This window comes from Malaya genurostris, chromosome 1 (assembly GCF_030247185.1).
Source record: "Malaya genurostris strain Urasoe2022 chromosome 1, Malgen_1.1, whole genome shotgun sequence".
NCBI classification, from domain to species: domain Eukaryota; kingdom Metazoa; phylum Arthropoda; class Insecta; order Diptera; family Culicidae; genus Malaya; species Malaya genurostris.
Window position 1 is genome coordinate 94,056,108 of NC_080570.1, and position 109,078 is coordinate 94,165,185.

The 109,078-nt window shown below is 36.3% G+C and overlaps 2 protein-coding genes across 2 annotated transcripts; both read right to left on the bottom strand.

The window, feature by feature from the left end:
• Positions 1 to 20,983: 20,983 nt before the first annotated feature.
• LOC131425108 (zinc transporter ZIP1) lies at positions 20,984 to 71,035 on the bottom strand. Its single transcript, XM_058586703.1, has 2 exons — positions 69,261 to 71,035; positions 20,984 to 21,463 (listed from the first exon to the last, which is right to left on the bottom strand). The coding sequence occupies exons 1-2, from the start codon at positions 70,408 to 70,410 to the stop codon at positions 21,393 to 21,395; spliced, it is 1,221 nt and encodes a 406-aa protein (XP_058442686.1). The 5' UTR covers positions 70,411 to 71,035; the 3' UTR covers positions 20,984 to 21,392.
• A 9,314-nt stretch (positions 71,036 to 80,349) lies between these two features.
• Positions 80,350 to 84,633, bottom strand: LOC131426937 (uncharacterized protein K02A2.6-like). The gene has a single exon (XM_058589727.1). The coding sequence runs from the start codon at positions 84,631 to 84,633 to the stop codon at positions 80,350 to 80,352; it is 4,284 nt and encodes a 1,427-aa protein (XP_058445710.1).
• Positions 84,634 to 109,078: the final 24,445 nt, after the last annotated feature.

Genomic DNA, 109,078 nt, shown 5'->3' on the forward strand with positions numbered 1-109,078 from the left:
AAACTTCTTCACCGTTGATACTATTGCAACGCTTCTAAATGCAAAATGGGATATGATCTTTGAGCCGGATTAAGAGAAAATGATGTGAATGATATTGGTTTCTCTTCTCCATTGATTATGTGAGCTATGACCCCTCCTAGCCCGTATGAAAAGGCATCTGCCGATACTATAATCGGTTTATGTGGGTCATAGAAGGTTAAAATATTTGCATTAAGCAAATGCCTTTTGCAACACTCAAACGCTTTATCACAGATTGAATCCCACACAAATTTTGAACCTTAATTAACCTTAATAACCCATATAACGGATTCAGTATTGATGAAAGATTTGGCAAAACTTACTGTAATAATTTATTAGCCCCAGGAAGGATTTCAGTTCTGTAACACAACTTGGCGTTTTAGCATTCCTGATTGTATCAACTTTCTGAGGATCCGGTGAAAGTCCTTCACCTGAGATAACATGCCCAAGAAATGGAAGCCTATTAACGAAAAATTTACATTTTTTGAAATTTACTTTTACGTTAGCTTGCGCTAATCTGTCCAAAACAATTTCTAATCTATTTTTGCAATCCTCTAAATTTTTCCCTGCTATTAACACATCGTCTAAATAGCCATATACATAATCAAGCCCTTTCAAAATACTGTCCATAAATTGCTGAAAAATGGCAGCGCTTGAGGAAGCTCCCTGAGGGAGTCGATTGTAAGTAAAAAGTCCTTTCAAAGTATTAATGACAACAAATTGCCTAGATTTCTTGGACAATTTGATTTGTGTATAGGCTGCAGTTAAATCCAGAGAACAAAACACACTACAACCGGCCAAGGAAGCAAACACATCTTGTGCTGTAGGCAAAGGATATGTGTTTGGGATTAAAACTTTGTTTAAGGAGACCTTACAGTCGATTACTAAACGAATATTGCCGTCTTTTTTCATAACAGCTATTACGGGAGAAGCCCATAAACTTGTCTTAATGGGTGTTATAATCCCATTTTTTTGCAATGCTTCTAACTCCTCTAGTAATTTTTCCCGTAATCTGTACGGCACTTCGTACGCTTTTCTGAAAATCGGTTCATTTTCCCTTAGAACTAAATCGGCTTCATAGCCCTTAATAGGAGAAGAAAAATCATCGTCAAATATACCGCCATATTTATATTGCAAAGAGCGTATAATTTCGTCTTCAGCAATACTCGTACATTTATTCTTAATGGAAAAAACACCACAAAATTGATTCCTTCAATCATAGAATAAAATATCCAACCAATTTCTTCCCAACAGAGGGAAGAAATAGTGCTCGCTATTCAAAATTATTAACTCTAATTGTCTCTTTTTATTATCAAGTAAAACTGCAACCAAAACTTTACCAAAAACCTGTTTTAATCCACCTAGTGGTGTAATGATGCCTTTCTCATATCAATCATACTATCATATATAATACTGTGGTATTCTTCAAAATTATTTTTCTTCGATTCTTAAAGGAATAACCGAAATAGATTTGTTTGACCGTCTTCTGATAAAAACTATCAATTGGAAAAGATTCGAGGTCGATTTAGAAAATTTTTATGGTTTTTCGCTGTTTTTAGTGATGGTATAAAATTTTTAACACACTTTACCCTATCTCCCTTATTATGAATAACGTCGTATCATTTTTCCCTCGTATTCCATTTGTATTCCCCATAACGCTAGCAAAATCAAAGATAGCTATGATTCGATCGAAAAATCAATACATCGTTATTCAGAATAAGGGCGTATATTTCCGGATCCGGAAGACGGATCCTGATGAAATTCAGGAACTACGTATTGGACCACAGGACCTTTCATTTGAACCTAAGTTTGTGAAAATCGGTTCAGCCATCTCCGAGAAAAGTTAGTGCAAAAAACGTTACATACACACATACGCACATACACACACACACATACACACACACATACACACACAGACATTTTGCGTACTCGACGAACTGAGTCGAATGGTATATGAGACTCGGCCCTCCGGGCCTCGGTTCAAAAGTCGGTTTTCACAGTGATTGCATAACCTTTCTATATGAGAAAGGCAAAAACGCAAAATTTCAATTTTCAATAAATTTCATTATTATCGCCATCAAAGTACTCTCTTCCTGCGGCAATACATGCATGCCAACGCTTGATCCAATTTTCCATACAAGTTTTATAGGCCGCCGAAGGTCATTTTCACCCTGTAGATAGATAAAAGTATTTCAAAGGTCTGTATGTTTTTGGTTTTGTCAAATTTTTAGAAATTTCCATCGAAAATTTCCTAAAACAACCCGCGCGCATGGTACTTGGACGATAGCCTTAATTCAATAACTTATTAGTTGAAACAGTTAAGTTAAGAATCAACAATTGCAATTGTCTAATTTTATGATTGACAGGTTCTCCGTGTAAAGGCTTTACGTGATAACGAAAACCGTTGAATATACTATCGAACTGAATCGTAACCTAAAATGAGCGACAAATAATTCATAGATTAGATTACATTTCAAATTGGTCTCCAAAATGTGGAAATCATCCCTTCTATCGTCTCTTTTTTTTTTCCATTATAGAGGTTTTAACATTGTTGTCATTCACCTTTTCGGACCAGAAAAGTTTTCTGATCCTATGTGCGGGGTTGGGAATCGAACTTATCCATCACGCTATACCCGTTCCCCGTCTCTTTTTTACGCACTGCACTGTTATTTATTTTTCTTATTTGGATCTCCGCGATTCCGCATGCTTATAAATATTGAGAAATCTAGAAGAAAACAATAAATAACTCACGTAACGTTTTGTCTCTGTATGAGACAGTTTCGATTAGAGCTGTGCGCCGATCAAAATTGTCAACATCGGCGGCTGAAACGTCTTTTTGACCAGCGGCGGCGGCGAATCGGCGTGACGCTATTTCCTGAAAACATCGGCGGCGGAGGCGGCGCGATTCGGCGTAATCAATTATAAACATATTAAAAATTTTAATATTGATTCACACAGGACAATTTCTCTATCTTATTGTTTTGTCGACCTACAATCAACGATCCTAATATTTATGTGATCTATTAAAGCCAACGTAGTGAATGGAGATGGTAAATGTTTTCGAATGCATCGAATTAGAGGAGAAATTAAGATGAATATAAGTGCGATATTTGGAGATGGTTGACTATTGTTTAAATAAATATTTCATTCATATACAAAAGATTTTTTTTATTATGAGCAAGAAATATGAAGTTTTATTCGGAACTATTTTTCAAATCGCTACATAGTTACATAGTTGATAATTATCATGTATAAAAATCGTTTTATCAACTCAAAAAATAAGTATATCTTTTTCGTACGTATGTAATTAACATAAAATCGATTTGGCGCTCAAATTCATTCAGATATAAAAAATAATATCAAATTAACAAATTCAAATTTTAATTACTTCACATTTGTAACGATTTCTTATAAAAACGGGTAAATTCATTTGAAAAGTCATAGTAGAAGTAGAAGAAAATGTTTTTACTTTGAGTTGGTAACGTTGATCTTAATCTATTGTGCGAAAACTAACGTTTATTTAGAATGGATCATGAAATTTTGTTCAATACCATTTTTCAAATGCCCGGAAATAACAAATAAAGTATCCAAAATAAATGGTACTCGATCACTAAACATTCCAGTACCTGAGAAATCAACACTACACTGGTTTCTAAAAAAAAAATGTTAATCGGAAAAAACCTAACATTATTTATTTTTTTCGGTAGAACCCTCCTTTTCTTGGTTCCATTTTTCATTTTCAGATGTCGCGACCGATAATGTGCCAATAGCTCAAAACCTTTTAAATAAAGACAGAAAATAGGCTATGAATCAAATGACATTGGCTTCGGTTGACATCGGTAGTACTGATTTTCAGTATAAGTGGAGGAAAGTAACTGTACTGTAATTTTCAATGAATTTTCATGAAAACTGTAAACAATTTTCCACATTGATAAAATCATTTTTTCGGCTGATGTAATATTATCGGCGGCAGGATTAAAATGTGATAACCGGCGCGCTGATCATCTTTTTCTTAAATTGGCGGCGTGTCGAAATTATCGGCGGCGGCGGCGTGGCGCGGCGGCGCACAGCTCTAGTTCCGATACCGTCCGCGCGATTGCTTCCGTTTTTTTGCGATAACACAGCGACTGTCCGTCGCTATTTCGAGTAGTTTCGCAAAACCGTGACGAACGAACATCGCACAAAGCAGAAACAGTCAAAAACAAAACCCGTACAGTCGGCCGTTCGAGACGTCAGTGAATTTACTTCAAGTCTACCTGGTAAGTTTCACGTTTTGATTTATTCTGTGAGTGTTCTTTCTCAGTGACAGTAGAATGTAAACAATTCCGCTTGGAATCGTTGGAATATTTAGTTGAATTTTCTTCGCATTCTTCAAAAATCACAATCACAATCCTAGCCAGAGTGAAAATGAATCGAATGCCGCAGGTAGCAATATTTCGCAATCGGTTGAAAGTATTTGTGGCTTTCGCGTTTTGTCGTGTGATTCAGCGAATTGATTGAATCCACCAATCTGACACCGGTATGTGAGCACCAGCCATTTGAAAGTATACCGATTACGTTGAGCCCTTCGCGTTTCGAGCCCCAAACACTGCGATGTTTTGATACTCATCGCGACGCTCAAATTGTGGAAATTATCTCCACTTGATGTCCCAAAACACTGTCTACTGTATTTTAGGTAAACCGACAAGTTATTGTGAGAGAGTCGACCCAAAATTCACTAATTTTCGTGCATTAAACAAGGTAAACCCGTAAAACAAATGTATTACTGTTTGTTTGTTTACGTTGCAATCAGCTGATTTTGAAGTTCCGATTTTGATATCATCAAGATGCACAGTGGTTTGAATCGACAAAAACGTGAACTTAATTCTCTAGCTGTTAAGCCGTTGATCCGATATACATAGTTCCTTTGGAGAACTCATTCACAAAAATATACCTCGTGATTTGATCACAATAAAAAATGTGCAAAGCCTACTACGATAAAAGTTCATTTCAACAACTTTATTCCCCTAAGAGATAGAAAAATGATGTCTTCTACAAAGTTTTAGGACTTCTAACGAGAAAAAACTTTGCCGAAGAAGCCGAAGGTCTAACGCATATAGTTTAGGATATATGAAGCATTTTCTTTTGAAACCACTTAAAATCAATTTTTTGTACATAACTTTTTTCGCAATTACTTTCAGTGTCTACTATGTTCGAGACAATGACTAAAAACGTAAAATTACCCATTTTTGTTGAAGACTGTGCACGGTTTGGCTTTTTCCCTAAAAAGTTATTTAACATTTGAACTTTTATATACAATAACTTTAACTACTAATAGGAAGCAGGGTCGCAGACCAAATGGCACATACATATACTTTATGGAAAGTTTAAATCAAGTAATATAATGCTACGAAGTGTGTAGCGTGGCCTTTTTAAATGGAGTGAATGAGAGAACAAAATATAGAGTGCTTTTTTGACCATTTTCTTAGGAAAAACGTACATTAGTAAAATTGTTTATCTTCATATCACGCGTTATTTGTGATATCGACCGAGTTACCTTTAGGCAAAAACTTCTGCAAGAAATTGCAGTCCAGGTATAAAAACCTGTTTTAATCCACCTAGTGGTGTAATGATGCCTTTCTCATATCAATCAAAATATCATATATAATACTGTGGTATTCTTCAAAATTATTTTTCTTCGATTCTTAAAATAATAATCGAAATAGATTTGTTTGACCGTCTACTGATAAAAACTATCGATTGGAAAAGATTTGAGGTCCATTTAGAAAACTTTTTACGGTTTTTCGCTCTTTTCAGTGATGGTATAAAATTTTTAACACACTTTACCCTATATTTCCGGATCCGGAAGTCGGATCCTGATGAAATTCATCAATTACGTATGGGACCACAGGACCTTTCATTTGAACCTAAGTTTGTGAAAATCGGTAGCGCCATCTATGAGAAAAGTTAGAACAAATATTTTCATTTTTTAGCACATTTTACCCCATGAAGTTAGGGCAAAAAACGTTACATACACACATACGCACATACACACACACAAACACACACACAGACATTTTGCGTACTCGACGAACTGAGTCGAATGGTATATGACACTCGGCCCTCCGGGCCTCGGTTCAAACGTCGGTTTTCACAGTGATTGCATAACCTTTCTATATGAGAAAGGCTGAAAGTAACACTTATGTGCACGACCCAGCTAGCTCAGTTTTAAAAAATTATTTTCTCAGGGTCGGCATCCGACCTTGGGAGGACACGGTCACCACGACACTTACCCGTTGGATTTTCTGGCTTGAAAAAGAGATATCTTCAAGGGAACCTGGCTCCTTTTTGTGAAGGAAAATCTAGTATCAGTTTAACAAAATTTATTAAATTCTAATTCCTGAATTGTGGCGACGCTAATCGTCGTTCGGTGGGGCCCTTTGATGATCGTCGTGTAAGGTGGGCGAGAGAGAGACAGAGTTGGAGACATACCTGCGGTACACGTGGTGTAACGGTGATCAGGAGCTATGTTGACCGTAAGATGGCGCTGAACGGCGGTTGAAACTACGTCGAATTTCGGTCGGAGGATGTAAGCCGTTTGACCGTCTAATCGAGTGTGGCCCTTCTTGGTCGGGAACAGTGGTGTAATCCGTAACTCGATGCACGCTCACCCGGTACGGCATTCGCTCACGATGTAGATTTTAGTCCGACAGGCTGGCGCTATATCGCAGTGCGCTGCTCCGGGAAACCAATTCTCCAATTAAACTGGCCAGAAAGGATGACGGGAGACCCAGTTTAACTTCAAATGTATAACGTTGGACTCTGGCTGACTTCGTGTTCAACACGTTTCACTTTTTACTTTTCACTCCGTTGAAACTTTTAACTTTTCAATCCGTTCGCCTCGACTATCTTTTATCAACTGTCTCGTCTATCTCCTTTATCAATCTCCCTCCACCTTTAGTACATCTTCTCTCTCTCTCTCTCTCTCTCTCTCTCTAAATTCTAAGCCGGATACTGTGGTTCTGCGGTGACGAAAATCCTTTGGGGACTGATGAGGACTGCTGTTCAGGGTTGTAATTATTAACGGTTAAATTTTTAGTGCGGACTTTTTGCCGTCTTTTGCCGTTGCGGTTTTTCCGGTACATTTTATTGAGTGTTTTTGTTAACGTTTGAAGAACTACGGCTGCAAATGGGTTCTACAATGGCTTTGGCGGTTTCTGAAGGGAACTTGCCCAAAATCCCAACGCCTGGTCTGGACGTTCCGGGATGGGCACAAAAGGCCTCTTTTAATGTCGAACCGGTTCATTTCTACAGTACCCCGCAATTATGCAAACGTTAACAAGTTACAAGATAACGATATTTTTTTTTCAAATTTGGTTTTATATGATTTATCGGGTTAAGTTTTTAGTGGTTAGTAAACTTATCCTATGTTAAATAACAATTTTACAAAAAAAAATTTATTAATTATATTTACAATATTATAAGAGCCTTGAAATGAACAAAATCTATTAATAATCCTAAATATTTAAGAAAAGGAACGCTTATAGAAATCGCTTTATTGTAGCCGAATTTGAATTTTTCGAATGTCGGGTAACAAGGCAAAAAAAAAATTTTTCTTCGATTCTTAAAAGAATAACCGAAATCGGTTTGTTTGACCGTCTACTGATAAAAACCATCAAATTGGAGAAGATTTGAGGTCGATTTAGAAATTTTTTTAAGGTTTTTCCTCATTTTCAGTGATGGTGTACAATTTATAACACACTTTACCCTATATTTCCGGATCCGGAAGTCGGATCCGCATGAAATTCAGGAATAACGCATGGGACCACAGGACCTTTCATTTGAACCTAAGTTTGTGAAAATCGGTCGCGCCATCTATGAGAAAAGTTAAAACACATATTTTCTTTTTTTTGCACATTTTACCCCATAACTCTCGAACCGGAAGTCGGATCGAAATAATATTCAGGAATTTTGTATGGGACCCCAAGACCTTTCATTTGAATCTAAGTTTGTGAAAATCGGTTTAGCCATCTCTGAGAAAAGTTAGTGCACTTATTTTCACAATTTTTTGCACATTTTACCCCATAATTCCGGAACCGGAAGTCGGATCCAAATAATATTCAGGAATTTTGTATGGGACCACAAGACCTTTCATTTGAATCTAAGTTTGTGAAAATCGGTTCAGCCATCTCCGAGAAAAGTTAGTGCAAAAAAACGTTACATACACACATACGCACATACACACACACATACACACACACACACATACACACACACAGACATTTTGCGTACTCGACGAACTGAGTCGAATGGTATATGACACTCGGCCCTCCGGGCCTCGGTTCAAAAGTCGGTTTTCACAGTGATTGCATAACCTTTCTATATGAGAAAGGCAAAACATCCAAAGTTGAACCGTTAATCACTACCAACTTTTTACTACTTTTTTCTATTGGAATATGACTCAATTTCTTGAGATAATCAATTTTGCTTATCACTGACACAGCCGACCCACTGTCAATTTCCATCTTAAATATTTGATTTTCAATATTCACATTAAGGAGACAAGGTTCGCTAACTCTGTTAACAGATCGAATCATATTGGTATGATAATCACCTGATTCCTCCTCACTAGTTGTGTCGTAATCAAGTTTTAGTCTTTTGAAGTAGTCGTGGACTTTATCAGTCTTCGGAATGTCCTCTACAAATTTCACCGAATTTCTCTGGCTGTTTTTAAAACGATAACAATTTTTTTGAATATGCCCTTTCATATCGCAAAAGTGGCACACAAAATTAGCATATCTTCCCCTACTAGTTGACCTACGATATGAACTCGATTTCTCTCTGTTGAATTTCCTCCTATAATCATCTTCATTTCTACTTCTGCTTCTTGACCTATTATCTCTATTTTCCATACACTGACCATTTCTTTCATCCCGACAACCTAAACGATAGCGGACTGAGTTTACATTAGTTCCCTGATTGATTACTTGCACTGTAGAGGAAGCCATTTCTTTATTTTTTATGATCTTTTCCGCTTTCCTCAAAGTCAAATCATCCTCCTGCACTAAACGTTCCAATACATTTGAGTCATGCACTCCAAAAACTAATTGATCTCTAATAGCTGAGTCCCTAAACTCACCAAAATCACATTGTTCCGCCAATAATTTTACTCCTAAAATAAAATTTTCACCCGATTCACTTGGTCCTTGTACCCGGCGTCTGAATTTTAATCGCAAAATGATGTCAGATTCAATTTTATCACACCGTTCTCTTAATTTTTTCGTAACGTCTGCGAAAGTTAACGTTTTTAGGTCTGCCGCTGGGTTCAAAAGTTTTAACTCGTCGAATACCGTCATGCCGCAAAAACTCATGAAAATGTCTTTCTTGCGACCATCTTCCACATTATTGCAAGAAAAAAAAATAATCCAATCTTTCTATGTAATTGGAAAAAGATGTTCCCGGAACATATGGATCAATGGTACCAATCAGAGCCATTCTTCTGCTTAAATTCTCAATCGCTATGTGTACAATTTTCACTATTATCTGATAATATAAGTAAGTAGCAAAAATAACGTACCTTTAAGAACAATTTTGATCCCAGTTTCAATTCTATCTTTTTTATATCTTCAATCTATATTTTCCGTATAACGTTAAACTTCTCCTCTATAACATACGTGACACCTAATTGCGCCAGCACGTGAAATCAGCGTCGCTTTCGACCAGCTGTACAGAACAATAACGAACAAAGGATTTCAATTAAAACAATGCTTTTAATACAACAGCAAAAACAATGAACTTTTTTTTATAAAATATGAATTGATAATGGACTGTTTTATTACTTTTTGTTGGGTAACTTACTTCTTTAATTACAGCGATTGTCCGTTTTACCCCACTCCAGCAATCCAGACTCCTTCTTTGATTGTGTCCGTCCAATTTTATCAACTCGTCGCCACTTTAATGTTCTGGTTAAAAGAATACAACCTTTCACGTCGATGGTCCAATTATAAGAGCTCATCATTTTATTTCAATTCAGCATATCTACTTAATCGATACTTTTGACAGGTCTAACCTAAATCGATTTCAGGTTTAATCGATTACACACAAAACTATACTGTGTGTTATAAAGATAAACATTAGTTCAATACAGATACGTAACGGAGTTCTACACTTTGGTCCCACACCTTTTCCCGAACATACTGGAACTTAATGTCGATGTGTTTTGTTCTTTTCGATTCTGGATTCCTGGACATAAAGATGCAACCCCGGTTGTCTTCGAATATCGGAATAGGAGTGGTTAACGGATAGCCGATATCTTTGAAAAGCTTTTTAAACCATACTGCCTCAGAAACCGCTTGTGCTGCCGCAACATACTCTGCCTCAGCTGTAGACAAAGCAACAACCTGTTGTTTCTTGGTTGACCATGAGACCAAATTTCCGAAAACCTGGTACAAAAAACCAGATGTGGAACGACGATCACTTGTGTCGTTAGCCCAGTCCGAATCAACGTAGCCCACTAGTTCATCAGCTTCATCATTCTTCTTGTATACAAGCTGCATCGACACAGTGCCTTTCAAATACCTCAGCACTCTTTTTAATAACATCCAATGATAACGACTAAACAGATTTACTGCGAAACACAAATCCGGTCTCGTCCAAAGCATCAGGTACATACGACTAACAATTAACTGACGATAGTCCGATTGCTTGTCTCCAGGCTTTCCTTCGGCTAGTTTTATACCTTGCTTAACTGGCGTCGTGACTGAATTACATGATTTTATTCCAAAACGTGATAAGATGCACTCTGCAAACACTTCTTGATCAATTGTAATCTTTCCATTTTTCTAATCAATACCGATACGCATTCCCATAAAATGTTCTACTTGACCAAGATCATTCATTCTAAATTCAGCAGATAATTGTAGTTTCAAGCTATCGATTTGATTTCAATCAGTACCACAAATTAGAAGATCGTCTACGTTTAATAGAATGTACAGCATTGAGCCGTTTCTTTTTTTTCACGTTAAGACAATAGTCCGAAGAAGAACGCTGAAATCCCAAATCGACAAGGAAATCATGGAACCTGTTGTTCCAGCATTTCGGAGATTGTTTGAGTCCATATAATGATCTATTTAACTTACAAACCTTCCCGTTTTCAACAGAGAGTCCACGCGGTGGCTTCATAAAGATGGTTTCGTCTAAATGTCCATATAAAAACGCTGTTGTAACGTCCATATGACAATAGTTGAAGTTTTTCTGTACACCATCAGCCAGGAGGAATCGAACCGTCGAAAGTTTAGCAACAGGGGCGTATGTATCATGATAATCCACTCCATCAGTTTGCATGAAACCTCGAGCTAATCGTGCTTTAAAGCGATCCAAATTCCCATTTTTATCTGTCTTCCTTTTGAACACCCATTTCGATGTTATTATTTTAGCTTCTCTTGATGGATCTACAATACTTCAAGTTTGATTCAACTGCCGCGAATCCAGCTCTTCACTAATCGCCCGATGCCAGTCTGCTGAATCGGAACGCTCATCAATTGCTTCGTATAAGTTCGGAACGTCCTCGAATCCATCCAGCAACAACGCTGAGGAACCGAAAATATAATCATTTTGCCACATTGGCTGCCTTCTCGCACGTGACGATCGATGCTCTTCTTGAATAGGCGGAGAAGTTCCTTAATCAAATCCAAGCAATGGTTCACCGTTATCAGTGAGATATTGTTCATCTTCACTCGTTTGATCATCTTCTGTGTACGATTCACTCTCAATTCCGTTGGGATCATCACTAGGCGCAGCTGTTTCGCATTCCACAACAGGAATTACCTCTACACCAACCACCAAACGATTCTGAATTCCTGTTTTTCAGCATCCCATGGACGATAGCCGTTACCAGAGTATCCAACCATAATGTAGGGATCACTTTTGGGATCCATTTTTCCTCGTTTTACATTTAGGCACATGAGCATATCCGCGACAACCAAATACTCTTAAATTTGAAACATTTGGTTTTTCGCCGTACCAAAGTTCAGCTGGAGTTTGATTTTTCAGTACAGAAGTGAAGCTGCGATTTGTGAGATACGTGGCAGCCATTATCGCCTCAGCCCACATCTCCGTGGAAAGTTTGCTCTCATAGACCATTGAACGTGCTTTTTCCACTAATGTTCTATTCATTCTTTTCGCAGTTCCATTCTGTTGTGGAGTGTATGGCAGAGTGTATTCGATACTAATCCCTTTATCTCTACAATATTTCTTGAATTTTGTCGAGATATATTCGCCTCCATTATCGCATCGTAGACGGGAAAAAGGCATATCGAAACCAGCTATCACCATCGCATGGTACTCCTTTAGCCGGTGCAAACTTCGTCCTTTGAAAAAATCAAAAAAGTGATGGTGAAATGAGTGTAATCATCGATGAAGGTTATAAAATACCTCTTTCCGTCCCAAGTTCCGGGAGACACTGGACCACATACATCTGTATGCACAAGTTGAAGCGGACGAGACGCCTTATTTTCTCGTCGATCGAAATACGACTTTGCTTCCCCATTACACATGATTAGCAAATACCGAGAGTATCAGTAATTGTGGGGTTAATCCTGTTAAAAAAATTTTTTGTCCCATGCCGCATATGCTCTTCATACCTATATGCCCAAAGCGACGATGCCAAAGTCCATTAACGACCAGGCGATCCACTACATTGGCATGACTCCGCTTTAACCCAAATTCCAGTTCATATAAATCGTGTTTCCGTTCTCCCTTTGCGAAGATTATATTGTTTGCCACAATTCAACGCGCCCATCACGAAACATTGTTACAAATCCTGCTTTTTCCAAGAGGCTAACTGAAAGCAAATTATGCCGCAGTCCGGGTGCATACAGAACGTCTGAAATATGGTATTCATATTCATAATCATCTACCTTACTCGTCACTGCTAAGAATCCTATTTTAGTGGCCACAACAGCTTGACCCAGTGAATCATCACTGATCATATGATCCGTACAACCAGAATCAATCAACCAACGAATAGATCTCGAATTGTTCACAACTTTTCCACTCTCTCGTTCTCTCGTCGCAGAGAATGCAAAGGCTCCACTAAATGACTCCTCCTCCATAGCATCTCGAGATCGACTGAGATTGAAAACTTTTTTCTTAGGAGCCGGTCGGTCCTTTTCAACAGTATCAATCTTTTCAGCGGTGCAATCATTAATCTTGTGTCCTTGTTGCATGCAACGCCAACACCTTCCGGCAAACTCTAGTTCCTTTGAACTGAAAAAAGTAGTACTGGTGACTCCGTGATCACCAGTTTCTCGAGTTTCCTCATCCAGTTCGAAACGTTTTACCTCTTCCATCAAAAGCCGCCCTTTTGCCTTCCGAAGTGTCAAATCATCGAAAGATTCGAGTACAGTTACAACATTTTCGTAAGATCTCGGAAGAGATAACAACAAGTGTGTTACGCCCTCCGTTTCCGTCAACGCGGCTCCAGCTGCCCGCAAATCGGTCACAATACAATCAAATTTAGCAAAATGACCCTCCAACGATTGCCCTTCCGCACATTTGAGCTTATTTAATTTCATCCTGAGATGCCGCTCCTGCACTACTCCTGTCTTTAGGAACACATCACATAGCGCTTTCATCATTCCGTAAGCTGATGTTTCTGATCGAACGACATGCAAATGATTCTGGCCAAGAGATTTCACGATGACATTTTTCGCCTTCACATCGACTTTATTCCAATCTGCGTCAAGAAGATTTTCTCTAGTCGGCTCCCTTCCGACATGATCCAACAACTCTTTCTTCTCAAGAATCAAGTCAACACGAAACTTCCAGTCACCGAAGTCCTTGCCGTCTAGTTGCGGATATTCGAATTTTTCTGTAGCCATCGTAATACTGGGCTCATAACCTATTGGGTTCTTTTGGTTTTATACTATAAAAATAAAATACTTCGTGGGTAACATTTATTCGACCGCGTTTTATAAAGTACAGTTACGTAATGACTAACATAAGAGAGTAACAAAAGAACGTGTGTCCTCACAGTGGTGCCAGTAAGTTTGGAAAGCTAAACTTTCACAAATACATGTCTCTATGGACCGCATTTCATTCAGTTCCCAAACATGTACCTGAGGCACTATACCAAATGCAATGAATGTAATCACACGTAAAATAAAAGCATACTCTTATAAAAAGTCAATATAATAATATTTTGATGTAAATGAGTTACCCTTTTTTGGATTTAGAATAAATGGACATAATATTATACAACATTTTTCTTCAGCTAGATTTACTGGGCGCATACCTTATTTCACACACCTTCTTACACATGCTCGCATTATCTCTCTCTGTCTGACCCTCATAGGCTTTCTGATCTCGAAGAAATAATTACAAGGTACATTGCACTCGACCTCTGGCGTCGATTAGACAGTCGGTTTTCACAAAGTTTGCATAGTCTTTCTATACTAGACAAAATATAATAGAACTCGAAAGTAGAAAAAATGCGCTCGCTGAAAATGTCTAAAACTATTAGATTTTTATTGCTATCGATTCACTAATCCATAAAATATCGAATTTGCAATTGTCCAAAAATTCACAGTTCTCTATTGAGCTACCCTACTCTCGTCAAAAATGTCCAAAGCTGTTCAATTCTAAGGTGGCATTAGCAGTCCAACATAATCTGCTAATGTACTGATAAGCCGAAGGAAACACATGAAAACAGTCATGTGACAATTTGACTTGTTATTAATTCACTGATCCAAACAGCATCGAATAGACAAGAGTTAACAGTTTCACCTTTTTTTGTCATATTGTGCCATTAAACACTCGTCAAAGCTGTCCAAGATATTCAATTCTTATTGCTATTGAATCACCAATCACCAGAACATCAAATCGACAATAATAAAAAAGATCACAATTTTTCATATTTATTATTACTCAATTTTCAAAATTATTCCATTATTATTGCCTACGCAAATACAGCTACTCCGTTCAGTTCGAAATTAACCACCACTGAATGACACGCGTGGAAAAAAGTTGATTTCCGTGCACTGAAGTGTGGCGGAACTGAAATGGATCAAAATGGTTTGAATAATTCTTAAAGCTCTATTTAAACCTTTCCGGTCCTGTTCAGTACCGGCACAGCACAGTTCACGGACGCGACTATTCTTTCAAACATTTCAATACGTGTATTCACACTCATCCTGCACAGTTTCGTGTCGGTACTGAGCCGGTCTGAATATACGCATTGAAACGTTTGGAAGGATATTAGCGTCCATTCACAGAACTGTGCTGGCAGTGAACCGGACCGGAGAGGATTGAATATATTTTAACTTGTTGAAAATAATCGTTTAATGCACAACGAGTCGTTTTGTATGGTGATTTCTCATGCATACTTGATCCATGTGAATCACCATTTCGAGCGACAGAGTACATGAATATCATTCAGTTCGCTTTCACATTTGATCCAAGTCAGTCGATAAAATAAAACCACTTACGTTCGAGACGGAAGAAACCAAGTAAAGTATTGTGTATTGAACAATAGAACGACCTCGAAAAGAGTGAACCAAACAAACAAATGTTGCTGCCGCCACTACGAAAGAATACAATTATTGTTGACTTCAGGCAGTGCAAAATTTGACCTACGATACAAGAACTTGAAAGATTGCTTAGGGAGCAAATGCATCTTGATATTAAACGTGTGCATGTACTTCAATGCAACAAGCAAAGTAATGTTGTTTACATCCAGTTTTGGATGCAATTCAATTCCCTAAAATCAATAACAATGTGTACAATGTAGAACATGAAAACATCAAATACAACATACCAGTATATATCCATCGAAAAAGAAAAGAGGAAGAACTTTTTCCCCGGTATTCTAAATGGCGTACGTTTGTCGTCGTTTGTTACGCATGCGCTTGAAGAGGCTATACCTTCTTATGTGATTTTCGGCAAATATACGAGGGTTCCGTGCAAATCGCTTATTATTTATGACAATCAGATGGCCACATGTCAATATTGCCAAAAAACTGGACAAGAAGACATCTGCACCAAAGGACAACAGCGCTCCCTTCAGACCAAACCTAAAAACCCCAATACATCGGAGAGAGTCATCAACAACAATGAAGCATCCTCCTCAACGAAACCATCAGTATCCCCTATAGACGAAGGAGATAATTGCCAACTTAATAATCTAAACCGATACAGGCAGGGAAAAAAGTTCAAACATCGTTAATAAATAGTGTAGGGGAATTGTACCAATAGTCATCTCGTTAAACGAGTCAGCAAATTATTTTACTTATTACTCGGCGTACAAACAACGGATTACATTGTAATCGGTCGATAATATTTTTGTTTTTGCCTTTATTATATAGAAAGATTATGCAATCACTGTGAAAACCGACCCGGGCTGAGGCTGACCGTTCGTCTCAGTTCATCTAGTACACAAAATGTCTGTGTGTATGTGTGTAACGTTTTTTTTTTCAATAACTTTTTTCGAAGATGGCTTTCGGTTCCGGAATTACAAGGTTATAAGTGCCCAAAATTTCAAACCGTCTTATAAAGTATAAAGTTCACCGATACGTACATGCGGTGGTAAGGAATAAAAAACACAACATCGATTTCGTACACGCAATAAAGAAAACCAACACCGAAGCACGATTATGAAAACACAAGCGAATCCATCGGTACCGAGTCCAAGTTTCCAACCATTTTTAAGAAAGCAGAATTACGGCACAGGCCCGAATACCTTATGATCAAAAAAGAACCGGAATTTTCATTTTAAAATTCCCGTGCTTGTCCAATCGGTAAACTTTTATTCTCTCAACGTTGGCAACACTTTTATACGCATTCTGTCAAATTTTGACGCATATCGTACGATTAGTTTTTGTTTGGCGTCTATACAAAGAAGTTGAAAAATTTTCGCTTGGCGATTTTTATAATGGATGAAAATTTAGAACAAAGGCTCGCCTTCGAAGCGCCATTCGGTCGATTGTTGTGCGGTTTCGACGTCATATTCATAGATTCACACCTCATCACCAGTTATGATGCATTCGATGAATGTGGGGTCACTATCTGCGTTGGAAATCATCTCTTTAGCCACATCAAAACGACGCTGTTTTTGAATGAAATTCAGCTTTTTTGGCACCAGCCGAGAAGCGACGCGTTTCAAACCCCAAACACCAGTTGAAATGTGTTCGGCTGATCCATAAGAGATGCCCAACAACACAGTAATCTCTCTAATCGGTACAGAACGATTTTGCAACACGATTTGCTTCGCCGATTCAATGTTTTCGTCAGTAACAGACATTAACACAAAATTTGATGCACGCATGTTGTTCTAAATTTTCATCCATTATAAAAATCGCCACACGAAAATTTTTCAACTTCTTTGTATAGACGTCAAACAAAAACTAATCGTACGATATGCGTCAAAATTTAACAGAATGTGTATAGAAGTGTTGCCAACGTTGAGAGAATAAAAGTTTACCGATTGGACAAGCGCGGGAATTTTAAAATGAAAATTCCGGTTCTTTTTTGATCATAAGGTATCTGTTACCGGTGTGAGATTTTCGAATACGCTAATGGACCTGTCCAAACATCAGTAAAAATACAACAATGCTATAGAAGTTTTTTGTAGATTTACTTTGAAAAAAAGCTTTGTACAGTTATTTAGGAGTATATTAAAAAAAGGCCTGCTTTCATAGCTATCGACTGCTGCTTCCGACGATCGAAGTCCAAATAAAAGAACGATCTGAGCGTTTGACCCTTCACACCATTGTTGCTGATGTTGGTGAAAAAAGGCATGCAAGCGTGATGAGTTGTCCTCATTGTTTCCAAAAGTTTTAGAAAACTTTGTTTTTGAATTATTTATGGTCATCTCACACAATTGAAAGTTTAATCGCATATTCCTGATCATATTTCCGATAGCTTGTAGAAAAAATTATGTCGTTGGGTTAAGTGCAACAAGAGATTTTCACGACTGAGTTCTACCCATTCTTGTACAGGATAAATTTTGAAATGGAGCTTCATAGTAAAGAAAGTCGTATTCACGAGAAAAAAATGTCTCTCTTATATGAGAACAAAAATTTTACAACCTTACGATACGAAATGAGATGAAAACAAAACGCAATCAAGTGAATTAAGTGCTTGCTCAGATTTTTATTGCTCAGCAGGTAGTTCTAGAAGTTTTCAATCGTTGATTAAACAAGTGACAAATACAAATACAAAATTATGTCCCACAACATTACGCCCCTAGAAATGTTAAAATAGAAAGAAGCAGAAAAAGAAATGTTAATTGCCTGTCATTATAAGTCGGATTATTATATCAATAGTTATCTCATTAGTAAAGTCGCAATGTTATTTGCGGATTACTCAACTTTATTCAAAGAATTGTCATATAATCGAATACAATATTTTTCGCTTTGACTTTGAAAAGCAATATGGCAGAGAAACTAGTTTCACAATTGTGCAATAATGCTGTATATCAACACAAGAACTCGAAGCGAATGTACCTATTTGCATCTTACCTATTTTTGCTTTCTTTTGGATTGGATTATGTAACAAAATCTTATAACAGAATTTCGGAACTGAATTCTGCACCTGGATTCTGATCCACCTGAGTTCCGCACTTGAATTCAGGTTTAGAATTTTGTTTCTAAATACAATTTAAACAATTTTTGAACAATGTTGATAGTATGTATTCTTATCACGCAATAAATTAGGGTACCTTTTTCTGTCTACTAAAACAGGTTTTAATCTTTTTACACCAGTTAGTTTATGATCTTGTTATCAGTTTCGCGAAAAATTCTTCCTAGATAACAGTTCGGCTGAAAAGTTCGTATTGTTTAATAGAAACACACATTTCGTTTTTATTATTCAACATAATTGCCATCAGAGGCGATACAGCGATTATAGCGATCTTCCAACTTTTCGATACCATTTTTGTAGTACGATTTGTCCTTTGCCTCAAAATAGGCCTCAGTTTCAGCGATTACCTCTTCATTGCTTCTAAATTTTTTACCAGCGAGCATTCTCTTGAGGTCTGAGAACAGGAAAAAGTCACTGGTGGCCAAATCTGGAGAATACGGTGGATGAGGGAGCAATTCGAAGCCCAATTCGTTCAATTTCAGCATGGTTTTCAATCATCAATTCGTTATTGTTTTTGATCGATTGTGAGCTCACGCGGCTCCATTTTGCACAAAGCTTTCTCATATCCAAATATTCGTGAATAATATGTCCAACACGTTCCTTTGATATCTTTAGGGTGTCAGCTATCTCGATCAACTTCACTTTACGGTCATTGAAAATCATTTTGTGGATTTTTTTCGCGTTTTCATCGGTAACAGCCTCTTTTGGACGTCCACTGCGTTAATCGTCTTCGGTGCTCATATGACCAGTACGAAATTTTGCAAACCACTTACGAATTGTTGCTTCACCCGGTGCAGAGTCTGGATAACACTCATCAAGCCATTTTTTCGGTATCGGCGGCACTTTTTTTCATCAAAAAGTAGTGTTTCATCAACACACGAAATTCCTTTTTTTTCCATTTTTTTCACAATAACAAAAGTAGCTCCACTCAAAATGCAATATCTCACAAACTAATAATCAGACAGCTGTCAAATTTATACACGTATCTTTTGAAGGTTGGTACTAACTGAAAATGGTATGGATTTAATTCTAGTGGCGCTCTCTCATAGAAACGATACGAACTTTTCAGCCGATCTGTTAGATGGAATTATCACGAAAAATTCCATGTATGGCTTTAATCACCAAGGCGTGAATTTCTCTCATTTATGCAAAACTACAGTTTAGTTAAATGGAAAATGAATCCATACTACTTCAATTCGCTCATACGTTATTAAAAGCTTTCTTGTTTATTTGGTGTACGATGTATAGTGTCAGTATGATGCATAATAATTCAACATAAACCGCAGAAAGTAAGTCGAAATTTGTTTACGTTCAACACTTCAGTAAGAAAGGCTTTTCCATCCCTGTCTAGATAGATGATATTATTAAATTCTGTGAATATCTCAAATAGATCTCAAACGCCGGTTGTAACGACATCCCGTCCATAGTACTGAAAAAAATGCGCAGCCAACATCGCATCCCCATTGTTTTACGTGTTTAACCATTCAATATCGCTAGAAGTGTAATCAGACATTTGAAAACAAAACTTTCTTATTTCCCGAGGACACAACGAAAAAAATAATTATATTACTTATTATTGTTTGTTGTGGATCAGTGAGAAGCCCACTGAATCTTGTTTAGTGTAACACTTCTTCTCTCACATGCATAAAATTTAAATGTTTAAATAACAAATTACAATGATTCAAATGATTTAAAATAACAATAAAATCTAACTTAGCAATTATACAACAATTAATGAAAACTTTAACACATTGATCAAAAAGTCTTTAGATTTCTTTTACATGGGAAAAAATACCGTGCAAGTCCAGTAAAGGATTTGCCGGTGCTTTTCTGATTTTAAACGTGGTCGTATTGATACAAGTGATGCGGAAAATTCAGGTAGGCCGTAAATGAAGATGTCAATCCGGAAAATATGCCAGTTTTAAGAATCATGATGAATGACCGCAAAATAAATATTCATGAGATTACTGAGATGGTTAGCACATCAAATGGAAGTGCTTTTAAGATTTTTCGCAAAAACCTGGACATACAACATTCTCAAACGGTCGCTTACAATCGCATAAAAGGATCAAAGCATCAATGATCCATAGAGCACTGGTTTGGTACTGTTTAGTTCACTAGTTTTTCGTTGGAACTGAGTAGAATATTGTCACTAGACGAAACATGGATCTACCATTTAACTTCGGAGTCGAATATCAATATTGGGAATGACGCACTTTGCTTTCAAATTTTTGCGTCAACCCCACCTTCTGTCACGTGCATGTTCCTAAAAACTAATCGTCGATCATTAATTTATTCACGCCCACGTTCAAGGTTTTCGGATGAACAGATTTTTATCAATATCAGTCTATCCAAACTGATTATCTTTAATCAAATAATTATAAAATGCTATTGCAAAATAAAATACATATCAAGTCTTGTTTTAGAAGAAGTATAGTTCCATCCTAACTACTGGTGGTTCACGTCAACTAATTGTCCTGGTACCGGAATGGTATTTTGTACACTATCTAATCTAAGCGTAATTTTAGCATTATATTAAAATTACACGAAGCTTCTATTTGTTCAGTTATTAGATAAAAATTTGTTTAAATTTGTTCTCTATCACAGCTGCAGTATTTCTGGCGTCGGCATATACTCTACTATAGTATTAACTAGCATCCCAAATCATTTGATCTTCATCATATAATTTGCCACATTCAACTCCTGCTGCTCCGGCGATCACTTGATTATTTATGGCATTCATTGATATTTGCTATTTGCTACTCATGGTCATGATTATGATCTCCATTATCACTAGATATACCATGACTGTGATTGTGACCATCTTTAGCTGAAAATAAATATATTCAATTAAAAAATAAATACATTAAAACTTTATCAATAAACTTAAAATGTATATTAAAAGTACAGTTTTATCGTATCCTTCACATGCTGTAGAAAAACTAGATAAAAGTCTATAATTTAGCTTTCGTTTCTTCCACCACAATAATTCGGAGAGTATTAATGAATTCAAGAGAATGTAAAATGAATAATGATCGATGATTGTTGTGAATATGATTCTTTTAGTTTAAAATTCTCTTTTTATATGATACATTCCAAAAATGGATTTGAACATAATACATTAGAAAATTAGTGTGAAAATCGTTTCACTAGACCAAAATAATAATCGAACTTAGTTCCAGTAGGCAGGTTCTGAATTCTGAAACTAAATTTAGGAATGGAATTCTGAAACTGAACTCAGGAATTAGATTATGAAATTGAATCCAGGAATTAAGGTCTAAGAACAGTGGGTTGCGTATAGATCTTGAGTCGACCACGTGGCTCCCTAGATTCCTTTTGCGTCTGTGTATTTAGAAGATTTTATTTCCCGAAATTCAAGCGGATAAAATGGCGACTGCATTGAAACTGTGTTTCACAGAAGAATATAAGACTTAGTTTTTTTCGCGACAACATATATGCTTCTAAGTACTAATCGTATCTAAACTAAATTCTCTAGACTTCGTCATGATAGATTTATGATATGAGCTTTAGAAGTCGAAATATTTGATGAACAAGTACAGGTATGCCATTCCAAGCATTCTAGTTTGCAGCGGTTCTCCAATCCAACTAGAACGGTACCACAGACTAACAGACATGACAGTATGAGTAAATTCTTATAAAAATAATTTTTCGTGATGCACTAGTTCCACCTACAATATAGGTGCGCGAACTATTTACTATCGGTACACCCCTTGTGTTATGTAATAGTTTTTTACTAGTTGGTTTCCCCTCGTTTGTCAACACCGATCAGCTGCTTGCAGGGATGCCTGATTTCATCATAATATTTGAAAATGAAACGTCACAATAAATTATTGGATTACGTTGATAATATATTTAACTTTTTCGCGATGTTGGGAGGTAACCATTTTATTTTCTCAACGTTGTTCATCTAGACTATTTTTTATTGTGTTGGTAATTTTCACCCGAAATTAAGTGGCGGCAGACCAGAAGCAAGTAAATATTATAACTAAATGAGTTCGATTTTGTATTGCGTTGGAGAATGAGAAGTAGGCACAATTATGTATATAGTTTTGGCAATATGTATAAAATCTGTATCCTTCAGTTCGGCAGTTCGATTTTACATCTCATCCAAGTCAGTCGATAAAACAAAACCGCTTACATTCGGGCCAGAAGAAACCAAGTACAGTATTGTGTAGTGAACAATAGAACGACCTCGACATGAGTGAACCAAAACGAACAAAAGCTACCGCCGACACGAAAGAATACAATTGTTGACTTCAAGCAGTGCAAAATTCGACCTTCGATTCGAGAACTTGAAGGTTTGCTTAAGGAGCAAATGCATCTTGACATTAAACGTGTGCATTTACTTCAATGCAATAAGACGAATAATGTTGTTTACATCCAGTTTTATAAAGAGTTGGATGCAATTCAATTCGCAAAAGACAATAACAATGTGCACTATGGGGAGTACGAGAACATTAAGTACAATATTCCAGTATATATGGAAGATAGTGCTATAGAAGTGCGTGTGCATGATCTTCCCTCAAGCGTCACCGATTCATATATTCGCAAAACTATGTTCCAATACGGAGAGATTCTCTCTATCGAAAAAGAAAAGCGGAAGAATTTTTTCCCCGGTATTCTAAATGGCGTACGTTTATTACGCATACACTTGAAGAGGCCTATACCTTCTTATGTGATTTTCGGTCAAGATACAAGAATTCCGTGCAAATCAATTGTTACCTATGACAATCAGATGGCCACATGTCAATATTGCCAAAAAGCTGTTCACTACGGTAAGCCATGTGATAAACTGGACGAGGAGACAACTACACCAAAGGACAACGGTGATTCCTTCACACCAACCCCAAGCAACCCCAGTACACCTGTGACAGCCACCAACAACAATGAATCATCCCCTTCAACGCATCCATCATCATCCCCTATAGAACAAAGTACACCAGCTGCAGTTAACAACTTACCCTCTAACCAACCAGCAATTGCAAGCAATGTACAACAAGGTGCATCTACAGCAACTAGCAACGAAAAGAAGACGGAAATCGACAACAATACCATCGCTGCGGCAATGGATGACGAGACGAACCACGAACGAAGTGCCCCTCAATCCTCGCAGGAGGGAAATGGAAGCTCCTCTCCCCCTAGAAAAAGGGTGATAACGAGATCCAACTCAAAAAAAAATTTATTTAAAAAATCGGCTCAATCGGCCACGTAAAGCTTGTACGCAAATAGGCCTGAATAAAAAATATCTTTTAAATAAAAAAAAATTGTATCCTTCATGAAATTCGCATTGACTTTTAAAAATCAATTCATTACAGATAATTCTGTAGGAATGGCAACTTTGTTGGTAAATGAAAAAAATAAACACAGTCTAGATGACAAACAGGATGTTTTTGATAGGGTAACGTCGCGCCATCATGACATATGCAATTACTGTCCCAACTAAAGGAATATTCGAAATGACCGTAAAAATGATTGAAGAATCTAATTTGAGTGTCCTGTCTGTTAGTCTGTGACGGTACACTCAATGAATCATTCTGAAAATTTCAAAGAATATTCTCAGTTAAACTGAACTTAAAATTTTGAAAAACTTACGTCTGAAACGTATTGTCAAAACAAAATCCAAAACCTGAAATTAAGTTCAGAACTCAGGTGGATCGGAATTTTGTTCCAGAATCCAATAAACAATCAGATCCCGAATTCAGATCCAAAATTCAGAAGCTGAATGCGATTACTGATAACCTGCTGTTGCTGATACTCGACACGACATTCGAAAACCGAATGAGCGTTTGAAGCTTTATACCATGTATAAGCTCTATTATTGAAGAAATGATAGTCGACCATGGTGAAACCTTTTATACTCGTCCAATTGAATATCGGGACTGATAAGGATTGTATCGATAAGTAGTTAGCAGCATTCAAACAGTTATTACTCTGAAATGGCTTAATTTTTTGCAGCGTGTTTTGCGGTGACATGTTTGTTTACATGTCAATAACAGCTGCGCAATCGATTGGTTTCGGTACGGTTTATCGTTTCAATGATGAGTCGAATTGATCCGGAAACGCGAAATAAAAATCTGCACACTTGGTGCTCAGAAAGTGGTGTCACGTACAACGAAATTGCAAAACGGGTGAAAGTGCACCAGTGTCAAAAATATTTTCGAGAAGTTCGGTAAGAACCTTTCCATGAAGGATTTGCCCCGATCCGGTAGGAAAACGGGTCCCAGCCAGGACGGCCGGGACTCAAAAGTGGTTGAGTACATCAGGAAAACCCCATCGGCGTCGACGCGGGATTTGGTAAAGCAGTTCAACACCAGCATCGGAATGATTCAACGGATCAAAGTTCGGAACTCCCTGAAAACGTACAAGAAACAGAAGGTGCCGAAAAAGTCCCTGGTACAGCAAGTTCAGTCCAAAACAAGAGCGCGAAAACTGTATAACCGGATTCTACAGAATAAAGACGGATGCATCCTGATCGACGACGAAACCTACGCCAAGGAAGACTCTCGAGCGCTGGCCGGATCGTAATATTATACGAAATCGGTGTACCAGGACCTGGACTATGCTGACACCACGATGGCGATGGAAAAGTTTGGACAGAAGGTGTTGGTCTGGCAAGCAATTTGTACCTGTGGTTTGCGGTCGTCGATTTTTTTTCACAAAGGGCACAATTAACGCCAAGGTGTACAAGGAAGAATGTTTGAAGAAGAGAATGCTGCCCCTGTACAGAAAGCATAAGGCTCCTCCTCTCTTCTGGCCGGATTTGGCTCCAGCCCACTACGCCAATTCTGTTCTACAGTGGTTGTCAATAACTAATGTACAATTTTCTTCAATATAATAAGTGAAATGCATAAAAATGTAATTTTTCTACAATATATCGAAAACTGATGTCAAAATATGTTTTTTTTTTTTCGCTTTTTTATTCAATAATCAATGTTGCTAACTACTTTTCGATACACTCCTTATGTACCTGACTACCTCAAAACCGTCGTCGCAGATACGAGAATGGCGCTTGCGACGAGAAAGCGTGATGATTGTTTAAAAATAAACCTGTTTTAATCCACTTAGTGGTGTAATGATGCCTTTCTCATATTAATCATTTTATCCTATATATTACAGAAGGAATTCCCCGAAATACTACAATATAAGAAATTTTAGAAAAAAGTTCTGCAAATGCCTGTCTCATGTTACTAGTATTCTCAGCAATATTATTGTGTTATTCTAGAAAAAGAAACTGCTCATTGAATAGAAACAGGAAAGTTCATTCGGGCGCAAACTAGCAAAGCCTAAACATCAAAATATTTTCGAAACAAAAAAGTTAAAATGTTGTATAAGTTTCCCAGGAAAGGATAAACCTGTGCATTTTCTTCAATTATTCCAGGCCAAGTATGCATAAAAAATACTCGAAACAAGACTTTTGCTATTTTCGACAAAGTAAATTACTTTCAATAGTTCTAGAACTTTGTAGAAGAAACCATTTTCCGATCTCTTCAGTAAAAAAAAGTTATGGTAATGTTTTTTGTTGAAGTAGGCCATGAACAATTAGTGATAGAATCCGATTACGCGGTATATATTTGTAAAATATTTCTCGAAAGCAACTATATGCAGTGAGGTAAAACTTCATTTCAATCGAATATTATTACATGAAAATGAAATTTATGGTAATTGACTGTCAACATATCCCTTCTGATTCATTTTGCTTTTCTTGCCGAAACTCCCAGAATTCATTGTCAATTGTCATTAACCGTACCTAGTCACCTGAAGTTTTGCTTACTCAATTTATAGTGCCAAGTAGTCTACCTGTTTCATTGTCTTTCTTGTCTTCACTGTGGGTAGTGAGCAAGTGCGAATGAATAGACATAAATATCAACTCGATAGCACAAAACTCTCTCCGACCGTAATGATAAATAAAGGGTTGCGGTTCTCATTTGAGTTTTCAATTATCACCAGCAAGTTAAAATCCATAATTTCGATTGTTTGAAATGTATTGAGATGTGTTTCGAAATATTAAAAATGAAAACTGAAAGAGAGGTCAATTAATTTATGTTTATTTTGTAATTGATATTTAAGTTATTATAGCTGGTTTACCTTTTATTCATTTTCTTGAGTCAATTCGAATGTTTACATGAACCTCACTTGAAGGCTGCTCTCTCATTCAATTGTAAGAGATATTTTTTTACTTCAAAAGATAAACTGAGCTTTGGTAGAAAGAGTAACGAATGAAGGACGAATTCGGTGCGACAGCGAAGATTGTGTGTTAGAATGTAAAGTTTACTTGAATTGAATGAAGTTTTACAGCACTGACTATATGCATTGAAAGAACGGTTTGGCAGCTACTGAATTAAGTACCACCGAGCGTTGCGAAGAAAAATAAGTTCCATTTGGAAGAGTTTGACCACTATATCCGGTACTTCCGGCATTGTATTCCGGGAACCGATATATTCGAAGTAAGTTTGTGTACAAGACTTGTAAACTAGAGGAATTAATTTATTATTTTTGAAAAATTAGTCAATCTACATCTTTTACTATGAAGGCAAACTTTTGAATTGTAATTTATTTCACTCATTACCCTATAATACCGGAACCGTGAGTCAGATCCAGAAATTTTTTTTTTAACTCTATGGGTTCAGCCACTTGGGAGAAAAGTGGCCAGTTTGTGCCATTTTTCGCACATTTTTCATTGTAATTCCGGAACCGGAAGTCAGATCCATACCGAATTTACAAAAGAAAAATCTTTTGGACAACAGTACCTTTCAATCGAGTCTAAGTTTGCCAAAATCGGTTCAGCCATATCGGAGAAAAGTGAATGCTTATTTTTCTCACATATACACAGACATTTTGCGTACTCCGGGCCTTGGTTCAAATGTCAGTTTTCACAGTGATTTTATAGTCTTTCTATATAAAAAAGGTTAAAAAACTTATTTATTGCTATCCCACACTGTTGAAAATTTAATCATAAATTGCTGATCATATTTCTGATGACATGGAGAAAGAATCAGGTCTTCTGAGAGAGAGAGGGGAGAATCCTACCGGGATCGATAAAGGCCCGACAATTTGAAGATAAAAAAATATTAAAAATAAAGAATATTTGTCATGTGAATTATTTTGTGTCAACTTTATGTCCTTGAAAATCTCCAAATTCGACTATATTCATGTATATTATATTGGAGTCCCCCCGGGCCCAGATTTTTTCTCGCCGACCCTGAAAAAAAATTATTGCGTCTAGTACAACTTGAGAAATTCATGATTAAGTTCTATCCACTCTTCCGCAGGGCGAATTTTGAAAAGGCGCCCTATACTAAAGTAAAGTAAGATGTATTCACGTCTACAACATAGAATCATGTCGATACCAAGTGTACCTTACGGTTGAGGTATAACATAGTGAAAAATAATCGAATTCGATAAGAATCGATACTTTTTTAAGAGTACAGATACTTTCTACGCAACTCAAAGGGGATCATAAGGGTAATTATGCAAGAACACTGTAGTAAGTTTCACTGAAAAGGGGAGTTCAATGTAAATTTCTAGAAGAAATGAAACTTCTTGATGAGAAAAGATACTACTTTTCCTTCAGAAGGAATTATAAGGATATTGTAAAGTAGAGGGAGTGTAGCAGATATCCCAGACATCGGAGGTGCAAGCTCATATTGATCGGATTTGACAAGAAATGGTACTTCTTGACGAGCACCTGCCTAAACCAATTTGTGCAGATTCCTGAAAAGTGTCCTTAACAAAGAGAGGTAAAACTGATATATCCGAAACGGTGTGACCTAGACGTTTGGTATATTTGACAAAGTAAATTATCTTTAATAGTTCTAAAACTTTGTAGAAGAGAAAAATTTTGTATCTCTTCAGAAAAAAGTTATGGTTATATTTTTGGTCAAAGTAGGCCATGAACAATTAGGGATAGAATCAAAGTACGCGGTATATGTTTGCAAATAATTTCTTAAAAGCAACTATATGCATTAAAAGAACGGTTTGGCAGCTACTGATTTATGTCCACGTTTTTATTGATTCGAACCACTGTGCGTCACTTAATTTGGATAGCATAATACAGGGTGATTTTTTAAGAGCTTGAGAACTTTTTTAAACAATAAAACGCATAAAATTTGCAAAATCTCATCGGTTCTTTATTTTAAACGTTAGATTGGTACATGACATTTACTTTTTGAAGATAATTTCATTTAAATGTTGACCGCGGCTGCGTCTTAGATGGTCCATTCGGAAAGTCCGCTTTTTTATCGACAAATTTTGTTCAGCGATGAGGCTCATTTCTGGTTGAACGGCTACGTAAATAAGCAAAATTGCCGCATTTGGAGTGAAGAGCAACCAGAAGCCGTTCAAGAACTGCCCATGCATCCCGAAAAATGCACTGTTTGGTGTGGTTTGTACGCTGGTGGAATCATTGGACCGTATTTTTTCAAAGATGCTGTTGGACGCAACGTTACAGTGAATGGCGATCGCTATCGTTCGATGCTAACAAACTTTTTGTTGCCAAAAATGGAAGAACTGAACTTGGTTGACATGTGGTTTCAACAAGATGGCGCTACATGCCACACAGCTCGCGATTCTATGGCCATTTTGAGGGAAAACTTCGGAGAACAATTCATCTCAAGAAATGGACCGGTAAGTTGGCCACCAAGATCATGCGATTTGACGCCTTTAGACTATTTTTTGTGGGGCTACGTCAAGTCTAAAGTCTACAGAAATAAGCCAGTAACTATTCCAGCTTTGGAAGACAACATTTCCGAAGAAATTCGGGCTATTCCGGCCGAAATGTTCGAAAAAGTTGCCCAAAATTGGACTTTCCGAATGGACCACCTAAGACGCAGCCGCGGTCAACATTTAAATGAAATTATCTTCAAAAAGTAAATGTCATGTACCAATCTAACGTTTAAAATAAAGAACCGATGAGATTTTGCAAATTTTATGCGTTTTATTGTTTAAAAAAGTTCTCAAGCTCTTAAAAAATCACCCTATATAAAAGAATGATAATACATCGAAAAACAACCGTAATAGATTTCTGTTTATTTACTGCATCGGAGAATGGTTCAAAAGCGTGAAGCACGACCGTCAATATTTGGTCGTTCCGCTGAAAACAACCCATATCGTCGTAAAACACGAACACTTAAAACGGGCGTGACTACTGAGGATCATGAACAAAAAACGGCATCAAGTTCTAAACGGTATACTACCCAAAGGTACTGTAAATTACAGAGAAAAAAAATTGATTTGTGCTTTACCAAAGTATTGGAACTGCACAATGAAATTGTGAGCAGTCTTTTGTATCTTGAAGTGCACATCGACAAAGAAGTAGTTTATGAACGCATTCTCCAAAAGGTGTATATACATATATATATATATATATATATATATATATATATATATATATATATATATATATATATATATATATATATATATATATATATATATATATATATATATATATATATATATATATATATATATATATATATATATATATATATATATATATATATATATACATATATATATATATATATATATATATATATATATATATATATATATATATATATATATATGCGTAGAGCGTCGGTAAAAGTTTATCATGGAAAGTATTCGTGATAATCGATATATTACACTGATATATTTTAAAGCATAAAGCAATTGTACTTATTTTCTTATGATTCTGCTATCTAAAAGAAACAAGTTCCGAATCAAGATTTTCATAGATTAAACTTACGACATTCTTATTCATTATCAATAGTATCAAACGTACATGATCGTTGCATGGCTAGTACTACTGACACTAAGAATCCTTCCAGGTTGGGACTCGACCATACGACCACTGCTTGTAAGATCAGCGCCCTATGCATTGACCCGCGAATCCTATTTAATAGGTTTCAGACGACTTGATATACCATCAACGTTGCGTCGTTCTAAGAAATAGGTATTTTTACGTATCTTGCATAAAGATGTCGTTAAAGTTGTATACAACATATTTTGATTTCGAACCGGAAACAAATGACTGATGAAATGTGTCCTGTTTTTCAAACGTACATTAATGCGAGAATCGTAAGCGCAAATTCCAGCAAACGATACATTCAGGCCCGTACCCAGGATTTCGTTTCGGGAGGGGCCCAAAGATAAAAAATAATGTTACTGAAGATTGCTTATGTACCTAATTCTCGGTGTGCCTTTCACGGGTGTTTTTAACAGACTTTTCCACTGAAACTGTTATTGTGTTATATTTCTTTACGTTCATTGTCTTGTTATTTCTGCAACCTTCTTAATAATTATATATCTGTTTTTGATTTCGGGAGGGGCCCGAGCCCCTCGCCCCCCCCCCCCCCCTCTGGGTACGTGACTACATTCTCGGATATAACTGCTACTTATTATGTCATTCATGATACACACCACCTCATACTTGTCGGTGATAAGAATAGGATGTGACTATGTTTCGTTATTTTCTGAATGAATCATCAAACGTGTTCTGAATAAATTGAATATGATTTTATAAACTATTCTTTGAATCTTACTTTTACTTACGACTCACGTACGTTTTATCCGTAATTAGTCGATCTCGCCAGCCACAAAACATAAATATGACTTACGGAACGCTCTAATCTTTTAGTTGATATGGATGACAAAACGACCATATTCATTCAACTCGCTAATTTGGTTATTCAAACATGTTTTTTTCTTCTGTTGTCCCATACATGAATGTATGACGCTCAAAAACGATTGGAACTGCTCACTTTTCGATATGTGATGTTCATCCAAATTGTCACCAGTATGCAAATTAATTTGTCTGATATACATTCTAAGTGTGTAGTGCCCCCTATTCCATACATTCCATTATTTATTCTATACATTTCATCGATACTCTTCAAAGAAGCAAAATTTTACCCAAAACAAATATTTCTGCAAACAAAACAATTGATAGCCTAAAACCGTAAAATGTTGTTCAAAAGAATATTAAACTTATCTAATAGTGATTCTGGAAACGCAAACACGACTCATGATTGGAACAATAGGAATTATTTTTGTGTTAAGATTTCACTTATACAGTAACACATGATTTGTGGTTTGAAATAAAATCACGAACTGTTTCTTAATCATTATACTGTGCACAGTTTTCACTCTTATGCTTCGAACGCATTTCGCTGTTGATTTTTTCGTCATCGCATCGTTGATAGTTGACGAACTTGACAAACACGATAAATTATCCTAAATATTTCTAATTCGAATAACATACTTCTCTAGCCCTACTTTGAATTGATAACAGCTGAGGAAAACAATTTGTTTTTGGGCTGATGATGATAATAATAATTGTAATGATAATAAATTCTCTGCATAATGAAATGTAAAATGCGAGATATTACTTATGTTATAGGTAGTTTAGTAATTCAGCAGTTCAACAGACCTACATATGTTTATTGACTCTGGCAGACGTGCAAAACTGCCTAGCAAGGATTTGCGTGGGTTTGGCATAGTTCTTTCTGTCTGCATTGTTCTGCCTTGGCATAACATTCCTTTTGTTTCCTATCTGTTTCAACAGATTTCGCAACCGATTCAGCTAAACGAAAGACAAGCTAGTAATACGAGAATTATCTGAGAAACATATTAAACTCAATCAGTTATGACGTAAGACATAGTTGGTAGATAAAAACAATCCTGTTATTCCATTTCAAAGTTGGCAGTTTGATTAGAAATAAACATAACATTGATGTGTGAATAAATATACAGAAACTATGTTGTATTGAACTGAGTTATATGCCTATTTGTCAAGCAATTGAATTTTTCTATGCAAAACTTAAATGGTGAATTCGAAAATAAAGTTGAATTCTGAAACAATATTGCAAAAATCTAGAAAAGTTTTAATGGAAAAATTAGATAAATATAAAAATGGGTCACTTTATGTAAGCATCAATAAATCCATTAATTAAGTGCTGGATTGAACTAATCTGTCAAGCAAGCATACTCAAAGAACACATATATTAAAAATAACCCAAGCAAGAACACATTCCATATGAACCGCAACCGGAATGAAGAGAGATAATTACTTGGTCAAATATTTTCACAAGATAATCAAACAGGTCTTTTATAGACATAGACCATTCGCGCATGAAAGTGATAACTCAATCGATATTTCATGGATACCCCTAATCAAAAATAGACTCCGATAAAGGTGAATAGACCAGAATTAACCGAGTTCACATAGGTTTTATATTTAGGCTAAATTATTAAAGTCGTACAGGTTATGCAAAAATAAACTTATTTGTTCTTATTCAATATTCAAAGAAAAGTTTTTTGAAGAATCCCTTAGCTATTTTAATGAAAGCCTGAGTTAAAAGAGAAAGGCTTAATTACACCACTAGGTAGTTTAAAACCGCCTTTCTCATGTAGAAAGAATATCACAGTGAAAACTGACTTTTCAACCAAGACCCGGAGGGCCGAGTGCCACATACCCTTTGACTCTGCTCGACAAACTGAGCAAATGTGTGTGTGTGCATGCATATAACAAAAATATGCACTCACTTTTCTAAGAGATGGCTGAATCGATTTTCACAAACTAAGATTTAAATGAAAGGGGTCATGGTCCCATAGCTTGCTATTGAATTTTTTCCCGATTCGACTTCGGGTTTCGGAGTTGCATGGTAATATGTGAAAATTAGAGAAAGAGTGTGCTCTTAACTTTCTCTGAAACAGCTCAACCGATTTTCACAAACTAAGGTTCAAATGAAATGCCTATAGTTTCCTAAAAATTTGTAAACATTTTATCCGGATCCGACTTCCGGTTCCTTAACTAAAGCGTGATAAGTAAAAAATTACACATTTCATTAGTATTTTTTCATGAACATTGGTCAAAAACAGGTACAAATTCCATAAAACTGTCTGATAAATTCTTCTAGTTTGCAGAGCTTGTTATTTTGTGGGCATGAAAACTCAATTCGGTACTACTGGTCCCAACTTTTCCTGTTCCGGAAGCACCGAACCGATTTTCACAAATCTTGATTTGAATTAAAGCTCATATCATCTTTGAAATTTCATCCGGATCCGACCTACGGTTCCACAGTTACAGGGCGATGAGTGTCAAAGTTTTCAAACGCCATATAGAATAAAAATATGTACAACACCGATACGTGCAACGTGAAGAAGAAAACACAAAACGAACGATGCGTGCTTTGTTCTATTTCGTACACGCTATGAAGAAGATGAAACGGTTACGGATGTCTACTAGTAGTGTGTGATATTGGTAAAAGACGGTACTGCGGTTGATAAAAATGTTAGCTATTTTATGATAAGTGCGACCGAGAGAAAAAAAGAATGTAAAGCCGGTGTAAAATATTATATCATTTATTTTACAGAACAAGAAATAATATGAAAGAATGTCAATGAATTGAAGTTTATTTGAAGTGTAGTGCAGTAATACCGTGCTGGTGGTGTAGTGACGTCAATAATAATAATAATAATAATAATAATAATAATAATAATAATAATAATAATAATAATAATAATAATAATAATAATAATAATAATAATAATAATCCTACTACATGTTTTATGCTGCTGATTCATGCTCTTTAATTTGACATATGCAGAAGTAACAGAAACGCAGGTTCGTTTCGTTTAATTGGTTTAATCGAAATTGAGCATAAGATAGTAAGTCTAGGTTTAACTAGGTTCAAAACTTCAAAACTTCGGATATTCCGGTCATCGGAATCCGGCTTCGGAAGAATTAGAAAAGGTGATTAAAAACTGCAAATCACCAAACTTTCACAAACTTGTAGGTTCAAAGGAAAAGTCTTACAGTTTCATACGAAATTCCTAAATTTGTTGTGAATACTACTTCCAGTTCCGAAACTACAGGGTAAACAGGATTTGTAGAGTTTGCTAGATTAAGTCCGAACAAACTTTTCTATTTCTATCCAATGAACAGTTGTTTTTGCGAGTTCCACAATAATATTTATGATGTTATAAGTAATATGAGAAAGGCATCATTACACCACTAGGTGGAATGAAACAGGTTTTTGTTTATTTTTCCAGATATGATTGAAGCATTGTTACCAATATTTTATAGTATCTAGTGCATTATCAGGATGGACTTTTCAGGGTAAAGGGTGCGTATTGCCTCGGGGGCAAATTTTACTATATCTTCTTCTAACTCTAAAAACCTATTCCTTATCCACCTTATCTAGTGGTGTGATAATGCCTTTATCGTTCATTGATACAGTCTCATTAAAATATTTTTTGATTTTTTATTGAGATAATTACTGACACTAATTTGAGCTCATTTTTGAAACCAATTTGTTCAGATTGATTCGGGTAGTTTGCAAAAGCATGCTTCAGCGTTTATGTCACATTTTACAATACATTTGAATGTGATCATAGGTCACAATCTGGTATAATTATACGGATCGAAAAAAAAATTATCTTGTTGATTACGTCGTCATATCTTCAAAGCTTGCTATGTTAGCCATATTGTCTTCGAAATCGAAACAGCCAAATTTTAGTCTCTAACAAGGCTAAACTTATCAATTTCGGTTAATCCATGTAGGTTAAGGGCTCCCTATTTCATCTCATTTGTAAGGACGTTACCTTAAAAACCTTGTTTAGCCACTAAAATCACTACGATTTTTTTCATATTTCTGCTTAATTTGCCTTGCTTCATACTGGGAATTCATTCACATTCCTTGGAAATTAAATAATATTAAAAATTCAGCTAAAAACACTTCTGATATGTTCATTACCGTGCTCCTAATTTCATCACAAAGGTTTTATATTCATCCTATCGTTGGTCCTTTATTCATCCCATACATTAGCAATGGCCACAGCAGTCACAACCAAAAAATTGCACTATTACACTCTCAGGTTCAAAATGTCAGAATTTTTCTTAAAAAGACCTAATGCCAACTATGAGACAACACACGATATTTTTAGAAACAGTTTGGAATCATTTCGACGTTTAAATTTTTTTTTGATCGTTTTCGTTACCTTTCGTTTTAATTTTAAAATTTTACTGTGCAGTTAATTAGGAGAACGTAGAAAAAACAATAAAAAAAGAATTGTTACTATTCGGGCATAAGCCCTCCTAAAAACAAAATGCAGAACTAGAAATGCCATTTATACAGATTTATCTGTATTGTATAGATTTTGCGTTCGCATAATTCAAATCAGATTATAGATTTTATACAGATTTTCTAAATTTAATAAAGATTTGTAAAGGTTCATAAAAAGTGAGAAGTAAAAAGTTAGACTTTTCTCTCTGAGTATCTGTTAGTATTTGATTGCAGTACTTCTTTGAAAGTTTATTAATCAACGGACAAATCACATGTTAAAATGGAAATCTTTTGTGCAAATATTTGATGATGAACACTGATAAACTTTTATATTAAAATTCTCAACCAATTTGAACTGATTCATTTTATTAGTAAAAACAGATAGGGCAGATACATATTTTCTATGAAAATATCTGGCATCTCTGTACACAGCTGATGAGACATACACACTTAACAGTGTTATGTTAACGTATGTCGGAAAGAAACCATTGCTACTACATTTGACACAATGTTTATTTCATTAGTATTTAACACGCTCTTTCTGGTAATATTCGAAGCCGAAAAAGTTTTATTGAGATATAAATATCAACAATATATTTAAACTATTGTTACGGATACCAAAAAAAAACTTGTTGATGATAATTTGAAGAAAGAAAACATTTTTGTTTTTGTAACATTATGAGTAAACTTGGCAACTTGGCTAAACGAAATGAAATGAAATGAAAACAAAGCGCAATCAAGTTAACAAAGTGGAAAACTTTCGTCTCATATTCTTGAAGACTTTTATTGCTTGTCGGGTAATTTTTGAAGTTTTTATTCGTTAATTAAACAAGTGGCAAGTGAACAATTATGAAGTCAATTCATTCAATAGTAGTGTAATTGTAATTGTAATTGTGTAGTGTCAATAGTAGTGTAATTGTGCGAAATAGTGATCATGTTTTGAGACGAAGCGATTAGTAGATATTAAGAAACATGACGAACTGTAAATCTTGAGACGAAAATGTGTCCTAAATTGAAAAGTGAGTTTGTTTCAAATGAAAAAAAAACCATCACCGATGAATTTTAAACCATTTCTTCCAATGAGAAAGTGTATAATCATTTTTAAACATTCTACAGTTTGGTTCAGGTACGTTGTAAGAAATTATTCATGTTCAAAGTAATGAGGTGAAGGGATGAGATGGAAATAGGAGCTCAGCTGAAATAGGGAGCCGTTATCCTACAAGAAAATTGAGCGGTAATGACTTTTGATGTTCACGTCACTTATGCCAAGCCAACAAACAAGCCTAAATTTGTTGAAATTGGTTCAACCATTTTGTGAAAATTGAGTGCGGTAAAACAGCGCGCTTTATCAATTACGTCACTTATACCATTATATCTCCGGAACCAAAAGTCACAGCCATTTGATCATCGAACTTGATCAATGGCCCAATAGTAGCTTTGAACAAATCTAGTTGAATTCAGTTCAACCATTCTCGAGAAAATTGAGCGCGAAAAAAATTCGTTGAAAGGTCGGTTTCTATGAGGAAAGCCGAAAAGCTTGCTTTGAATTTAACCAAATCTATATATCTATATATATAAAAATGCAGAGATCATTCTTTGTAATCGCATCACGTAAGAACGGATGGACGGATTGAGATTCTTTTTTTTTGTTTGATCAGTTTTTACCCCCACCGGGTTCGTACATCAAAAAAATTAGGAAAACTTACCGGAAAAGTGGGAAAAACCAATAAAGTTATTTTGTATGGACAATGAAATTTTCCACTGAAAAAGTCGCCAATGATTGCTAGATGATCGATAGGTGTTTGGCGCATAACGAGTTGCATAAGTGTTTGGCCGTCGAAGAAAGGAATACTAGATCGTTGAAAGAATCTTTTGGCGCGCAGCGAGTAGTTTTGTGTGAATATGCGTACTTGAATTATGTGATTATTCATTTCAAGCCACGTGCTTAATTGGGTATCAAAATTATTGCTTCCTAATGACGTTTTCGCTTCAGAGAGTTAAAACTGACCCAGGGTAGTTTCATCAAACACTTTTAACGAAGCTGTGTTGGTTTCGCATTTAGTATATGGGATCTGAGCAAGCCTCACAGAAAGAAATAATGTAATTTACACGACATGTAAATCAATAGCAACATGGAATAGACATGGGTTGAATCGAAAGTTTGATTGAAAACCATCATCGTTGAACTAAACTGGATTGCATTGAAATTTCAATGAATAGAACTGTATCTTTCAATAACCGCTTAGCTTTACGATTGAATTATATTGAAACGTACAGCATTGTAAAGTAAGTCTATGTTGAATTGCCTGCTCCAAATATGTGCATGAAAATAAATGTAAATTCACAAAATATGTTGGAAAAAGATTCGATTTTCAGCCTAACAATGTTGAAACTAGGTTCGAAACTAGCAGGAGAAAAAGTACTGATATTGTTCACCAGTTAATGAATTCTGTGTAATGGAGTCAGATGAATAATATTGGTCATTGTGAGTGTGAGTTCAACAAATTAGAAAATTTTTGAATGAATCAACGAAAGGATCGTGTAGTAGAAGTGCTAAGGTCATACTAAGAGACATTCCTTGCATTTTGCCATAGAATGAGTTAGATTACACTAAACGCACATAATAAGTGGCATTAGACCTATAGAGTACGTGTGGCACTTTTTGGCAACTTGAACGCACTGAAAAATTTCTGGGAAAACTTTCTCGCTGCTTAAAAGCTGTACAAGGGACCGCTTCGAAGTTTGTTCTTTCAATTGAGTAATTTCTATAAATACTTTGTATGCTTCATAAGCCAAATCTTCATTTACGAACTTCTGGTTAGTTGGACTAAATACAAATTGTAAATACATCCTACTCTACCGAATAAACATCCCTAGAAGAGAGATTCTTCAACATTGTATTAAGTTTATCAATACAAAATTCTGGTTAAGGACTTTTTTTTGTCGATTACCGAAAGCAAGAATCACATCTGGAAGAGAAAACGTGGCACCTTATATCGTTTATGTCGAAGCCATTAGAAAGAGAACTCTGTTCAGTGCATTGAGATTGAGATGACAATCTGTGAATTTGCTTATTAGGAATATTTCACATTTTCACATTAATTTTTGATGACATTTCTCAGTTGGTGATAGTATTCAGAAAAATAATGGAGAGAAATATTAACACTTAGTCGTTTGACAATTCTGCTGTTTGAAAACATAAATTCGAGCAAATAATTTTTAGGCGAGACGAAGTTCGACGGGTCAGCTAGTCTATACACTAAGGTCTCTTTTTACACGGGGGTGACGTACCGTGTTAAAAAAATCCGTGTAAAAGAAAACCGTGTTAATTGCGGAAATCGTGCAAAAAAAACCGCGTGGAAAATTTTCCGTAATAATTCCAAAACCCGCAGATTTGATTATTTGTTTGTTTTGTTTTGGATAAAATGTAACTTTTGATAATTTGAAGGGGAAAAAAGATTATTTTTAACCCCCAAATATACGCAAGGTGAACGTAACTGTGAGAATGTAACTATTATTTCACAATAAAAACGGAAATCTAGAACACAGCCTGAGTTTACGAGAAGGGTCCAGTCATACTTAATTAAAAACATTGGATGACAAATTAAAACACTTAGGAAACGCGTTGTACGATAAGCAAATTATTCTAAATGGCTCATGCCTTCTGTATAATGCATTCAGTTTTCAAAAGAACGATAATACGTACAATTAGAACCCATAAACACTTATAAAAAAAAGCTTGAGAATAAGTTCTTTTCAATTCCGAAGGTGCGATGCGTAGTAAACACTAACGATCTTAACAGTCATTCTCAACTAAACTGAGTGGGAAGACATGGGTATTGGATGAAGATCTATGCACGCAGCGACAGAATCAAAGGGGAAGCATTCATAGAGATGAATATGGATCAAATTAGAAAAGGTAATACTATGTGTCAAAATCATAATACTTTTAGAGCTATATTATTCAAATGAGTATAAAATACTGTACTGCTGGATATGATGAAGTTGATTCAATAGTAACATATTTGAAGGCACACTGCTTAAGCTCTTAGATGCCAAGGGCATTTACTTATTTTAAATTATAACTAACTTAAAACTAGGGTATTATTCCGGTCACAATGGTCGATTCTGGCAGATTCAGTCTGCAGCTGGCGGTCGGCAATGGTCGGTGGATTGAAAATGACATTAGTGTCTTCCAGATGACGATTATACGTTTCAATGGGTCCGCGGGAAACACCCCCAGGTATGATGAAGAGTTGAAGAGATTAGTGAATTTGACTAGTTCTTCAATGCTACGAAATTCTCGATGATATCAATGACGATGCTGACATCATACACCACAACTGAGCGGAAGATACGCTGTCGTGTAATTTTCGACAGGGATTCAAGATCTGAAGACTGATTAATCATTTTATGGAACGACAGTCAACTCCCGTGAATTGTTGAATGAATGATTTTAGTTAACTTTCAAACTATAAATCAATTCTCATAATCGTTTTCTTACAGACAACCTGGTCCCTTTTTTAAATTTTTCTCAAAAAACAAATGACAGTGCTTTTCAAATGCTCATCAGAAACCGTGTTAATTGGGAAAACCGTGTAAATAAAAACCGTGTTAATTCCGGAAACCGTGCAAAAAAAGCCGTGTATAAAAAAACCGTGCGAAAAAATACCGTGTAAAAAGAGACCTTAGTGTATATATAAAAATGCAGAGATCATTCTTTGTAATCGCATCACGTAAGAACGGATGGACGGATTGAGATGCTTTTTTTTTTGTTTGATCAGTTTTTACCCCCACCGGGTTCGCACATCAAAAAAATTAGGAAAACTTACCGGAAAAGTGGGAAAAACCAATAAAGTTATTTTGTATGGACAATGGAATTTTCCACTGCAAAAGTCGCCAATGATTGCTAGATCTACAATTGATGTTTGGCGCGCGAGGAGATGCTCAGTATTTCGCCGTTGAAGAAAAGAATACTAGATCTTTGGAAAATCGTTTGGCGCGCAACGAGTAGATTTGGGTGGAGATTTTACATGCATGATTGATTCGTCATTTGGAAACATGTGCTTAATAGGGTTTCAAAATCATTACTTGCCAAATGACTGTTTTAGCTATACCGTAAACAGAAGCACAAGTTCTAATGTCATTTACCAGTAGATGTAGTTAGATGAATTATGTTGACCATCGTGGCCGTGAGTTGATCAAATCAAATTATGTAACGATTTTTTTACGTATCAATGATGGGGTTCCGCTGTTGAAATAATGAGTTCAAATGAAAATATTTTTCTTGCATTTAGCATGCTGACGTTTGTTCAGCCGATTCGAGTGAGTTTTCAAGAGTGGTTTACTTCAAAACGGATGGTATTCATGACATTTGTAAGCTGCTTAAGCCAAATCATTTTCCGAACTTTGGATTACTTGACGAATTACCATATATGCGAATCGTGAATATCATATCTGAAGGAGAAATCGTGGCATGTAAGAACCATTAGTTGTGAGATCTGCTGTTTTATACATTGGCTTTAACGATAAGAAGAATACTGGTATAATCACTCCTCATGTTCACTCCGCTAGAACAGAATATTGATTCTCAGGACTGAATACTAAGCTAACCGATGTGTTGGCTCGACGAATGAGAGGCCTTTTGATACAATTCTTGAACGAATATAGCGTTCATGTCAAAGTTAATGGACACAATATTTAATAAAAGGGTAATTTGAACTTTCGAATGTCCAAGTATTTTTCATTTTATCGCTAATTCGTTAATCGAAAATTGATCCTGTCATTATCATGCTACGAACATTCATCAAACACGATTAAGTAATATCACTAGCGGTGAAGTAGGTTATGGACAACCGTTCAAAATTAGTTTATTACCTTCGATAATCCCTAAAGATTTGCTATTAAATTTTAAACGTCTTCAGAACAAATAAGTCTTAATATTCAATGATAAACAACAATCCCCGAGGGCTGCTTTTGGAAATTTGTGGGATCAATTTAAAGTATTTATCTTGGTCATCTCTTTTTCATCCATCTGTTAATTAATTTATTTGTTTATTTAGGAGCAAGGGAAAAGCCTGCTGGAGCTGAGATTTTGGTTCTCCTTCTCCAGCAGGTATAAAACCTTCTAATCTTTTGTATCAACAAATAACATTTGACCAAATGATACATACCCTTATTTAAACTACAAAGCTAACTAACAACTATTCATATTGACTAATTATCCTAATAAAACTACCGGGAGAATATTTGGAGAAAACGGGTTTTAATGGCGTTACGAGATAAATTGAAATTAAATCCATCAGAGCAAGTATTGAATACGCGACATATACTCGAAAACGGTTCAATGAACCCATAGTTAGTTCTAGCACGAGGAATTCTGAGAAAGGGATTAAACCGCAAATTACGCCGAAGAATGTCAAAACTTAGCTGTTGTAGGAGATCTGCACTATCAATTCGAGATTGCATGAGGTCCGCGACGAAAACAGCTTTTTGTGTATCACGGCGGACAGATAGCAAATCGAAGTGTATGAGCCTACAACGATTTTCGTAGCTTGGAAGATTAAATGGATCTCTCCAGGCGACGCAAAGCAAAACGAATGAACTTGCACTGAACAGTTTCAATGCGTAGCTTATCTGTTTGATAATATGGTGCCCAAACAACAACAGCATACTGACGAACTAGAGCGCAATATAACGATTTCAGGCAGTATATGTTATTGAAATTTTTTGAGATACGAAAGATGAATCCTATCATCTTTAATGCTTTAGAGAGGGTATATTCTATGTGATCTTTGAAACTAAGTTTTGAATCCAATAGCACTCCTAGATTCCTAATTGATGTCTCCCGTTTTAGTACATCTTGCGAAATAGTGTAATCATACATGATCGTGGTTCGTTTACGAGAGAATGAGATAACGAAGCATTTGAAGGCGTTAATAACCATTCTGTTGACATTGCACCAGTTAGAAAATACATCTAACTGTGACTGCAAGAAGTTTGAGTCTTTCAGATATTTGATGAGATGAAACAGTTTGAAATCGTCGGCAAATGATAGCTTCATGCATTGCAATGCGAAATTCAGATCATTTAGATATAGCAGAAATATAAATGGTCCTAGATGGCTTCCCTGAGGAACACCAGAGCTCACGATGAATGATGGAGTAACGCAGTCGCCAATTCTCACGGTCATACTGCGACCAGTCAGATATGATTCAACCCAATCCATCATCCCACATGTCACATCTTTAGTTTGAGAGAGATCTACAATCTCTGTTCAATACACTGACTCGAAGGATGAGATGGCAAACGGTGCATTTGTTTAGTTTTTGCGTAACAAAAGCATTGAACATATCCACAATAATTCTTGATGATATTTCTTCTTCGGGACGAAGTTATTGCGTTGGATATGAATTTGTCGTAATTCGTTTATTGTAAGCCAAGTAATCAGTAAAATAATGGAAAGAAACATTAACGTTTGGAAACTCTGCTGTTCGAAAACACAAATTTAAAAAAATAATTTCAGGCGAGACGAAGTTCGACGGGTCAGCTAGTATACTATATATCAATATGGATCACTCTTGCAATTCACGAGAGACATCACAGTTATATGCGATGACAAAAAAGGTTACTAATACACTACAAATTTTGTAATGCACATATGACAGTTTTCCCAATCAGTACACTGAACTAAACAACTCCAATTATATGGAATATTTCTGGATATACACTGCACGAAAAAATAATCGCAATCTGATACTAACTTGGATGAGAACAAATCCCTATTTATATAAATATGTGTGAAATGTGCACGCAGAACTGAACAAATTAATATTGATATTAGTTCTAGAATTTTACCAACATTTCTTAATTATGTACTACAATTTCTTGATTTGTAGAATTACGATTACGGTGATAGAAATATACAATATCAGGTTGTTTAATAAATAAATAACGCTCAATGTCATGAACGCAATGAAAAAAAAATCGCAATCAAGTAACTTGTAATACACCGTTCATTTCATTTTAAATTTGTTCTATATATCAGAAGTGATCTGCCAAACATTGCCTTCACAGCCTACACACTCTCATTAAACATAACTCAAAATTGAGTGACACATCACTCAAATTCATAAAAAGTGCACGTACTCTAAACTTGAGTTACCACCTATCTACTCATTTTTGCGTTAAGGGACGAAATTGTCAAAACTTGAGTAATTTTTACACAAAATAAGAAAAATATTTTGTTCAAAATTTGAGTAAGTTGAACTCAAAATTTGAGTTCCTTGCTCTCAAAATGAAGAAATTTGTCTCCGTTAATTTTCATATACAAAGTTATTCTTCTTGCTTTTGAATGCGCAAAATAGTGATTCAAACCAGTCTCCTTTTGAACGGTTTGAAGTAGAAATTGAATTGTTTTGATATCCTTATGTTGGACTTTTCACTAAGCATAATTGGAACCACAAAACATCTATGATTGACGTTGATTCATGTTTTTAAAACCGGATCTAAGAACGGCAATGGAAAACGACGTATTCTTGCATTCTTTATTTCGATAAAAATATTCCGAGAATGAAAACACACTGAACTGCAAGAAGTATTTTTTTCACTCAAATGTTTAGAAACTCAACCCTTACTCTAATGTATGAATAAATGCGAGAGAACTCATGGCAACGAGTTTATTTAACTCAAATCCATACTCAATTTTTGACATATTGTTCCAGTTTATGAATTTGAGTAATCGCAACTCAAACCAAGAGTTATGTTCAAAGAGCGTGCAGGTTTCGTCTTTTCAGCACTATTCATAACGTTCATGAGCAAAGTTAAATAGGGTAACGGCTCCCTATTTCATCTGAGCTCCTATTTCCATCTCATCCCTTCACCTCATTACTTTGAACATAAATAATATTTTAAAACCTACCTGAACCAAACTGTGAAATGTTTTAAAATGATTATAAAAGCTATTGTCACACTTTCCTATTGAAAGAAATGGTTTTAAGTTCTTCGGTTATCGTTTTTTTCATTTAATATGAACTCACTTTTCAATTTAGGACACATTTTCGTCTCAAGATTTACAGTTTGTCATATTTCTGATTATCTACTAATCGATTCGTCTCAAAACATGATCACTTTTTCGCACACTTACACTACCATTGAATGCTGGATGACTTCATAATTAGTAATGTTCACTTGCTACTTATTTAATTAACGATTTAATACTTCAAAAACTACCCGACAAACAATAAAAGTCTTTAAAAATATGAGATGAAAGTTTTTCACTTAGTTCACTTGATTGCGCTTTGTTTTCATCTCATTTGGTTTCGCAAAGTTGCCAAGTTATCTCATAATGTTACGAAACAAAAATTGTTTTTCTTATTCAAAATCTCATCAAAAAGTATGTTTTTTAGTATCCGTGACATTAGTTTAATTATATTATTGATATTTATATTTCAATAAAACTATTTCGGCTTCGAATATTACCAGGAAGAGCATGTTAAATACTAATGAAATAACCATTGTGGCAAATCTAGTAGCACTGGTTTCATTCCGCTATACGTCAACATAACGCTGTGAAGTGTGTGTGTGTGTGTGTGTGTGTGTTTCATCGGCTGTGCACAGAGATGCCAGATATTTTCATAGAAAATATGTATTACGTTGCATAGAAACTCTATATCTGGTCTATCTGTTTTCACTAATAAAATGATGTTAAATCTGTTTTCACTAATAAAATCTGTTAACATCATTTTATTAGTGAAAACAGATAAACCAGATATAGACTTTCTATGCAACGTAATACATATTCTATGAAAATATCTGGCTTCAAATAGTTCAAATTGGTTCCAAATTTTAATATAAATGTTTGTCAGTGTTCATAATCAATTATCTACATAAAAGATTTCCACTTTAACATGTGATTTGTCCGTTGATTAATAAACTTTTAAAGAATCACTGCAATCAAATACTAATAGATACTCAGAGAGAAAAGTCTAATTTTTTACTTCTTTCTTTCTATGAACCTGTACAAATCTGTATTAAATTTAGGAAATCTTTACAAAATCGGTACTTTAATTTAAACCAGTATGCGAACGCAAAAATCTATACAATACATATAAATCTGTATAAATGGCATCTCTGGCTCTACACTTTGTTTTAAGAAGGGCTAATGAATAAATAGTAACAATCACAGTTTTGTTTTTATTTAATGTTTACCAAATTAACTTTTCAGTAAAATTTTAAATTTAAAGCGAAAGGTAACGGAAACGACTGAAAAATTATTAAACGTTGAAATGATTTCAAACTGGTTCTAAAAATATCGTATATTGTCTCATAGTTGGCATTAGGCCGTTTTTAAGAAGAATTCTGACATTTTGAACCTGAGAGTGTAATAGTGGAATATTTCGTTTTGATTGCTATCGCCATTGCTAATTTATAGGATGAATAAAGGATCAACGATAGGATGGATAAAAATCCATTGAGATGAAATTAGGAGCAGAGTAGTGAACATTTCATAAGTGTTTTTTGCTGTTTTATGAACATTATTTAAATTTCCAAGGAATGTGAATCAAATTTCAATGCGGAGCAAGGCGAATAAAGCAGTAATATGAAATAGTTATAGTGATTTTAGTGGCTAAATCGAGGTTTGAAGGCGACGTCCTTACAAATGAGATGAAATAGGGAGCCCTTACCCTACTACTTTATAATTCTTGAAAGTGAAGACGATAGGTCTAGAAGAGCGTAATTCTACATTATTTATAAGCGACATTTACTTTCGTAAAAAACCACATTTAAATATGAAAATGTTTACACCTCTATGTGGGTATCATCAAACACATCATATTAACAAGATATCCAGCTCTCACATTTCCCGAACAAATCATTGGCAACATCCTTTTTTGCGAACATGGTGCCCTCAGGCGAGTTCGCATCGAATCTTGTACATAGAAGTAGGGAAGAGAAATGTCAAATTCGTGCGCACCAAAACAGCAGCACTGCGCACCCATACAATTGATATGATATGTTGAATGTGATGCCGTGCGATGGCGTTGCTTAACTGAAGATTGAGATCGCTCCAAGCTGACAGGGTCTGTATCATGCTCAATTAGTTTTGACATTTCACTTCTGGGTGCACGCTAAAAGCAAACTATTAAACATGACTAAACTAATAGCCTTTTCCGTCACGAGATAGTGTTACTGTGATGTCTTTCTCGATTTGTATTGAATTCATTGAAGTGATCCATATTGATATATAATATATTTGATTTAACTAAACCCACTTTGAAGACATTTTTACATTTTCAATCATTATCGAGTTACATTTTGCCTTTGGGTTGTGTTAAACATAATCAAAAAAGTAATTTTAGGAAATAAACCCATTACGAGTAGTGGGATATACAAGAAAAGTAGAATTCCGCAATAAAGATGAATTTCAATGGATTTAACACATTGGATTCAGCCTTACAACAATTACAACGCTTGCGTAATCAAAACGTGAAAAGTGTATCGCGAATGATGTTCTCGATCTAAAACGAATGTTACACAGGTAAGGCAGCAATGCATCATTGTTTAATTATACTTTAATCAACTGGTGATGAAGATAATCTTCTTGTTTTTAAATAACAAAACCACTGAGAGCGAATCACGGAATGACATTCTAAGAATCTTATCTTAGTTAGACATCGTTTGCGTTTTATGTATCAGTTCGTGTTACCACAGATAACAGATATACAAGCTCATACAAAATTTTTCGAAATCCTATGTTAATCTCAAATTTGCTATACTTCGGAAACACTACTGCCACCTACTCGATTGTTCGTTGCGATCTGGTAAAACGTTTCACTACGTTCTTGGACAATAATAAAATCCTCATGCCTGTTATAGAAATATTCCAACTGCAACAATACGAACACTTCTCACACGATTTTGCTAAGTGTAAAAGACAACTTTATTCCCATGTCGTATAAATCACACAAGAATTCGATCGGAATAAAACAAAAATAAACGTGTCAATGTACTCAACAGCAAAACCAAAATTTAGCGTTAAGTGAATGTAGCACCCAAATAATGTCACGATGTGAATGCTGCACCCAAAATAGTGTCGATCGCGGTGACATCTGAAGGTGTACACCACGCTGAATGAGCAAATTTTACACAGTTCATATGTAGACCTGTATATCTGTTTTCTGTGGTGATACTATTAGTTCAACGGCTGAATGCAAAAGTCGGATAAGTGCAACTTAGCTTGCAAAACAGTAATATCTAATGGAGGTATTTCCAATAGCAAAATAATTCAACCTCCATTTTGATGAACCTGATGCTTTTCGTAAGAAATGGAGTAAATTCAATTAATTCTTAATGATGACCTATGAAACTGAAAAGTGCCTTGGATTGTCACGACCGAAAGGATCTGCATTTAGACAGAACTCAGATGGCTCTTGGTGTGTACACTGTGATTTCCAATTGGATTCCAAAATAGATGAAACAATCCATTTCATTCACTCGCTTCATTCTGAAAGCGTGAGGTCTTATAATCATATTTCCGATTGCACGTAGTAAAAATTATAGTGATACCTTAGATACACCAAGAGATATTCACGATCAAAAATTTGTCACTCTCTCAAAGGGTAAGTTTCGAAAAGGCGCTCCATGGTAAAGTAAGTCGTATTCACGCCAACAAAACGATAAGTCCTTAATAAGTCAGTAGTTTTTAAACATTTCAAGGTCGTTAATACGTCAGTACTTTTTAAGCAAAGTCATGGTTTCTAGTCGATATAGGAACTGCAACTATATTGCACAATTATGAAACTATTTTGTCAGCGATATTGCTTCTTAGAGCCAAAGCGAATGTAGTGTACATGATTTTATCACAATTTGTTGACTGACCTGTTGGGTCTACTAATGAGATGACTATGAGTAAAATAGCTCTATATAACGCGCAAAACGAATTAGTTCCATTTTGACATACTTGACAGAATTGAATAGTATACAATTCGAAAAACTAAGTCTCATTCTTAATTTAATTCTGTAGTACGACTTAAATCAACCTGTACATTCCAGCCACAAATGTCAATCAATTTTCTGACAAATAGATATACTGATAATAAAAACCATAAGTTTTTTCCATAACTCATAATTGTATTATATTTGAAGTCACATCTAGCAGTGTATGTACGTTATTATTTTCATCGGAGCGATGCAAATACCGAGAGATAATGATGTAATTTCGATAAAATAATTCACTCGTACATGTCATGCATACACAGTACTCCTAATGCATATTCAATTTCTCGGGGGCATTCCTATCTCGTACATTGGCGCATTGGTGATGTACCCGAAGACCACATTTAGTCATTTCCCAGTGCTGCGCGCGTAAAATTTTCGATTCACACAGTAAAACAAAATGACCAATCCATTTTACTGATACGCAAAGTTCGTTTCCAACTACGACTAACTAAGAAAGTGGTAACGCGAAACCCGAATAAAACAAACCATAAATAAACTAGATTTTTGTGATGTAATTTCATTAGATCAGTGAGGGAAAAGTTTGATGGAGTTTACTCACATAATACTTATAATTTTTTTTCTGAGTGTCAAACCGCCGGTCGACCAATGCCGGCACCAAAACATCTGAATGGTTAAACCCGGCGAAAAGCCCCGGCAGTAAAAAAGTACATTCTACGTTCGTAAACCTGTACTGGCCACTTCGAAGTGCACGTACATGCATGCAGAAACGAGATGCAGAACGTGCAAACATGCAATTTATACTAATCATCAAACTAATGGATGCCCCGGATAACGAATAATGAGGATACGTCGAAATCGTCTCCATAGTCTTACCGCTGACAGTCAGATATACTAATTTATGCGATGAAATTAATCGATTTGTCTATGTGGTGAAAATACCTTTTCTGTTCTAGTTTTTAGATTATATATTCTACAGCTTCTGGCAGTCTAAGACAATTATTATGCACTACTAATTGAACCGAAAAAATCGCATTGTCCAGCATACCCTGTTTCTTTCTCCTATGATATTATGCTCAAAATCTGTTTTAATTCACCTAGTTGGTAATTGTGCCTTTCTCATAAGCTACTAATGTAATTTTCAATGAAAAATTTTTTAGCTATTGATCTATAAAGTTTTTATTCCTCCCTGTAAACTTTTTATTAAGGAGTGTATCGAAAAACAGCTATCCACATACATTTGTGTTGTACGCATGTATTTGTAATGGGTTTTAATACTCAGATCACAGTATGCAGTGCGTTTGGCTGTCAGTTTTCGTTTGTTTACTTGTTTGTGTGTTTGAAATTCTGCGTTTTAAAAATGTCGCGTATTGAAAAGGAAGTGAAAATTAAGGTTCTGGACACATAGCTAAGTGAGAAGGGTATTACCAAAGATAAATAATAAAGACATGTACGTGCATATAAATATTTTTAAAAAATGTGGTTCGTTCCCGGTACCTTCTGAAATGACTGCACTCACCGCTTGGTGGAGCGCGAGATCAATTGCATTGTTATCATTTCAACCAAAGTCTGCCATAGAATCTCAATATATACAAATGAGCTACCGAATCGAAAGGGTTCTCACGGTTTGACATTTACATTAGGAATGTATGATGGGAACTCAGCAGTGCAACCAATTTATCACCATTGGTGCCAGTTTCACGGGGGACCGTAGATGTGCGCCAAAAAAAGGACGTGACTGTCATGTCTAGAAATTTGTTTGTGGTATTACTATGAGAAAATTGGCGAAGCGGTTTGGAATTCATCATGCCAGTGTTAAAACCATCATAAATGAGTTTGGGGAACACTATTCTTTGGATAAGCTAACAGGAAGAGGCAGAAACCCGGCTATTCCAACCCGAAACTGGACAAGAAAGTGGTATCTCTAATCATGAAGAACAAATCAATGTCAATACGTGATTTGGCCAAAAAAGCAGGAACAAGTGTCGGAATGATCCAGCGAATCAAGAGGCGAAATCACCTGAAGACCTACAAGAAGAAGAAAATCTCGAAACAAAGTGTAGAACAGAAGAAGCGAGCAGCAACAAGGGGCCGGAAATTGTATTCGCGTCTTTTGCAGTGGACGTAGAGTTTTAATGGACGATGAGACTTATGTAAAGGAGAACTAAAAAACCCTTCCAGGTCCACAATACTTTACTGTCGTCGTTGGGGAGGATGTGAGCGATGCGGACAGGTCGATTTCCAAGTAGCAAATGTAACTTATTGAACTCTCAAAATGTTTTACAATTGATTTAGAAATGTTATTTATGTTAGATATGTTTAGAAATATATATTTAAATTGGTTGTGCAATTTATCACTGTTAAGTTTCACAATGCTACCGAAAAAATCGCTGTAGAACAACTTTAAGTACATCTAAAACAATTGTGCAGTAAATCACCAACTTGTTAATGTTTCAATAGAAGCTCTACAAAAAAATTTTACATCGTCATGTAAAACGGGAGTAACTATAACAATTGTGCAACTTATCAAAAACTTTCCAAACGGCTGTCATAATTGTACCGGGCACAATATACTTCGAAATTGCAATAAATCTCTTATGGAAGAAAAATTAGTGAAATGATTGATGCTCTCCGCAAGGCAAAAAATGCTAAGCCGAATTGATAACCTTGCTGTGAAAAATATATTTCTTCAGAGTCCGCATTGTTTTTGCTGCCTCATGAATTTTTAGATCAGTGTGTGCAGTTTTCTTCAGTTTTAGAAAAACATTGATATAAAATTCAAAACTTGCAAAAAAAGTTGTGCATGATTTTTGAATTGTACGCAAAACTTGCGGACATGGAATTATTATCATAAAAGTTGCAGGAATACAGCGTTATATACGCAATGAAAACAAAAATCAATCAGATAATTGGTATTCGGTTTTCATCTCGCGAAAAAAAATAAGCAGACCTGACATCACTTTTCAAAGATATTGAACGATAAGTTAATTTCATCTTAGTTACTCTCATAGTTACACTTTTTATTCCTGTATCATTGTGGATGCCTTAAAAGTGCTGAAAGCCTCAGTAATTCTATAATTTTATCTCGTTGTTTTGCCGAACATTCAATTTGTGCTCATCATCTTATTGCTCGAGTCAATTTGTGTTTGCTGGATATTAAATTTGAGCCGTGATATTGTGTTATTTGAGCAAAAACCGATTTTGATTTTGCACTTCAATTGCTGGCTTACCACAATTGTGACCGATCCATTATTGTTTTGTTCTACGATTCGCTATAATGGAGATGAAAAAACAGTGCGGTGATTGTCATCTGGATATTAACGAAATCGAACCGTTACGCTGTGGTTTCTGTGAGGCTTATTTCCATATTAGCCTACAGTGTTGTGGATTCAGCTTTAGCCGTGCTAATAAGGAACTTTTTTCGCAAAACAAAGTTATTTATGTCTGCGCAAATTGCCGTAATGAATTGAACGGAATGAGTGTAAAATTGTACCTTTCTAATAAACTTGCTTCCGAATCTAATATACCATCTGATGATGGCTTGGCGGTACAAGTTCAGCAATTGACAAAGTTGGTTGAAACCTTGAGTGATAAAGTGGATCGTTGCATTTCGGATACTGATAAATCTAACCGATTGAAAAAGGAATGGCCAAAGCTTGGCGTCAAACGCCGCCGCGGCAACGAAGGGCAACCGATTGGAACATCATCAGATTGTGGAACAAGTACTATTGACCTTAGTGACTTGTCTGTACCCATTCTGAAACCACCGATACATACACCGAAGTTTTGGCTCTACTTATCCGGTTTACATCCTCTTGTTACTGCTGAAGATATGCAAAAAGTCGTTTCCCGATGCCTGAAATCAAATACACCGTTTGACATTTTCCGTTTGGTGCCAAAAGATGCAGATCTAAATAATCGGTCGTTTGTGTCCTTCAAAGTTGGACTGGATCCATCGATGAAAGATCTTGCGCTTGAGCCATCCACTTGGCCTGATGGAATATTGTTTCGTGAGTTTATCGATTATTCAAAAAACCCAGGGACAACGAACAATACAACCCATCTGTAATATCGCTTGACCCTCTTGTAAACGATTCAACGCATTTTTCTGTGGACGGTGGAGACTCTAGGGTTGGCACCACTCTTGATTATTATTCTGTGCAACCTTCGGATGATGGTGGAAACCCTGGGGTTTCCACCAGAGGCGAGTATTTTGATTGTTTGAATTTTTCCGGACCTGATGCTTCCTTGTTGCAGAATCCTAATGATGGTGATGGACGCCTTTGGGTATACTACCAAAACGTACGTGGACTTCGTAGTAAAATCGACGAGTTCTACTGCAATATGTTTGAGTGCAACTACGACGTTATAATACTTATCGAGACGGGGCTTGATGCAGCTATAAATTCAGCACAACTGTTTGGAAGCATCTATAATGTACATCGCTGTGACCGAAACAAAAACAATAGTAACAAATCTACTTTCGGTGGAGTTTTGATCGCTGTGCATAATCGATTCAGCAGTTCAGTCGTCACTGTCAGTATGGGTGCCCAGCTTGAACAAGTTTGTGTTTCGTTGCTTGTTGGGTGCAAGCGAGTGCTACTATGTGCTATTTACATTCCTCCAGATAAAAGTAAAGATGTTGCCGTGATGCGGGCGCATATTGAATCGGTCCGAGAGATGTTTGAGACTGCATCCGATACGGACTATATGCTGGTCTGTGGTGATTATAACCAACCTGGATTATCCTGGAATTTGAGTAACGATGGAGTACGACCTGGTGATTCGGTAGCTTTGACAACGGTTGGATCGTTGCTGATAGACAGCATGGATTTTTTCAATCTACGTCAGACGAATCTCATACGTAATCATTTGGAGCGTATTCTTGATCTGATTTTCTGTTCTACGGATCTAGCTGTTGATACTGTGCTTTGCGTATCGCAGCGTATGCAGCGGAGACATCACTTCCTAGCAATGGATTCACAGAGTTGCCTTTAGATTATAACAAGATCGACTTCGACGCACTCTCGATTGCTCTAACTGATATTGATTGGAAAGTATTTTTCACGGATAAGAATTCCGATGAAATGGCGGACTCGTTTTGCTCCGTATTGAACAATTGGTTGAATGCAAACGTACCATTCCGTCGCCCTAGTGTTTCTCCTGTTTGGAGTACCGCTCTTTTACGTAAGCTGAAACGAAAACGGAATGCAGCACAGCGACGACTTCGGAAACACCGTTCTCCAGAAAACAAGCAGATCTTTCATCTGGCTAGTAATGTATACCGCAGACTGAATTCATCATTGTATAAATCATATGTCTTACGAGTGCAAACTGATCTAAAACGAAACCCTAAGAAGTTCTGGAGTTATGTTAACTCGAAGAGGAATACCTCAACTGTTCCAGCACATGTTTATTTAAATGATTGCGTATCGTCGACAAGTGGTGAAAGATGCGAATTGTTTGCGTCCCATTTCTCATCAGTGTTTAATGCAACTCCCGTTACCACTTCTGAAATGGAATTCGCTGTTTCGGATGTTCCTGGAAATTTAATTGATTTTGACGTTTTTATTATTACACCTGAAATGGTAACGCGTGCTACTAAGAAACTAAAAAGCTCTTTCTCGCCTGGACCTGACGGTATACCCTCAGTTGTTTTTTGTCGCACTATTGCTAATTTGGCTGAACCGCTTAGCATTATATTCAACCAATCACTAATTGATTCACGTTTTCCCGCTATTTGGAAGCAATCGTTAATGGTCCCCGTTTACAAAAAAGGAGATAAGCGTAATGTGGCAAACTATAGAGGAATTACTAGCTTATCCGCTGCTTCAAAAATTTTTGAAATTGTCGTAAGTGGTGTACTCCTCGAAGCGATTAAATGCTATATATCGAAAGATCAGCATGGATTCATGCCCAAGCGTTCAGTGACAACGAATCTTTTAAGTTTCACCTCTACTTGTTTTGAAAATTTGGAACTCGGATTCCAGATCGACACTATATATACTGATCTGAAAACAGCTTTTGATTCGATCAACCACGACATTCTCATAGCCAAGCTATTCAAGCTTGGGGTATCTGGACGATTTACCAATTGGCTGCAATCTTACTTGACGGATAGAACCCTCCGTGTTAAACTCGACTCGACAACGTCTTCGAATTTCACAAATTCATCTGGTGTGCCACAAGGTAGCAACCTAGGCCCATTGTTATTCATCCTGTATTTCAACGACGTGATGCTACGACTTCAGCCTGGTTGTAGGATTGCATATGCCGATGATTTAAAACTGTATTTTGTCGTTCGTACCACCGAAGATTGCATCCGTCTTCAGTCTACTTTGGACCTCTTCGTCGATTGGTGTCATCGGAATAAGCTAACTGTTAGTGTTTCGAAATGTACAGTTGTGTCGTTTCACCGTATCAAGAAGCCAATTATGTTTGAGTATAATATTAATGGAGCGATCCTCCAAAGAGCTGACCTGATCAGTGATCTAGGTGTATTGCTTGATCAAAAACTCACTTTCAATCACCACCGCACGGCCGTTATCGCTAAAGCTAATCGACAATTGGGTTTCATATCAAAAATTGCAAAGAATTTCACTGACCCGTACTGCCTAAAAGCATTATACTGTTCACTCGTCCGTCCAATTCTAGAGGACGCATCTGTTGTTTGGCTGCCCTATCAATTGACGTGGAGTTTAAGGATTGAAAATGTACAACGCAAGTTCATCCGATTGGCACTTCGTAATCTACCATGGCGAGACCCCATAAACCTTCCTTCGTATGATGATCGTTGTAGATTATTGAGCATGGATACATTAGAACGGCGTCGGCGTATTCATCAAGCTAGTTTTGTGGCTAAGTTATTGAATGGTGAAGTTGATAGCTCCGAGCTCCTCTCCATGTTGAATTTTCGAGTTCCTCCGAGAGTTCTTCGTAGTAGTACTTTACTTGAGCCACGTTTTCATCGCACTACTTTTGGGTATTTCGAACCAATAACTGCAATGATTCGAACCTTCACGACTGTCGAGGAGTTTCATGAGTTTGGAGAACCATGCACCCGGTTTATTTCACGAATCAAGTCACGTATTTAGTTAACTGTTTTAGTGTATAGTTTTAAGTTTTATTTCATGTAGACAACAGTCAGATGGAGCTAATAATAATAAATAAATAAATAAATAAATAAATAAATAAATAGTTACCGCTTGTGCAACTTGTTTTTGCAACTCCAGCACACGGACTTGCCAAAATAATGCCTACAGTGCGTATCACAAAAGTCGGTCCCTCTAAGATAAATGACTATACTGAATTGTTGTTCAATTCAACTAGAAGATTAAAACTGATAAAAAACAAAACGTAGAGAACTTCTTTCCGAAAAATTAAAATGTTAATGTTTCCTGTTATTATTTAGATAATATATGTCATTACGTTGGGTGAACCATTTTCTATTCAACTCACTGTTACAATCGATGCTATATTGGAAAATATTCAAGAAACAAACAATTCGAGATTTTTCAGGTTTAATTACACATTAGTTTGATCAAAATCGCCTGAGAATTTTAAAGAATGTTTTAATACACGTATTTTAAACACCATTCCGATGATTCTCATTAAAAATTTTAGACTGTTATGTTCACAGAAATTTGTGTACAATCATCAAAACACGTTAATTTAAAGGCGCTTGAAAATTTCGGGCGTACGAATACATGTTTCACCATAAAAATGCAGTTCGTTTCGATTTTTCATTTACAAAAACACAAAAGATTAATTCTACAATATGTGCATCATCATTTTTCATGTGCAGATTATTTTACAAGATCCATGTTTGTGTTGAGAGCAGTTGTATTGAAAATCAAATGTGGAACTTATTTATTAGAAATTATGTTTGTTATGTTTTTGTAAACGTCATTCCATTTCTTGTTTACATTACGTAGTAGATTACACGAGTTTCACAATTGTTTTTTCGCTGATTTTATTGCTGCCTTTTTGATGGGATTGACGCATGAGTTTTTGTATCAGTTGCACAATCGTTGTGAATAAATGTTCATAATAACGGATGAACTTAAAGTATGTTGCACAACACAGAAAAATTGCGCTTTTTCCATAACACAACAGTTACTAGAATAGTGATATAAACTAACTTGATAAATTGTACAATCAGTAGAAATATACAGGACAGCAACTTAACATGCTACTTGGGTTCAAGTGGAGAAATTCGGCCATAAGGTACTGGTATGGCAAGCAATATGTTCCTGTGGTTTGAAGTCAACCATTTTGGCATTAAAAATGCCTTACTCTTCACTATATGGGGCCGGGTGTCAATTAAAAGTTTCAAAAATAGTCGCGTAACCTTTTTGTGTCATAATTTTGAACGTTAATAACTCGGTCATTTGTTGATTGATTGTTATAATTTAGAAACCAATCGATTCGGAAACTTTTAACTTAAACATGTATGACGACGTCGTTTCAGTATTTCAAAAGCATACTATTGAAAAAAATGGTTGGAATCGACCTATGTTTTCATCCACCAATCCTTGTTGTACAAAATGACGTCAACTTCTTGTTCGGCATAGGAGGCTTTGCGTCATGCATAAAAAACACCGCATCGTTATGCGTAGTATGAAGAGAAATCTATAAATATATGCTGCACAATATTTCTTTGCCTAGTTGATGTTTGACTGTGAATGAAACAAGTAGCTTGTCCAGTGAGTTGATGACTGGATTGTATATGCGTTCACTTACTGGAATGTCCCTTTTGCATTATGTGTTGGTGAAATTTCCTGTTGTCTGCGCAACACCGTGTTCGCAGACAACAGGAAATGTTTAGCTATTGAAGAACCGAATCAGCGTGGGTACCGATTCTTTTGAAATATCCCATGTATTTAGCAAATTTCGATTTGCCATTGAAAATGCCTTACACTTCGCTTCCCGAGGCTGGGTGTCAATTTCAAATATGCAAAACTAATCGCGTAACATTTTTCCGTCATAATTTTGAACGCTTATAACTCAGGCATTTGTTGATGAATTTATATAATTCAACAAACAATCGATTCGGAAACATTTTACTTAAACTTATGAGACAACGTTATTTAAATATTTCGATTGCATACCATTGAAAAATTGGTTTGAACTGAGTATATTATTTTGGTTCTCTGGTAACTATCAGGCCAATTTAGAATTATCGGCGATAGATTTGTTAATGGATTTTCCTAATTTAAATGATTCCAAAGCTTCAATATTGTAAGCTTAAAAATGCTTCAATTTGTCAACGGATCGGTTTGCATACTTAAATCTCCATTCCCATACGAACAAAACGTGACAATATGACTGAATAAGTTGTTGTCCCACCGGGAATTGAACGCTTCAAAAGATTCAAAATTTAATTCTGAAACTTATCTAAAAGCGGGCTCCTCGGTTTAGTAGTATAAATGAGTTCCACAGGCTCACATATACAGTACAATTAGTTGCAATATCGTATAGTATCAAAGATAAACATGTATTGTTTGAATAGGAACCCTCGTAGAATTTGGTTAACCACCAGTTTCAGTTTAATTATTATTTGCTTTAAAACAATAAGCGTCTGATGGTTACACGCGTTGTAACTATGACAATGTTCATTCATGTGTTAATAATATCAAGTTAAAATATGAACAAAATTTCGGAATTTTGTTGCATATCCATTCCGTATATTCCTATGTTAATATGTCAAGGCGAGAATCAATGTAAGTAACTAAATATTTTATGCGGACTTTTTCACATGTTTTCTTCCTCGTATTGTTGCCATGTAATTTACCGACACTTTCCGAAGATTATCGACGATTCTGAGGAAGGATTAATAAAATTACACTATTACTGAGTTTACTGGTACAACATTTTTCGTTAAAATGAATAAAATCTTCTCTTGGATCGATTAACTGTTTATAAAATTAATAAGTTTGTGCGTTTCTCGAAAATTATTATCATAAAATGAAATAGTTTCATTTGTTCAGATTTAAATCTTTAGGTTGTTTGTATCTAAAATTGAGCTTTCAAGTAACTTTGAATTCATCATAATTGACTTCTAGTTAAAGGACGATATTCAAAAACTTAACAATGTAAAAATTTGTGGGAAGGGATTAAAATTGAATAGAATCAATTATTAAAGAAGAATCTAATTGTCAATTTTATAATTCGCCAACAATATAAGTTCTTAAACTAGAGCAAGTTTGTAATTAGTCTATTGATTAAGTTTTTAGTTTAGTGTATCATCATCATTATCATTATTATTATTATTATTATTATTATTATTATTATTATTATTATTATTATTATTATTATTATTATTATTATTATTATTATTATTATTATTATTATTATTATTATTATTATTATTATTATTATTATTATTATTATTATTATTATTATTATTATTATTATTATTATTATTATTATTATTATTATTATTATTATTATTATTATTATTATTATTATTATTATTATTATTATTATTATTATTATTATTATTATTATTATTATTATTATTATTATTATTATTATTATTATTATGTTGCTTTATTTACCCTCGGTTTTAACCTTGCGGTCATTCGCCGAGGTTAAATCATCATTATCATCTTTATTTTTGTATTAATTATGAAGACCCTAGAAACGTTCCATTTTTAATGCTATTATGCTCGGTTATGTCTTGAATACAACCCTCTAATTTTGCTTTAAGTTTGCTGCCTTCATATAAGAAGCATAGTACACCTCCACTGGTTTGGCCGGATTTAGCGTCGGCTCACTATACCAAAACCACTGTCAATTGGCTTGCGGAAAAGGGTATAAATTTCGTTGGGAAAAATATCAATCCACCAAATTGCCCTCAGCTTCGACCCATCAAACGTTACTGGGAGATTGAAGAGGGCCTTCAAGAAGACTGGTAAGGCAGCTGGGAACATGCTGGAGTTCAACAAAATTTGGGCTCAAGCGTCCAAAAAAAGCGATGCACTTATCCGGAACTTGATGAAGAGCATTCGATAAAAAGTTCGAAAATTCGTGAAGGAATAACTTAAATTTCATCCGGTTTTCATTATGCTCAAGTTTAACCTCGTACAATAGAGCATAAATTTTTAGTTTAAATAAAATATCGTTTTTTATCATGATTTAAAAGAAAAATGTGTGGATAGCTTATTTTCGATACACTCCTTAGAACCTGAAAAGCAATTTTCTGGAAGGTCAGAAAAATTTGGTTTTAAGGTTTAGGAAGGTTTTAAGGTTTCATGGTTTTAGAACTGATAATAATTCGGCAGAACCAGATCGGGTGAAGATGATGGATGCACTAAATCTTTCGGAGCACTAAATCTTGCTTACGATGCCCTCGCGAGCATTTGTACAGATAGTATTCTTTGTAAAAAAAAATTCCTTTGCACCATGCCGTTTCGCATCGATTTCTTCAATCCTTCATCGATTCCTTGAATCGTTCTAATAATGAAATGTTTATGATTTTCACTTTTTCGTGGAAGTCCACGAAGAGCATTCCAAGACAATCCGAGAGAACCGATGCCTTGGTATTTTCGACCTATTGTGCCATTCTAAATCACTTCGGAGCACTCATTGAATTGCATTGCATTAATTAGTGGATAGTTTGTGTTATCTCGAATCAATACTGAAGTTGGATAAATGATGCCACACAAAAAATTATTACCACAGATTATTAAATTTTGCAAAATATAAAACATTTTTATAAAGGGAACGGAAAGGTTAGAGCAAATAAAGAACAACCAAGTAAGCAAGTTTAGATTCTGGGGGACGGGTATAGCGTGATAGTGTGCCTTTGACGCCTTTCTCGCAGCCCACCTGGGTTCAATCCCCAACCCCGCACATAGGGTCAGAAAGCTTCTCTGATCCGAAGAGGTGAATGACCTTAAGGTTAAAACCTTTATAAAAAAAAGTTTAGATTCTATTCCGAATATTATGATACGATCACAAACATTTCCCTTACTATTCCAGTGATAATAAATATTCGAAAGTGGTAAACTATAGCACATTTTACATTGTAGTAAATTATAGTAACATAGTTGGGAGGGCATGGCCACTCCAATAAATCTTTTGGAGGGGCAAAACATGTTCTGCCCACCCATAGTTGCCGCTTCTGATGTTGAAGGCCTAACGGATCACCTTCCATTTCTCGAATACGGTTGAACCGATTTCCATAAAGTTGTATATATGTATATTCGTCATCCTAAGTCACGATGTAAAAAATGTAATTTCAAAACCGAGCTCAAAACTGTTTCAAGTTGTAGATCGAATCGACGTCGGCGAAACTGGTATCTGGTTTCCAGTTACGGAAATAGGGTTAGTAGAAAAATTTGAACCATTAGTCTTTTTAGTTATTATCTGACATAGATCTATACGAAACTTCTGTCATCGTAGTTTTTTGCGACGTATTTTGTGATCTTCGTGATAATTTAGTGATTTTTGAGGTTCAGAAAGTGTTTTTGTGATTCAGCAACATTGACTTTCAACATTTTTTGATAATACTAACAAGTTAAAGATCCATAAAATTATTTTTTTATAAAATCATGTTGGAAAAAGTGTGTGTAGCAAGTGTCCTCTGGTTTACGGGAACCGACGTACAAATGGTTTTTTTTTTTGAAAGGTGGCATTTATGTGAAGTTTGTCTGCTATATTACATAAGGAAAATCCACCGCGAAAGTGGAGAAAAAATGAAAAATTTGTTTGCATGGAAATGAAAATTTTTCACTCAATGCATACTAGATCTCCGAAGATTGTTTGGCGCGTAACGAGTGCAATTCTTGCCCGCTGGAGAGCAAAACATGAACACTAGATTATTAAAAAAAACGTTTGGCGCGCAACGAGCTGTTTTGTGTGCAACCTTTACTGAGCCTACATGATCGAAGTGCTCCACTATCGAACAACATGCCTAACTAAGTATGGGCACCAAATTATTCAACCAAGGTTTTCTTAAAATTTTAAAAATGTGAATCCCTCTCTTCATGATGAATGCAGTTATTGTTCTTCACAATGCGCAGAAATTTTGATTTAGAGACAACTGGATTGAAATGTGCAAAGTGGCAAAGTCAAATTATCACCGTTAACTCGAACACCAAAACAGTTTAGCTCTCAATAAAGTAATTCCTTTTGAATTCGCATAATGTTTTTTGTTTTTTCTTGTTTGGCTTAAATTTTGCATAAGCATTACCCATACCCAGAAAATTAAATTTTTATCATCAGTTGTAGTCATAGACTGTAAGTAAAAAAATGAACTGCTTGAACTTCATTAGATTAACCCAAACACAACTTTGTTACACATTCACATTCAATTGATGAATGAAAAAATTGGAGTGAATTACGAATATAATCTGGTACATAAAATCATAGCCTCTGTTGCTATCTTATCACTACACCTAAGATGTTTTGGAACAATTTAAATGAATGAAGTCCATGTTATACCGAAATAGGCGAAACCAAATAGCTGCCCTGAAAGTGGAAATCCATCTTGGCCTTAAAAGATGTAATATTGTAATACAAATCAACTGGTGTAATACAATCAACTGATTGTAATACAAAACAGCTGATCAACGAAGTAAAATATTCTGCTATTGGAGGCGATACAAAGCAATGTGAAAGACTTAGTTTTAGACTATCAAAATTGCTCTAATGGCAAATGGTTGAATTACGAGCAAATAAATAATTAATTATCATTACAACGATAATTCAACCATTTATCTATATTATCTATAGCAACAATCCAGCGTGCTTTGGAACCAGATGGAAACTTTAGACCGATAGAATTTAGCAATTTTTATGAGTTTTATGGAACAAAAAGGTCAATAGATGCAAACGGTAGAATCAACGTTCACAAGATTAGATATCATTACATAAGATTACATCTTCTAGAACGGATTCATACTTGATCAATGACTTTACATTAGCTTTTAAACAAGCCTATAATTCGTGGAGTATATTCGTGAAAGTTCAGCCGGTAGAAAATTACGGCTAGTCTGTAATATCACTTGTACCATTATATCTCCGGAACCAGAAATGAAAGCCATTTCAATTTCAAAAATGATCAATAGCCCAATAATAACTTTCAAACGGGCCTAATTTGTTGAAATCGGTTTAGCTATCTCCTAGAAATCTGACTAGAAATAAAAAAGAGCGTTTTGTAGTTTATGCTACTTATACCATTATATCTACAGAACAAGCAAAGATCACCATTCGATCTTCAAACTTGGTCAATGTCTTAACAATGGCTTTCAAACGTGGCAAACTGTGATGAAATTGCTTTAGCCATCTCGGGAAAAGTTAAACGGTAAGAAAAAGGTAAGTTTGGTCGTTTATGTCACTTATTCCTCCATATCTTCAGACGCAGTAATGGCATTTTAACTTCGAACTTGATTAATGACTTAGAAGTAGTTTTTAATCGAATGTAAGTTTGTTGAAATTGGCTCCGCTATCTTTGCGATAGCTGAGCGGTAAAAAAGTTAGTTTTGTCGGTAACGTCATTTATACCATTATAACACATGGATCAATAAGTCCCCAGACTAACAATGGAAACAACATTTTTTTTGCAAAATTTTTTTTATTCATCAACATAATCACCTTTTAGGGTGATACAATGGTTCCAACGTTATTCCAATTTTTCAATACCATGTTTATAAAAAAAATTATCTTTCGCTTCAAAATAAGCTTCAGTCTCAGCGATGAGCCAAATCTTTTTCCCTGGAGCATTTTTTTAAGATCAGCAAAGAGTCAGTAGTCACTGGGGGCTAAATCTGGCGAGTATGGGGGGTGGGGAAGCAGATCAAAACCCAATTCGTTCAATTTCGCCATTGTTTTCATCGACTTGTGGCAGGGTGCATTGCAGCAATCGCGGCACCCATCTGTGTCATCTCAGCAATCTCACGGAGCTTCACTTTACGATATTTCATTATAATTTTTGTCACTTCACTCACATTTTTCGGTGTAACGGCTTCCACAGGTCTACCCGAGCGTTCCGCGTCATTTGTGTCGGTACGACCACGTTTAAACTCGGCGAACCACCGACAAATCGTTGCTTTTGATGGACAAGAGTCCGGATAACATTTTTCAATCCATTGTTTCGCTTGCACGGTGTTTTTACCCATTAAAAAACAATGTTTTATCAAAACACGAAACTCGGTTTTTTCCATTTTTTTTAAACAAACTACAAAACGACTTTACTCCAACCTCGATAACTCAGCTGTTTCTGGTCGGATCGTCTTAAAATTTTGACCCGTCTCAAGCAAAGGTTAGTACTCTAGAAAGACGTGGTTACTGGTTTACTACGAGCGCCATCTCTGCTTTAGTCTCGGGACTTATTGATCCATGTGTTATCTCCGAGATCAGAAGTGACTGCCATTTGAACTTCGAACTTAATCAATGACTCAATAGTGGCCTTCAAACGAGCCTAAGCTTGTGAATCAGGTTTCTGAGAAACTATAGCTGTAAGAAAAAATGCGTTATGTCCGTTGCGTCACTTATACCATTACATTTTCGGAACCAGAAGTGACAGTCATTTAAACTTTATACTTGATTAATAATTGGTCTTGGACATAGACAAGATAACTCTAAATCGTCGCCATTAAAAAGATTGAACCAATGTGAAAATAAAATCATGGACATTTAAGAATTATCTGTATTTGTCATTTCTTTTTGTTGTGAATGTCGAAAATATGTAACAATGTAAAAGTCACTATAAACTGGAATTACCAAATTTGTCAACTATCCAATCTAAAACTCAAGTTGAACACAATGAATGTTTTGAGAATATTCATTCTCATTGTAAATTACCACCGATGTATAATTTATTCATAATATGTTTCGAACTATATGTAAAAAGTTTTTCTTCTGAAACCGACATATTCGATTGTAAAAAAATGACTTATTTTTACAGTTCATATAACTCATATTCAATGTATTCTGATATACTATATTTCTAAGTGCTGAAGAAAGTAAGTTTAAAATTACATGCCTATTGAACTATAAGACCTTTTATTTGAATGTAAGTTTATGAGAATCGACTCAGTCATCTTCGAAATGACTTCCGTTTAGAAGTTTTTGACCACAATATTCGATACTTCCAGAACCGTAAACTAGAAGCTGATATAGCTAAAGTCGATATGTTTGACCATTAACTAACAAGTTCCTCAAATTGGTACAGTATTAGGCGCAGTTTCGAGTTTCTACGTTCTTTACATCGTCTCTCTAAACAACGGTTTGTAATTTTCAACATTCATCATCTTCTAATAATGGAACCGGTAGTTGGATCCGATTAAAAATGAATATCTTCCTATGAGAGTATAAGATTTTTCATTTGAATCTAATTTTATGAACATCGGTTCAATCGAAGTTCGTGAAAATCGGTTTAACCATTCCTGACAAATCGGAGTGCATTTCATTTTAGAAACATGCGAATGCAGCTATGTAATGAAAACCGCGAAAATGTTACCACAGAGACGAGGCTCGAGCCCAGTAGCTCCTAACCGGGGAAATTGTTTTGCCAATTATACATATACACCCTACATATGAAAACATATGAAGAGACAGCCCAATTGATTGGAAGATCCATGCATGCTTCGCTTTACTTGGCCGCCATAGCATCCAATTATAGTCCTATCTCTATGGAAACACATTCAACAGAAAAACAACACACACTTCACTTCTGCTTTGCCGTCAGACGCTGATTTGAGATTTTGTTTTTGTCTCTTTTGGCAAAAAGCACATACTACCAAACGCTACAACGCTCGGATATCGAAGGAATAGCTTATAATAAGGTTATATTAAGTGATTAGAAAGCTATTTATTTGATAGAATTGTGCCACAGTGTAGTGTTTTAGGACCAATTTTGTTCATTATGTACATAAATGGCATAAAGCGAGTTTTTCGGTTATGTGAACTAAATTTGCTGGAGATACTGTTTCGTTCATCATAGCTAAAATTTTGGATGAAGCGGTTGCACATTTGAACGAACACCTACATTCTGGCTCAGTGGTTAAAACAAAAAAAACTGAATTTCGCTAAAACTAAATATATAATTATTTTTTCTTCAAGCACTGGACATGAAGCCAATATTGAAAATGATGTAGAGGTTATTGATCGCTTGATTGATGAAAAGCCAACATTCAAATCTCTCGTTAACAATGTCATCAAGAAGGATGCCAAAAAGTACGGTGTATTATGCCACTCAAAAAATGATTCAACAACCAATAGTAAAATTCTTTTCTATAAATCAATCATTTTTCCTCATCGATTCTGTACTTTGATGTATATTGAGACTACCGGGATATCAAAATAAGGTCATGTGATTGATTTTAAAATGTAATATATATATATATATATATATATATATATATATATATATATATATATATATATATATATATATATATATATATATATATATATATATATATATATATATATATATATATATATATATATATATATATATATATATATATATATATATATACTACCTCTAATATTCTATTGAATGCATTACAACGGCTATCAGTGATACAAAGACTATATTATTTAAGAATGGAGCTCATTTTTTAAATCTCAAATGGCGTACTGCCTCGATATTTGTGTGATTGGGTTGAAAGAGTAAGTGACTTGCATACCTTATGATCAAAAAAGAACCGGAATTTTCATTTTAAAATTCCCGCGCTTGTCCAATCGGTAAACTTTTATTCTTTCAACGTTGGCAACACTTTTATACACATTCTGTCAAATTTTGACGCATATCCTACGATTAGTTTTTGTTTGGCGTCTATACAAAGAAGTTGAAAAATTTTCGTGTGGCGATTTTTATAATGGATGAAAATTTAGAACAACGTGCGTGCATCAAATTTTGTGTTGCAAATGGATTTAAGTGTTCCGAAACGTTGAAAATGTTAGAAAAGGCCTTTGGTGAATCGTGTCTAGGAAAAACACAGGCATACGAGTTGTATAAACACTTCAAAGGTGGTCGTACAAGCTTGGATCATGATGAGATCCCTGGCCGCCCAACAACATCTGTTACTGAAGAAAACATTTTTATTCGTTCATTTCAGAGTTTAAAAATGTGTTGATAGAGGTGATCTGGAAATTGAACTGGACTGGATATGTTCTCTTGTTATTTGAGAGCTTTAGCATTCTGTGTGTCAAGTTCGACTCTTGACATCGTAAGATTTGATTATCAAATTATTGCTTATATTTCGGAATCTAATCGAGATCGGAGGATGTTGATGGAATTGAGTTAGACTTGGCTCATCCGCAGTCTTGTTACTCCTTCGTAGCTTATGATTGTAGCGATGAACTGATCCGGCGGGAAGGGTGTGGTGAATTACCGTCTGATATTGACAATCGGGTTCGATTCCTGATTTGTTTAAGAATCTGCTCGGGTAGGAACTTTTCTTGAATAATCCTGGATAGTAAACTGGTAATATTTGAATGTTTTCTTGTTCTCAGTCGTTCTTTAAAAGGAAAATCTACACCTGCTTAATTAACCAGATCGTTTCTGATTTAGTTCACTGGTTTAAATATATGATGCAATACACTAAAGTCTTTTTTATGCTAGTTTACGTACCGCATAAAAAAACGCATCAAAAAAATTGCATAACTCTGAAAATTCGCATAAGAAAAAACCGCATAACTCTGAAACTTCGCATAAAAAAACCGCATAACTCTGAAATTTCGCATAAAACAACCGCAGATAGGAAACCGCATAACTCTGAAACTTTGCATAAAAAGAACCGCATAACTCTGAAAATTCGCATAAAAAAGTCGCATAAAAAACCCGCATAAAAATAAAGACCTCAGTGTATTTATTAGCATTTAGATAAACTGTCCAGCTCACATCTTTGTAGGGGTACAAGGCAGGACCATAATCATCATCACCACTACCAACTTAAGGAATTCGTTTCTTTTTACATGGTCCCTTGTTACAAAGCACTCTTGAAATTGAAACCGAAAGTTAGAGTCAAAAGTAGGATCTGGATGAAAATCCTGAATTGTCTATAAGAAAATGAGACCTTTTGTTTGAATCTAAGTTTGAGAAAATCTGTGCAACCATCTCCGAGAAAACTGAGAGCGTATTTTAGTTAAACGCACATACAATCTCGACGAACTAATTTGAAAGTTGTGTGACACTTGACCCTTCACTGTGATTGCATATTCCTTCCATATGGTGGGAAAACAAACAAAAAGTAGCAAAATACCGTCTTTGTGGGGACGTACTATTAGCACAGGAAACATACATCCAAATAGAGATCTCAATGTGAGTAAGAAATTCAACGGTTGTTTGGCGGGCGCTCGGGCTTACACACGATGGCAAATCTTGCGTAAAAAAATCTTGCGCAACAAATATTTTTTCCGAATTTTTGCTTGGATGTTGTACACAACTTTTTCGAAAAAGTTTGTACTAGTTTGAAGTTGGTTGCATCACAGCTCAAACCAGGTAATTAATTCTCGCGCTGAACAGTACGACTATCTCGTTTTCATACAATCATATTATCAAATATATACTACAACTGCTTACATTTAATCTAACCATAGTTTATTCTTGTGAATCAATCATGTTTATTTAGAATTGAACGGTATGTTTACTCTGAATATATACAGTATTAAAATTAAAAATCAAAATATTTCACACCGAAGTTCGCGAAAAAATTAATGAAACCGACACCATGTCCAGAGCTCCAATAGATCTGCTATTGCAACAATTTCAATAAAAAGGCGCGAAATACGATTAAGCTATACGTCGGAGAGAAAACTGCTGAATGCACTTCTTTGTGCAATCTAAACCGACCACTCTCGTCAGTTTTCAACAGTTTTGTGAACATCCAGCGGAACATTTTCAATGGACATTGTCAATCAAGGTTATTCAAAGCAAACACCAAACACAATCCAGTAGTGTAGCAACCAAGCCACAAAACATGTTTAACTGTATCTGCTCTGTTTTCCAACACATTGCCAAGTACTTTTGATGAGATAAACATTAATTGAGACACATACATTTTATCGACTGCGTGACTCTCTCGGCGTTTGAGAGCAACCTTGCTTCGGAGGAACAAAAACATTACCTTGAATGACTTGGAGACCACTGTTTCCAGCTTGCTCCAGTTACCTTCCGCTCATATACCATGCGTGCAGTTACTCACCAGAACAAGATTGAAAGATGCCTATCATCAGAAACCTGTTTGAATGGTTTGTTTTTACTAAATCACGATTTCGGTATGGATCTTTGCAAAAAAAATTACGACTAGTATGATTAACGCTCCCATCAGTTCCAAGATTTGCATTTATATATATACATACACAGTCATTGCAAATATTTCACTCAACTTATAATGATATGTTGTAGTGAACAAAGTGAAAAAATCGAGTTCATTTATTTTTAATAAAATAAAATTTCTTTGGTCTAGTATTTCACGAATTCCTTAACTAAATGTTTTCAATTGACTGTTTGAATAAACTTGCATTGAATAAGTTATCAGTAACGCGAAAATCACAGAAGAATACTGATCAATATTCATCACACGGTATCAAATTTATATACACTGAAGCTTGTTTTATATTATGCATTCGTTTTCTACTTACTTAAAAACATAATTCCAAACATAAAGAAGAAACCGATGAGCACCGCCAGGTACTGCCATAGACCGGACCGATCTTTTGAAAGAACTTCAAAGAAAATGACGTACAACAGTGTTCCAGAGGCAAGCCCTTGTAGAATAACGGATATCACCTGCATATCGTCACCACTGCTTCCGTTGCTCAAAAGAATTCCGATTCCGATTCCCAGTGGACTAACGACAGAGTATATGAAAATGTAACCGATGGCTAGCCAGAACGAGGTTTGTGCTACAATCAATTCCACTCCAACACAAAAGGCAATGACAAACTTATGTGCTGCCACTGCTCCAAACATGTACCAGACAGTGGAAGTGGATCCTTCCAAGCCAACCGCAAGCCCTTCGAATAACTCGTGCACCGATAGAGCGAGGACAATCAGCAAACCACGTATCGAAGAAACTAGTTTCCCATCGACATTTGAAGTAGGTACATGATGATGAACATGATGATCATGGGGGTGGTGAGTATTATCAATCATCATGGAACCATTTATTTCTGATTTAATTCCACGTTTTTGATTTTCTAAATCATTCGAGATAAGATCTGCGGTGGAAATGCTTCCGCTGCGGACATCACTATTTTTCTTTCGCGTTATAATGCTTTCCCTGGCATGTGTTCCTCTCATAATAGCTCCACTGGCAGCATCCAATTCATTTATTTTGGCTTCGTTCACCTTTCTTTCGTGTCTGTGCAGATAGACGTGGACCAACTCTTCCACGAGATATATAATAAAAAATCCTGAGCACATTAGAAATTCTCCTAAACTGAATCTTAGCTCAGGAATGTGGCCTTCTTCCGTAAGTTCTTCGATGATCTCGTTAATTTCTGGTAGTAGATGCTGGAACGTTGTACAAAGAAGCGCACCTCCACCAAACGAAAGAAGTACGGACACCACGAGACTTGCTTTGGTATCCGATGCGCTATCAGTCCACTTAAACCATTGGGCTAATTTGAATGGCGCTACTCCGCATACCATACTAACCGCAAACAAAACGACCATAGCCGTCGATTTGGCAAACACAATCGATTCCGTATCATCATCTTCATGATCATGATCATGATCTGTGGCTCTAATACCGAGAATATTTTCTACTGTACCGTTCAGTTCCATCATAATGTAACTAACTCCAAACGATTCACTAATCTCGCGTTAGGGGCGTTGAACGTGAAGTTTCAGGAACTATTTTTCTTTATTAGAAAAGCCTGCATACACCAATACTCCAACAGCATCAAACTAGCACCGCGTTGCAATTCACAATCCCTAAGTCCTAATTACCGAGTGCAATCCCTTCCAACCGACGATACAACAAATTAGCTCGTGTCTTCCCGATTGCAGTTCTCTATTCCATCAAGTGCAAATACGGACTAACTGTAGCAGGTATAAACCCAACCGTCTTATAATCAGGTATAAGATTACAGAGAGTAATTTATATCCGCAAAAAAACGCTCTCTGGTTTCTCCAAAGGTGCTGCCCAAGACAGCAGGTAGGTTTGTATAGTTGATATATTGCCGGCTAGATGGGATCCTCACAGTTGTATTAGTTGCCTACTAAAAGCAGACCTATCAAGATTCTCTTGATGGTAGTGTGAGTAGAGTACTTCAAGACAAATTACATTCAGTGTCCGCCAAAACCATCTGTACGCGAGGAGCAACAAAATAAAAGAGTGCCACTTATCCACTGTCTTCGAAGTTAATAGATCTTTTTTTTTTTCTTACACTCTGTTTTATATCTCCACTTTGAGATTCAGATCAGAATATTGAGATGCATATCTGCGTACGTGGGGAGACTGTCGAACTGTCGGTAAGCTTATGTGTGATAACGTGTTATATGAATGCGCACGTTGGTTCCAATCGTATTTATACCAACTGAAAGTTCAATATCACTTGCAATACTTGTATAGGATAATGATACAAACTAAAACACTGTCGTTATGTTTATGTGGGAAAAATTAAGGAAGATAGACTATGTTATTATTTATTGTGGTTAATAAAAATAGTCTATGCATGGTTGATATGACAAAAATTCGCGGAGATGGTTAATCCGATTTTCACACACACACATGATTTCACCACCACCAAATCACATGAAAAAATCTACTTTCCAACGCTATTAAATTTAAGAAAGTGTTTCCGTACATGACGATGTAAATAAGAACAAACTTCATTGAACTAGAATAATTCCTATATATTTATTTTATTCCGGATACATCAGTTCTCAGTTCCCGCTTTCGAAAGTATCAAAAATGGTGATTAAAAACCTCTATCATTTAGAGCGACGAAACAAAAAAGAGAACATTTCTTCTAAGTTTGTCCTTGTTAAATAGTAGTCGAAAACTCCAATCATTTTCTCAGCGATGGCTGAATGTCGATGTCTCATAAGCTGCAAATGAATTTAATCCGGATTCGACTTCCAGTTCCAGAAGTACAGGGCGAAGTGTGTTTAAAATTCCCCTCCTCTTTTAAAGCGACGATACAAAGAACGGATCTTTTTTCTAAATTTGACCCAACATTGTTTCAATTTGTAACAGTTTTGTTTATTCAAGATTCGATGGAAAGTTTTTTGAAAAACACAACAGCTGTATTTAGGAGAGTACGTGTGATATATGAAAGACGCACTAGGTAAATTAGAGCAGATTTTAAAATTTTATCAAAACTATTCGAATTGGAAAACCTTTCTTGTTGAAGGCAATCAAACTCTCTCCGGTTATGTCTTGCTTCGAGTGATAGGAAATTTAAATTCAAACAAGTTTTTTTCTTTCCATTTAAAATAAAGTATTTTTGTTCACTTATATGAATTTAGATTATAATCAATATAACGGATGGAAAAAGTACACACCATAAACATTTAAAATATACAGGTGACCCAATCCCACATATGATGCAATTCATTAAGATTTAATTTGTCAAATAACGGGAAATTCAATTTTTAATGACCTAATGTTATTTCATGTACATGTACATGTACTTGAACGTACATTATTTAGGACAACCGTGACGCTTCACTCATGTGCATCTTATAAGTTTTAAAATCACAAGATTTTTTCGAAGTGTGTATGTTCCAGTGTTATGTAGTTTGAACACACTTTGTTGAAATTATGTTCATTTATGATTCGCTTGTGTTTATTGTGTTTGAGTTGTTGCCAATAATTATTGTAATTGGTTTTTATCAAATCTTTTCAATGCTAATGAACAACTTACCGTAATTGTTGCAAGTATTGATTATCGATACCCATATCCAAAAAAGAAATGACAAATAAGTTTTGATGACTAGTATCGAACAAATCAATGGTATGGCTTTTTTTGAAATCTCATCGCATTATAAATTATTATAAAACGTTATAAAAATCTTATCTATAAATGTACAAATTACTGCAATATTGAGATTAGAATAGACACTAAGTTTTAAAAAAAAATCACATACATACACATCTGTGTTCTGTACAGTTAAACTTATAAAACCTTGTACAAATACTTCGACGACTAAAGTATATTTGAAGAATAATTAAAAAAATTATGATCACTATTATCATATACATTTTTAAATACTTTTTTGACACTTAAGTTAATACAAGAAAGTTTGCTTGGGTATCAACTTATAAGACCTACAAATTGGAACTGTTTGAATGATAATTTGAAATTTATAACACTCAACATCCTTTAATTCCGTAATCGCAATTTGGATTCGGGTAAAACCCACAGCTGGCTTCCGGTTCACTGGCGCAACGGCGATCTTAACCAATCCTTTTTAGAAAGAAATTTCCTAAACTGGCAAAACAACTTTTCGAATTTACAGAACCTCTTAGTTGATGGCTAAACTCTCTACGACTATACCGATCTCCGATTTCTAATTCCAAAAGTTTAATATTCTCCACATTCCTCTTTTGATTACGCAATTATAGGGCCATAAGTGTGGAAAATTCAGCAGCACGAATGGGTATCCCGTGGTCCCAAACGATCTAAAATACTGTTTGCCACCTTCGCAGCAAACTAAAAAGATACCTTTAGAAATCAGAATCCAAGCATCCAAGAAAGGTGCCAAAATGCACATTAATTTATCTGCTAAAACTTTTTAGGGTAGAGACGACGAACTCCTCTGACTATTGTTCCTTACCATATTGAGTGAGAAAAGATAGAATATCCGTCAATTTTGGTTCACCATACACAGATTCACCCATGTATGGAGCACCAAAAATTTGGATACGTAGTTACGTCAATGCAGGATAGTTACATATCGGATGATATGAAATACCGTAATTGAATTCACACAAATCAAACGGAGCACCCTAAATGGTAGCCATGTGATAGTTGAGTTTGCAATGTCTAGTCAGAGCTCTGACCAGAATACTGCAAATATACTCGTTCTGGAATGCAATGATTTAAATCTGGCAAAAATTTCTCCTGTGCTTTAGCCAACTAGTTGACAGTGATTAAGCTACATCTTTCTTTCGTAGTACCAGTTCTAGCCAACTCATCCATGATAGTTGATGACTAACAATTTCCAGCATCCGAATTTTCAACGGTGGGTGAAATCCCAACTGCATCATCCATCTTATGAGGTCCTGTCTCATAGGATGAAGATACAATAGTTACATCATCCCACATTTGACTCAAAATCGTCAGTGTTAAAGAGAGATAAGAAAGATTATGAGGATATCACACTTCGCTTGGCAGCGTGATGAACTAACACTATAAACAACTAAGTATTATATGAAAGAAAATAAACAGTAATGTATTTACTATTGATGGCTTTAGCTCCACGGGATTTCATATAATATGAAGAATATGTTATACGGTAAGACCAGTATACGGTAAATATGCCGAAAAGTGGACATATTTCTTTTTTTGCCTTTCTCATATAGAAAGGCTATGCAATTTTTATTCAATATTACAATATATTTTTAGGCACACTGCTTAAGCTCTAAGATGCCAAGGTTATTTTCTAATCTTAATTTACGACTAACTTAAAACTAGGATAGTATCATTACAATATGTGATCTTAGCTTCTCGAAGATCCAGCGTTCAGCTGGCGATCGGCAGTGGTCGATGTATTCAATATTGCACGAGTCTTCCAGATGGCGTTGGTAAATATTAAGCGCTGGCCGCATCCTTCGGTCCGTGTGGGTCCGCGGAAACACCCCCAGGCAACGAAAGCCCGGCGGGTGGCCCGCATGCTGGGTTTTCGACTGGAGCGGTTTTCCGTGGGCGGTGATGGTGATGTTACGGAAGAGAATGAAAATAAAAGTAAATATTGTGGAAACGGGGTAAAAAGGGGATGTGGGAACAAAATGTCTGAAAACGACAGAGATCTAATTAGTTGCAATCGAGATGGTGAAGAGACAGGGGAGGAGGAATGGAAAAGTTAGTGACAAAAAAAGATCTTGTTAGTTCCAATGAAGATGGTGGACAGGGACGAGGATCGAGAGAATCGAGCGGATGTTAGTGTCGAACCTGTCGTTGGAGATTATACTTTCTGAGCGAGGAATAACACTTTACACTTGTATATCAATGTGTTTAAGGTACTGGTATAAGAGAAGCATATATACACTATCCCGACTCGCCAACACATTCCGAACCGGAACCTCAGGTGCTCTACCTCGGGCCCTAAGGGATTCCAGTACCTTCGACCTGGCGTCACGATACTCTACGCACGACCACGACATATTCCTGTATATACCTTCAATTATCCAGTCTAACTATGACACGCAGTTTTGAGCTCCGCAAGGGCAAGTCCCACAAATGTTCTGTTTATGACTACCTTTTCTAGGCTCCTGCAGTCATTAAGTCATCGGCACGGAAATACACCTTGACCAACGAGCTTCGTTTTTAGTGGACTTTTACAACAAGGAAAAGGAAACGAGTGGATCAATTTTTGGTTTAAATAATACCGCCGGATGCCACACTGCTTACCTGTTTGGTGGACTTATACCAACGGGACAAGTTGACCGTAGCGTTATTCTTAGCCAGTTGGGAAATCGCTACCGACACTACACGGCTATCAAGGCTGCTCAGAAAAGGATTGGTGGTCGAGCAGCCAGTCTTACACAAAGATCAGTAATGTCATTATTACCAACTTATGTCATTTTTTATGAACGTTTAAGAGCAGTAATAATGACATCTTCATACAAATGTGAACTGTCACCTAATAATCAATTAAAACGTAACTAGATCTCGTGTAAGGGCTCCTAATTAGACGTAGACTCCGATATCAATCCTTCCTTTCACTTTTCTCTTTCTTTCTTTCCTCCGAAAAACTCACCGCCGCTGCCCAGGGAAAGCATTCTTCCATCAACTGTCAGAATGCGAGACATCCGCCAGAATTTTTTCTCCAGTTGTGTGTTGTGCAGACAATACTAAGCAACCATAACTAAGGTGATTATTTATTAGGTGATTACTACCAAAACGCAGAGCATCCACTGGGGTTGGTTACCTCCGAATGAGTCCCGCGGCTAGGCCAGGAATCTAAACCAAACACCTGGAACCTGAAATTTCGAACGAATGACAGAAACAACAGTTGTACTAAAAGCACATTTATTGAAATAATTTTAAATATATGATGTAAATTACATTTTTACAATCAACACAGGTTAACGTCAGGGTTAACAAAATTAAAAAAATTAAAATGAAAATTACATCGAAGGCGTTATTACACCACTAGGTAGATTCAAACAAGTTTGTTCGAATTCACGTCAAACCAATTTATTATCATTGTACTTAGAATAACCAAGAGCAAAAGATCATTATTTAGTTAATCAAGAAAGCACTGCCAAAATGTCACCGAGCAAATATTTTTTTCGCTGTTATCTCGGAAAGTTGTCATACAGTTATAATATCATACAACTACCGATGCTTTTCTATTTACAAATCCAAACAATTACTAATCTGTTTACTACGTTCACAGCTGTTCAAAAATCAGTGAAAGAACCGACAACCGTTAAACACTTGGAGCGCAGAAGTAATCTGATTGGTGTTTATCGTTTATTTATCATCATTCATTGCAGTACTACAGTTGATCATGCTTTTTTGACACATTTGCAACAGTACAAGCCAAAAAAAAATTCTTATAAAGTTCCCCGATTCTATATTTTGCACAACTTTTTTTATTTTTTTTATTAATTTCAAAATAATATTTGAATTCTGATTTTATCAGATTTTTTTTTATTTGTTAAATCCTTCCTTCACGTACCTGCTATAAGAAATGGAAACAACTCCTTAAATTTTTGAATTAAACGATTTATTGGTTTTTGTGATATCACCGTCACCGCAAATGACAGCAAAAAAATGTTTTGGGATATAGACTGTACACTCTACAATTTTCTATTATAATATTCTATTTTTGTATTTCTATTATTAAGCGGGAAGAAAAAAAAATCGTTTTGTCGGGTACAGTGACAGCCACGTGACAAAGAAAACATCAGTTTGCTTTCACATCTCATCCAAGTCAGTCGATTAAACACAAATCCGCTTACGTTCGAGACGAAAGGAATCAAGTATAGTACCTTATGATCAAAAAAGAACCGGAATTTTCATTTTAAAATTCCCGCGCTTGTCCAATCGGTAAACTTTTATTCTTTCAACGTTGGCAACACTTTTATACACATTCGGTCAAATTTTGACGCATATCGTACGATTAGTTTTTGTTTGGCGTCTATACAAAGAAGTCGAAAAATTTTCGGGTGACGATTTTTATAATGGATGAAAATTTAGAACAACGTGCGTGCATCAAATTTTGTGTTGCAAATGGATTTAAGTGTTCCGAAACGTTGAAAATGTTAGAAAAGGCCTTTGGTGAATCGTGTCTAGGAAAAACACAGGCATAGGAGTGGTATAAACGCTTCAAAGGTGGTCGTACGAGCTTGGATCACGATGAGATCCCTGGCCGCTCAACAACATCTGTTACTGAAGAAAAAATTGAATCGGCGAAACAAATCGTGTTGCAAAATCGTTCTGTACCGATTAGAGAGATTGCTGTGTTGTTGGGCATCTCTTATGGATCAGTCGAACACATTTTAACTGATGTTTTGGGTTTGAAACGCGTCGCTTCTCGGCTGGTGCCAAAAAGCTGAATTTCATTCAAAAACAGCGCCGTGTTGATGTGGCCAAAGAGATGATTTCCATCGCAGATAGTGACCCCACATTCATCGAATGCATCATAACTGGTGATGAGGTGTGGATCTATGAATATGACGTCGAAACCGCACAACAATCGACCGAATGGCGCTTCGAAGGCGAGCCGTAACCATCCATTATAAAAATCGCCACACGAAAATTTTTCAACTTCTTTGTATAGACGCCAAACAAAAACTAATCGTACGAAATGCGTCAAAATTTGACAGAATGTGTATAAAAGTGTTGCCAACGTTGAGAGAATAAAAGTTTACCGATTGGACAAGCGCGGAAATTTTAAAATGGAAATTTCGGTTCTTTTTTGATCATAAGGTATTGTGTAGTGAACAATAGAACGATCTCAAAATGAGTGAACAAAACGAACAAAAGCTACCGCCGACACGAAAGAATACAATTGTTGTTGACTTCAGACAGTGCAAAATTCGACCTTCGATACAAGAACTTGAAGGTTTGCTTAAGGAGCACATGCATCTTGACATTAAACGTGTTCATTTACTTCAATGCAATAAGACGAATAATGTTGTTTACAACCAGCTTTATAAAGAGTTGGATGCAATTCAATTCACAAAAAACAATAACAATGTGCACTATGTGGGGCACGAGAACATTAAGTACAACATTCCAGTATATATGGAAGATAGTGCTATAGAAGTGCGTGAGCATGATCTGCCCTCAAGCGTCATCCATTCTTATATTCGCAAAACTATGTCACAATACGGAGAGATTCTCTCTATCGAAAAAAGTGGAAGAATTTTTCCTCGGTATTCTAAATGACGTACGTTTATTACGCATACACTTGAAGAGACCTATACCTTCTTATGTGATTTTCGGTCAAGATACAAGAATTCCGTGCAAATCACTTGTTACCTATGACTATCAGATGGCCATATGTCAATATTGCCAAAAAGCTGTTCACTACGGTAAGTCATGTGACAAACTGGACAAGGAGACAACCACACCAAAGGACAACGGTGCTTCCTTCACACCAACCCTAAGCAACCCCAGTACATCTGTGACAGTCACCAACAACAGTGAAGCATCCCCTTCAACGAAACCATCCAACGTATCCCCTATAGAACAAAGTACACCAGCTGCAGTTAACAACTTTCCACCCAACCAACCAGCAACTGCAAACAATGTACAACAAAGCGCATCTCCAGCAACTAGCAACGAGATCAACAACAATACCACCGATGCGGCAATGGATGACGAGACGAACCACGAACGAAGTGCCCCTCGATCCTCACAGGAGGGAAATGGAAGCCCCTCTCCCCCTATAAAAAGGGTGATAACGAGTTCCAACTCAAAAAAAAATTATTTAAAAAATCGGCTCAATCGGTCACGTAAAGCTTGTACGCAAATAGGCCTAAATAAAAATATCTTTTAAATAAAAAAAAAGAAAATATCTTCAAAACGAGCCCAAGCTTGTTGAAATCGGTTCAGCCATCTCCGAGAAAATTGTGCAGAGAGCAAAAACCGTTAAATAGGTGCACACACAGACATTTGCCGACCATTCGACATTCGTACAGGTCTTGCTGTTCCACAGGAAAAATTTAAATTTTCAGTGCGTGTTTACTACATGGCACTGAAAAACAAGCGACGAGTATAGTGTATAGTGGTATAGTGTGATAAGTAAGTCGATGTCTTTCACGCAGCCCACCTGTGTTCGATTCCCAACCCCGCCCATAGGATCAGAAAGTTTTTCAGGCCCGAAGAGGCGAATCTTAAGGTCAAACCAATCATCATTTTTGTACTTCATCATCAGTGAGTTCAGCTCACCTGCTAACCGATTTCAGTAGCATCACTGAGCGAGTTGAGTAACTGGAGAGAGAAAACATCGCCTCAACATCGTAGTGTCAAACAATCAGCAGATGAGCGCTGAGCACACGTCAAATATTGGAACCCACATAGAAATGATTTATGAGCTGTGAATCGATGTGTTTGTACATCAACAAATTGCATCAGATTCTCCTAACACTGCACAGTGGTTCAAAAGCGCAATTTCGCGCTCTTAATTAATAACTCATAGGAACGTGGTTTTTTAGGTACAGTATCTTCAGCAAAGTTGTTCAGAATGATAGACGCCATCTTTTGGTAAGTTTTATTTATGTGATTAATCCCCCTAAAAGTGAGATAAAAATATTATTTTAGTTCAGAGAAAACATAGGGGCTAAGTTACTTCGACAAAGTTGTTCAGAAGGTTATTTCAAACAAATTTGCTGAAGGTACTATTCCCGTAACTTGAGTGTAATTCATGATATAATGTATTTTCTGAAAAGGGTGCCCTAAAACCAGTTTTTGTATGAAAACACATATATTATCAATTTATATGAGTTTTTCATGTTCAACAAAGTTTTTCATCATTAAAAACTACATAACTTTCTCAAACATACTATGCTGCTATCATTTCAGTTTAATGAAATAGAGCCATTTTTCATGGTTTTTATTACAAAATTTCAACTTGTCTATCATCAAAAGGCGCAGAAAGGTGCAGATGAGACTACTTACATATTAAACTACTTGACAAGAGCTTTCATACCGTGGTTGAATTACTCGTCTGCGATCGTCTGCAGGCGAGATATGTTCTTTTCCAATATCCTTGTCCTTGACATTTGCAATGATAAGGTTCATTGCATATCAGATCAGACTTCAGTATATATTCGTTACCATGGTAACTCTTACTGTTGTGATGTAAAACGAGGTGGATTCACAACAAACAAATATATTTTATTTAAAACAACTAAAATATTATATACATTAAAATGTGACTTCTACTGCGAGCCATGATCGGAAGTAAAGTGTCGTAACGATGACAGCTGTGCGTGTTTCCTGCACGGTAACGTCAACGGGCTTTTGACAGTCATCAAAAGCTGTGAGCTACCGGCTGAACAGTGTTGCCGTTAGTGTGGTCCTCCCAACATCTCCCCTTTTAATAGAGATGATAAGGATCATACCTCACGGGTACTCTTCTAGTCCGCGAAGAGTGGCGTGAGATTACCGCTTCTTGTTGACTGTTTGCTCTCGTTGTGCGTGTATGAGAACGTTGAACAATCTCCCTAGACTCGGTATTCTGGGGAATTGAGTTCTTTGTTTCCGTTGTTTGAGTTTCCAGAATAATCTCTTGAGACTCTTGAGACGCCTGCTCAAGTGGTGCTGGACGAAGTCTCCAGGTATCTAAAAGAATATTCAGGGGAATATCGGTTGACTGCTGCTTGACTGAAGTTTCAGCTCCATAGCGCCTTCGTAGTTGGTTGCAGTGAGACCTGATAAGGTTCTGCTCTGATGATAACCACACGTTGTAGATTACCCGACCAACTCGTTCTAGCACCTGTCCGGGCTCCCAAGTCCAAGTATTGTTGCGATGAACTTTGGCCCAAACCGATTCACCAATCAAATATTTCCGACTTTTGGTACCATGCTTCCGGTTGAACTGTTCTTCTTGCTTGGAGTCTGCTGATTTGTAATACGCTGTAGGAGGCTTCAACAGGTCCAAGGATGTTCGCAATCGTCTGCCCAGCAACAATTCTGCTGGTGTCTTACCTTCCGGTGCACTACGGCATGGTGTGGAGCGATAACACAGAAGGAAGGTATCAATTGCTTCCCGAAGGCTCTCTCCCCCCGTCATAATTTTTCTGAGTGTCCGTTTGAATGTGTCCACAAAACGTTCAGCCAGTCCGTTTGATTGTGGATGATACGGTGGTGTTTTCAAATGAAGAATGCCGTTGTTGGTACAATAGCTTTCGAAGTTCTCACTGGTAAACTGCGTGCCATTGTCTGTAATTAACGTTTCCGGCATGCCATGCCTCGAAAAAATTTCTCTAAACATGGTTAACGTTGCGGCCGTGGTGATTCGTTTAGTAGGAATAACTTCCGGCCATCTGCTGTACGCGTCCACAACAATCAGGTAGTAGATTCCATCTACTGGTCCGGCGAAATCGCAATGCACTCGCTGCCATGGTTGCTGTGGAAGAGGCCAACTTTCTAGCTTGGTCTTGCTGTTAGTTTTCGCTGCTTCAGCACACTTATTGCAGGAGCGAACAACCTGAGCTATCTGTTCATCGATACCAGGCCAGTACACGTAATTACGCGCTAACGATCTCATTCGTTCCACACCTGGATGTCCTTTATGCAATTGATGAAGTACTCGATTCCTAAATTTGGTTGGGATGACTATCCGTTCTCCGTACATCAAACAGCTTGAAAATACTGAAAGACTATCTCGACGCTGTTGAAACTGATGCAACTGTGGATCGCTGAGATCGGATCTATTAGTAGGCCATCTGGATTGCACGTAACTAATAACTCTCTTAAGAAGTGAGTCTGCTTGCGTTTCATCTTGGATCATCTTGAATGTGACTGGTAACACTTCTAAAGATTGTTCAAAACTGTGCTTGACTGATTCTTCCAACTCGATCGATGCGATGACATACTCTTCATTAGGCCGAATGTGATTGTTGATCAGCCGCGAAAGAACGTCTGCGTACCCAAAGCTTTCTGTTCTGACGTACTGAATGGTGAAGTTATATAATAGTAACGTCAGTGCCCACCGCTGCAGTCTGTTTGCAGTGTACACAGGAATACCTTTTTTGCTTCCGAAAATCGATAACAACGGTTTGTGATCCGTTTCGAGTATGAAACTTCGACCAAATATCATGCGATGAAAACGCGTTACGGCGAAGATGAGAGCGAGTCCCTCCTTTTCTATCTGACTATAGTTGGTTTCAGCTGGAGTGAGACTGCGTGAAGCATATGAAATTGCTTTAATTGTTCCATCCGGAAATTTATGAGCTATGCGTGCACCGATTCCTTGCTGGGATGCATCCGCTGACACCACAATGTCGAGTTTTGGATTGTAGTGTGTCAACGCGAGCGGCGACTGCAGAATTTTACGAAATCTGTCAAATGAACGCTGACATGCTTCCGACCAGATCCACTTTGAACCCGTTCTGAGTAGTTCATCCATCGGGAACCGAAGGTTGCGCATTTCCGGAATGTACTTTGCATAGTAATTGACAGCACCCAGATACGAACGCAACGATGGAACATCATGTGGCGGTGGCATGCTTGCTACGGCTGCTGATTTGTCTGGATCTGGCTTTATTCCATCGCCATCAAGTATCTGTCCGAGGTACTTGATTTGTGACATTTGAAAACTGCATTTTTCAATCCTCACTGTGAAACCATACTCTCCGAGTCGACGCAGAGTTTGATGTAAATTGTGGTCATGCTCTTCTTGTGTACGGCCACCGACTAAAATGTCGTCTAGATAACCACATGTTCCGTTGAGATCGCTGACCATTGTGTCCACCAACTGCTGAAACACTCCCGGAGCTGACTTGATGCCCGGAGTTAGACGGGTGTAACGAAACAATCCCTTATGTGTGTTGATGGTGAGAAGGTACTGGTCGCGTGTATCAATCTCTACTTGAAGGTAAGCATCTGACAAGTCGATGTGACTAAACAGTTTACATCCCGCCATTTTCGCAAATATGTCCTCAGGCAATGGTAGCGGGTACTGGTTGGACTCTAAATTACTGTTTAGTCCTGTAGAGAAATCAGCACAAATACGCACGGCTCCGTTTGGCTTCCGTACTACCACAATTGGTGCTGCCCAGTCTGAATGGTCAACTGGAACAAGAATACCAAGATCCTGAAGCCGCTGAATTTCATTTTCCACAGCGCTTTGCATGCTGTACGCCACGGGTCGTTTGGGGCGAAATATAGGCTTAGGATCTCCTTTCAAAGTGAGCTGAACTTTCGTCTTAGTACACAGTCCCATTTTACTGCTGAAAACGGTTGGGAACTGTGCCTGTAACACTTCAACATTGTGCTTTTGTGAACCGGTGACTTTGTGACAAATTGAACTAAAAGGAACGTCCCACAGTCCGAACAATTCTATCCAATCTGCGCCTAAAATGTTCAAATCAAGATTAGATGATACAACACGACACAGACCTTTTTTAGAAATGCCGCCGATTTGCGCGTCGCACCAGAATTCCAGCGCTAGATCAAGTGGTTGTCCTGACGCTGTTCTAGCACTGCATGTTGGCCTGACTCCTGGAGGCTGCCCAATGTGTTTCCAAAGCTGGTCAGATATAATTGTAATATCTGACGCTGAATCTATTTGCAACTGGACTGGAACCTTGTTGATTTGGATCTCAGCAAACTTCCTCCTTTGGCTGACGTTCTTGACTGATACCCCCTTGACGTCTTTGCTCGCAGTAAATATCTTTTTATTTGAAGAACACTTTTTCGAAAAACAGGCACAATAACCTTCCTTGTGCCCTTTCTTTTTGCAGTCACGGCACTGATGCTCGCGGTACTGGCAGTCCTTTGAGAAATGCATGCCTCCACACGACCAGCAAGGAGTTCTTGGTCGATCGATACTGGAACCTGCGGCCGATCGAAGGTGCTTGTGGTTTGACTTCGATTTGTATCTACTTTGCTTAACTGCATGTACGACCGCTTGCGTTCGCGGATTTTCCACGAGACTGTTATCCTTTTTCAGATTCACCAGGTTCTTGCACTCTTCAACTACCTTCTCCAGCGAAATTTCAGAAGTGTCGTTCAATTTAGTAATGAGCCGCATACGAATATCGGAATCTTTTGACGATTTTAATCCGCACACGAAAATGAGTGATTTGAACTGCTCTTCCGAAAGATCACTGATCTTGAAATCCACACATGCTCGATTTACCTTGCAAGAATATGACACGAAATCTTCTGCGTCGTCTTTAGTAATTTGAAGACATTGATATCGACGATGAAAGATAGACACTGGCGATCCAAAAATGGTTTTAAGCTTCTCGATGATTTGTTCGAAGGTGAAATCTTTTGATTTCTTCGGGAGAATGAAGCTGGTGAAGCGCTCATGTGCTGCTGGGTTTAATTTCCTCATTAGCAGCCGGACTTTCGCAGCATTATCCAAGCGTCCCGCATCCTTGTCAAACAGATCTGCATACCTTGAATACCAAGTGTCGAACGTGCATCCTTGATCTGGATCGTAGACAAACTCGACGATGTTGCTGGCAAGAGAATCTAACGTGATTTCATCTCTTGACAGGCCCTGTATGGTTAACTGGGTGGCTGACATCTGCGATGTGAGTTTTGCCATAAGCTGTTGTTGTTGGTTCAGGATCTGGAGCAATAACTGATCGGTGTTTTGCTGCTGCTGGGCCGCATGAGCGGCTCCCGTACCCGGAGGATCTGACATGGTCACTTAACCTCAATTTCCACGCAAACTTTTATTTGTCGAAACGTAGCGAACCATTCAATTTGCGCGGTACTGGCACCAACTAACCTCGTCGCCACTTTGTTGTGATGTAAAACGAGGTGGATTCACAACAAACAAATATATTTTATTTAAAACAACTAAAATATTATATACATTAAAATGTGACTTCTACTGCGAGCCATGATCGGAAGTAAAGTGTCGTAACGATGACAGCTGTGCGTGTTTCCTGCACGGTAACGTCAACGGGCTTTTGACAGTCATCAAAAGCTGTGAGCTACCGGCTGAACAGTGTTGCCGTTAGTGTGGTCCTCCCAACACTTACAATAAATGATTTTTATGGACATCGAAGTCTACAAATGGAAAAGTTTAGTAATCATACCAGACGTTTTCTGAAAGTGAGATAAGAAGCCACGGCTTTGAAAAAAGGCAATCATCATTTCGAATTACGTTATGTCATTTTTTGGTAAGTTTTTCTATAGAAAATTTCTGCGGACAAATGTCCTCCATTCATCAATTGAAGTGGAGATCGATAAACGCTTGCTTTATTGTACTGTTCACAATGATTAAGAAGTTTCTTTCATACATATTTCGAGAGTATTATACACGCGAGCAAAACAGATCACTTTCGAATCAGGATCCCATGAATTGGTTATTAGTTTCATCAGATCCATTGGTTACAAATATTCGTGAATGGCCAAAACAGTCCAAGAAGAATCTGTCAGATGATGCTAAGAGTCTTTTAGCTGGTTAAGAACATTGTCAGCGATCATAAAATAAATACAAATAACTAAAAATGAGTTTTGATCATACTTTTCTCTACCAGAAAATGACATAACTTAATTCGATTTAATGATTGCTTTTTTTTAAACCGTGACAAAACAGTTACCAAACTATTCTATTTATAGACTTCGATGTGCAAAAAAAAATCATATTTTGTTGCAAGTACCATAGTAATGAATATATACTGAAGTCTGATATGACATAAAGTGCACCTTATCATTGCAAATGTCAAGGACAAGGATATTTGAAAAGAACATATCTCGCCTGCAGACGATCGCAGACGAGTAATTCAACCACGGTATGAAAGCTCTTGTCAAGTAGTTTAGTATGTAAGTAGTCTCATCTGCACCTTTCTGCGCCTTTTGATGATAGACAAGTTGAAATTTTGTAATAAAAACCATGAAAAATGGCTCTATTTCATTAAACTGAAATGATAGCAGCATAGTATGTTTGAGAAAGTTATGTAGTTTTTAATGATGAAAAACTTTGTTGAACATGAAAAACTCATATAAATTGATAATATATGTGTTTTCATACAAACACTGGTTTTAGAGCACCCTTTTCAGAAAATACATTATATCATGAATTACACTCAAGTTACGGGAATAGTACCTTCAGCAAATTTGTTTGAAATAACCTTCTGAACAACTTTGTCGAAGTAACTTAGCCCCTATGTTTTCTCTGAACTAAAATAATATTTTTATCTCACTTTTAGGGGGATTAATCACATAAATAAAACTTACCAAAAGATGGCGTCTATCATTCTGAACAACTTTGCTGAAGATACTGTACCTAAAAAACCACGTTCCTATGAGTTATTAATTAAGAGCGTGAAATTGCGCTTTTGAACCACTGTGCACTGCCTCGCTTGTATTCCCATCCATCAGAGTTACCATTGGCGGCCAATATTCGAATCGATGTCATTTCAATCCAACTCTCAACACATGTTCTGGTATGCTGTTAATCGTATACGGTTCAGTAGCCAGCTGTGTTTAGCTCGAGACATGAAATTCAATCGTGTACCGTATACATCACACTACAGTTCGGTTTTTTTGTTTTCGTACATCATTGCTCGTGCTCGTTTTGAGTACCTGCAAAAAACCAAACCGAAAAACCTGGTCGTGTTGCTGCTCTGTAGTGTAAACATACACCCACCAGCGTAGCTCAATACGGTGATGCCAGGTACTACGGTTAGAGTTAGGTACTATGAAATCAAAACTGAGAACCATCAATACCATCATAATTTTGTGTCAGTGATGCTCTGTGTAGGTGAGTATGTTTGTTTAGATCAGCGGTGAGTTGATGAATAGAAGAAAATGATAGAATAAATCATTCTATTCTTATTATTAGTAATTCATGTAAGAGTGTCTGTGGACAAAAGTGAGCTACGTTTTTATTTTTGATTGTAAGATGGCGAAAATTGATTTTTTTTCCAATCGCAAGTGTATTTGGAAAGGCAACCCTTATTATAACAGAATCTTATATAATAATAATAATAACAATAATAATAATAATAATAATAATAATAATAATAATAATAATAATAATAATAATAATAATAATAATAATAATAATAATAATAATAATAATAATAATAATAATAATAATAATAATAATAATAATAATAATAATAATAATAATAATAATAATAATAATAATAATAATAATAATAATAATAATAATAATAATAATAAATATAAGGGATGAAAATTCCACAAAATCAAACTTCTGTAATAATGTTCATTCGAAGTCGAAAAATCAGAAGTAAGGAATGAAAAATTGAAGATGTTGTGAAAAAATCATTTTGTAGTGCCCTTATACGACTGGGACTGAAGGTCAATATAAACTAGTGATTAATTGCAATGCTAATAAAATATACAGTTAACATTTTATTTATAAACTCACTAAAGTTTACACTTTGTTCTAGTTAATTGCCAAAACTAAATTATCATCGGCAATAATCATATGCATTATTCATAGCACCTGAGCCTAACATTACCATTTAACGGTTTTCCGAGTGATCAATTCTAATCAAACCCTCGTTATCTTTACTGTGCTGATCCTTACCAATCACCTTATGTTTGGAGCACATATCGGTTATCATACTACGTGCGATTACAAGCGATCAAAAATCAAGTTTCGGCAAACAGCTAGATTTTATATGCTCGTCAATTTTGTAACTGATAGCATCCACTTAACCCACTTACAGCCAGTGGTTAGTAGGCAGGTTCTTTTGACTGCAGCCTGTTGGTTCATACCATAAGCAGTAATAACGCTGCCTTTAGATTTTCTGGTAATTATGTCGAAATCATTGAAGTCATATTTGACTGTCAAAGAACTAAAATACTACTAAAATAACAGGTTTTACAAAACAGTTTAATCCTAATACACAATTTATGGTTTTGCGTCGAATTTTCTGTTCCAAGCGGAAATGTGACAAAATTTTCCTTGAATGAAAATTACAACCAATGGCTGAATGTGACAATCAGATTAATGAATATTTCGTGGATAACCTGTCTAATTATTTCCAATACAAATATAGGAATAAAACTTCAACTATGACACTTAGTTTTAGATCTTCCTGTGTAAAAAGTTGTATTAAAAATTCCATTGTCACCAGACCCACAGACTACGGAGGGAGCTCAGGTCGCCCACCAGCTGATCGATCCACTGTGCTCACGGTGACTCTCGTATACTTGTTCCTGTCTGATCGCTCTCAAGAACTGTCTTCACCGGGTCGTCGTCCAAAATCCTTATGACGTGTCGGACCCACCGCAACTTGCTACAAACTCCACACTTTTGTTTATCTTTGCAATGCAATGAATATCTAAGCTCGTCAAGAAAATTTAAAAAATACCCTTATGATCACCTCTGAACTGCAAAAAGTACCTGTAGTATCTGAGTTTTTTTGATAATTCACTAAGTTTTCATGGAACTATGCCGATATATACAAACAATTTGACTTGACTTCTTTATTAGACATTTGCTATCCTTTCACACGTATGAATATTCTTGCAACCATTTCTTAGTAGTGATAAATATATGTGCTTGCCAAAAAATGTCGATTTTCGTAAAATTCGAAACATTTTGCCTCAAATTAAGGTACAAATCTTCGAAAATAACGCGCCGTTATGATCCAATTTATTCAAACATCCACCACCCACAAATACCCTTACAATCATATCTAAGTTATACAAAAAGTACCTATGCTCATCAAATAGTATCGATTCTCGTCAAATTAGATAGATTTTGTCATGATCCCCCTGTTGAGGACACTTGCTACGCTTCCTCCCCTATAAAAATATCCCCATGACCACCTCTAAAAAGCAAGAAGTATCTGTGCCAAGTTTGATTACCGTTCAATAGTTCCGACGTTATGCCGTTACAAATATCACACACCCCTTCTTAGAGACCCTTACTACATGCACCCCTCACAAACACCCTAAAGACCATATTAGAAAAAAAATTGTCATAACCCCTCCTATATTAAGGACACTTGCTACGCTCTCCCTCCCCTTAAAATACCCGTATGACCATATCTGAAGAGCAAGAAGTACTTGAGCCAAGCTTGATAGCAATCCGTTCAGTAGTTTTAGAATTTGTCGTCACAAGCATAACACCTCCCTTTCTAAAGGCACTTGCTACATCCACCCCCTTATAATGATATCTAGGTATGCCAAATGTATTTACTATCAATTCGAAAAGGATCGATTCTCGTCAAATTATAAAACTTTCCATGAACCAAAGACCACCACCCCACCCCCCCTCATTGTCATTTACCACTTGCTGAGTTCCTTCCCCTATAAAAATAACCTTATGACCATATCTGAAGAACAAGAAGTAACTGTGCCAAGATTGGTGTCAATGCGTTGTATGATTCCGGAGTTATGCCGTTACAGACATACAACCTTACATCACAGAGAACAGACATCCATGTAGAGATCTCAATGAGTGCAAGATATTTAACGGTTGTTTGCAAAGTGATCACCAAGTAATAATTGGCCTGTAGAGGTGCTACGAGCATCCCAGCAGTCGCTAATGAGTTCCTGCGTTCGAGCCTCTACAATGGTAATGCATGCGTGCAAAGTCGTACGCAACGGTGTTTTTAACGGATTTTTACTTGTATTTTTTGAAAAAGTTTGTACAAGCTTGGATGTCTGTTCTTTGTGCTTGAATATTTCACACAAGATCTAGTATTCCTTTCTTCGACGGCCAAACACTTATGCAACTCGTTATGCGCCAAACACCTATCGATGATCTATCAAGCATAGACGACTTTTTCAGTGGAAAAGTCCATTGTCTATACAAAAAAACTTTATGGATTTTTCCTACTTTTCCGGTAGGATTTCCTAATTTTTTTGATGTACGAACCCGGTGGGGGTAGAAACTGATCGAACAAAAAAAGAATCATGTAAATCCGTCCATCCGTTCTTACGTGATGTGATTACAAAGAATGACCTCTGCATTTATATATATATATATATATATATATATATATATATATATAGAATCTTTTTTTGTTTGATTAGTTTCTACCCCCACCGGGTTCGTACATCAAAAAAATTAGAAATATTTTCCGGAAAAGTGGGAAAAATCCAAAACATTGTTTTGTATGGAGCATGGAATTTTCCGTTGAAAAATTCACCAATGCTTGCTAGATCTACGATTGATGTTTTGCGCACAACGAGTTGCATAAGTGTTTGACCGACGACACGACCTGCCACTCGTCTATCAAAACTGTATCGCAAATTTAACTACCCCTCAGTAACTGGTAATGTCAAAACGAAATTGCTTGAAAAGATATTAAAACTGGCAACACAGGTCGAACGCTGTTGATTTTAAATAACAGTCATCCATGGCTACGTATGTTGTTTAATTGCAACATATAAATAATCTCGAAACGGCAACAAAATGTGATTCCTGCGAACCGGTTGGTTACTACCGAACTTGCACGTACTTCGCAATCTATTTTTCAATAGGTCTTAACATCAAATGACTGTTCCGCTGTTTATTTTCACTTCCGATTATTGTGGAAAAGTATGATTTTTATCAAACTTTTCGGTTAAATTCATCATTAAGATATCATCAAGCGTAAACGTGGAAACGGCTTGGTAATCAATACAGAAGACTGGGGGACGGATGTAGCGTGGTGAGTTAGGCGATGCCTTTCATGCATCCCACCTGGGTGCGATTCCCAACCTTGCACATAGGGTCAGAAAGTTGTTCTGGTCCGAAGAGTCCTTGAGACTCAAACCGCTATGATCGAAACAAAAAATACAGAAGACAATAAACATAAAAAACACTTGTTATCAAACATCGCAAAGAATTGTAAGGTAGAAAGTTTGACAGGTTTAGAATCGTGAACCTCGTCGCCATATGATTCCGTTCGTTCAAGAATTATTCGCTCACGTCTTTGGTGAAGCAGAGCATTTACTAATAGTGCGCCGTTCTACTGAACGAGAATGGGAACGTCTGTGCTTGAGGTCAGGGAGCAGGGTCACCTAAAGATATCCAATGAACGTTCACTCTTCACTCTTCACACGATTGAATCAGTTCCATCAAAGAGAGACTAATATCATCGCAACAACAAACACCCGGCATGGCTCATTTAACATAGAATCGACACCAGTGCGAGAGCGAATTTCTCTCGATGACATTTCTGAGAACCAAAGGTTAGCACGCTGCTGTGGGGATCCTCTCTGAAGCAACAAACGGTCGCTTATTCTCGTTTCGCGATCCGATTCTGTATGGGCAGTGGATAATTGCGATAGAATCATTTTACTATTGCCGCTTATTCTAACTATGTGCATATAACCTTTGTATAAGTTGTGTCTATGAAAATGTATGTGAATGCTCCACACTAGGGTTTTGAAATATTGCAACCTAGTATGAGAAACATCAAGATGAACCATCGATTTGATTTTCTGCGATAATTGTCAACTTGCGATCCTCTCTTGGGAAATTCCACACAGCAACGGTCATTATCAGACTGTATATTTTTTCATGGGCTGTGAAATACTCAGAGTATGAAGTGGAGCAAAGAAATGTAGAAAAATTCTCTCGCGGTTCATGCATTGAGAGACTCGAGTTCTTGTAGCATCTTCTACTGGATTGAAAATGTTGTATACAATATAGATAGCAATATAGCAGCTTCTGTCAAATTTTCGGCAATCGCCAATACTGGCCTGTGAGCTGCTGCATGAATTCCAACATTCCAACATTCTTAATCGTCCTGGGTCTATGGTGTCTAATTCAGAATACGTTTGGATTCTTTAATTTCTAACGCTTGTCTTGCCATGGTCGCCGCCTGCACTTTGTACTATTTGTTGTATTCAGATAAACGTATCCTACAGGAAAGGCTTTTTTCTTTGGTTTTATAATTGTTTGGAAATTTGTGATATGAGTACAGAGCACTACATACTGAGAAAAAATGTTTTTTACTATTTCTACATATTTTAAAATAATCTAATCACTACCTAGGCAACGAAATATATGATTCCGTCGATCTAGATGATGCAACACAATTCATCACTTACTTATTTTACAATATTACCACGAATTGCTAGCGATGGCAAGCGAAAAAGTTTCTAATGGAAGAATAGTTTGTTTTTGTTTATTCGTGTTGAAAAATAGGTTCCTTGGTAACGTTTGTAGCAACCAGAAAAGTGTTGCTGGAAATAGTATTTTCAATAAATAACAAGAGGTCGCTATATCTGTGTCGCTATAACAAGGGGTCGCTATATGTTCGGAGTGTCTGATCGTGTCGTAGGTTTGACCTTCGAAGAAAATAACACTAGATCGTTGAAAAATTGGCGCGCAGCGAGTAGTTTTGTGTGGATATTTCACATGAATACTTGATTGATGTGATTCGTCATTCCGAGCCACGTGCTTAATTGGGTATCAACATTATTGTTTGCCAAATCATTTAATGATGGAACGCATAGCTATATCGTACACAGGATCAAAAGTTCTGATTTCGTTTACCAGAAGATGCATTGTGTGTAATGTAATCAGTTAGATGATTAATGTTGGCCATCGTAGGCGTGAGTTGAACAAATCACATTATAGATTTTTTGAACGAATCAATGAAAGGATTCTGAGATGAGATCAAACAAAGAGGTTTGCCTTGCATTTAGCATGCTGAAGTTCGTTCAATCGCATCGGATAAATTCTGGTGGATTGATAAGCTGAATACTGGTACAATCACTCCTCTTCACTCCACTATAACAGAAGAATTGCACATTATTTTCATATATATATATATATATATATATATATATATATATATATATATATATATATATATATATATATATATATATATATATATATATATATATATATTCAAGTGCATCTATTTTTGTGCCGAAGCTCCTCAGCAATTCAAAAATGTAAATTTTCTCGCGACATTTTCTCATGGAAAAGGGCCATGCGACGGTGCTGGAGGTACTATCAAAAAATGACACGTCGCGCAAGTTTACAAATGATCAATGATTGTCAAATTTCGACCGCGAATGAATTGTACGAGTGGGCTAGGAAAGCATCTTCTCTACACAATATTTCAGTCATATACAAATGCTCAGAAGATTATGTAAAAGCAGAGAAATTTCTTAAAAATCGTTTCGAAAAATGTAAAACTATTTCTGGAGCACAATCGTTTCACTGAGCCGCACGGAGACAAGGAATTGAAAATGAAAGAAAAACCAAATCATACAAAAAACTTTATGTCAGCATTATTTTATTACTCACGTAAATCCTTTGTCCCAGTTTTACTCGCTTCCTGCCTGAAATGTTGCTAACAATAAACTGACAAAGTTAGGATTCGATCTGTGGCGCGACATGTGTCGACAAGTTAAGCCCGTATCGGAGCGAATTGCGCTGCGGGTCGTGATTGAAAAATTCACTGCTCCGAAAGTATTGATCTTTCCCCTCTGAAACTTTGCCAAGATTGAGTTAAACCCCTAAGACTTTTTTTTTCAACAACAAAAAATTAGGCCCAAGTTTGATTTTTTTATTTGTTTATTAGTTTTTAACTTTTTTCATTATATTAACTTTAAAGGTTGTTTTATGGAATCGCTTATTTGAAAGTTAAGGAGAAGACGCACAATTCTTGTCTACACTCTTACCAGCCGCTACCTAATTTTGGGTCAAAACCTACCCAAAATCAACTAAAGTGCATCTCCCCAATTTTGGGTAACGAGTGAAGACCTCAAAATTTAGGTAACTGTAAGTTTAGTACAAATGTTATGCCATAACAAAGCACGCTACCCATTTTTACCCATCAACTCAAAGTTTGAGTAGATAACGACCTAATTTTGGGTAGCTTATAGAAGAGCTCGACAATGAGTGATTTCTCCTCAAAAAATAGGTAGAAATGATTTTCAGTGTAGGACGAATGTTTGTATTTTTACATAGTATAGTATCTTTTACAGTATAGGCTGTTGAAAAAAGGCACTTTTTTGAAAACGCGAAATTTCAAAAAATCATATCTCGAAAATTCCACGTAACATATTAAAATAAAAAAAAACGTGTCGAATGTTTTCGAGTTCTTTACCGAAAAAAAAGTTAGATAAAAAAATTGGGTGGCTGATATTGCGTGGAATGCCCCATATATACTATTTACTTACTAATCGAATGTCGGGATGTGATAGTATGAATCCCATTAAGTGAATATTGTTTAGCGTTAAACAATTTTACTTGATAATAGTAACTTATATAGCACCGCATGACCTCAAACTAGCCTGTTTACAAAACCGTTAAATGATTTCAGTAAGTGTATATCAATCCTTGGTCACTGTTGATGGAGAATGAAATTATCAGTAATACAAACAGTAATGAGCCAATCGCTTGATACCAGCGCAATACGGCCGTTATCAGAACTGTAAACGTCTCTCGTTAAACGATTCGTTGGCAACAGTATCCATTTTCGTTTCTGTAGACAATGGCCATCGAATCACGTCGACTAAACTTGATAGATAATGAATAAAGTTTGATGTGGAAAGTTTGCTTGTATTATTTTACGGTTATTTATTACTTCACAATCTTTGTTTAACGGAGAGCGAAGCATTATTCTTGCCAGTGTGAGTTATATAGAATCGACGCGACATAGATATATACGGGCAGTAGTGATTCATAAATAAAAGACACTGCAATTTGGCGCCAGCGTTAGTCCCAAAACGGCCTCTCGTTTAGATGATGATGATGATGATGGTCCCACCTCATACCCCTACAAAGGTGTGAGCAGAACGAGTTATCTAAATGATAATTAATATTTTTGCACATATCTTAACCAGTAAACAAAAGAAAACGATCTGATTAATCTAGCAGGTATAGATTCTTCTTCAAAAGAACGACTGACCACAAAATAACATTCAAATATCTCGGATTTACTATCCAGGGTTAATCAAGAAAATTTCCAACCCGGGAAGATCCTTGATCACATCAGGAATCGAACCCGATATCTTTACCAGTATCAGACAGTAATTCACCTGGCCCTTCCCGCCGGACCAGTTCATCGCTACACACATCAGCTACGATGGAGTAACGAGACTGCGGATGAGCAGAGCCAAGCCCAATTCCATCAACAACTGTCGATCCCAATTAATCTCCCGAATCAATTCCTTAAATTATTAATCAAACCTTGCAATCGAGGTCAAGAGCAAACTTAACACACTGAATGCTAAGGCTCTTCGGCCAGTCCTATTCGCTTTCCAAAAAGTCACTACCTGCTTCGCGCGCGAGGCTCAAACGTTTGTAGACTGCTCATTATTTTTAACTCTCAAACAAACTAAAAATCCATCATCATCATACCGAACATAGTAACTTAATTCGTCTCACAATAATATATATAAACAAAAAGAAAAAGAAAATACAATCTTCGTAATACGTAAAAAAAATAAAAAATCTAAAAAATTTGAACTAACTAACTAAATATTTGCTTACAAAGCGGACTTTATGTGTGAAATACATAACCTTTTGAACTCCACCAATGTCGCTGCGCGTTTGATTTCTCTTGGCATCGAATTGAAAAAACTTATTCCCCTGTACAACAATGAGTTTTGCGATCTGGCTAACAGAAAGCTTGGTGTTCTAGCATCAGATGCGTTTCTAGTATTGTACCTATGCAAATCAGTTCCTCTTTCAATTCGATCACACAAATATCGAGGCAGCATGCCGTTTAATATCTTGAAAATAAATACCATGGTTAAGTAGTAAATTCTCTGTTTCACTGAAAGCCATTGTAATGCGTTCAGTAGAAAACCTGACGAGGTATATCTACTACATTTTAGAATTAATCGCATGATTTTATTTTGCAGTCGCTGTAATCTCAAGATTTGTGTGTTATTAGCAAGAAACAGAATGGATGGGCAAAAGTCAATGTGTGGTGAAATGACTGTTTTATACAAAAGAATCTTACTATGGGTCGTTAAGTCATTTTTCAAACGACATAATACACCATACTTTTTGGCAATCTTCTTGATGACGTTATTGATATGAGATTTGAATGTTAACTTTTCATCAATTATGACTCCAAGATACTTCATTTCTCTAACGCGATCAATAGTTTCACCATCAATTTCCACATTGGCGTCATGACCGGTGCTAACAGAAGAAATAACCATATATTTAGTTTTCGCGACGTTTAGTTTCAGTTGCTTAAATTTTAACCATCGAACCAGCGAACTTAGATCCTCGTTTAAATGTGCAACAGCTTCATTGAAATCTTTAGCCGTAATGAACAGAACAGTATCATCAGCAAACAAATTTATATCACAGAAACGTAAGACTCGCTTCATATCATTAATATACATGATAAATAGAATACGACCTAACACACTTCCCTGAGGCACACCAAGTGAATTGCCGAGGGAACTAGACATTACATCGTTAAAAACAGTCTTTTGAGATCTACCACATAAATAGTTTTCAAACCATTCATGTGCCATTCCCCCGATGCCAAAACGCCTCAATGTCTGCAACAATAAAGGTCTTGAAATTGTTTCAAAGGCTCTCTTCAGATCCAAGAACACAGCAAAAATACTCTCTTTGGCTTCGATTTTTTCCTTCCATTTTGCCAATACTAGGTTCAAAGCGGTTTCACAAGAGTGACCCTTACGATATCCCGATTGTTCCGGTATTAGCAAACTGTTAGAGTTCAAATAGTTAATCAGCTGATCTTTAACAACAAGTTCCAAAATTTTTTCCAGCGTGTGCAGCATGTTAATGGGACGGTACTCCTCGGCTTTATCCGTTCCAGTAACCTTGGGGATAGGAACAACCAGAGATTCTTTCCACACTTTTGGCACGTGCCCCGTGTACAACGATTCATTTACCAAATCCAGTAGATCGTGTCCGCTAACATGAAAGCAATCCTGTATCACCTTTGAGTTTACATTGTCAATACCCGTCGATTTTTCCAAATTAAAACAAATATTTTTCAATTGTTCAAAAGTGATTGGTTGAAATTCATCAAGTCTACAATAGTTATTCATCGGCTGTGTTATTTCAACAGGTTCACCTACCAATTCAATACTTTGATTGATCTGCTGAACACTGTTTATGAAATAACTGTTGAACTTTTCAGATATAATTTGTTCTGTGTGTTCTTCTATACCGTCAAAAGTTATACTTTTCGATGCACTATGTGTAGGCTTGATAAGCTGTTTGAGAATTTTCCATAACTCTCTACTGTTTTGTTGATTTTGATCGATTCTCCTCTGTATGTATTCATATCTAGTCTTCTTCAGGGCCCGTGAATAAATATTTCGTGCTTGTGTATATCTACTCCAGTGACTATCATTGTTAGTTCTACAGAATCTCTTGTACTGTTTATCCCTCTCCCGTTTTAACCGTAAGAGGTCTATTGAGTACCAACTACTCGAGCTGTTCAAACTAACATACTTTTCAATTACTAATTCATTAGTACACTTTTTCAGTATGTCAGTAAGAATAGATGCCCTGTGATCCAAATTTCCAGTCAACTGTGTACAACCCAAGCTTCTTGATACAAGTCGAGATATGGTTTGCTTTGAATAGTTTTTCCAACACTTGATTTTCACCGTATCTTCCTCATTTCTAGAGCTACTCGTTACGGAAATTGCAATTGTTTCATGATCTGAAATCTTGCAATCGGATTCCACATTTGAATAAACACCGTCGAAATTGGAATACACGTGATCTATCAATGTTTTACTGTATCTCGAAATTCTTGTAAATTCATTCACAGTTTGCCTCAAATTGAAGAATTCTGCTAACTGTTTCAATTGATTCGAACCTTGATCACTGAGCCAATCAATATTAAAATCTCCAGTAATAATATTTAGTTTACCAAAATCGACGAAATTCTCCCACCAGTTTTCTAGAATTTCCAGAAACTGGCGGTCGCTTGAACTTGGAGAGTGGTAAACGACCCCATAATTTCCCATCTGCATGCCTCTTTCAACTGATATACCCAAGAACCAATTATTTCCAACTGCTTCGTTTGATTGAATGCTGAATTTAATTGACTCTCTGGCGTAAATTGCAACTCCACCCGTGTGCCTGGAATGGGACAAACAAAAAGCAACAGTGTAACCCGGAACACTGAACTGATCGAAAGCGTCAGAATCAACAATATGTGTCTCTGAGAGCAAAACTAATGAAGGATGTCTATCCTCTATAAGATGACGCATTGCGACATAATTAGAAGACAAACCGGCTATGTTCAAATACAAAATATCTGAATGCCTCCCATCGATTAGTTGCTATTCCATTGACATAATGTTGCTCTTTTTCGTTTCAAGCAATCTCAGATATACAGGACACTGCTTACTAAATGCTGGATGGTGAATGTCTAAATTCAATTTCCTTTCTTTGTTCATTTTCAGACAATTAACGCATTTGAATTCAGTTGAAGAACACTCAGATGTTCTATGTGCGGAATTACATTTGGAACAATTTTCACTGTTTAAACATTCGGTGCTCTTGTGACCAAACTCACCACACTTGAAACAGCGCAATACGTTGAACGACTCGAAAACCGAACACCTATCCCAGCCGACGCAAACCTTACCGGCGGCCATCAAACTAGAATAAGTATTTTTATCAACCTCAATTATAACACTGAATTTGTTATATTTGAAGCGTGGATTCTCAAAGTCAGCAACAACTTTTACATCTTCAATCGAAATTTCCTGATTTTGACTTTTCAATAGGTCAATAAATACATCAGAGGAATATCGATCACTCATCCCCACTATTTTCAGTTTTGGTTTCCCGGGCTTGGGTATAACAGCATTGTATTCAGTACCTAAATTGCTTTCAATGTTTTCTTTCACTGACTGAATATCCTCTCCTGCTGCACACTCAACAATAATCGAGCCATCTTTACCATTTTTGAAATTACTAATTTTATGTGTTCTTGGATCCAACCTACCCTTTAAAAATTGTCTCGTGTCATCACTTGTTTGCGAAGACTCAATAGGTTTAATCATAATAACCGAGCGAGTCTTACGTTTTCTGTTACTTTTCGTTCTATTTCTAGTTAATTTACCAGAAAGAACATCCGCGTATGACTTTTTATTATTTTTATCAAAAACTTCGTCATTACTATCATTATCAACATTTTTATCATGTGGTTCATCATCAGTATTAGACATAATTTTTCTTTTGCGTCTGGGATTTCCATCTGACTCCGAATGAGTCTTTCTATCTGCAACAATTTTCTTTCTCTTCATTACGACCAATTCATTATCATTGCGCTGATTATTCTTAATCACGAAACTTTTCAAATCTTCCAACTTTTTGGCCACACTGTTTTCTAAACAGGCCATTTTGCTCTCCAGAGCATCATTGGAAGATCTGATCAGTCTCTCGATTCCACTCTCTATCGCGATATTAATATGTGCCTCGATACTCTCCCGCACAGCAGCAAACGAATCAGTGATGGATTTGAATTTCTCCATCTCCTTCTTCATATTACTAATGAGCGAAAGAACATCATCCTTTGGCATCATATTAGACACCGCGGCACCTTCCAAACAATCAGCACATTTAAACAAAAGCGCCGGTGTATCTGAAACCCAACCGGCCATGGCTCTCGTAAGCCCAGTACAGCGCTGGTGATAGCCATTCTCGCAAACTGAACATGTTATTCTAATATCTGATATGGTTATTTTTTCCTTACACTTCACACATTCACCCATCATTCATGCACAAACCAAACCGGCCCGACACACAGCTGGGGGAGAAATTAAAGCAAAGTGAACCATGCAAAAACAATAGACAATGCATTCAATATACCACGGTACGACGCCGCTTTGTTTGAGCGATCGCCGCACGGCGATTACTGACACAATTTACAGCACAAAATAGAAGTATTTACAAAACACTTTCTACTTATCTGTTTAAAGCACAATTAGTCACTTGCTTAGTCGAAAAAATTTTCGCAAAAAGCCACCTATTTCACACAAAATTTATCACAATTTGACTCAGCACTAAAGACGCACAAGTTACCATGTTCGCCATACAATACACAATCGTTGGGCTTCGTTTCTTACGAGGTCGATATCGTATTCAATCAGGGACCTTACACGAGAGCCAGTAATGACACACATAATGTGTGAGGGCAGTAATGATGAAATCTCCATGCAAAGATTGAAGGCAAAAGCAAAGTCTTGACATTACATCCCTTTTGTGGAATTTGGCCTGTATTAGGATCATGGCTAGTACTATCAGGGCCGCCGAGAGGGGGGGATCCTCCCGGACCCGGACTTTTTCAGAGATTCCGGAAATACGAAGATATAAATGTGTTTCTTATTGTTTATTATAAAGAAATAATAAAAAATCCAAATTTGTATATCGTTGCGACCGATCAACAAATATTGCCGGATCCGTCATATCAAACAGCAAACTCAGTCAAAGCCAAAGAGAAAACGACAGTGTTGTGTACGAGATACGACCAATCATAATGACATAAAAAAATTTGAAACTCTTTCATCAACAGATTAAAATTTGAAAAATAGGCAAATTGTGAAACATTATCTAGAATTCTAAAACTAATTTTAGGAAGTTATAAGCTTCAGCTACTAATATATCATCATCAAGTGCATTCAAGAAGTATTTATAACAATCTATATGAAAATTTCTAACGTTGATGCATATATACGGATTTCTGCTTTCTTTAAGGATCTACATTTTAGAACTTATGTATTTTGGATTATCTCTTTAGCAAACTTGTGAAAATTGAAATTGAGAATTTTACAAATATCATCTTATAAATTTTTAATACCAAATTAAAGAAAAATATTTTCCAATGGTTTTCCTTATCATGAATCTACAATCTAATTAACACCATTAACCTTTCTGATAAACTGCATTTATCCCTTAGAAATAAATAGTACATGACGATCCATTATATTATACTGTTTTTTCCGGGTACATTAGGATTCAATACGTTTCCTGATTGTCATCAAGAAAAACTAATGTGAATTTTATGAATATCGACAAGCCGGAAACCGCCATCGTGATTTTTTAACTAACATAAAACATTAATTTTCAACTCCTACTTGACAACACAGAAAGTCACCATCCTATATTTGAGAATAAATCAAAACATTACTTTTTGGCATAAATCCGCCATATACGTACCAAAAATAATATTACGGTAAGAATTTTCAATCACCTCGTTTAAGTGGAAGTCGCATATCATCAAAACGTACAAATGTCATGGAAATTTCTAACGAGAACACAGGAGAATACACAATTGACGGATAAAAATTTCAGACAGATGGCGGAACTATAGGAGGTACGCTGTTTCAAAAGTCCTGGAACTTTTGAATTGTATCTTGTAGTTATATTTTCAAGTTCTTTCTAGCTTATATCAGCTGTTTTTCAAAGAACGGCGAATCTAACACTGACAGAAAATAGAGAAAAACATCGATGAATGTTTCGACTTTGGTTTCAAATCGTATTTAGAAATCATCGTATATTATCAGATCAATTTTTGATTAGTCGATGATCTGTTCGTTTATCTTTGAATAGTATGCAAATTTTACCACTTTCCTTCTATATCTACTGAATAAATCAACATAAAAAGTTTCGCCCTTTTTCGATTTGTTTACTTTTATGCTTCCTGTGTGAATGATGAAGTTACGCCCTTGCGCATTTTTTGTGAAATTAGTTGGTTTTCGTGACTAAGATAAATATTCGGGTAATTTTATCGTCTCATTTATTATTTCCAGTAGTAAAAGGTTCGGAAACCATCAAAAATAAAGAAAACAAATAGTTTCGCCCTTCCTTACTAGGAATTGAAGTATCGCCCTGTTTGTTTGCATGGAACACGGAGGGCGAAACTTTCGTAAACAAATGGAATGACAGTTTCGCCCTTTATAGTTCTTTGAATTACTAAGATTGAGATTTTTGTAGAATCCGATTTTTTAGGCAAAATTGTAGGATTTTGGAGAATTTATTGGTAGGTGAGAGAAACTCGATTTGTTTACTTTTGTAAGATTCGCCCTTCTTTGAAAAACAGATGACATCACTGATGTCGAACATACGAGATTTGTCATAATATACACTGAGCTAAATTTTCTTTTTCACATTATATGATATTCTAATGATTTTGCACTATTAGCATTTCCAATCATAGTTACAAGATGTGTTCAACATCATGTCAAATATATGAGATAATCTTATGAAACATAAAACTCTTCTTAACGTTATTTTTACAGGATTTCCATATAACGAATGAAATTTCCAGTCTGAGTCAAATTTATTGGCGCGTCTTATAACCATTACTAGATATCCGCACAACATACATTGGAACAATTTATGAAGCGCATATTATATTCACTTCGAATTTATTTATCTAGGTTCATATATAGTACATGACTAGTTTTATATTATATATATATATATATATATATATATATATATATATATATATATATATATATATATATATATATATATATATATATATATATATATATATATATATATATATATATATATATATATATATAACTTCCAATATAGGTCATACGAATAGCAGATAATTGGCAACTACTACTTTTCTTTGAGGATTCAAGCTATACTAGTATTCCATTCGGTAAGGGAGCACCTCATGATATTTGCGAAAGAGAAGTGAGATCCCGAGACTGAAAATAAAACAATGCATCTTACTAGACAGATAGAGTAATGAAATGTACCGTATATATATTTCATGGTCCGTTAACGCATATCCTTGAACGAAGTTGGATGAGCTGTCTTGTCAGCGATTTAAAATTACATTGAGATGCGAAACTTCCTGAAAAAAATGATCTGGAGCAGTTGATGACTATCGAGGACACAACTATTCACGACTTTCATCGGATTTCCATATAAATTATATGGGATATTTTTTTAACTTTCATTATGATAACGTCCATTTAGATTTGACGTACACATTAAATAAAGATTATAAGTTTCCATATAATTTCTATGAATTATATTCTGCATATGATTCATATGACAAATCTAATGAATATAAATAAGATTTTCATTTCAGTGTAACACTGTTGATATTACACTGAAAAATTGTGCCTTTTCAATAACACAACAGTTACCATAATAGTAATATAAACTAACTTGATAATCATTAAGGGGTTTTGGTACCTCTTGGGCACCGGTTTGTGCAAAAGTACACATGACTAAATTTATTTATTCTTACGTTTCGCATTCAGCTCATCAGTGCATTAGCAGATTATGTTGATCTGTTAATGCTACGTCGCGGATCAACATAATCCGCTAAGCAGACGTAAAGTACTTGCTACGTACAAGTCACTTGCTTAGGTTCTTCCTGACGTCCCGAAATTACGCAACAAATGCTGCACTGATGAGCTGAACGCGAAACGTAAAAAATAAATAAATTTAGTCAAGTGTACTTTTGCACAAACCGGTTCCCAAGAGGTACCAAAACACCTTAAAGGCAGAGGACAGTACCGTAAAGTGGTAGATTTTTTGCTATTTTCCCGTTTCAAATTAAATTTTCTTGGAAACGGTGCAGAATATAGAAAAACCCACCTGACAACGTCTTCGAAATTTAGTTGAGAGTATTCTGTGAAATTTTCAGAATGATTCATTGAGTTTAGCGGTCGTGTTGTTGTTTTTCTGACTGAAGAACTGCAGAAAAATGGAACGCTCGGAAATGCATACCTCTACTTGTTCATCGAATATCTCGGCTTTGGAGGCTTGTATCATAAATCTACCGTGACAAAGTCTAGATAATTTAGTTTAGATGCGATTAGTACATAAAAACATATATGTTATCGCGATAAAAATAAAGTCTTGTATTTTTCTGTGAAACAGTCAGTTTCAATGCATCCGCCATTTTTTTCGCTTTGGTTTCCTGATAGCATTCTGAAAAAGGAGAGAGAAATAAAATTGACTCGACAAGGCTGCCAAACACACAGACGTTCAATCTTTGTGAAAGTTGAATATTTTTTCATTGTTCATTGGAATCCATGTAATGTCCAACCCATACGATAGATTAATGTGATTAAACTTCTCATCAATATAATAAAATGTATGCTGGCAACCTGGTACAGCTTGCTCATATACGAGAGAGTACAAGAGAAATACGATGCGCAAAGAGAATTGAGCGAGCCACGTGGTCGATTTAAAACTCTACACGTGACCCTCTGTCCTCAGACATTAAGGGCTGAGGCCAGTGTGTTTTAGGGTGATTTAGAACGCTATTTTCACGCTTCAAATCTGATTTTCTCAGAAACGGTGACGAATACCAAAAAAACCCAACTGACAATCTCTTAGAAAATTAGTTTAGATTATTCTGTGAAAATTTCAGAATGATTGTTTGACTTTAGCGGTCAAGAAAGTCTTTTTTCTGAAGGAAGAATTGCTTAGCTAAAAACGCCGTCTTTCAACTTGTTCATTGAATATCTCGCCCTCAAAAGCATGGATCAAAAATCTATCCTGACAATGTCTAGATAATTTATTTAGGGGTTAGCCAAATTTTGTGCTAGGGCACATAACCGTTTTTATTATTTTTACGTTTCGTCTTTGACTCATCAGTGCAGAGCAGTTCAAATTGAACTGCTTAGTGCTAAACTCGGCAGTTCAATTTGAACCACTAAGCAGACGTAAAGTTTCTGCTACTTACAGAACACTTTTTGTTTTGCAACGGAGTGCAATGTCTTTTCTGACGTGCCGAACGAAAACGTGTTTTCGACTATTTCTGGCCGATGCAGGTATGGTCATTTAGGGGTTAGCCAAATTTTGTGCTAGGGCACATAACCGTTTTTATTATTTTTACGTTTCGTCTTTGACTCATCAGTGCAGAGCAGTTCAAATTGAAAACACGTTTTCGTTCGGCACGTCAGAAAAGACATTGCACTCCGTTGCAAAACAAAAAGTGTTCTGTAAGTAGCAGAAACTTTACGTCTGCTTAGTGGTTCAAATTGAACTGCCGAGTTTAGTACTAAGCAGTTCAATTTGAACTGCTCTGCACTGATGAGTCAAAGACGAAACGTAAAAATAATAAAAACGGTTATGTGCCCTAGCACAAAATTTGGCTAACCCCTAAATGACCATACCTGCATCGGCCAGAAATAGTCGAAAACACGTTTTCGTTCGGCACGTCAGAAAAGACATTGCACTCCGTTGCAAAACAAAAAGTGTTCTGTAAGTAGCAGAAACTTTACGTCTGCTTAGTGGTTCAAATTGAACTGCCGAGTTTAGCACTAAGCAGTTCAATTTGAACTGCTCTGCACTGATGAGTCAAAGACGAAACGTAAAAATAATAAAAACGGTTATGTGCCCTAGCACAAAATTTGGCTAACCCCTAAATGACCATACCTGCATCGGCAAGAAATAGTCGAAAACACGTTTTCGTTCGGCACGTCAGAAAAGACATTGCACTCCGTTGCAAAACAAAAAGTGTTCTGTAAGTAGCAGAAACTTTACGTCTGCTTAGTGGTTCAAATTGAACTGCCGAGTTTAGCACTAAGCAGTTCAATTTGAACTGCTCTGCACTGATGAGTCAAAGACGAAACGTAAAAATAATAAAAACGGTTATGTGCCCTAGCACAAAATTGGGCTAACCCCTAAATGACCATACCTGCATCGGCCAGAAATAGTCGAAAACACGTTTTCGTTCGGCACGCCAGAAAAGACATTGCACTCCGTTGCAAAACAAAAAGTGTTCTGTAAGTAGCAGAAACTTTACGTCTGCTTAGTGGTTCAAATTGAACTGCCGAGTTTAGCACTAAGCAGTTCAATTTGAACTGCTCTGCACTGATGAGTCAAAGACGAAACGTAAAAATAATAAAAACGGTTATGTGCCCTAGCACAAAATTTGGCTAACCCCTAAATGACCATACCTGCATCGGCCAGAAATAGTCGAAAACACGTTTTCGTTCGGCACGTCAGAAAAGACATTGCACTCCGTTGCAAAACAAAAAGTGTTCTGTAAGTAGCAGAAACTTTACGTCTGCTTAGTGGTTCAAATTGAACTGCCGAGTTTAGCACTAAGCAGTTCAATTTGAACTGCTCTGCACTGATGAGTCAAAGACGAAACGTAAAAATAATAGATAATTTAGTTTGGATGCGATTAGTGCATAAAAATTAATCGCGATAAAAATTAAGTGAATGTTATTTTTGTAAAGGTAAGTCCATTTATATGGCGACACCATTTTTTTCTGCTCTTGTATCCTTGTAACGTAACGAAACATGAGAGAGAAATAAAATCGGCTCAGCAAGGCTGCCAAACAAGCGGTAACTTTATTGGATTTTATGTGATGTAGTCAAACTTTAAACCGAAAATATCAAAACTTTCCTGACCACTCGGCCACATCGAGAGTTATTTTGCACATTTGCGAGAGAGCATTAAGGGAAACGTAATACGCAGAGCGAGCCACGTGGATATACGCGACCTACTGGCCTCAGCCCTTAAGGTGAAATGTAGCGTCATAAAATGCGCGCAAAATTTCATCCGCTTCAGTTGAACGAACCGCCGCACAAAACATAACAAGAAAAAACCGACACATAGAAACCAGAACTTATTTCAGTGATTGAGCGCAGTGGGCTTATCTCTCGTTATGTTGGCTTGTAAAAAAGACTGGACGTAATGGATTTTTGAATATTTCACACTTTGAATATATGCCAATTCAATCGTTATTGTTGGTGATTACTCTTACACTGAAGCTATGAATCATAAGTAATTATGAATGACTAACATGAGGTTATATGTATATGTATTGACTAACTTGCTTGTTTGACGTTACCTGAGTTTAGTAGCAAGCATAGATTCTTCTTCAAAAAAACGATTGAAGACAAGAGAACATTCAAGTATTGTCGATATCTTTGCAGTAGTTCACCAGGCCACATGGTTTGTATCACAGGTTATATAAAAGGTATATTTTCAAGTATTCTACATGAACAATAATACTTGGCTTGTATTCATTTCATTCAGTAGCTTGTCAATGTTGAAGTTTTATTTTTGCTATAAAAACTGCTACAATCTGAAATAATACCGGTTTTACGATATTACACAGCCAAGCATTATTGCTTCAGCAACATCAATGCAATGAGCTCAACAGAGTTGGACATTTTAAGCATTATAAATGACAGTTACTTAGAAAATAGACGATTTCTTACAATACCCACTTTATTGTATTCAACTCGTTTCCATTTCAACACAAAACCAAATGCTGCATAAATTCCCGTTGATATTTGATATGTAATTTTTGCTCACGATATAATGCCACCGAGTCCGCCGTGCATTTCTCACACCATCTCAATACGAAACAGCAGCGCGCAAGCAATAAAAAAAATGCGGAAATGTTTATGTTAACTTTTTCATAGTTCAGTTGTTTTGGCTAAAGTTTTATAATTTTGAATTGCATTGTCAGATTCTTTGTGAAATTCTGCTACAAACACTACTTTTCAGTTCTAAAACCATCCCCTTGGAACGGAATAGTAACCGTTTATACATTTCAAAAACCAATTACGGCTCGGCAAAGCAAAATTTCAAAATTCTAAGAATAATCAGTTGTGATAAATTTGATTTCGAAAACTTAAGTGTTTTTGGTTTTTCGGAAATCGGTCTAGTTTTTGAATAATTGATCAAAAACGCGATTCACGCATTCCGCTACATTTCGCCTTAATGACTACAACCTGTTGGCGGTCAGAATGCCGTCAATTTGTTTCGTACTTTCGGGACGTCAGGAAGGACCTAAGCAAGTGATTTGTACGTAGCAAATACTTTACGTCTGCTTAGCGGATTATGTTGATCCGTGACGTAGCATTAGCAGATCAACATACGCCCTTATTCTGAATAACGACGTATTGATTTTTCGATCGAATGTGGTTCGATCGAATCATAGCTACCTTTGATTTTGCTAGCGTTATGGGGAATACAAAATGAAATACGAGCGAAAAAACGATACGACGTTATTCAGAATAAGGGCGATAATCTGCTAATGCACTAATGGCGAGAGCTAAGAAAATCTGGGTTATAAACCACACCGGTACCGGTATGTGTTGGTAAGGATGAAGAATGCACAACACCGCATTTACGAACGATGCTCACAACGTACCGATTTCGCTTGTGGCGTTGTGCTACACTAGTGTACAGTGGTTCAAAATCCTAATTTCACACTCTCAATTAATGACTTCATTTTTGGAATGAAATATCTTCAGGAAGGTGATCACTAGGCAATCGCTTATGGGCTCTTGCGTTCGAGCCTCTATACAAGGGTACTTCATGCGTGCAAATTCACGCGCAACGGTGAGTTTTAACGGATTTTTACTTGTATACTTTACACAGGTTTTTTGAAAAAGGTTTATACTAGCTTAGATGTCTGTTCTTTAAGCGTTGAATATATTACACACATTGAGATACACGAATGTCTGTTCTCTGTGAGTAAGTATTGCAAGAATTGTGAGAGAATATAAAAAAAATATTGCCTAAACAAATATAAAAATGTACTTAAAGGAAGCACCACTACAACGAATGAAGAAGTTCTAGTATTCTAATTCTAGCTTCTGGTATTAAATTCCTGACATAAAGATAATAAATCAATAGAAAAGCATATGATTACTACTAAAACAACACATTAGAGTCATTTAGGGGTTAGCCAAATTTTGTGCTAGGGCACATAACCGTTTTCATTATTTTTACGTTTCGTCTTTGACTCATCAGTGCAGAGCAGTTCAAATTGAACTGCTTAGTGCTAAACTCGGCAGTTCAATTTGAACCGCTAAGCAGACGTAAAGTTTCTGCTATTTACAGAACACTTTTTTTTTTTTTTTTTGCAACGAAGTGCAATGTCTTTTCTGACGTGCCGAACGAAAACGTGTTTTCGACTATTTCTGGCCGATGCAGGTATGGTCATTTAGGGGTTAGCCAAATTTTGTGCTAGGGCACATAACCGTTTTCATTATTTTTACGTTTCGTCTTTGACTCATCAGTGCAGAGCAGTTCAAATTGAACTGCTTAGTGCTAAACTCGGCAGTTCAATTTGAACCGCTAAGCAGACGTAAAGTTTCTGCTATTTACAGAACACTTTTTTTTTTTTTTGCAACGAAGTGCAATGTCCTAGCACAAAATTTGGCTAACCCCTAAATGACCATACCTGCATCGGCCAGAAATAGTCGAAAACACGTT

What these genes read in the sequence shown, in the direction of transcription:
- LOC131426937 (XM_058589727.1), bottom strand. Translation starts at nt 84,633, where the DNA reads ATGTCAGATCCTCCGGGTACGGGAGCCGCTCATGCGGCCCAGCAGCAG.
- LOC131425108 (XM_058586703.1), bottom strand. Translation starts at nt 70,410, where the DNA reads ATGATGGAACTGAACGGTACAGTAGAAAATATTCTCGGTATTAGAGCC. An exon ending in GTTTGGAATTATGTTTTTAA is followed by an intron (nt 21,464 to 69,260) that starts GTAAGTAGAAAA and finishes ATTTATTTTCAG; the next exon opens with CTAAAGATGGTCACAATCAC.